This window comes from Salmo salar, chromosome ssa13 (assembly GCF_905237065.1).
Source record: "Salmo salar chromosome ssa13, Ssal_v3.1, whole genome shotgun sequence".
NCBI lineage: Eukaryota > Metazoa > Chordata > Actinopteri > Salmoniformes > Salmonidae > Salmo > Salmo salar.
This window is the reverse complement of record NC_059454.1, coordinates 10965171-11109082: the sequence shown is the minus strand read 5'-3', so window position 1 is coordinate 11109082 and position 143912 is coordinate 10965171. Positions and strand designations below refer to the sequence as shown.

The window sequence follows — 143912 nt, the reverse complement described above, 5'->3', positions numbered from 1 at the left end:
TGAGTCTGTACCTAGTCAGTGTTTTCCTCAGTTTTCTATCAGTCACAGTGGTCAGATAGTCTGCCACCATGTACTGTCTGTTTAGAGCCAAATAGCATTGAAGTTGACTTTGATTTTTTGTGGTGTCTTTCCAATAGGTTATATATTTTTATTTTTGTTTGGTGATGATTTGGTTGGGCCAGATTTTCTGAGTGCTGTCCTGAGGCTCTATGGGGTTGGTTTGGGTTGGTGAACTGAGCCTCAGAACCAGCTGGCTGAGGGGACTCTCCTATTGTTTCATCTTTTGACATTGTAGAGCTGTGTAATGGAATGTTTTGGGGTCCCTTGTTTTTAGATGGTTGTAAAATTTGATGGCTCTTTTTTTCTATTTGAATGAGGAAGGGGGTATTGGCCCAATTCTGCTCTACATGAGTTATTTGGAGTTTTTCTTTGCACTTGCAATACAGTCTTGCAAAACTCTGCATGCAATTTTTCGATTAGATGTTTGTCCCATTTGGTAAATTCATTATTAGAGATTGGACCCCATACTTCACTGCCATATAGAGCAATTGGTTCTATAACTGATTGGAACATTTTGAACCACATTCTAATTGGAATTTCGATTTTAATGTTCCTTTTAATGGCATAGAATGCTCTTCTTGCTTTGTCTCTCAGCTCATTCATAGCCATGTGAAAGCTACCTGTTTTAGTGATATTTAGTCCTAGATATGTGTAGTTTTTGGTGTGTTGTAATAGAACTGTGTCCAAATAGAATTTATATTTGTCATCCTTATTTCCGGACCTTTTTTGCAATATCATTATATTTGTTTTTTTCAGGTGAACGGTCAGAACCCAGGTCTGACAGAACCTGTGATTAACGGTCAGAGCCCAGGTCTGACAGAACCTGTGAAGACGATCTAGGTGCTGCTGTAACCCTCTTTAGTGGGAGACAGCAGCATCAGGTCATCTGTCTACAGCAGACCCTCTTTAGTGGGAGACAGCAGCACCAGGTCATCTGTCTACAGCAGACCCTCTTTAGTGGGAGACAGCAGCATCAGGTCATCTGTCTACAGCAGACCCTCTTTAGTGGGATACAGCAGCATCAGGTCATCTGTCTACAGCAGACCCTCTTTAGTGGGAGACAGCAGCACCAGGTCATCTGTCTACAGCAGACCCTCTTTAGTGGGAGACAGCAGCATCAGGTCATCTGTCTACAGCAGACCCTCTTTAGTGGGATACAGCAGCATCAGGTCATCTGTCTACAGCAGACCCTCTTTAGTGGGATACAGCAGCATCAGGTCATCTGTCTACAGCAGACCCTCTTTAGTGGGAGACAGCAGCATCAGGTCATCTGTCTACAGCAGACCCTCTTTAGTGGGAGACAGCAGCATCAGGTCATCTGTCTACAGCAGACCCTCTTTAGTGGGAGACAGCAGCATCAGGTCATCTGCGTACAGCAGACCCTCTTTAGTGGGAGACAGCAGCATCAGGTCATCTGCGTACAGCAGACACTTGATTTCAGTGTTGTGTAGGGTGATACCAGGTGCTGCCAATACTTCTATTGTTTTTGCCAGTTCATTAATGTAGATGTTAAATAGTGTTGGACTTATTGGGCAGCCCTGTTTCACTCCCCGTCCCTGAGAGAAGAAGTCTGTTTGCTTGTTGCCAATTTTAACCGCACATTTGTTTTTAGTGTACATTGATTTAATAACATCATATGTTTTCCCTCCAATACCACTTTCTATTAGTTTATAAAAAAGACCTTGCCAAATTGAATCAAATGCTTTCTTGAAATCTACAAAACACGAATAGATTTTGCCTTTGTTTTGGTTTACTTGTTTGTCAATTAGAGTGTGGAGGGTGTAAATGTGGTCTGTTGTATGATCATTTTGTCCAATCTGGCTTCTGCTCAGGACGTTGTGTTCATCAAGGAAAGGATGTCGTCTGCGATTTATAATACTGCTGAGAATTTTCCCCAAGTTGCTGTTAACGCAAAATCCTCTGTAATTATTTGGGTCAAATTTGTCTCCATTTTTATAGATTGGTGTGATCAATCCCTGGTTCCAAATATCGGGGAAAATACCTCCAGTGAGGATAATGTTGAAGTTTGAGTATAGCCAATTTGAATTTGTGGTCTGTATATTTGATAATTTCATTTAAAATACCATCAGCACCACAGGCCTTTTTGGGGTTGGAGAGTGCATAGTTTTTCCAATAATTCTTGTTCTGTAATTGGGGTATCCACAGCATTCTGATAGTCTTTGACTGCTGATTCAAGGATTTGGAATTTTTCTTGTATATATTTTTGTTATGGGCTCTTTGTTATATTGCTGTAGAGGTTTGCAAAGTGATTTCTCCACATATCCCCATTTTGGATAGCCAATTCCTCATGATGAGGTTTGTTTAATGTATTCCAATTCTCCCAGAAGTGGTTTGATTCTATGGATTCTATGGATTCCTCAATTCCTCCTCTCTCCCTCTCTCTCTCCCTCCCTCTCTCTCTCTCCCCCTCTCTCTCTCTCTCTCTCTCTCTCCCTCTCTCTCTCTCTCTCTCTCCCTCTCTCTCCCTCTCTCTCTCTCTCTCCCTCCCTCTCTCTCCCCCTCTCTCTCTCTCTCCCTCCCTATCTCTCTCTCTCTCTCTCTCTCTCCCTCTCTCTCTCCCCCTCTCTCTCTCTCTCCCTCCCTATCTCCCTCTCTCTCTCTCTCTCCCCTCTCTCTCTCTCTCTCTCTCTCTCTCCCCTCTCTCTCTCTCTCTCTCTCTCTCTCTCTCTCTCTCTCTCTCTCTCTCTCTCTCTCTCTCTCTCTCTCCCTCTCTCTCCCTCTCTCTCTCTCTCTCCCTCCCTCTCTCTCCCCTCTCTCTCTCTCTCCCTCCCTATCTCTCTCTCTCTCTCTCTCTCCCTCCCTCTCTCTCCCTCTCTCTCTCTCTCTCTCCCTCCCTCTCTCTCCCCCTCTCTCTCTCTCTCCCTCCCTATCTCTCTCTCTCTCTCTCTCTCTCCCTCTCTCTCTCCCCCTCTCTCCCTCTCTCTCTTTTTGACGTCCCAGGTTGTTTGACGTCCCAGGTTGTTTGACGTCCCAGGTTGTTTGACGTCCCAGGTTGTTTGACGTCCCAGGTTGTTTGACGTCCCAGGTTGTTTGACGTCTCAGGTTGTTTGACGTCCCAGGTTGTTTGAAGTCTCAGGTTGTTTGACGTCTCAGGTTGTTTGACGTCCCAGGTTGTTTGAAGTCTCAGGTTGTTTGACGTCTCAGGTTGTTTGACGTCTCAGGTTGTTTGACGTCCCAGGTTGTTTGACGTCTCAGGTTGTTTGACGTCTCAGGTTGTTTGAAGTCTCAGGTTGTTTGACGTCCCAGGTTGTTTGACGTCCCAGGTTGTTTGAAGTCTCAGGTTGTTTGAAGTCTCAGGTTGTTTGAAGTCTCAGGTTGTTTGACGTCTCAGGTTGTTTGACGTCCCAGGTTGTTTGACGTCCCAGGTTGTTTGACGTCTCAGGTTGTTTGACGTCCCAGGTTGTTTGACGTCTCAGGTTGTTTGACGTCTCAGGTTGTTTGACGTCCCAGGTTGTTTGACGTCTCAGGTTGTTTGACGTCCCAGGTTGTTTGACGTCTCAGGTTGTTTGACGTCCCAGGTTGTTTGACGTCTCAGGTTGTTTGACGTCTCAGGTTGTTTGACGTCCCAGGTTGTTTGACGTCTCAGGTTGTTTGACGTCTCAGGTTGTTTGACGTCCCAGGTTGTTTGACGTCCCAGGTTGTTTGACGTCCCAGGTTGTTTGACGTCCCAGGTTGTTTGACGTCTCAGGTTGTTTGACGTCCCAGGTTGTTTGACGTCCCAGGTTTATTCACTGTGCTGTGCGGCCTTGGATGGGACAGGGAGCTCAGCTCTGTCATGGTAGTCCAATAGGATTTCAATAGGAAACCATTAGTCCAATAGGATTCCAATAGGAAACCAGTAGTCCAATAGGATTCCAATAGGAAACCAGTAGTCCAATAGGATTCCAATGGGAAACCAGTAGTCCAATAGGATTCCAATAGGAAACCAGTAGTCCAATAGGGTTCCAATAGGAAACCATTAGTCCAATAGGGTTCCAATAGGAAACCAGTAGTCAAATAGGATTCCAATGGGAAACCAGTAGTCAAAAAGAATTCCAATGGGAAACCAGTAGTCCAATAGGATTCCAATAGGAAACCAGTAGTCCAATAGGGTTCCAATAGGAAACCAGTAGTCAAATAGGATTCCAATAGGATTCTGATAGAGGTGACACAAAATCCTATAGGACAGTGTTTCCCAACCCTGGTCCTCAGGTACCCACAGCATTACATATTTTTATTGTGACCCTGGACAAGCACACCTGATTCAACTCGTCAACTAATCATCAAGCCCTCAATGAGCTGAATGAGGTGTGTTTGTCCAGCTGCGGGCCACAGATGTTCACTTTATCCCATATAGTCTCATGGTTGCAGATGTGTTATTAGTGGTTGCGGTTGGGTGAACAAACAGCTGGTCACTACTACACATGGCCCAGCAGTATTTTAGTTATTAAACCTTCATTTAACTAGGCAAGTCAGTTAAGAACAAATTCTTATTTCCATTGACTGCCTACCCCGGCCAAACCAGGACGACGCTGGACCAATTGTGCGCCACCCTACGGGTCTCCCAATCACGGCCAGGTTGTGATACAGCCTGGAATCGACGCAGGGTCTGTAGTGACGCCTCTAGCACTAAGATGCAGTGGCTTAGACCTGCTGCGCCACTCGGGAGCCCAATAGGTTTCCTTGTTAATGAAAGTGTGTGTTAGTAAATGCATATAACAATAGTGAGTTCATGGGCTGTTGTTCGTGGCATTAGCCCCTTTCTTTGCAGATGTCATGTGGAAGGTTTGTAGTAATGAACGGCTAGCAGAGGTCTGGTTGAGTGTTAACTACCACCCCCTAGTGGTGGTTTGAAGGCGTTGCCAACATGTGAGAGAGAAGAGGTGAAAGGTAGAAGTACAGTAAACGGGCAGTGGTTTCAGGGGCTACTCTCTGCTGGTAAACATGGGTACGTACAGGTCCAGCCGACAGACAGACAGAGTACAGTATCAGAGCACCGCCTTCTGTCTCCTTTGTGTTTTACGGCGTCATGTCTGCGTCCACCCACCTTATCAGCAGACCAACACACTCAGAGGAGGTTTATGTATACATACCCTTTAGGAGGTGCTTTCATCCAAAGCGACTAACACCTACACGTCTTTACATTGCATGCATATATATTTACCACTTCCCAGACAAGGTCAGAAAACCCACTGGGTTACAGGGGACCTACAGTCTGGGGGAAACATGGTGTATGGTCTCCATACAGGTTCTGTCCAAATATCCCACCTCTTTTAACAATTTTGGCTGATCACATTAAACATTGTTCTAAATGGGACTGCAATCATCTTAGTGTGACTAACAGCCTCAGTGTATTAGAGTGACTAACAGCATCAGTGTATTAGAGTGACTAACAGCCTCAGTGTATTAGAGTGACTAACAGCCTCAGTGTATTAGAGTGACTAACAGCCTCAGTGTATTAGAGTGACTAACAGCATCAGTGTATTAGAGTGACTAACAGCCTCAGTGTATTAGAGTGACTAACAGCCTCAGTGTATTAGAGTGACTAACAGTGTCAGTGTATTAGAGTGACTAACAATGTCAGTGTATTAGAGTGACTAACAAACCCCGTCGTATTAGAGGGACTAACAGCCTCAGTGTATTAGAGGGACTAACAGCGTCAGTATATTAGAGGGACTAACAGCCTTGGTGTATTAGAGGGACTAACAGCCTCAGTGTATTAGAGTGACTAACAACCTCAGTGTATTAGAGTGACTAACAGTGTAAATGTATTAGAGTGACTAACAGCCTCAGTGTATTAGAGTGACTAACAACCTCAGTGTATTAGAGTGACTAACAGCCTCAGTGTATTAGAGTGACTAACAGTGTAAATGTATTAGAGTGACTAACAGCCTCAGTGTATTAGAGTGACTAACAGCCTCAGTGTATTAGATTGACTAACAGCCTCAGTGTATTAGAGTGACTAACCGTGTCAGTATATTAGAGTGACTAACAGCCTCAGTGTATTAGAGTGACTAACAGCCTCAGTATATTAGAGTGACTAACAGTGTAAATGTATTAGAGTGACTAACAGCCTCAGTGTATTAGAGTGACTAACAGTGTCAGTGTATTAGAGTGACTAACAGCCTCAGTGTATTAGAGTGACTAACAGTGTCAGTGTATTAGAGTGACTAACAGCCTCAGTGTATTAGAGTGACTAACAGTGTCAGGGTATTAGAGTGACTAACAGTGTCAGGGTATTAGAGTGACTAACAGCCTCAGTATATTAGAGTGACTAACAGTGTAAGTGTATTAGAGTGACTAACAGCCTCAGTGTATTAGAGTGACTAACAGTGTCAGGGTATTAGAGTGACTAACAGCCTCAGTGTATTAGAGTGACTAACAGTGTCAGGGTATTAGAGTGACTAACAGCCTCAGTGTATTAGAGTGACTAACAGCCTCAGGGTATTAGAGTGACTAACAGCCTCAGTGTATTAGAGTGACTAACAGCCTCAGTGTATTAGAGTGACTAACAATGTCAGGGTATTAGAGTGACTAACAGTGTCAGTATATTAGAGTGACTAGCAGCCTCAGTGTATTAGAGTGACTAACTGTGTCAGTGTATTAGAGTGACCAACAGTGTCAGTGTATTGGAGTGACTAACAGCCTCAGTGTATTAGTGTGACTAACAGCCTCAGTGTATTAGAGTGACTAACAGCCTCAGTATATTAGAGTGACTAACAGCGTCAGTGTATTAGAGTGACTAACAGCATCAGTGTATTAGAGTGACTAACAGTCTCAGTGTATTAGAGTGACTAACAGCCTCAGTGTATTAGAGTGACTAACAGCCTCAGTGTATTAGAGTGACTAACAGCCTCAGTGTATTAGAGTGACTAACAGCCTCAGTGTATTAGAGTGACTAACAGCCTCAGTGTATTAGAGTGACTAACAGCGTCAGTGTATTAGAGTGACTAACAGCGTCAGTGTATTAGAGTGACTAACAGCCTCAGTGTATTAGAGTGACTAACAGCGTCAGTGTATTAGAGTGACTAACAGCCTCAGTATATTAGAGTGACTAACAGCGTCAGTGTATTAGAGTGACTAACAGTGTCAGTATATTAGAGTGACTAACAGCGTCAGTGTATTAGAGTGACTAACAGCCTCAGTGTATTAGAGTGACTAACAGCCTCAGTGTATTAGAGTGACTAACAGCCTCAGTGTATTAGAGTGACTAACAGCCTCAGTGTATTAGAGTGACTAACAGCCTCAGTGTATTAGAGTGACTAACAGCGTCAGTGTATTAGAGTGACTAACAGCCTCAGTGTATTAGAGTGACTAACAGTGTCAGTGTAAGCCTCAGTGGAGATTTATGTTTAATATTTCCAAAGTGCAGCTGACAGTCCGGGCTAACCAGGACTGATTTTAACACGCCCATGAAAGTCCTTGTAGTGAAATAGAACTTGTTGATAGATTCATAGGTATCAATGAGCCTCCAGAGTGTCCAGTTCTGCACTGAGAGGCATGTTTTTCCACCCCCTTGTGCCTGACATAGATGATGTTGCGTAAACATTTCCTCAGCAGTATTTGAAAGGCCCTCTGTGGTTTCTTGTAAATCTGCCTTCTCCTCTGAACTCTTATCTATGCTCGGGAGACTCTGGATGGGGTGTGCGTGTGTGTGTGTGCGTGCGTGCGTGCGTGCGTGTGTGTGTGTGTTATATGTTTGTGCATGTCCACTGCTATAGCCATAGCTACAGTTCAGAGGTGGGGAGAGGAACGAGGAGTCCTGGAGTAGTATCCCTCCCACCAGTGATTTAAGCTGCAGAGGTGAGCTGTTCTCAGAGGGTGACTGTCTGACTTGGCACACTTAGCACTGTAATTTATTCCCTGGTCTGAGGACAACAAACCAGGCTTCACCAGCCAACCTGCAGATAGAAGACTGTTGGAAATGTGTCTGAATCACCAGCCAACCTGCAGATAAAAGACTGTTGGAAATGTGTCTGAATCACCAGCCAACCTGCAGATAGAAGACTGTTGGGAATGTGTCTGAATCACCAGCCAACCTGCAGATAGAAGACTGTTGGAAATGTGTCTGAATCACCAGCCAACCTGCAGATAGAAGACTGTTGGAAATGTGTCTGAATCACCAGCCAACCTGCAGATAGAAGACTGTTGGAAATGTGTCTGAATCACCAGCCAACCTGCAGATAAAAGACTGTTGGAAATGTGTCTGAATCACCAGCCAACCTGCAGATAGAAGACTGTTGGGAATGTGTCTGAATCACCAGCCAACCTGCAGATAGAAGACTGTTGGAAATGTGTCTGAATCACCAGCCAACCTGCAGATAAAAGACTGTTGGAAATGTGTCTGAATCACCAGCCAACCTGCAGATAGAAGACTGTTGGAAATGTGTCTGAATCACCAGCCAACCTGCAGATAGAAGACTGTTGGAAATGTGTCTGAATCACCAGCCAACCTGCAGATAGAAGACTGTTGGAAATGTGTCTGAATCACCAGCCAACCTGCAGATAGAAGACTGTTGGAAATGTGTCTGAATCACCAGCCAACCTGCAGATAGAAGACTGTTGGAAATGTGTCTGAATCACCAGCCAACCTGCAGATAGAAGACTGTTGGAAATGTGTTTCTATTCATGTCAGATTGTTGTTCGCTCTTCATCTCACAAAGGAGTTAGATAGGTGAAAATGACCATGTCCATAGCATTGATTAGAGTAACTCCTTCACATGGACTTTTAACCTGCTCTGTGTACTGTACGTCTAAACCGACTGATCTGAGATCTGGTCCTGGATGTAAAACAGTCAGTTTGTGTGATTTATGACCGTGTGAATGTTTTAATGACACATACGTAGGTCAAGGTAATGATCGTATATAACGTGTGAGAGGGAGAGGACATTCATTTTAGTTTAACATCACAAAAGATTTTGAGGACTGCGTGGGTTTTAAATTACTAGAGGTCACAAATGTAATTCTTCTCAAAATCCAGGAAAAAGTTTATTGTAGGAACTGATTCAGACAGACGGACAGAGGCAGACAGTCCACTACTTTGCAGGGTATGGTCTCTGCTCTCTGTTGTTTTAACATAGGAAACCCTTGAGACAGACTCACCCTGTAAAACACACTTATTCTGATATGATTGTGAAGTTGTACCTCTGTTTAGTCGTGTTACTCATATCCCTCATTGACTGCACGTCCCGTTTAACCATGAGTACAAAGGACAAGGGTTCTGTCAAGGTAAAGGTATCAGTGCAATAGCCAAGGCACTTGATTTGGTGAGTCACTTCACATTCTACCGTGTGTGTTATCACGGGGAAGAATGTTATCAGGCCCTCATACAGGGCTGTGAAAAGTATTTGCCCCCCTTTTTTGATTTTCTCTTTGATTGGGAGTCCTATATATAGGGATGTGTTTTGTTTGTTAATTGTGGGTAGTTGTTTTTGCATTGTGTTGGTATAGCCTGCAAAACTGTTTCCTGGTGGCGGTTTGTTGTTTTTTTGGTGTTCACGTTCAATAAATATAATGATGAGCACGCAACCCGCTGCGCCTTGGTCCTCTCTTCACGAAGACAGTCGTTACATTGCCCTTACACTTAATTACTGGTTGTGGAACCTTTAGCTGTATGACTGCAACCAAATACTTCCTGTAGTTGTTGATCAGTCTCACATGTCGCAGTGGAGGAATTTTGGCCCTCTCTTGCATGTTGAACTGCTTTAACTCAGCGATATTTGCGGGTTTTCAAGCATGAACTGCTCATTTCAAATCATGCCACAACATCATCAATTGGGATTAGGTCTGGAGTTTGACTAGGCCATTCCAAAACTTCAAATTTGTTGCTTTTCATTTTTTTACATTAAGTATCACAAAAACATGCAAAAGTTCAGAAAATGATAATCTTATTAAGTGTTTCCTAAAACTCTTAAAGAAACATCTCACAGCATGCTAGAGAGGGGGAGGGGAGAGAGAAAAGAGAGAGGAGAGAGAGAGAAAGAGAAAGAAAGAAAGAAAGAAAGAAAGAAAGAAAGAAAGAAAGAGAGAGAGAGAGAGAGAGAGAGAGAGAGAGAGAGAGAGAGAAAGAAAAAGAGAGAGAGAGAGAAAAAGAAGAGAGAGAGAGAGAGCGAGAGAGAAAAAGAAGAGAGAGAGAGAGAGAGAAAAAGAGAGAGAAAGAAAAGAGAGAGAGCCAGCAGTAGATTGCATGCTTGACCTACGACCTTTGGATCAGTCTACACAGGACAAGGGGTAACTGGGTCGTTATTCCAGGCCTGGTCAGAAAGAGTAGGCCCATTCAGCCCAAACACACACATCTTCCTCTCTTCTCTCTCTCTCTCTCTCTCTCTCTCTCTCTCTCTCTCTCTCTCTCTCTTTTTACCCTCTCTATCTCTCCTCCCCTCTCTCTCTCCCTCTCTTCTCTCTCCCCATCTGTATTTTACCCTCTCTATCTCTCCTCCCCTCTCTCTCTCCCTCTCTTCTCTCTCCCCATCTCTCTTTTACCCTCTCTATCTCTCCTCTCCTCTCTCTCTCTCCATCTCTTCTCTCTCCCCATCTCTCTTTTACCCTCTCTATCTCTCCTCCCCTCTCTCTCTCTCCTCTCTATCTCTCCCTCTCTTCTCTATCTCTCTCTCTCTCTCTCTCTCTCTCTCTCCTCTCTATCTCTCCTCCCCTCTCCCTCTCTCCCCCCCTCTCTCTCTCTCCCTCTCTTCTCTCTCCCCATCTCTCTTTTACCCTCTATATCTCTCCTCCCCTCTCTCTCTCTCCTCTCTTCTCTCTCCCTCTCTTCTCTATCTCTCTCTCTCTCCTCTCTATCTCTCCTCCCCTCTCTCTCTCCCCCTCTCTCTCTCTCCCTCTCTTCTCTATCTCTCTCTCTCTCTCTCTCTCTCTCTCTCTCTCTCTCTCTCTCTCTCTCTCTCTCTCTCTGTCTGTTATGTGTAAAGAGTTCAGACTTGGACCTCTAGTGGAGAGTTGAAGTGTTGAAGTGCCTCGCTCACTGGACTCTTGACATCTTTGTGTCCATTATCAGAGATGAGCTGATCTCTGATCAGGATCCTTTTCTTGATTATCAATAAGCAATTAACAGAGTAGTTATCGATAACACTGCACGTTCCAGTGGCTATGAGGACCTAGATACTCTCATGAATGTACACTGCTCAAAAAAATAAAGGGAACACTTAAACAACACACCCTAGATCTGAATGAAAGAAATAATCTTATTAAATACTTTTTTCCTTACATAGTTGAATGTGCTGACAACAAAATCACACAAAAATAATCAATGGAAATCCAATTTATCAACCCATGGAGGTCTGGATTTGGAGTCACACTCAAAATTAAAGTGGAAAACCACACTACAGGCTGATCCAACTTTGATGTAATGTCCTTAAAACAAGTCAAAATGAGGCTCAGTAGTGTGTGTGGCCTCCACGTGCCTGTATGACCTCCCTACAACGCCTGGGCATGCTCCTGATGAGGTGGCGGATGGTCTCCTGAGGGATCTCCTCCCAGACCTGGACTAAAGCATCCGCCAACTCCTGGACAGTCTGTGGTGCAACATGGCGTTGGTGGATGGAGCGAGACATGATGTCCCAGATGTGCTCAATTGGATTCAGGTATGGGGAACAGGCGGGCCAGTCCATAGCATCAATGCCTTCCTCTGGCAGGAACTGCTGACACACTCCAGCCACATGAGGTCTAGCATTGTCTTGCATTAGGAGGAACCCAGGGCCAACCGCACCAGCATATGGTCTCACAAGGGGTCTGAGGATCTCATCTCGGTACCTAATGGCAGTCAGGCTACCTCTGGCGAGCACATGGAGGGCTGTGCGGCCCCCCAAAGAAATGCAACCCCACACCATGACTGACCCACCGCCAAACCGGTCATGCTGGAGGATGTTGCAGGCAGCAGAACGTTCTCCACGGCGTCTCCAGACTCTGTCACGTCTGTCACATGTGCTCAGTGTGAACCTGCTTTCATCTGTGAAGAGCACAGGGCGCCAGTGGCGAATTTGCCAATCTTGGTGTTCTCTGGCAAATGCCAAACGTCCTGCACGGTGTTGGGCTGTAAGCACAACCCCCACCTGTGGACGTCGGGCCCTCATACCACCCTCATGGAGTCTGTTTCTGACCATTTGAGCAGACACATGCACATTTGTGGCCTGCTGGAGGTCATTTTGCAGGGCTCTGGCTGTGCTCCTCCTGCTCCTCCTTGCACAAAGGCGGAGGTAGCGGTCCTGCTGTTGGGTTGTTGCCCTCCTACGGCCTCCTCCACGTCTCCTGATGTACTGGCCTGTCTCTTGGTAGCGCCTCCATGCTCTGGACACTACGCTGACAGACACAGCAAACCTTCTTGCCACAGCTCGCATTGATGTGCCATCCTGGATGAGCTGCACTACCTGAGCCACTTGTGTGGGTTGTAGACTCCGTCTCATGCTACCACTAGAGTGAAAGCACCGCCAGCATTCAAAAGTGACCAAAACATCAGCCAGGAAGCATAGGAACTGAGAAGTGGTCTGTGGTCTCCACCTGCAGAACCACTCCTTTATTGGGGGTGTCTTGCTTATTGCCTATAATTTCCACCTGTTGTCTATTCCATTTGCACAACAGCATGTGAAATTTACTGTCAATCAGTGTTGCTTCCTAAGTGGACAGTTTGATTTCACAGAAGTGTGATTGACTTGGAGTTACATTGTGTTGTTTAAGTGTTCCCTTTATTTTTTTGAGCAGTATATTTGATGATTACCTGTAGTAGACGGCTCCAGTCGGAGACAACATTACATAGATAAAATATTATCAAGGATAAAAACACAAGGCTTATTTCCATTATGCCACTGTAAGTCACATGAGGTGTGTATTTGTCATATGTGATGGTCATAGATCTATCTTAGAGGGTTGGTCAATGTCAAACAGACACACAGTCTTCCCATCAGTTCAATATCTAGAAACGACATTAATTCAACCAGTTTGTGCCCGGTGGGTTTTGATCATTCCTATCACTCTCTTGTTGAGTTTCTGTGTCTGCAGTATCCATCAGGGTGGAGAACGACTGACAAAAGGGACGGAAAAGCAGACGGAAGTGTTAAGTTGTTCAACCCGTTCTGACCAGTGTTCAAGAAGTTCAGGAATCAGGAAACTCTCTGTTGTTTTGTGACCCAGCAACATTGTAGGGCTAAGAGACAGGGGTGTCATTGTGTTCCCTATCATATTCCCAGGTAATAAACGTACGTAGCTGCTGCTGTCCGGCAGTGCGCTCGACGTCCCAACCTCCTGTCACAACCCAACCCTCACACATCACTGTTTAAACCCCATGACCACAGCCACAGTCAAGTTAGTTGAGATGACATAAAGTTGTGAATTTCTCATAATATTGCGAGCAAAGTGTCATGTTTTTTCCAATCAGAAAATCTACAGTACCAGTCAAAAGTTTGGACATACCTACTCATTACAGGGTTTTTCTTTATTTTTACTATATATTTCTACATTGTAGAATCTATGAAATAACACATATGGAATCATGTAGTAACCAAAAAAGTATTAAACAAATCCAGATATATGTTATATTTGAGATTCTTCAAAACAGCCACCGTTTGCCTTGAAGACAGCTTTGCACACACTTGGCATTCTCTCAACCAGCTTCATGAGGAAGTCACCTGGAATGCATTTCAATTAACCATGTGTGTCTTGTTAAAAATTCATTTGTGGATTATCTTTCCTTCTTAATGTGTTTGAGCCAATCAGTTGTGTTGTGACAAGGTAGGGGTGGTATACAGAAGATAGCCCTATTTGGTAAAAGACCAAGTCCATATTATGGCAAAAACAGCTCGCATAAGCAAAGAGAAACAACAGTCCATCATTACTTTCAATCCTGAAAATGTCAAGAACTTTGAAAGTTTCTTCAATAAGAATAAGAGACTTGCTTGGGCCAAGAAACACGAGCAATGGACATTAGACCGGTGGAAATCTGTCCTTTGGTCTGATGAGTCCAAATTTTTGATTTTTGGTTCCAACCACCGTGTCTTTGTGAGACGCGGAGTAGGTGAACAGATGATCTTAGCATGTGTGGTTTCCACTTTGAAGCATGGAGGAGGAGGTGTGATGTGTGGGGTTGCTTTTCTGGTGACACTGTCAGTGATTTATTTAGAATTCAAGGCACACTTAGCCAGCATGGCTACCACAGCATTCTGCAGCGATACACCATCCCATTTGATTTGCACTTAGTGGGACTATCATTTGTTTTTCAACAGGACAATGACCCAACACACCTCCAGGCAGTGTAAGGGCTATTTGACCAAGGAAAGTGATGGAGTGCTGCATCAGATGACCTGGCCTCCACAATCACCCGACCTCAACCCAATTGAGATGGTTTGGGATGAGTTGGACTGCAGAGTGAAGGAAAAGCAGCCAACAAGCGCTCAGCATATGTGGGAACTCCTTCAAGACTGTTGGAAAAGCATTCCTCATGAAGCTGGTTGAGAGAATGCCAAGAGTGTGCAAAGTCATCAAGGCAAAGTGTGACTACTTTTGAAGAATCACAAATATAAAATATATTTTGATTTTGATTCCATATGTGTTATTTCATAGTTTTGATGCCTTCACTATTATTCACAATGTAGAAAATAGTAAAAATCAAGAAAAACCCTTGAATGAGTAGGTTTGTCCAAACTTTTGTCTGGTACTGTATGTCCTACAGCAATCACTGTAATTGTGACTGGCAATGTTTTATCACACGATTCTGATTCATAGTTCATCTCACGTAGAGCTAGGAGGGAAACTGGATAATTTTGTCCACACTCCACCCCATTTGTAAATAAAAGAGTAATACCCGGTATGATTCCAAAACATTTGGAGAAATGCCCAATCAGCATACTCGTCTTTAAAACCTGAAAATACCTTTTTCACCTTCTGAGCAAGAGATTACTTGATACGGGTATAAAAAGTAACACAAATCATTATTTATTTAGTGGTATTCTATAGTTTCTCAATCATAACTCAATGTTTATAGACCCTGATTCATGTCATTTTGTGTGTTTTAATATGATTTTTTTTTATCTCTGCCTCTTTTTACGTCTGAAACGTAAGAGTGAAAAGTTCATTGCATGGCATTGTTGTGTTTGACTTAACCTATCGCTTCTGTCTGCTCTCTAAAGGTTAATAAATCTGGTTGGTCCGGTTTTTGCTGGATTTCTGCAGAACTGGAATATCCAGGGAGAACTGGCCTGGGCATCCGTGTTTGTGTTCTCTAGAACCGCTCAGACCTGTTTCCCCTGGGGTGGAGATGGGGAGGGGGGCTTTCCCTTGCGTCTTTTTCCTCCCTCTCTCTCTCTCTCTCTCTCTCTCTCTCTCTTTCTCTCTCTGTTACTCTATCCATCTCTATCTCTGGCACTGACCAACCAGCTCTCCAGGGCTAAGGAGGAGAAGAGAGACTGCAAGTGATTGACAGACAGAAGGACAGACAGACAGAGTGACGGGTCTTCGGTGGGGACCTGGAAACGGTGAGTGTGCCTGTTGACAGTGTGTGGTGGGGAGCTGGGGCCTGTAAAGTTGGGACGGGTTGCTGGGTGGGCCGGTGCCAGGAGGCATGCTGGGCAGGAGAGTCTATTCATTAGCATACAGGAAAGAACTGTTTCCTTAAGCGTCCTTCTCATTGAATCCTCATTAGAACAGGGAATACATAGACAATGGTGGAAATGAAGATTCGTCTGTATAGTAAAGGACAGGATGATATTCCGTTGCATTATTTACAGTTGTATATATTTATGGTTAATGTTATCTTCTTCCTGACTGCGTCTTGTATGATCATTGATTGAACCACATTGCGTTTTTCTGAATAACAGAACAGTATAGTGAAGTGTGCATTTGTTCACATTGAATTTGTCAGATGATAGGATAATGGTTTGTGGATTAACGGTGAGCTATTAATCTGTGTGTTGATTTGGGGGCAGAGTAGGTGACAGAACAGGAAGGGAACAGTTATGTACTGTAGCCTGTGCATTTTCACAGAGCACAGATATTTAACATGTTGTGACAATAACCTACTGTTGGGTCCTATGTCTATTTCCCAACACCGTGTTGTACAGGATTGCAGGATTAAAGGGGCAATCTGGGATTGCTACATCCATTTGTACGTGGATAAAACTTGGTATAACTTTTCATGCTGATCTAACGGAGGGCAGTCCTTACATCGATAGCTCTGTCGATAAATATAGGAGTAGTTCAACTTCTCTTCCCCATCCCCCAACTGTTTACCAAAGAAATGGCGGGATGTCCAATCAGTTGTATTTCGATTCCTGGATTTCCCTTTTTTTAACGGCAGGAACCATATCACTGAATCTATATGTCTATTTCTAAAGAAAATGTAGCCTTGTCACTTGCTGTCATTGCATAGCATGACTATCTGTCTGTCATTGCATAGCATGACTATCTGTCTGTCATTGTCTCATTTCGGCAAATATGTTCCAAATCTGTGATGGATCAGGCTTCATTCACACAGTGTGCATAAGACTGTGGTTTTAATTGTGTGTCACAGATACCTCAGCCACCTCCCTGTACCCGTTCATACGACAGCCTTCCCCTTTCTCAGTGTGTTGAGCTCTGCATCTCCTATTTTCTTGTTCAAACATAGTTATGCAGTGCACAGCTACACAGATATACAGCTACACAGCTATACACCTACACAGCTACACAGCTATACAGCTATACACCTACACAGCTATACACCCACACAGCTATACAGCTACACACCTATACAGCTACACAGCTACACAGCTATACAGCTACACACCTATACAGCTACACAACTATACAGTTACACAGCTACAAAGATATACAGCTACACAATTACACAACTTCACAACTATACAGCTATACAGCTATACAGTTACACAGCTACAAAGATATACAGCTACACAGATATACAGCTACACAACTACACAACTACACAACTGTACAGCTATACAGTTACACAGCTACAAAGATATACAGCTACACAGATATACAGCTACACAACTACACAGCTACACAGTTACACAGATATACAGCTACACAGCTACACAGCTACACAGATATACAGCTACACAGCTACACAACTACACAACTTCACAACTATACAGCTATACAGCTATACAGTTACACAGCTACAAAGATATACAGCTACACAGCTATACAGCTACACAACTACACAACTACACAACTGTACAGCTATACAGTTACACAGCTACAAAGATATACAGCTACACAGATATACAGCTACACAACTACACAGCTACACAGTTACACAGATATACAGCTACACAGCTACACAGCTACACAGATATACAGCTACACAGCTACACAGATATACAGCTACACAGCTACACAGATATACAGCTACACAGCTACACAACTACACAACTACACAGATATACAGCTATACAGTTACACAGCTACAAAGATATACAGCTACACAGATATACAGCTACACAACTACACAGCTACACAGCTACACAGCTACAAAAATATACAGCTACACAGCTACACAGATATACAGCTACACAGATATACAGATACACAGCTACACAGCAACACAGCTACACAGCTACACAGCTATACAGCTACACAGATACACAGATATACAGCTACACAGATACACAGATATACAGCTATACAGCTACACAGCTACACAGATATACAGCTACACAGCTAGTACCCATTTCTGTTCTATAGGTGTACATACATGTAGACACTAGGACAGATACAGCACAGATACAATGATTTGGACATAAGTAATCCAGGTCTATTGATCTGTGAACTCTTAAAAAAAAGGGGGGTAAATTATTGATAACTGAAAATGGACCTTCACCTCGATCAATCTGTCAAAAGCCTAGTGTGTGTTATATCTCATATGTCTACAATGTAAATGTATGTAATACGTGTGTGTATGACACAGTTTGAACTGAGAGCCTGTTAAGCAACACTCTGTGAGCAGGGAAAGGCAGACCGTTGGAAAGACAGGTCTTCTCTTGCTTTGCTACAACATTTGGGACAGTTAAGACAACGTATCCCAACATGCTGCTTTTGAGAACAGCTCAGATCAAAGAATGCTTCACGGTGTTTAGAGTGTGTTGACACACCCTCTCACCCTCCCCTTCTTATTGGGATTCACACAAAGACAAATAAGAATAATGAAATAGAGAAGAAGGCTTAAGTCAAAACAAATATTTAATATTATATTAATGTCTGTGACTTCAGAGTTGTTCCCGTATTAATATCTCAATAACAGCTCACCAAGCCCTGTGAATGTCCGTGGAAAAGTCAACTGCATTGATCCTCACAGAACATACGGTACTGCTCCACTCCTCTGGACATGTTATAGTCTACTGTACTGCTCCAGTGGACATGTTATAGTCTACTGTACTGCTCCTCTAGACATGTTATAGTCTACTGTACTGCTCCACTCCTCTAGACATGTTATAGTCTACTGTACTGCTCCTCTAGACATGTTATAGTCTACTGTACTGCTCCACTCCTCTAGACATGTTATAGTCTACTGTACTGCTCCTCTAGACATGTTATAGTCTACTGTACTGCTCCTCTAGACATGTTATAGTCTACTGTACTGCTCCTCTCCTCTAGACATGTTATAGTCTACTGTACTGCTCCTCTAGACATGTTATAGTCTACTGTACTGCTCCTCTAGACATGTTATAGTCTACTGTACTGCTCCTCTAGACATGTTATAGTCTACTGTACTGCTCCTCTAGACATGTTATAGTCTACTGTACTGCTCCACTCCTTTGGACATGTTATAGTCTACTGTACTGCTCCTCTCCTCTAGACATGTTATAGTCTACTGTACTGTTCCTCTAGACATGTTATGGTCTACTGTACTGCTCCTCTCGTCTAGACATGTTATAGTCTACTGTACTGCTCCTCTAGACATGTTATGGTCTACTGTACTGCTCCTCTAGACATGTTATAGTCTACTGTACTGCTCCTCTGGACATGTTATAGTCTACTGTACTGCTCCTCTCCTCTAGACATGTTATAGTCTACTGTACTGCTCCTCTAGACATGTTATAGTCTACTGTACTGCTCCTCTAGACATGTTATAGTCTACTGTACTGCTCCTCTAGACATGTTATAGTCTACTGTACTGCTCCTCTAGACATGTTATAGTCTACTGTACTGCTCCTCTAGACATGTTATAGTCTACTGTACTGCTCCTGTAGACATGTTATAGTCTACTCTACTGCTCCACTCCTCTAGACATGTTATAGTCTACTGTACTGCTCCTCTCCACTAGACATGTTATAGTCTACTGTACTGCTCCTCTCCTCTAGACATGTTATAGTCTACTGTACTGCTCCTCTCCTCTAGACATGTTATAGTCTACTGTACTGTTCCTCTAGACATGTTATGGTCTACTGTACTGCTCCTCTCGTCTAGACATGTTATAGTCTACTGTACTGCTCCTCTAGACATGTTATGGTCTACTGTACTGCTCCTCTAGACATGTTATAGTCTACTGTACTGCTCCTCTGGACATGTTATAGTCTACTGTACTGCTCCTCTCGTCTAGACATGTTATAGTCTACTGTACTGCTCCTCTAGACATGTTATAGTCTACTGTACTGCTCCTCTCATCTAGACATGTTATAGTCTACTGTACTGCTCCTCTCCTCTAGACATGTTATAGTCTACTGTACTGCTCCTCTAGACATGTTATAGTCTACTGTACTGCTCCTCTAGACATGTTATAGTCTACTGTACTGCTCCTCTAGACATGTTATAGTCTACTGTACTGCTCCTCTAGACATGTTATAGTCTACTGTACTGCTCCTCTAGACATGTTATAGTCTACTGTACTGCTCCTGTAGACATGTTATAGTCTACTCTACTGCTCCACTCCTCTAGACATGTTATAGTCTACTGTACTGCTCCTCTCCACTAGACATGTTACAGTCTACTGTACTGCTCCTCTCCTCTAGACATGTTATAGTCTACTGTACTGCTCCTCTCCTCTAGACATGTTATAGTCTACTGTACTGTTCCTCTAGACATGTTATGGTCTACTGTACTGCTCCTCTCGTCTAGACATGTTATAGTCTACTGTACTGCTCCTCTAGACATGTTATGGTCTACTGTACTGCTCCTCTAGACATGTTATAGTCTACTGTACTGCTCCTCTGGACATGTTATAGTCTACTGTACTGCTCCTCTCGTCTAGACATGTTATAGTCTACTGTACTGCTCCTCTAGACATGTTATAGTCTACTGTACTGCTCCTCTAGACATGTTATAGTCTACTGTACTGCTCCTCTAGACATGTTATAGTCTACTGTACTGCTCCACTCCTTTGGACATGTTATAGTCTACTGTACTGCTCCTCTCCTCTAGACATGTTATAGTCTACTGTACTGTTCCTCTAGACATGTTATGGTCTACTGTACTGCTCCTCTCGTCTAGACATGTTATAGTCTACTGTACTGCTCCTCTAGACATGTTATGGTCTACTGTACTGCTCCTCTAGACATGTTATAGTCTACTGTACTGCTCCTCTGGACATGTTATAGTCCACTGTACTGCTCCTCTCCTCTAGACATGTTATAGTCTACTGTACTGCTCCTCTAGACATGTTATAGTCTACTGTACTGCTCCTCTAGACATGTTATAGTCTACTGTACTGCTCCTCTAGACATGTTATAGTCTACTGTACTGCTCCTCTAGACATGTTATAGTCTACTGTACTGCTCCTCTAGACATGTTATAGTCTACTGTACTGCTCCTGTAGACATGTTATAGTCTACTCTACTGCTCCACTCCTCTAGACATGTTATAGTCTACTGTACTGCTCCTCTCCACTAGACATGTTATAGTCTACTGTACTGCTCCTCTCCTCTAGACATGTTATAGTCTACTGTACTGCTCCTCTCCTCTAGACATGTTATGGTCTACTGTACTGCTCCTCTCGTCTAGACATGTTATAGTCTACTGTACTGCTCCTCTAGACATGTTATGGTCTACTGTACTGCTCCTCTAGACATGTTATAGTCTACTGTACTGCTCCTCTGGACATGTTATAGTCTACTGTACTGCTCCTCTCGTCTAGACATGTTATAGTCTACTGTACTGCTCCTCTAGACATGTTATAGTCTACTGTACTGCTCCTCTCATCTAGACATGTTATAGTCTACTGTACTGCTCCTCTCCTCTAGACATGTTATAGTCTACTGTACTGCTCCTCTAGACATGTTATAGTCTACTGTACTGCTCCTCCAGACATGTTATAGTCTACTGTACTGCTCCTCTAGACATGTTATAGTCTACTGTACTGTTCCTCTCCTCTAGACATGTTATAGTCTACTGTACTGCTCCTCTAGACATGTTATAGTCTACTGTACTGCTCCTCTCGTCTAGACATGTTATAGTCTACTGTACTGCTCCTCTCGTCTAGACATGTTATGGTCTACTGTACTGCTCCTCTCGTCTAGACATGTTATAGTCTACTGTACTGCTCCTCTAGACATGTTATAGTCTACTGTACTGCTCCTCTAGACATGTTATATTCTACTGTACTGCTCCTCTCCTCTAGACATGTTATAGTCTACTGTACTGCTCCTCTAGACATGTTATAGTCTACTGTAATGCTCCTCTAGACATGTTATAGTCTACTGTACTGCTCCTCTCATCTAGACATGTTATAGTCTACTGTACTGCTCCTCTAGACATGTTATAGTCTACTGTACTGTTCCTCTCCTCTAGACATGTTATAGTCTACTGTACTGCTCCTCTAGACATGTTATAGTCTACTGTACTGCTCCTATCGTCTAGACATGTTATAGTCTACTGTACTGCTCCTCTCGTCTAGACATGTTATAGTCTACTGTACTGCTCCTCTCGTCTAGACATGTTATAGTCTACTGTACTGCTCCTCTAGACATGTTATAGTCTACTGTACTGCTCCTCTAGACATGTTATATTCTACTGTACTGCTCCTCTCTAGACATGTTATAGTCTACTGTACTGCTCCTCTAGACATGTTATAGTCTACTGTACTGCTCCTCTAGACATGTTATAGTCTACTGTACTGCTCCTCTCATCTAGACATGTTATAGTCTACTGTACTGTTCCTCTCCTCTAGACATGTTATAGTCTACTGTACTGCTCCTCTCATCTAGACATGTTATAGTCTACTGTACTGCTCCTCTCATCTAGACATGTTATAATCTACTGTACTGCTCCTCTCCTCTAGACATGTTATAGTCTACTGTACTGCTCCTCTAGACATGTTATAGTCTACTGTACTGCTCCTCTCATCTAGACATGTTATAGTCTACTGTACTGCTCCTCTGGACATGTTATAGTCTACTGTACTGCTCCTCTCGTCTAGACATGTTATAGTCTACTGTACTGCTCCTCTCCTCTAGAAATGTTATAGTCTACTGTACTGCTCCTCTAGACATGTTATAGTCTACTGTACTGCTCCTCTCCACTAGACATGTTATAGTCTACTGTACTGCTCCTCTAGACATGTTATAGTCTACTGTACTGCTCCTCTCCTCTAGACATGTTATAGTCTACTGTACTGCTCCTCTCCTCTAGACATGTTATAGTCTACTGTACTGCTCCTCTAGACATGTTATAGTCTACTGTACTGCTCCTCTAGACATGTTATAGTCTACTGTACTGCTCCTCTCCTCTAGACATGTTATAGTCTACTGTACTGCTCCTCTCCTCTAGACTTGTTATGGTCTACTGTACTGCTCCTCTAGACATGTTATAGTCTACTGTACTGCTCCTCTCGTCTAGACATGTTATAGTCTACTGTACTGCTCCACTAGACATGTTATAGTCTACTGTACTGCTCCTCTAGACATGTTATAGTCTACTGTACTGCTCCTCTCCACTAGACATGTTATAGTCTACTGTACTGCTCCTCTAGACATGTTATAGTCTACTGTACTGCTCCTCTAGACATGTTATAGTCTACTGTACTGCTCCTCTAGACATGTTATAGTCTACTGTACTGCTCCTCTCCTCTAGACATGTTATAGTCTACTGTACTGCTCCTCTAGACATGTTATAGTCTACTGTACTGCTCCTCTAGACATGTTATAGTCTACTGTACTGCTCCTCTCCTCTAGACATGTTATAGTCTACTGTACTGCTCCTCTAGACATGTTATAGTCTACTGTACTGCTCCTCTCCTCTAGACATGTTATAGTCTACTGTACTGCTCCTCTCCTCTAGACATGTTATAGTCTACTGTACTGCTCCTCTCCTCTAGACATGTTATAGTCTACTGTACTGCTCCTCTAGACATGTTATAGTCTACTGTACTGCTCCTCTAGACATGTTATAGTCTACTGTACTGCTCCACTCCTCTGGACATGTTATAGTCTACTGTACTGCTCCTCTCCTCTAGACATTTTATAGTCTTTGGCGCAGACCTTAAAAAATGTATAGTTATCATTTTCCAAGTTGTTATAATTTCCAATATCTCTGAATAAGTTTGCCTCCTATTTGTGGAAGTTAAGGCCTTAAGGTCTGCTGCGCTCTGGCATGCTCTTGTGGAAACCTGAACCTACAGTAGTATGCTATGGTTGGTTTTCTTCCCCAGTTGAGGACATTTCTGTAGTGGATGACCGCTGAGACAGACGGGTCCTGTGTAAAGGTCAGCTGTGACAGCAGTGTTTCCATGGCTCTGGATGGTTTCAACATTCTCCTCCACAAACTGAGGGAGTCCCATGACCTAGAGGTCCAAAGTGAGTGATCAATCCTTCTGCCGTGTTGCTGATGATCTGAGATATGAGCGTGGTACCACACAAGACAATACTATAGAATTAATATTCTAACATGAACTAACTATCTATCAATCCATCTACAATCTCTCTCTCTCTCTCTCTCTCTCTCTCTCTCTCTCTATCTCTCTCGCTCTCCATCTCTCTCTCTCACTCTCTTTCTCTCTCTCTCTCTCTCTCTCTCACTCTCTTTCCCTCTCTCTCTCTCGCTCTCCATCTCTCTCTATCTCTCTCTCACTCTCCATCTCTCTCTCTCTCTCTCTCTCTCTCTCTTTCTCGCTCGCTCTCTCTCTCACTCTCTTTCTCTCTCTCTCTCTCCCTCTCTCGCTCTGTAGAATGGCAAGAGAAATTGCAGGAGCTAACCAATAAAAAGGGCTGGTGAGTAAATGTCCATTTCAAAGCACATTACTAAAGTGTGATATATTGATATGTGGAAGATGTAGTGATACCAGGTGGTGAAGGTAGGCAACAACACCCCTGTCACACTGATCCTCAACACGGGGGCCCCACAGGGGTGCGTGATCAGCACCCTCTTGTACTCCCTGTTCACCCATGGCTGCATGGCCACACACGTCTCTAACTCAATCATCAAGTTTGCTGATGACAAAACAGTGGTAGGCCTGATTACCAACAATGACAAGACAGACTACAGAGAGGAGGTGAGGGCCCTTGCAGAGTGGTGCCAGGAAAACAACCTCTCCCTCAATGTCAACAAAACAAAGGAGCTGATCTTGGACTACAGGAGACGGCAGAGAGAGCCACGCCCCCCCATCCACATCATCGCAGTGGAGAGGGTTAAAAACTTGAAGTTCCTCGGCGTGCACATCACTGAGGACCTAAAATGGTCCTTCCAAACCAACAGTGTGGTGAAGAAGGCGCAACATTGCCTCTTCAAGACCAGGAGACTGAAGAAATTTGGCTTGGCCCTAAGACCCTCACAAACTTCTACAGATACACCATCGAGAGCATTCTGTCGGGAGCCACCGCATGGCTCTCCAGAGGGCAGTCAGCCCAACGCATCACCAGGGGCACACTGCCTGCCCTCCAGAACATCTACAGGAAGGCCACATCACATCATTAAGGACCTCAGCCACCCGAGTCATGGCCTGTTCCCTTTGCTACCATCTAGAAGGCGGGTACAGGTGCATCAAAGCTGGGACCGAAAGCTAATAAATAGCTTCTATCTCCAGACCATCAGACTGTTAAATAGTCACCACTAGCCGGCCTCCTCCCAGTACCCAGCCCTGAACCTTAGTCACTGCTACTAGCCAGCCTCCTCCCAGTACTCTACTCTGCACTTTAGAGACTGCTGCACTATGTACACAGTCATGGAACACTGGTTACTTTAATAATGTTATAATAGCTCGTTCTGTTACTTCTTAATTCCTTTCTCTTTTTACTTTTTGGGGATTATGTGTATATTGTGGTGTATTGCTACGTATTACTGCACCGTTGAAGCTAGAAACGACAGTTACACCTGTGATAACATCTGCAAAATCTGTGTGTGCGACCAATAAACTTTAATTTGATTCATTAAAGGGTAATATGTTGATGTGTGGGAGACGTATTGATACAGCGCTTCTTGGTGTGATGGTCTAAGTAGTGATACAAAGAGAATGGAGGAGCTGTTCAACAGGAACCAACAGCTGAGAGAGCAGCAGAGGTTGCTCACAGACAACATCAAACAACTGGAAAACAGGTGCGTGTGTGTGTGTGTGTGTGTGTGTGTGTGTGTGTGTGTGTGTGTGTGTGTGTGTGTGTGTGTCTACTGTATGGGCATGTAGCAATGTGTCTGTCTGTGTTTGGGGTATTTTATGTAGCTCAGCATGGCATTTGTAATGGCAAAATAGTGGGTTGGATTCCCGGGACCACCCATATGTAAAATGTATGCACGAATGACTGATAAAAGCATCTGCTAAATGGCATGTATATTACAGTGTTCTATTATTTTTTGGTGCCACCAATGTGTGTGTATCTGTGTGTATGCTGTTTTAAAGTAACTGTCCAGTGAAAATATCACGTTTAAAAGTTTATATTCTGTTAACCCATACCCAAGTAATGTTCTTGAAAAAAATCTCAAACAGACCGTTTAAAAAATGCTTGCTATTTATTTATATTTTTAACTCTTCATTGTTGAGAAAGGGCTAGTAAGTATGGTATAGTAAGTATGGTGTGGTATTCGGTGCATGTGACAAATTCAATTTTATTTTATTTGATTGGATATATCCTCAAAGAGAGAATGATGTCATCCTGCCTCATTGGCTGAGCTGGCCAATCAGCGGTCTACTCGTATGAATATATTTAATGACCGGTAGGCTCCCACAACATTCTGTTATCGTGGGTATGGCCACACCATTTCTAACACAGAAAAGCTGCTTTTTAACATATTTAATTCATTTTTTTGTTTATAAGAAAAGTATTTCACTCAAGTATTTCACTGGACAGTTACTTTAACACCAGTCTGCCTCTAGCTCAATGTTTGTCAGTGTTTGACCCCCGCCGACCTCTGTGCTTTAGGTTGAGGGCGGGGCTGTGTGACAGGTGTACTGTGACTCAGGATGTGGCCAAGCGCCGGCAGCAGGAGTATGAGACCTCTCAGATCCAGAGCCTACAGCACATCTCCATCCTGGGTAGCTAACAGCTAACACATCACATCAACCACATTTAGAGTGCCAATTATACTGTGACATTCTGGGAATCTGTTATTTTTTGAAGGGACCTCCCATGTCACCCAAAATGTTTATGAAGCTTCTAATAGTAAAGGTGTCATTTAACGGCATATTTATTTATTTATTAATTTCTTATTTTATTTCTTATTTATTTATTAGTTTATTAATGAATGAATGAATGAATGAATTAATTATTTTATAGATTTTTTTATTTTTTTATTTTAATTTTTTTAATTGTATTTATAATTTTTTTATTTATTAGTTTATTTATTTATTTATTATTTATTTTTATTTTTTGTATTTTTTTATTTATTTTAATGACCTTTCAATTTGGCATGATCAAAACCAATCATGACGTCAACCAAATCACTTCAAAAAAGGAGACTACCTGCGTATGTTCATCCGATCCAAAATAATTCCAGTATCCAAACAAAGCACTGTGGACTAACACCAGTTGATGATTGGAAAGAGACAAATGTTACAAAATTCCCAAAAGTGTAATGACATTTGGCAATTGTCATTGGGTCTACATTCTTGTAGCCTGAATTAATTGATGTCTTTCTGAAAAAAAACACCTTTTTTTGTAGAAAGAAAAGTTGGTACATCTGAAAAGAGACTGTCCCGGGATGATAAGTGCAGCCATATGTGGAAAAACAATTGTTTAAACCATGACACAGAGGTGGGGATGTTCGTTTAATTCGGAAATAAGCATTCATATTCATCTTTACCACTGTACAAATTGCAAATTGCCTAGTGGTTAGGACGTTGGGCTGGTAGCTGATTCAAATACCTGAGCAGACAAGGTGAAAAGTCTGTCCTTGAGCAAGGCACTTAACCCTTGTTCTCTCCAACAATGCTGTACTACTATGGCTGACCCTGTAAAACTGCACCTATCTGGTGTTTGACAATCAAACAACTTTTTTTGTTGTTGCACAAATTAGAGAACCCCCCGTCCCCCATTGCATTTAGGAGGACTCATGTCACATTTTAGGGTGTCATGAGACCCCCCTGTGGCCCCTGTAATTGGCACTCTGAAGTCCCCTTCTCCACATGCCTCTCTAGCATTGTGTAAAGATCCAATTAGGCTCCCTGTTTTGTAGCTACAGTGCAGTGTTTTAACATTAGCCATGGTCTGGGGATTATTTTCAGTATTTTGTATTTTGTAGCTGGAGAGATGAACACGATGAAAAAGGAGAACCAGAGGCTGCGAGAGGAAGTCAGGCATCTGAGAGTGGCACTAGAGTAAGTTCTGTATGTTTTACAACATGTGAGTCTGTGTTCCTGTCTTGAGTGTTGCTTGAGTGTAACATGCTTGTCGTTTCAGAGGTCAGAATGGACATTCCTCCTCCCAGAATGCAACTCCAGAGGTCAGACAGTCGGCTGACCTTTCACCTTCTGCTATGCCACACATCCTCACAGCCATCAGGTCTATTAACCAGCCATCAGAGGGCGCCACTGCAGGGCTGTCCATAGTGAAGACTGAGACAGACCACAGCCTCTCTTTTAGAGTTGACGGTGAGAGTAAAGAAAACACTTTTCGTCATGAACCAAAAATGATTTACAGTCATTTAATGATGACTCATCATCATCACCAGTATAATCATCAGGATATATTCTCTTCTTGCCTTTACGACAAAACAGATACACTACCTGAACGCAGAGATGTGAGGGGATTGAACGGAAAACAATCCTATGTAAGCATATTTTGTTTGTCTATAACAAATCGTTAACTAAAAATATCTAGGAATATATCACAGGTCAAAATGTCCTTGTCCTCTCTCAGCCACCATCTCTCTTTTTATCTCACAAAGGAATCTCATAAGCCCCTATCCATGTCCACTCCCATCCCACAAGCATTGAGGCCAGAGCACAGTACAGCCAGAGGGAACACTGGGCAGAAGAGGTGAGCAAGTGAGGTAATAACAGCAAAGAAAGAAAAGGGAAACACATTCACATTCAAAATGTCCCCCTCTTTCTCCTCTTTCTCCTCTTCCCCCATCCCTCTCTTAGAGCCAATAGTGTGGAGATGGTTGGTCAGCAGTGCTCCCCTGTCGCTCCCACCATTCCACACCCCCTACTTGTCCAGAAAGACAGGCCTCTCTCCTCTTCATCCTCCTTCTCATCCTCCTTATCCACCTCTTCCTCTCTACCTGGAGATGAGAAGCACAGCCGTCACCTGGTCCATGCTCCGGTCCCTTACTGGCCGCGCCCCATCAAAAGTGCTCGTCTCTCCCTCCCCTGGCCCCTGCCGGAGCACTCCGACTGGGTCACCGTGGCCACCTCTGTGGACGACGGCTTGGTGTCCCAATCCAAACATAACCTCAACCTACCACGCTTCCCTAATCTACAGACCTACGTCCAGCAGAACAGCAGCCTTGGGAAGGCCTGGCTCAAGCCCAGCCACCCTCCCCAGGCCAGCCTGACCAGGAGTCTGTCCACTGAGCACGGGGAGAGACCAACAGCATGGGTACAGGACCGTGACAGGCGGGTGGCGCCACACTCGTGGAGCCAGGCAGTGGTGCAGGCAGAGATGGTGTTCGGGGAGAGTCTGAAAGAGGCTGACTCTCCTCTGGACCTGTCTGATCCTGGGAGGTCCAAAAGCATTAAGTCACCACAGGACAGCAAGGCCAGCCCCACGCTACAGGACGTGTACATAGAAGGGGAGACATCTAACAGGACCACCAGGACAGACTCCTCGCCACAGAGCCAGGCCTGTCCCCCCTCCACACCTGCTCTTCCTTCATCCTCCTCTTCTACACGTCCCACCAGCCAACAGAGTCAAAGCCCCAACAACCACAACCTTAAGGTGCTCTACTTGATCCTACATACACTACCGTTCAAAAGTTTTGGGTCTGGAAACGGCAGATTATTTATGGAATATCTACATAGGCGTACAGAGGCCCATTAACAGCAACCATCACTCCTGTGTTCCAATGGCACGTTGTGGGAGGCCAGTTTTATTGCTTCTTTAATCAGAACATCAGTTTTCAGCTATGCTAACAGAATTGCAAAAGGGTTTTCTAATGATCAACTAGCCTTTTAAAATGATAAACTTGGATTAGCTAACACAACGTGCCACTGGAACACAGGAGTGATGTTTGCTGTTAATGGGCCTCTGTACGCCTATGTAGATATTCCATAAATAATCTGCCTTTTCCAGCTACAATAGTCATTTACAACATTAGCAATGTTTACACTGTATTTCTGATCAATTTGATGTTAGTTTAATGGACAAAAACGTGCTTTTCTTTCAAAAACAAGGACATTTCTAAGTGACCACAAACTTTTGAACGGTAGTGTATATCAATTAGCATGTGAAATAGACATACCACACACACACACACACACACACACACACACACACACACACACACACACACACACACACACACACACACACACACACACACACACGTGATTTAGTCATGTGATATGTCTAACCCCATCCACAGGAGGAAGAGCAGCCAGAGAAGGAGGAAGCTGAGGGGAAAGTAGATCAAAAGACAGGAAAGGACTCTGAGGACAGGAAAGTCCCTGTTCTGACCATCTCATTGCGCCCAGGTACAGGACAGCGTGACAAGGCTACGTGTTCATGTACAAGGGCATGTACAGCTGTGTCCATACCTGTGTTAGTATGTTCATTGATGTTTCTCTGTAATTACAGTGGTGCTCCTTGAGGCTCTGAATTCTGGATTGCAGAAGCAACTTTTCTCCAACGGCAAGGCAAGCATCTACTCTTCCTATATGTTCACAGTGTATAAAATGTAACTGATCTGAGGTCATTTACAGTTAGTGTCATGTCATTGTTTGTTCTTCCCATATGTTCACAGTGTATAAAATGTAACTGATCTGAGGTCATTTTACAGTTAGTGTCATGTCATTGTTTGACATTTACAGTCAGGGAGCAGATCAGACCACCAGGAAGTGGAAGGCAGTCTGTCTGAGTCTGAGAGCAGCCAGAGATCCAAGAGGACTGGGCTGGACACAGACACAGACACAGACACAGAGGGTAAGGATGGATAGAGGGAGGGAGAGACAGGAGACATAGAAAGCGAGAGAGAGAGAGAGAGAGAGAGAGAGAGAGAGAGAGAGAGAGAGAGAGAGAGAGAGAGAGAGAGAGAGAGAGAGAAGCTGAGACAGGGAGAGAGAAAGAGAGAGAGAGAGAGAAGCTGAGACAGAGAGAGAGGAAGAGAGAGAGATTACTGTGAGACTTTAAAACTCAATAAACGTACACTCAGAACCAGAAAAGCACAGTACAACAGCAAGCAGCTGATACTAATTGAGGAGTCCAAAAACACAAACAACTTCTAGCAAAATTGGAAAAAAACGAAAAAAATCGAAACAAGAGGAATTAGCGATACAAAATGGTGACACATGGACAACCCATTTTAAAACACTCTACAACACTGTTCAAACTGACACAAACGCAGAACAACGCCAAATTCCTGAGAAGTTGAATGGATTAGAAAAAGCTATAAAGGACAATCAAAATCCATTGGACTCCCCAATTACTGACCAGGACCTCTATACGAAATTTCAGACTCTCAAATTTAAAAAAGCATGCGGACCTGATGGCATCCTAAATGAGATGCTCAAACTCACTAGTGCAAAATTTCAATTAGCTATATTAAAACTGTTTAATTTGATCCTGAGTGTAGGTTATTTCCCTGACATCTGGAATCAAGGACTCATAACCCCAATCCTTAAAAACGGAGACAAATTTGACCCTAACAATTACAGAGGCATTTGTGTGAACAGTAACCTGGGGAAGGTTTTCTGTAGCATTATCAATGTAAGAGTTCTAAACTTCCTTAATAAGCACAATGTCTTGAGTAAAAGCCAAATTGGATTTATACCAAAACATCGCACAACTGATCATATTTACACCTTACACACCCTGATAGATAAACATATCCACCAAAATAATACCAAAATATACGCTTGCTTTATCGACTTCCTGTCACGGCTGTTTAAAGGATCGGAACAAGACGCAGCGTGTTTGTAGTTCCACATATTTATTATTATCATGAAACGTTGCAATACACCAAATACTTGAAATAACAAAACAACAAAACCTTGACGCAGAGAGAATACACACTACTCACAAATTAACAAACACAAGTGGAAAAACCCCCTACATAAATATGATCTCCAATTAGAGACAAAGAGAACCAGCTGCCTCTAATTGGAGATCATCCCAACAACCCCAACATAGAAATAGAAACCCACATAGAAACAGATAACCAGAAAACCACCCAAAAACACCCCGTCACACCCTGACCTACTCTACTATAGAAAATGACATCTTACAAGGGTCAGGACGTGACACTTCCAAAAAGCATTTGATTCGATTTGGCATACAGGACTGTTCTACAAAGTTATTGAAAGTGGTGTAGAGGGTAAAACATATGACATAATTAAATCAATGTATACTGGCAATACGTGCAACATTAAAATTGGCAAGAAAATAACAGAATTCTTTAACCAGGGGCGGGGCCTTCGCCAGGGTTGCAATCTCAGCCCTGCACTCTTTAATATTTATATTAACGAATTAGCCACTATTCTAGAAAAATCCTCAGCCCCTGGTGTTAGTCTCCACAATTCAGAAGTTAAATGCCTGCTCTTCGCAGATGACCTATGCCTGCTGTTACCCACAGCACATGGCCTACAGCAGAGCCTGGACCTACTAGAGCAGTACACTGCCAGACCTGGGCCCTGGCAGTAAACCCCAAAAAGACTAAAAGAATGATTTTCCAGAGAAGATCCAGATCTCAGGGAATTAGACCAAAGTTCTCAATTGGTACAAAATATATAGAGTACTGTACAATTACTTAGGTTTAAAAATAAGCTCAACTGGACACCTTAATGAGGCAGTGAATGAACTGAGAGAGAAAGCACGCAGGGCATTCTACACCATTAAAAAGCAAATTCAAATTGAAATACCTATTAAAATTTGGCTAAAACTAATTGAATATGTCATTGAACCAATTGCACTTTATGGCAGCGAGGTGTGGGGTCCACTTGCAAAACAAGATTTCATCAAATGGGACAAACACCTCATTGAAACCCTGCATGCAGAGTTCTGTAAGATTCTCATACATGTCCAGAGGAAAACTACAAACAATGCATGCAGGGCAGAATTAGGCCAATATCCACTAATAATAAAAACTGAAAAAAGAGCAATTAAGTTTTGGAAACATCTAAAATACAGTGACCCCCTCTCATATCATTACCAAGCCCTGCAATGCCAAGAGCTGAACAAAGAAAAGAGTCCCCTCATCCAGCTGGTCTTGGGGCTGAATTCACAAACCTGTTCTACTAACACACTGAAGCCTCAGGACCAGAACATTCAATCAATCAGAATAAACCAAATTACAACACAGTCAAAACAAAACTACATTGCTTATCGGGAAACACAAGCACAAACACAAAGCAAAATGCAGTGCTATCTGGCCCTAAATCGACAGTACACTATGGCTAAATATTTGACCATGCTTACTGATCAAAACCTTAGAAAAACCTTGACAAAGTACAGTCTCAGTGAGCACAGCCTTGCCATTGAGAAGGGTAGACACAGGAAAACCTGGCTCCCTGTAGAGGAAAGGCTGTGCAACCACTGCACCACAGCAGAACCTGAGACGGAGCTGCATTTCCTGACAAAATGTCAAAAATATAAAACAATTAGAGAGTGTCATTTCCCCAAATTTGAAACCCTTATTCAAGGTTTCAAAGACCTCTCTGATGAGGATAGGCTATCCGTCCTGTTGGGGGAGGACGCAGAGAGCTGTGGGTTGGCAGCGCACTACATTGCTGCCTGCCATAAGATGAGGGACAGAGTCTGACAGACCAATCAACCTGCACATGTACTCTACTGTGTGCTTATTGTTATTGTTGAATGTATGGTTATTTTGACCCTTGGTTATTTTTGTTACTGTTGTTCCGTTGACAATTCTGATTCTCATTTTATTTATTTTTATATTGTAAATATCCAAAATAAGCTTCGGCAATATGTACATTGTTATGTCATGCAAATAAAGCGAATTGAGAGAGAGAGAGAGAGAGAGAGAGAGAGAGAGAGAGAGAGAGAGAGAGAGAGAGAGAGAGAGGCTGCATTTCCTGACAAAATGTAAAAAATATAAAGCAAATAGAGCAAGAGCAATTAGTTTCATTTTGACAAATTTAAAACCATAATTAAAGGTTTTCAAGACCTCTGAAGAGAAAAGGCTGTGAGTTGGCATAAGTGTCAATAGATTGTGTCACTTTCACAGGAAATGTCCCTCACTTCAGAAAAGAGAGAGAGAGCGAGAGAGAGGATGGGGTAGAAAAACAAGAAAACCCATTGACAGCTAAACCCCTTTTCTGTTGTTGTGCCTCTTCCCTCATCCATGTTAAGTTCGATGTAAGAAAGAGGAACAAGGCATCGTGGTCCCCAGGAGGACCTCTCTCAGCTGTGTTCCACCCTGACTGCAATAGAGATGACGCCCTCACGGGGACTGGAACAGAGGGGCAGCCAGTGCCAAAGACTTGGACAGAACGTCTTCCATCTGACTGTTGTCCTCATGGTTCTAGCTAGTGGGCTTTATTAATTTCAATGGAATAACCTTGATAGTGACTAACTAGATAACAGCATTGTGATAAATATTGAATCCTCCTCCAGCTGATAAAGAATGTTTTCCACACTGACTTCCCAGTATTGCTGTTGTCTCTGAAGGCCACGCAGGGGGAGTAATTCTGCTGCAATACCTACTTTATTTATCTCTTTCTTTCTCCATCTCTCTCCATATTTCTCTCCCTCTCTCTCTCTCCCTCTCTCTCTCTCCCTCTCTCTCCATATCTATCTCCCTCGCTCTCCCTCTTTCTCCATCTCTCTCTCTCTCTTCCTCACTCTCTCCCTCTCTCTCTCTCTCTCTCTCTCTCTCTCTCTCTCTCTCTTTCTCTCTCTCTCTCTCTCTCTCACTCTCTCTACCTCCCTCTCCCTCTCTCTCTCTCCCTCTTTCTCCATCTCTCTCCCTCTCTCTCCCTCTCTTTCTCTCTCTCTCACTCTCTCTCCCTCTCTCTCCATAGCTCTCTCCCTCTCTCTCCCTCTCTCTCCATATATCTCTCCCTCTCTCTCTCCCTCTCTCCCTCTCTCCCCCTATCGCTCTCCTTCTCTCTCTGTCTCCCTCTCTCTCTCCCTCCCTCTCTCTCTCTCTGTCTCTCTCCCTCTCTCTCTCTCTCTGTCTCTCTCTCCCTCTCTCTCTCTCAATTCAATTCAATTCAATTCAAGGGGCTTTATTGGCATGGGAAACATATGTTAACATTGCCAAAGCAAGTGAGGTAGATAATATAGAAACATTCTGTCTCTCTCTCTCTCTCTCTCTCTCTCTCTCTCTCTCTCTCTCTCTCTCTCAGTCTCTTTAACCCCCATGTATACTTCTCACTCACACTATTATTGTGCGCTCATCTAACATACTCATAAATGTCTCTTTCCTGGCAGAACTGTCTCTTCCGTCTGGCTATTTTTGTTACAACTTCTCACCCAAATGAGCCCGCCCCAAAATATATATATATAAAAAAAAGGTTCTTCTTCTTCTTTCTGGTTTTCAGAAAACATATGTTGCAAGTCTTAACTTTCCACTTGCAGCTGCTACACACTGTGTGTTAATGTGGTGGTGTAATGTAAGGGGTTAGAGGAGGGGGGAGGAGGGGGGGTACGAAACGGGAACAACACTGATAGCTTTGAAGCCATTATTAACTCTCTCATTGATCTCTGCTGTTTCACTAATGTTATCCAAGTCGATTATATTAATGGTCAGTGGACAACATGTGAAATTAGTGCAGCAGAGTGTTTCAGAGTGCTATTCTCTACCATGTTTCACTCTGTGTAAAAATCTGACTTTGAAATATTTTGTGCTTATGCGAAGGTGTGGTTAACTTTTCTTTTTGTAACGAAGGCTAAGAATCTTCAAGCGTTTAAACACTTGTGTGGCTATATGAAATAAATATTGAATGTGACGTAAAAAAAGACTATTAATGTTGCATTGACAGACTATTAAAGACTATTAATGTTGTTCTCCTGTAGTTTGAACTTACAGTATATGCTACCAATGGGATGATAAATAAGACATGATTATTTTAATGTTAAAAACTGCCTGGAAACTTTTCTTTGGTCTAGGATGTTATGCAAGGTGACCATGTTGTCATGTGACTACACCTCAGATTATGCTGTGATCACCCCAGCCCAGTCACAAGAAGTCAAAACCCCAGTGACCGCACAGATGGGACTCTGTGAGAATTATTACTATTCCATCATCTATCACTGAAGTTCTTTTGAAATCAATACACTGCCTTCGAAAAGTATTTAGACCCCTTGATTTTTTCCACATTTTATTACGTTGCAGCTTTATTCTAAAATTGATTAAATTGTTTTGTTCCCTGAATACACACAATACCCCATAATGACATCACAACACCCTATAATGACATCACAATACCCCACAATGACATCACAATACCCCATAATGACATCACAATACCCCGTAATGACATCACAATACCCCATAATGACATCACAATACCGTATAATGACATCACAATACCCCATAATGACATCACAATACCACATAATAACATCACAATACCCCATAATGACAAAGCAAAAACAGGTTATTAGAAATTTTTGCTCATTTATATTTGAAAAAAAAATAATAATATCACAATTACATAAGCATTCAGACCCTTTACTCAGTACTTTGTTGAAGCACCTTTGGCAGCGATTACAGCCTCACGTCTTCTTGGGTGTGACGCTACAAGCTTGGCACGCCTGTATTTGGGGAGTTTTTCCCATTCTTCTCTGCAGATCCTCTCAAGCTCTGTCAGGTTGGATGGGGAGCGTCGCTGCACAGCTATTTTCACGTCTCTCCAGAGATGTTCGATCGGGTTCAAGTCCAGACTCTGGCTGGAACACTCAAGGACATTCAGAGACTTGTCCCGAAGGCACTCCTGCATTGTCTTGGCTTGGGTGGTTGACAACAACCACCCGAGCCACTGCCTGTTCTGTGCAAAGCTGTCATCAAGGCAAAGGCTACTTTGAAGAATCCAAAATATAAAATATATTTTGATTTGTTTAACACTTTTTTGGTTACTACAGGATTCCATATGTGTTATTTCATTGTTTTGATGTCTTCACTATTATTCTACAATATAGAAAATAGTAAAAATAAAGAAAAACCTTTGAATGAGTAGGTGTGTCCAAACTTTTGACTGCTACTGTAGAATTATAGATATACAACCGAAGGGCTTTCAATATCCCATAAAGAAGGAGATCAGAGATCATAGGTGTCCAAGATTACCCCTGGTGTTTCTCAACCAGCCCACGTTCCGTCTTCTGTGATCCCAAAGTTGACAAGGGAAGAATCACCTTTGGCGTTACTTGATATATATACAGGCAGCCACACACATAATTGCATGAGTAATTAGGTATATCTGTATCACACAGGTGAAGTTCCTCGTTCTCCAGTCTGGTTTGCATATGGAGGGCCCACGCTGGCAAGCAGCTTCTGTATTGAAAGAAAAGACTCATTGTGTTACTGTCAAGTGGACAGTACTGAGCCGTTTTAATTTTCTCTGTTACCATCCTCATCCTAGCAGGAATGTCTGTAAGTAGATGTGTTATACTGAGACTATAAAGAGTCAAGAAGAAGGGGGAGGGAGATGAAGAAAATCAAGAAGAGAAAGCTACATGATAGAGAAAGAGAGTGTGTTTTTTCGCATTGTTTGTAACTTATTTTGTACATAATGTTGCTGCTACCGTCTCTTATGACCTAAATGAGCTTCTGGATATCAGAACAGCGATTGCTCACCTCGAACTGGACAAAGATTTTTTCTTTAAGGAGTCTGGCGCGAAGGATATACTGCTTCTCCGAGACCAGGCCCAAATCCCCATCATTCGCATGAAAAGACGGAAATACAGGGGGTGGAGATCTATCCGAGACTATCCTACCAACTGGAGATTAAGAACTATAATATTTGATGTTTCACCGAGTTGTGGCTGAACAAGATCAGAGACCTGACAGTGAGCAAGACAAAGGAGCTGATCGTGGACTACAGGAAAAGGAGGGACGAACACACCCACATTCACAGACAGGGCTGTAGTGGAAAGAGTCGAGAGTTTCAAGTTCCTTGGTGTCCACATCACCTACACACTATCATGGTCCAAACACACCATGACAGTGGTGAAGAGGGCTGTCTTGGCCCTAAAATTATTGGCATGGGTCCCCAGATCCTCAAAAAGTTCTGCAGCTGCACCATCGAGAGCATCCTGACCGGTTGCATCATCGCCTGGTATAGCAACTGCTTTGAATCCGACCGTAAGGCGCTACAGAGGGTAGTGCGAACGGCCCAGTACATCACTGGGGCCAAGCTTCCTGCCATCCAGGACCTATATACTAGGCGGTGTCAGAGGAAGGCCCAAATTGTCAAAGACTCCACTTACTTATAGACTGTTCTCTCTGCTACCGCACGGTAAGCGGTACCGGAGCGCCAAGTCTGGGTTCAAAGACTCCTTAACAGCTTCTACCCCCAAACCATAAGACTGCTGAACAATTAATCAAATGGCCACCCGAATAATTAATCTAATGCCCCACCCCCCGCCCTCCCCTCTTGTTTTTACACTGCTGCTACTGTTACGAACCGGCTCTGAGTTTGCAACAAAAGGGAGACAACGTGGAGACAAGGAGTATCAAAATACATATTTATTAAATAAAGTAATTAACAATGGTGTGTGTGATCAGTAATCAGTAGTGTAAGTGAGTGCTTGCATGCATAAATGTAATAATGCAGGGTGTCGAATGGTGCCAAAGCAAACAACCAAAAAGCCATAACTAGCACAACAGTATAAATAAAATGTGGAACAACACACATGGTGCACTTTGGTCCGCTCATTCCTACAACATCCGTGACAGCCTTGTTATTGTTATTTTGTGTTACTTTTTATTAGATTTTTTACCTTCGTTTATTTAGTAAATATTTTATTAATTCTATTTCTTGAACTGCATTGTTGTTTAAGGGCTTGTAAGTAAGAATTTCGCGGTAAGGTCTACACATGGTGTATTTGACGCTTGTGATAAATAACATTTGATTTGAGTGAAAGATAGATGAGATAAAAGTGAAGCCAGAACAGTTAGTAGTGTTGTGTAGGTCTTTATCAGGTTAGAAAGGGATTTCGTTTAAACATTGACAAGACTTACTCAAGCAGAAAAACCTGTCCAGGCTCCTAGCAATCCCAACATTTAGTTTAGTTAAGGTTAGTTGTATTTTATATACATGTCAGCTAAAAGATGTTTAATAAAGCTGTTTTATTGTATAAATAACAACAAATCAGTACATTGAAGGGAGTGGAAGGGATGGTGTGTGATCAGGGAGTTGAAGCAGATCTGAGCGCATTGAGACTGCAGGAAGTGTTGATGGAGATGATCAGATGAGTATGAGCATTCACTCATACATTTCTGACGCCAGAGCCTTGCACCATCTAAGACCCTCCTTTTCCCTCTCTTTTTCAAGCTGTTGCTCAGAGGACATTGGTCTTTAATCCTGACATTTGATTAAGGATTAGTTCAAGAGCCAGAGGATTTTTTTAATGTCCTGACCTAGCCCGATGCGCCTACACCACCCTGCTCCATCCATGCCCTCAATGACTGTGGGATGTTGTCTGTGAGACTCCATTTGAGCATGCTGCTAGGGCTAAAGGCTAATAAAACGCTGTCCACATGTCATTCGGGATCTCATTTCAGCATATATATCCCATTTTTTGGTTTACAAAGATTAAGGTTATTGAGAATTAATACAGCAGTTATGTGCGATTTCTTACAGCATATACCAAAACAAGCTGTCGAAATGTAGAGTCACTTTAACAATCAAGACAACTTTTCCAATTCAAAGCACAAAAATAGTTTCATAGACAGAGATAAGCTATAGGCTACAGTATATTTGAAATTTAATTTATTTGTGTGTATTTGTAACTGTCCATATTCAGACCATCTGTAGGCTTACTTACTCCGCTACTTTCCGGAAGAGTTAAAAAAAAGAAAAGAAAAACTGCCCTCAAAGATATCCGTGTCTTCATTGATGTGACAGTGCCAGTGACAGAGTCAGAGAGAAAGTTCCTCATCTACATTTAGATGCGAGCCGGCGCACTAACTTCCTCGTATACAACTAAAACGCACCCTTCAGGACTTTCTATCGGAATTGTTATCACGAGTCGGGATGGAGGAGCGGACATAAAATACAAATAAAATTAAAAAAAAGTGCTTTCTAAAGAATACAAACAACTCAGGGTTAGAAGACCATATAGCCATATAGCGGCCAAGGATTATACAGCTGGTTGGAACGAGGTAATTCCCTCTCATTTTTTTTCTTCTAGGCCACGAAGGTGGATATGTATTACCTATTCACTGACATTCAGAGACAATATGCATTTCTTAAAGAATAAAATGAGAGGACGAACAGATGGATGTTTTCTTAAACGGTTCCCATCTGGGTCATTCAGTGGTATTATGAAAATTGCGCATTAAAGGGATTTATGACCGTGTTATTATGTAGACTATATTACGGTGTTTGCTATTGGTATATGTATGTAATCCCTACACTGATGATAGTTGAGAAACTACAGAATTATAATGTTCACATGAATAGTGGTAAAGGTGAAATGTATTTTAACTGTTTCTTCATAAAAAAAAATATATATATATATATATATATATATATGTCTTTACTGTCTGTCCATTTTAGCTCAGAAATGTTGAGACGTAGCCTATTTCTTTTCCATTTTGCTGAGCCCTCTCGCTTCTTTTTTGCCTAGGCTAATGTAAAGAGGAACCAAAAGTTATTGCTTATCCAATTGATTCAACACCACATACAATATTCACATTGTGTATTCACAGGTGCAACACCTATTCATGGCTTGTAATCTATTTATTGAGGGAAAACACAATCTGAGAAAAAATGGGGTTTGAAAAGGGTTATTCGGCTGTGCCCTTTTTGGTTCCAGGTAGAAACATTTTTGGTTCCAGGTAGAACTATTTTGGTTTCCATGTAGAACCCTTTGTGTAAAAGGTTCTAAATGAAAATCAGAAAGGGTTCTACCTGGAAACAAAGCAGTTTTACTTGGAACCAAAAAGGGTTCCTCAAAGGGTTCTCCTATGGGGACAGCGGAAGAACCACTTTAGGATATTTTTTTCTAAGAGTGTATTAATGGTGCTTTTTTAAATTTTTTAAACCAAGTAAACACCATAATAATTGATTAACCTGCTATTTTTTATCAATGCTAATCTTGCATGGATATCTGATGAGTCAATCTACTCAATATTTAAGACCCAATTTGCTTCATAGCACATTATGATTGCATCAACTTGTGCTGGAAATCCTCACATTTCCTCACATTTACGCTGACGATAGTTCCTATAGTTCTATCAGTGTTTCATCAGGTCAAGTATTTCTCTAGTTTCTACTTCAGGAAACAGGAAGTCAATACTTAATGTTGGAGAAGCCTATCAGAGAACCTCATGCCATACCGCCACTCTCCTAATTGCAGAGACAAATCCTCCCAATGCAAAGCGTCCTGTGTGTAGGGTGCTTGGGGACATGGCATTGCAGTGTGTGTGCGTGCGAGGTGAGCAGGGGAGGTGGAGCAGTGCAGTTTTTCCTTTTCACATGGTGTCCAGTCCCAGTTTCTGCCGCCCGCCACCTGCCCTGCATCAGATGCCATGATAGCAGTTAGGGCCAGAGGCACACATGACGCAGGGCTTCCACAGCTCACTAGATTTACATCTGTGGGTAATATGTTGTGTTGGACAGACATGCAGACAGACAGACAGACACTCCCAGAGACCTGAGGAGGATGGTTGAAGGTGGTATTAGGGGCTGATTTGTTCAAGAGACTGCAGGAGAGATGGATGGAGAGGACAAGGATAAGCGTGTATGGTCTGGGCTTCACCTCCAGTTAACTTCCTCTGTACAGGAAGTGCATGCCATGTGTGTCATGGCTTGATTAGATTAATGGAGGATGAAGTGGTCGATATGAGTCTGAGACTAAATGTCTTCTCCTGAGATTCAGGGCTGTGGCTTCCTATAGGCTACCTGTAATTTGGGAAAAGTGGCATGGAGAAGCATAATGATAAACGGAACCTTTTCCATTCACAATAACCATACACATTCTTGTGTTTTATTATTTAATTTTTTTGTGGTGGGGGTGGTGTTTGAGTGTACTATGTAAGTGAAACATTTTTGAGTATAGGAAATCAGTTTTCATTTTGCCTCCAGCATCTTCACTAATCAGTTTTTGGGGTGTGCGTTATCTGCCTATGAACTAATGGAAATGAAAACTGTGTAAGCATAAACAGGTTTACTGGAAGTTAAACTTGAACTGATCCTCCTGTAAAAGCTAACAGATCAAGCGAAGAGGAACACCGTTTAAATGGAAATGGGAAGTGAATATTTACACCATTATTTTTGATCAACTGGTCGTATGCAGATAGATACAGCCATTTTTATTTTACCAGTTAAGTTCACTAAAGAACACGTGCTCATTTACAGCCAACTCCCTGAGAAATAGCTACCAAGGGAAAGGAGAGGCGGATGAAATAGCCAATTGGTAGCTTTGCGTAACTGTTTAAAGTGAAACATTCTCCATGACTATGTCATGAGATATATGGCTGTAATCCAGCAGCACTCCTCCACATGCTAAAAGACTGAGTGCAGTAAAATGTGTTCAGGGCCCATATTCACAAAGTGTCTCAGAGCACTGATCTAGGGTCAGTTTTCTCTTTTAGATCATACTGAATATGATTATATGGACACGGGGAGACATGATCCTAGATCAGCTCTCTACGAGAACCTAACCTCTATGATGACTTCAGTCACATTTTCTTCTGTTAGGTTACAGTAATAGCTCTCAGATGCTTTCTCTCTCTCTCCTCGCTCTCTCTCTCTCTGTCTCTGATAAATATCACTTCTTTCTCTCATCAGTTTTAAAAGAAGAATTTTGAGTTAGTCACAGTGCAGTAATTCATGCCAGATTTTTCCTATAAGGTGTCAACGACATACACCCACTCATCCATGCTAATATAACAGCGTTGCTTCCATCCCTCTCCTTGCCCCAACCTGGGATCGAACCAGCAACCCTCTGAACACATCAATAACTGCCTCCCACTTAGCATCGTTACCTATTGTTCCATGAAAGCCTCAAGCTACTTCAAGGTCCTAGAGCGATTGAGGTCAACTGATTGAAACGCTACTAGCGCCCACCACTAACTACAGCAGCTAGTCTTTCAACACCGGTTACACTCACTTTGTGGTGAAGGTCTGTTCCCACTGTAACTTAAAGGTCTCTCTATCTCTCAATCTCTCTGCCTCTCTCTCCTACTCTCACTTTGAATACTCCAGTTCCTCTGTTTCTGTTAACACAGATGAACCAGAAAATGACAGTCCTGTCTCTCTCACACAGACAAATCTCTGTTCAATCAGAAGAATTCCCCCTCTCTCTAATGGCCCTTTTTGAAATATTTTACACAGACCATATTGACTCCACCCACAGATCATATGACTCCACCTACAACGCTACTAAGTTATTGTTTAATTTGAAAAACAAACAGTTCTTCCTGCCACCTCTGCTGTCCCAAAGGCGTGGCTGGGTGTCGCTAGTTTGGTGTCGCTCTGGTGATTAGGGAGACTTCTAGAATTGTTTTGCTTCCATAAAGCTGTGTAACATGTAGACCTGTGTGGGAAACCATTGCTCTTAAGATGTAATGAAATTAAACCCAAACAGTAGCTTACAGTAAATTACATTGTATTCTGACTGATATTTTTTGAAATAACAAATTGTTAGGTTCTTCCACCATGGGCTGCGTGGGGTCCAAGGAGCAGCAGGATCCCAGCAGCAAAGGAGTGAATGATGACGCTCTGAGCCGGACTCAGCCAGGCCACTATGTCAAAGACCCCACCACTGGAACCAAGGCTGTGAGTGAAAACCTGGGCGTGATGATGATGGTTATGATGATGATGATAATGGTGGTGATGATGATGATAATGGTGGTGATGATGATGATAATGGTGGTGATGATGATGATAATGGTGGTGATGATGATGATGGTTATGATGATGATGATGATGGTTATGATGATGATGACGATGATTCTGGTGATGATGATGATGGTGGTGATGATGATGATGATGATAATGGTGGTGATGGTGATAATGGTGGTGATGATGATATTGGTGGTGATGGTGGTGATGATGATGAGGGTGATGATGATGATAATGGTGGTGATGGTGGTGATGATGATGATCATGATGATGGTGGTGATGGTGGTGATGATGATGATGGTGATGATGATGATAATGGTGGTGATGGTGGTGATGGTGGTGATGATGATGATAATGGTGATGATGGTGGTGATGATAATGATGTTGATGGTAATGATGGTGATGATGGTGGTGATGATGGTGGGGATGGTGATGATGGTGATGAGAAATCGAAAAAAGATCAGTAGGGGACATGGTCATTGAAAGGGAAATTCTAATGAGTTATATTTGTCATTGTCACTGAGACAACATAGTGAAAAGTAACGTGTTAGCCTCCCTAAAATATGACTATGCACAGAGTATTGATATGTGAGGTGCATTACCAAAATAAGTCATGTTCTAACTAGTTGTTGCTTTGCATAACTGCTAGACTCTCCTCTGCTGCCAAATGCACAGTAAGCGACTGATCTGTAAGTCGGTTTCCTTGAGTGTCTGGGGTGGTCAATACTTCCTGTGTGTTTACAGTAAAGCGACTCTAAGCGCTGAATGAGGAAGGGGAAGTAACATCCAATGAATGCAGAAATTCATTTTGTGATCATTGTTTGAACAGACATTGAATTTGCATGTACATTTCAGTCATTTGCAGTCCCTCTCATCCAGAGTGACTTGCAGTTAATGCGTCCATAGCTAGGTGAGGACAACCACATATCACAGTCATAGTAAGGAAATGTTTTCCTCAATAAAGCAGCTCTCAGAGAAGTCAGTGCTAGTGAGAAAAGACAAGTGTGAGCGTTAGTGCAACAAAGGCAAGGATGTTGTTTTAAAAAAATTATTAGAATATTTTCGGGGAAGGTGTCTCTCTTTCTGTTTTTACATTCCTATTTTCTATCCGTCCATCTCACTTTTACTTCATCTGTCATTTGACCAGTCATTTTCTTCTCTGTTTTGTTCACTTCCTCCCAGCTTCTATACTACATTTCCTATGGTTCTCCTCGACTTCAATCTCTTTCTGTCTTTCACAGAATAGAACCATATCCACTGGCCCTTCAGTCCCCTCTGATGGTGAGTATGACACAGAAAAGTTACAGTTGCTCACTTGAATTTGTGATGTAGGAACTATCAGTGCTCAGCTTATCACACTGTATTTCTAGCAGCACACTACATACTGTCAACGTAAACTGACAAACTGTTTGCTGTCATGTAGTTATCGACTATGGCTGAGGCCACATATGAAAGTGAAAAAGGGGAGAGCGTGTAGGTTGAGATAGCCCCCACTCAGTGTTTCACCACACGAGACAGCAGATGATGTCTCCACTGCTATACCAGAAAAGCAGCCAGACAGGAAGTGACCTAGGCAAAGCCCTATTGTTGATTTTAAACATGTACAAATTGCACTTGATGGCACCCACAAACACAAAGCCTCTCTTTGTCATATGTGTGCACGCATTTAATTTATTTTAATTTTTATATACACACACACACATACACACGCTAACATTATCTGCCCCTCCCCCTCCAGGTCCTGAGAGCATTGCTATTGCACTGTATGACTATGAGGGTATAAATGAAGGAGACCTGGGCTTCAAGAAGGGAGACAAGCTTAAAATCTTACAGGAGTGAGTGTCTCTGACAATTATACATAAACATGATGCATTCATACCCCATACAGAGCACTGTACACAATACCTATAATACCTATTCCCCCACCTCTCACAATCTGTCTGTCTGTCTGTCTGTCTGTCTGTCTGTCTGTCTGTCTGTCTGTCTGTCTGTCTGTCTGTCTGTCTGTCTGTCTGTCTGTCTGTCTGTCTGTCTGTCTGTCTGTCTGTCTGTCTGTCTGTCTGTCTGTCTGTCTGTCCATCTGTCCGTCTCTCTCTCTCTTTCTGTAGGTCTGGAGAATGGTGGAGAGCCCAGTCAATCAGCACAGGCCAGGAAGGCTTCATCCCCAGTAACTATGTAGCCATAGACAGCCTTGAAACCGAAGAGTAAGTATGTTCAAATCAAGCAAATTAAATCAAACTTTATTAGTCACAATGCTCTGAATACAGCAGGTGTAGACCTTACAGTGAAATGCTTACTTACGAGCCCCTTAACCAACTATTCAGTTGAAAAAAAAATACGGTTAAGAATAAGCAATAAAAGTAATTAAAGAGCAGCAGTAAAATAACAATAGCGAGACTATATACAGAGTCAATGTGTGGTGGCACCGGTTAGTTGAGGTAATATGTACATGTAGGTAGAGTTATTAAAGTGACTATGCAGATGATAACAACAGAGAGTAGTAGCGGTGTAAAAGAGGGGGGGTAACGCAAATAGTCTGGGTAGCCATTTGACAAGGTGTTCAGGAGTCTTATGGCTTGGTGGTAAAAGCTGTTTAGAAGCCTCTTGGCCCTAGACTTGGCGCTCCGGTACTGCTTGCCGTGCGGTAGCAGAGAGAACAGTCTATGACTAGGGTGGCTGGAGTCTTTGACAATTTTTATGGCCTTCCTCTGACACCGCCTGGTATAGAGGTCCTGGAAGGCAGGAAGCTTGGCCCCAGTGATGTACTGGGCCATTCGCACTACCCTCTGTAGTGCCTTGCAGTCAGAGGCCAAGCAGTTGCCATACCAGGCAGTGATGCAACCAGTCAGGATGCTCTCGATGGTGCAGCTGTAGAACCGTTTGAGGATCTGAGGACCCATGCCAAAACTTTTCAGTCTCCTGAGGGGTAATAGGTTTTGTCGTGCCCTCTTCACAACTGTCTTGGTGTGCTTGGACCATGTTAGTTTGTTGGTGAATTGGACACCAAGGAACTTGAAGCTCTCAACCTGCTCCACTGCAGCCCCATCGATGAGAATGGGGGCCTGTTCGGTCCTCTTTTTCCTGTAATCCACACTCATCTCCTTTGTCTTGATCACACTGAGAGAGAGGTTGTTGTCCTGGCACCACACTGCCAGGTCTCTGACCTCCGGCCTATAGGCTGTCTCGTCGTTGTCGATGATCAGGCCTACCACTGTTGTGTCAACGGCAAACTTGATGATGGTGTTGGAGTTGTGCCTGGCCGTGCAGTCATGAGTGAACAGGAAGTACAAGAGGGTACTGAGCACGCACACCTGAGGGGCCCCTGTGTTGAGGATCAGTGTGGCGGATGTGTTGTTACCTACCCTTACCAACTGGGGGTGGCACGTCAGGAAGTCCAGGATCCAGTTGCACAGGGAGGTGTTTAGTCCCAGGGTCCTAAGCTTATTGATGAGCTTTGAGGGCAATATTGTGTTGAACTCTGAGCTGTAGTCAATTAATAACATTTTCACATAGGTGTTCCTTTTATCCAGGTGGGAAAGGGCGTGCAATAGAGATTGCATCATCTGTGGATCTGTTGGGGCGGTTTCTGGGATAAAGGTGTTGATGTGAGCCATGACCAGTCTTTCGAAGCACTTCATGGCTACAGACGTGAGTGCTACGGGTCGGTAGTCATTTAGGCATATTACCTTAGTGTTCATGGGCACAGGCACTATGGTGGTCTGCTTAAAACATTTTGGTATTACAGACTCGGACAGGGAGAGGTTGAAAATGTCAGTGAAGACACTTGCTAGTTGGTCAGCGCATGCTCGCAGTACACGTCCTGGTTATCCGTCTGTCCCTGCGGCCTTGTGAATGTTGACCTGTTTAAAGGTCTTACTCACATCGGCTGCGGAGAGCGTGATCACTCAGTCTTCCAGAACAGCTGGTGCTCTCATGCATGTTTCAGTGTTATTTGCCTCGAAGCGAGCATAGAAGTAGTTTAGCTCGTCTGGTAGGCTTGTGTCACTGGGCAGCTCTCGGCTGTGCTTCCCTTTGTAGTCTGTAATGATTTGCAAGCCCTGCCACATCTGACGAGCGTCAGAGCGGTGTAGTACGATTTGATCTTAGTCCTGTATTGACGCTTTGCCTGTTTGATGGTTCGTCAGAGGGCATAGCGGGATTTCTTATAAGCTTCCGGGTTAGTGTCCCGCTCCTTTAGTGCGGATGTTTCCTGTTATCCATGGCTTCTGGTTGGGGTATGTACGTACGGTCACTGTGGATACGACGTCATCTATGCACTTATTGATGAAGCCAATGACTGATGTGGTGTACTCCTCAATGCCATCAGAGGAATCCCGGAACATATTCCTGTGCTAGCAAAACAGACCTGTAGCTTAGCATCTGACCACTTTTTTATTGATCTAGTCACTGGTGCTTCCTGCTTTAATTTTTGCTTGTAAGCAGGAATCGGGAGGATAGAATTATGGTCAGATTTGCCAAATGGAGGGCGAGGGAGAGCTTTGTATGCATCTCTGTGCGTGGAGTAAAGGTGGTCTAGAGTTTTTTTCCTCTGGTTACACATTTACATGCTGATAGAAATTAGGTAAAACAGATTTAAGTTTCCCTGCATTAAAGTCCCAGGCTACTAGGAGCGCCGCCTCTGGGTGAGCGTTTTCTTGTTTGCTTTTGGTGGAATATAGCTCATTCAATGCTGTCTTAGTGCCAGCCTCTGACTGTCGGTGGTATGTAAAGAGTTACGAAAAATACAGATGAAAACTCTCTAGGTAGGTAGTATGGAGTATCATGAGATACTCTACCTCAGGCGAGCAATAGCTCAAGATTTCCTTAGATATCATGCACCAGCTGTTATTTACAAAAAGACAGAGTCCGCTGCCCCTTGTCTTACCAGACCCCACTGTTCTATCCTGCCAGTGCAGCGTATAACCAGCCAGCTGTATGTTGTTAGTGTCGTCGTTCAGCCATGTCTCAGTGAAGCATAAGATATTACAGTTTTGAATGTCCCGTTGGTAGTTTAATCTTCCGTGTAGGTCATCTATTTTATTGTCCAAAGATTGCACATTTGCTAGCAGATTGGAAGGAAGTGGGGGTTTATTCAGTCGCCTACCAATTCTCAGAAGGCAGCCCGCCCTCTGGACCCTTTTTCTCCACCTCCTCTTCACACAAATCACGGGGATCTGGGCCTGTTCCTGAGAAAGCAGTATATCGTTCGCGTCGGCCTCGTCAGACTCGTTAAAGGAAAAAAAGGATTCTGTTAGTCCGTGGAGAGTAATCGCAGTACTGATGTCCAGAAGTTATTTTCGGTCATAAGAGACGGTAGCGGCAAAATTATGTACAAAATAAGTTAAAAAAACAACGCAAATAAACGAACAAAAAAACACAATCGGTTGGGGGCACATAAAATGTTCTCCAGTGTACTGTGTGAGTAGTTTGTGAGTAGAGCTGCTCAAAGGAATCAGTCTGATTTAACTTTCCCCTCCTTCAGGTGGTTCTTTAAAGGAGTGAGCAGGAAAGATGCAGAGAGGCAGCTGCTGGCATCAGGAAACAAAATGGGATCGTTTATGATCCGCGACAGTGAGACCACCAAGGGTGAGCAAGTTCAAAAGCTCGTATACATACACATTATACAAGCGCAATTTTAGACTTTAGCAAGCCGTGTCTCCTTCCTGCTATAGGCAGTTACTCCCTATCCGTGAGGGACAGTGATTCCCAATCAGGAGACACAGTCAAGCATTACAAGATCCGTACGCTGGACAACGGTGGCTTCTACATCTCCCCACGCATCACCTTCACCACTCTGCAGGAACTGGTCAGCCACTATAAGAGTGAGTGCCAACAGCACGGCCTTCCACAACACACTAGAGAAGGGCTATTTCAATCTTATTAACCTAAGACAGTGTTTCCAAATCCTGGTCCTGGGGACCCCAAGGTGTGCACATTTTCGTTTTTGCCCTAGCACTACACAGCTGATTCAAATAATCAACAAATCATCAAGCTTTGATTATTTGAATCAGGTGTGTAATGCTAGGGAAAACCTCCAAAAGGTTCACCCCTTGAGGTCCCCAGGACCAGGATGAATAAACACTGCCCTACGAGGTCCGGAGTACTGCTGGTCTTCTGTTCTACATGATAATTACTTGCACCCACCTGGTGTCCCAGGTCTAAATCAGTCTCCGATTAGAGGCAGAAGAGTGAAACTGGCTCTGAGGTCCAGACTTGAATATGAAGGCACTAGTGTTAACTGCTACTATAGTTGATAGTGAATATTGGAAATAACAGCCCCCTCTGCTGGCTGCCGGTTCTGAATATGGACACATTGTGTATTTGACCTCCAGCAGTACTGACTTCCAATGGGTTTATTCATGTGTGTTATGTAAAGTTCAATGATACATTCAGCTAATGGTATTTCATGTCCTGTATGATTCAGAACTTTGTGTGTGAATGTCTTACTGGATGTGTATGTTTTTACTACAGAGTTGGGAGACGGTCTGTGCCAGGCCTTGACCAGCCCCTGCCTCAGTCCCAAGCCCCAGAAGCCCTGGGAGAAGGATGCCTGGGAGATTCCTCGGGAGTCCCTCAAACTGGACAGGAGGCTCGGGGCTGGCCAGTTCGGAGAAGTCTGGATGGGTGAGCTTCATGTCATTTAAAGCTTCTATTCTGTAATTCTGAGAAATTTATGTTTGGACCAGTAGTGGGAGATCAGTATGAGTTTTTATGTTGTTTTTTTAACCTTTATTTAACTAGGCAAGTCAGTTAAGAACAAATTCTTATTTACAATGACGGCCTACCCGGGACAACGCTGGGCCAATTGTGTACCGCCCTATGGGACTCCCAATCACAGCCGGATGTGATGCAGCCTGGATACAAACCAGGGACTGTAGTGACACCTCTTACACGGAGATGCAGTGCCTTAGACCACTGCCACTCGGGAGTTGTATATGTATTCTGAAAACATTCTTGCTTTGTGGAGCATTGAACTGAGGTAACATAGGTAATGTGGTTTTGTCTTTGTGTCTTTTGCTGTAGCTACATACAACAAGCACACCAAGGTGGCAGTGAAGACCATGAAGCCTGGTACAATGTCGGTGGAGGCTTTCCTGGATGAGGCCAACCTGATGAAGGCCCTGCAGCACGACAAGCTAGTCCGTCTGAACGCTGTGGTTACCAAAGAAGAACCGATCTACATCATCACAGAGTTCATGGAAAAGGGTTTGTGTACACCACAGTTTGACATTTGGCTCACATTTACATAACCACACGTCAGTGTATTTCTGTCACTGACTGTTTTTTGTGTGTGCATTTCTGTGTTTGTGCTTGTGTTTGTGCTTGTGTGTGTGCATTTCTGTGTTTGTGCGTGTTTGTGCTTGCGCTTGTGTGTGTGTGTGCGCGTGTGTGTGCACGTGTGTGTGTGTGTTCAGGCAGTTTGCTGGACTTCTTGAAGAGTGATGAAGGGAACCGCGTCCAGCTACCCAAACTCATCGATTTCTCAGCGCAGGTGAGATTCAGTTATGTCAAAGTTAAACTGTCAGTCTGGATTTTTTTTCTCGAATTGTATGGTTTTCTATTCTTCCAGTCTTCTACTGTGGTAGAAGGGAAACGAGAACCAAAGAAAAGGGAGGGAGCTTTGGTCTTGTTATACACAGTTACTGACAATATCAAGCCACTCATTTGAATACTCTTCTGTTTCATGCCTTTGTTCTAGAGTACATGTTTTTCCTATTGTGGGCAGCATTTCAATATTCAAATCCTGTCTTTAGCTTGGCAGAAGAAGGTGTGTGGCAGAATGTGTTTGTAAACCAAATTCTTCATGCCAATGTTTGCTGTTCTACAATGTTGTGATGTGAAATAATTTTGACAGTATTAGACACAACACTAGCCAACATTTCAATTTGAAACCTGACCATACATTATTTCTATTTGTACACCTGTTGCTACAGATATCGAGAAGCAATGAGGAACTTATGAACAGAAAAGCAGAACTTATGAACGCATGTGCATGTTTATGCCATCTGTTGTATGTAGATGAAGTGAAGTGAGGTGTGAGACTAAAACAAAATTGAAAGATATTGAAATGGAATATGAGGAGTTGAATTCCAAAGAGAGAGAGAGGATCATTGAAAGAGAAGGGAACAGGAAGACAGATTGGTCCGTTCAGATTTACATCTACTATGATAGATTTAGTTATGTTCATTTATTCCACTGAGATTGGTACACAGATAAGGCTTATCTAGTTGCGATAGAAATGTAAAGGTCATTTGAGATTGAGCTGACATATATCCAGTGTTTACCGTGAATGCAGTCTCCGTGAATGCCGGAACATTGCCTTTAAATTTCAATAGCTTTATAGCGTTGAACTTTAGCGATTTGGATTGAATATGTCAGTCAGTTTGTGTCTATATACATGTGTGAGAGAGAGGAAGAAATAAAGAACAATCGAAGGAGTGAGTGAGAGAGTGAGAGAGAGAGTGAGAGTGAGAGTGAGAGTGAGAGTGAGAGTGAGAGAGAGAGTGAGAGAGTGAGAGAGAGAGAGAGAGAGAGTGAGAGAGTGAGAGAGAGAGAGAGAGAGAGAGAGAGAGAGAGAGAGAGAGAGAGAGAGAGAGAGAGAGAGAGAGAGAGAGAGAGAGAGAGAGAGAGAGAGAGAGAGAGAGAGAGAGAGAGAGAGAGAGAGAGAGAGAGAGAGAGAGAGAGAGAGAGAGAGAGAGAGAGAGAGAGAGAGAGAGAGAGAGAGAGAGAGAGAGAGAGAGAGGTTGTAAGTTTAAAATGGGCCCAGATGGTCCCAGTATGGAAGGGAAATATTGTCCCAGTTGAGTTGGTATCAGAGTAATCAGTGGTCGTAAATGACACAATTGACAAATTGAAAGTACTTTATCGTTATTACTATAGCTATCATTATTTTAAGTTTTAATGACTGATTATTTTATTATCCCGTAACAGAACCTAAAGGGAGGCTTTAGAAACTATACTTGAAAACAATAGATATATTGCACAATAACAACACTTGGGACATGAATTAATAGAAGCACCCATGCTCCTGCTTCTGGTGTGCTGCCTTTCCTATTGTCTGCGGACATCCAACCATGTCTTTGTCCATAGATTGCAGAAGGTATGGCCTACATTGAGCAGAGGAACTATATCCACCGGGACCTGCGAGCCGCCAACATACTGGTGTCAAAGGCTCTGGTGTGCAAGATCGCTGACTTTGGCCTCGCCCGAATCATTGAGGACAATGAGTACACAGCCAGGGAGGGTAAGATCAGCATCTAGCAGTATCCCCTTGGGGGATATGTATCTGTGTCACATAAGGGGATTCAACTGACTGTGACATGACAGCTGAGTTAACCAATAATAGTACGGTAGAGTACAGTGGTTTGGAATTAGAATTAGAGAACGAGGGAAGTCAGAGTTGGAACAAGGAACTGTGAGATACTGTATCAGAGGGAGAGATATCATTGTGTCAGAGGGAAGTGTGAATGAGTGACATGGTTTGAATAGAAAACACTATGTTGAGACAAGCTGCTGTAATATCTTTTCAGTGACAGCAGGGTGCAGCAGACGTACAGTAAGAAAGCACTACTGTTGTTCCCTAACAGGAGCAAAGTTCCCCATCAAGTGGACGGCCCCAGAGGCAATCAACTACGGCTCCTTCACCATCAAATCAGACGTCTGGTCCTTTGGCATCCTACTGACTGAGATCATCAGCTATGGACGCACACCATATCCAGGTCTGAGGACCTGCATGAGAACATGCCCTCTGCTGTACTGTGCTGTACTGTATGTTTATTGAATGATGAATGAAATGAATAAAGTGTAAAGTTCACCCTCTTGCCCTATAATGATGTGCTTCTGTGCTGGCTCTGTCATCTAGGGATGACGAACCCAGAAGTGATCCGCTCCCTGGAGAGAGGCTACCGAATGCAGCGCACCGACAGCTGTCCCCAGGAGCTCTATGACGTCATGTTGGAGTGCTGGAAGAACAAGCCTGAGGACCGTCCAACCTTTGAGTATCTTCAGAGTGTCCTGGAGGATTTCTACACCGCAACAGAGAGCCAGTACCAGCAACAGCCTTGAGCCAGACAGAAAGATCCAGGCAGATACATAGCATCCTCTCATACTTCTAGTAGCCTACAGACAAACCTACAGATAAAAACATGTTTTTAGATGGTTCCTTATGAAATATGGCATTTGCTGTAGCTTTATGAATGATGACCTAACAAATTAATTACAGTGATTCATGACATGGCTGACCATGATGGGTTTCAGAATTATACTTTATTTAAATATATGAGTGGCCAGAAATAAAAACAACTAGCAAAATTGTAGCCTTTTTTATTGTGAATTTCCTACGTATATGCCCAGTTCATATATTGGAAAAGGCCATTTATATTCTGCCATATACCATTGAAACTATAATTCACTGAATAAGCACTGGAGTGCAACAGTATAATCTAGAATAATTCACTTATGAAAAATATTTTTGCCTATGTGGTAAGGGTCTTAATTTATTTTATCGGAGAGTAGCCTACTTGTTTGTCAATCCTCTATACTATATCTATATGTAGGCAACACAAGGGAATAATGTGATGTGACATTTTTACACAAGTAAAATTAGCTGTTGTTGCTTGCATGTTTTTTTCTATGTAGGCCATTGTCATCATTTGTCTAACATGGCTGAATAATTTGTGCATTGAGGTAACAATTGACTGCACAGACATTGAATGTTGAATACAGGATATATGTTTTCATATGAATAATGCATTTCTTAACCAAATGCTTTTTGATATTTTCTTATAGATGCTTGTAAGTGCAATGACTTAAAGGTTGTGTTTAATAAAATGAATGAATAAAATCATATTGTGGTTATCATATTGTCATTCTAGCCTACATCAAATTTAACATGATGATCTGCAATTTTTTGTAAGAGTAAAGACAAAATCTGTCAGATTTTTCACTGTATGAATGACAATATGAAAGAGATTTTATCTGTTTTTCAACAACCTGCTTGAAGTCAAACAAGCATGACTTTTACAAAACAATCTACATACAAACACATTTTGAACAGATGTACACTGAACAAAAATATAAACACAACATGTAAAGTGTTGGTCCCATGTAAAGTGTTGGTCCCGTGAGCTGAAATAAATGATCCCAGAAATTTCATATGGACAAAAAGCTTATTTCTCTCAATTTAAAAAATGTGTTTACATCCCTGAGCATTTCTCCTTTGCCAATATAATGGTATGGGCAGGCATAAACTACAGAAAACGAACACAATTACATTTTAACAATGGCAATTTGAATGCACAGAGATACTGTGACGAGATCCTGAGGCCCATTGTAGCCTAGTGGTTAGAGGTGACAAGTAGCCTAATGGTTAGATAATTTGGCCAGTAACCGAAAGGTTGCTAGATTGAATCCCTGAGCTGACAAGGTAAAAATCTGTCGTTCTGCCCCTGAACAAGGCAGTTAACCCACTGTTCCTAGGCCGTCATTGTAATTAAAAATTTGTTCTTAACTGACTTGCCTAGTTAAATAAATAAAATTGTCATGCCATTCATCCGCCACCATAACCACATGTTCCACCATGATAATGCAAGGATCTGTACACATTTCCTGAAAGCTAAAAATGTCCCAGTTCTTCCATGGCCTGCATACTCACCAGACATGTCACCCATTGAGCATGTTTGGGATGCTCTGGATCAACATGTACGACAGCGTGTTCCACTTCCAGCCAATATCCAGGAACTTTGGGACAACATTCCACAGGCCACAGCCTGATCTACTCTATGCGAAGGAGATGTGTCGTGCTGCATGAGGCAGATGGTGGTCTCACCAGATACTTACTGGATTTCTGATCAACTCCTCTACTTTTTTTAAATAAAGGTGTCTGTGACCAACAGATGCATATCTGTATTCCCAGTCATGTGAAACACATAGATTAGGGCCTAATGCATGTATTTCAATTGACTTATTTCCTTATATGAACTGTAACTCAGTAAAATCTTTGAAATTGTTGTATACTGCGTTAATATTTTGTTCAGTATAAATTGCTGTCGCTAGATGACACTAGCACTAACAACACATTGTGTTGCTGATGGGGTACAGGTTTTGTTCACGTGACGTAACGAATGACACGTGTATTCAAGATGGCGGCCGCGGCGGTGGTAAGTGGACAGGAAAAAAATATATATTATATTCTTCCAACATCTGTCCGCTATCTACCTTCAAATAGAAGCATGTGGTTGTGTTAATATACCACGTGAAATTTAGAGTCATGATTTAACGACATTTATATGAGCTGTCTATCGACATTGGTTTGTCAATGGTGCAGCGAGCAGGGGATGTTGACCGCGCTAGCCAGCCAAAACAACTTGTCAGCTACTGCTAGCTAGTTAGATGTCAGCTTAGCCAAAAAATGTAATGTGCCTAACTAGCTAGTTACCTAGTTCGTACTCTGTATATGGGTCAAACATGACATGTATTTCAATTGCAGTTAGACAGTTAGCTTCATTAATTATCTAATTGTGACAGCGTAGTAGCCCTTTGGTGTAGCTAGGCTAACGTTAGCTGGCTTTGCCAACAACACAACTATCGTTCTCTAACTTGCCTAGCTACGTATACGCTTGCTAAAAGTTGTACTGGAAATGCGAAGCATAGGTAACTTGTTAGTTTTTATGTGGCAGCTAGCTAGTTCGAGGACCAGAGCCCAGACAAAAGGGGGCAGTTGTCTAGGTAACGTTAGCTAGATGGTTAATGTTAGCTAACTAGTATGTGGCTGGCAACTAGCTAGCTATGCATTTCCGGGTTGATTTATGTATTCTATAAGCTTAACCAAAGAGTATATCCTTTCTTAAAGTAACTATCTAGCTGCTGTTGCTTAGTCGACATGTCTCAACCATATATTTTATATAACTGCTGTTATCCGTGTGGCGATGTTTTCATGCACTCATTCGTATACAGAGGTAGATAACTCATTATTCATTTGAGACGAGACTGATATGATGCATTGGGTTTTTAAAGTTTTTCTTATTGTTTTCATCATCAACTCGGGGTCCCGAGTGGCGCAGCGGTCTAAGGCACTGCATAATAATAATTTGTTCTTAACTGACTTGTCTAGTTAAATAAAAGTTGCATTAAAAAAACCTCTACATTTACCTTTTCACTGTGTTAATGTTTCACTGTCTATCACATAATGCTCATTCTCACCCCTCCCAGACCAGTGCAATATGTATGGTTTTGGTCATACATTCATGGCTAGTGGTTGTGTAAACACGTACTCCACACAGGAAAGGAAAATCAGGCTTGACTGGTCTGACATTAGTTTAGTGGAAGGGCCTGCTAAATGTTGTAGTCTCTGTAAGTGAAAGGGTGATGTCCAGCTCTCACTCTGTACTAATATTTGGCATGCAGTTTTGTTAATGTAACACCCTTAAGCATACAGTAAGTATTCCAGAAGATCCTGTTCATAATGAGGGGTGTTCCTATACAGTCATTGGGATGTGTAAACATAGTCTTTCATTTGTGACTGGTTAGATGTAGTCCTGGTTAGATGTAGTCCTATGTAAATTATAGTCTCAACGTTTTGTCTAAGTCATCAAGCCATCTTGGATTGTACTGTGTGTGCCCAGAAGGCTAGTAAATTTGGATTTTATTAAGATCATGGCCTTGCTCTCTCTCTCAGGTTGAAACATTAGTCCCACCTTTACATATCCCTCTCTCAGGTTGAAACATTAGTCCCACCTTTACATATCCCTCTCTCAGGTTGAAACGTTAGTCCCACCTTTACATATCCCTCTCTCAGGTTGAAACGTTAGTCCCACCTTTACATATCCCTCTCTCAGGTTGAAACGTTAGTCCCACCTTTACATATCCCTCTCTCAGGTTGAAACGTTAGTCCCACCTTTACATATCCCTCTCTCAGGTTGAAACGTTAGTCCCACCTTTACATATTACATTTACATTTACATTTAAGTCATTTAGCAGACGCTCTTATCCAGAGCGACTTACAAAATGGTGCATTCACCTTATGATATCCAGTGGAACAACCACTTTACAATAGTGCATCTAAATCTTTTAAGGGGGGGTTAGAAGGATTACTTTATCCTATCCTAGGTATTCCTTAAAGAGGTGGGGTTTCAGGTGTCTCCGGAAGGTGGTGATTGACTCCGCTGTCCTGGTGTCGTGAGGGAGCTTGTTCCACCATTGGGGTGCCAGAGCAGCGAACAGTTTTGACTGGGCTGAGCGGGAACTGTGCTTCCTCAGAGGTAGGGGGGCCAGCAGGCCAGTGGTGGATGAACGCAGTGCCCTTGTTTGGGTGTAGGGCCTGATCAGAGCCTGAAGGTATGGAGGTGCCGTTCCCTTCACAGCTCCGTAGGCAATCACCATGGTCTTGTAGCGGATGCGAGCTTCAACTGGAAGCCAGTGGAGAGAGCGGAGGAGCGGGGTGACGTGAGAGAACTTGGGAAGGTTGAACACCAGACGGGCTGCGGCGTTCTGGATGAGTTGTAGGGGTTTAATGGCACAGGCAGGGAGCCCAGCCAACAGCGAGTTGCAGTAATCCAGACGGGAGATGACAAGTGCCTGGATTAGGACCTGCGCCGCTTCCTGTGTGAGGCAGGGTCGTACTCTGCGAATGTTGTAGAGCATGAACCTACAGGATCGGGTCACCGCCTTGATGTTAGTGGAGAACGACAGGGTGTTGTCCAGGATCACGCCAAGGTTCTTAGCACTCTGGGAGGAGGACACAAGGGAGTTGTCAACCGTGATGGCGAGATCATGGAACGGGCAGTCCTTCCCCGGGAGGAAGAGCAGCTCCGTCTTGCCGAGGTTCAGCTTGAGCTGGTGATCCGTCATCCACACTGATATCTCTGACAGACATGCAGAGATGCGATTCGCCGCCTGGTTATCAGAAGGGGGAAAGGAGAAGATTAATTGTGTGTCGTCTGCATAGCAATGATAGGAGAGACCATGTGAGGATATGACAGAGCCAAGTGACTTGGTGTATAGCGAGAATAGGAGAGGGCCTAGAACAGAGCCCTGGGGGACACCAGTGGTGAGAGCGCATGGTGCGGAGACAGATTCTCGCCACGCCACCTGGTAGGAGCGACCTGTCAGGTAGGACGCAATCCAAGCGTGGGCCGCGCCGGAGATGCCCAACTCGGAGAGGGTGGAAAGGATATCCCTCTCTCAGGTTGAAACGTTAGTCCCACCTTTACATATCCCAAAGGCATCTCCTTACCATTGATTTTCTTAATGTCTAAAGCAACTATGTGGCAACAGGGTCATTCAATATCAATTCAAATGAGTCAACTCTATCTACTGAGTGTTTTGGTATTCAGGTCCAAAAAGTCACCTCCTGACCTCCTTCTGCCAAGGGGCAAACATTTTAGTTCTAATCAAAGGGTCTTCTGTATAGCTTGGCCAACTAGTCCATTGACTGTTTGTTGTGTTGAAGGAGACGTGGTTGGCCCTGCTGCTGTTGTCCATGTTGCCTGGAGGGGTCCAGCCCTTTTACGTGCCTGGAGTTGCTCCAATGAACTTCCACCAGAACAGTGTTGTAGAGATTAAGGTAAGTTAAACAACCACACCTTTTTTAGCCTAGTTCTAGCCCTCTTATGTATGCTTCATCGGGTATATAGTACTCTATTCTGCCTTGGCTTGTTGTGGATTCACTAAGTTAGCATAGTTTTTTTCTGGGTATGATGAACTGTGTTATTGTCTAAGCTTGATAGATGGACTAAAGCTTGTTAGCTCCAAGGCTTTCCAAGGCAGGCTGAGGTGGATACTAGTATTGGTTGTGTAGCCTATTGGCATGTGTTTGGCAGGTCAGGCAGTCAGTCACTCAATTAAATGGGCACATTGACCTTTCCCCCCCAGGCCGTGAAGCTGACCAGCTCCCGGACTCAGCTTCCCTATGAATACTACTCCCTGCCCTTCTGTCAGCCTGATAAAGTGGTCTACAAAGCAGAGAACCTGGGTAAGAAAGCAGCTCTCTGTTCTTCTCACATGTAGAAGTGTTGATCTGTGTCTTGTCGTTGTTTGGAAGGTTTGTGTATCCTTGTGTACAGTATTCTAAAGCATTGATTTGTGTTGTCTTTGTATGGGATTGATAATGATCTGTTACGCATAAAGACCCACACCATGAACTCCTACTAACTGTGTGCGTGCGCAGGGGAGGTGTTACGCGGGGATCGTATTGTGAACACCCCCTACTCGGTACTCATGACCCAGGACAGGAAGTGTAATGTGGTTTGTGCCAAGCTGAAACTCAACGTGCAGCAGAGCAAACTGGTGGCTGAGCGCATCCAGGAAGAGTACTATGTTCACCTGTGAGTACCCTTCCTTCCTCATTACTCGGTCCAGTAATCAGGTGACTGTGTACAATGCTGTTGTAGGCTCCATGTTAATCCTGTCTATAAACTCCCACAGCATTGCAGACAACCTCCCAGTGGCCACGCGACTGGAGTTCTACCCCAACAAAGAGGCAGAGGAGGAGAAGGATTTGGTGAAGGATGTCCAGTTTGAACACGGCTACAGACTGGGCTTCACTGAGAACAGCAAGGTACAGAACCTCCTTGCCAGGGCCTCGTTAAAGCATGGAGAGAGAGTATGGACACATCCGTATGAGATTAGGGGAGTGGGAACTCTGAATTTTGCTCGTCTATTATAGAACAGCTCGTGTTGTCCGGTAGAGTTATCTTTAGTGTATGAACCTTTGCATTCTGTAGTCTCTCTACTATAGTTCTACCTACATACAGTTGAAGTCGGAAGTTTACATACACTTAGGTTGGAGTCATTAACTTGTTTTTCAACCACTCCACAAATTTCTTGTTAACAAACTGTAGTTTTGGCAAGTCGGTTAGGACATCTACTTTGTGCATGACGCAAGTCATTTTCCCAACAAATGTTTACAGACAGATTATTTCACTTATAATTCACTATCACAATTCCAGTGGGTCAGAAGTTTACATACACTAAGTTGACTGTGCCTTCAAACAGCTTGGAAAATTCCAGAAAATGATGTCATGGCTTTAGAAGCTTCTGATAGGCTAATTGACATCATTTGAGTCAATTGGAGGTGTACCTGTGGATGTATTTCAAGGCCTACCTTCAAACTCAGTGCCTCTTTGCTTGACATCATGGGAAAATCAAAAGAAATCAGCCAAGACCTCAGAAAAACAATTGTAGACCACAAGTCTGGTTCATCCTTGGGAGCAATTTCCAAATGCCTGAAGGTACCACATTCATCTGTACAAGCAATAGTACGCAAGTATAAACACCATGGGACCACGCAGCCGTCATACCGCTCAGGAAGGAGACGCGTTCTGTCTCCTAGAGATGAACGTACTGTGGTGCGAAAAGTCCAAATCAATCCAAGAACAACAGCAAAGGACCTTGTGAAGATGCTGGAGGAAACGGGTACAAAAGTTTCTATATCCACAGTAAACGAGTCCTATATCGACATAACCTGAAAGGCCGCTCAGCAAGGAAGAAGCCACTGCTCCAAAACCGCCATTAAAAAAAGCCAGACTACGGTTTGCAACTGCACATGGGTACAAAGATTGTACTTTTTGGAGAAATGTCCTCTGGTCTGATGAAACAAAAATGGAATTGTTTGACCATAATGACCATTATGTTTGGAGGAAAAAGGGGGAGGCTTGCAAGCCGAAGAACACCATCCCAACCGTGAAGCACGGGGGTGGCAGCATCATGTTTTGGGGGTGCTTTGCTGCAGGAGGGACTGGTGCAATTCACAAAATAGATTGCATATTGAAGCAACATCTAAAGACGACATCAGTCAGGAAGTTAAAGCTTGGTCGCAAATGGGTCTTCCAAATGGACAATGACCCCAAGCATACTTCCAAAGTTGTGGCAAAATGGCTTAAGGACAACAAAGTCAAGGTATTGGAGTGGCCATCACAAAGCCCTGACCTCAATCCCATAGAAAATATGTTGGCAGAACTGAAAAAGCATGTGCAAGCAAGTAGGCCTACAAGCCTGACTCAGTTACACCAGCTCTTGTCAGGAGGAATGGGCCAAGATTCACCTGACTTATTGTGGGAAGCTTGTGGAAGGCTACAAGAAATGTTTGACTGAAGTTAAACAATTTAAAGGCAATGTTACTCAATTAGTATTCGGTATGTAAACTTCTGACCCACTGGGAATAAAAACTGAAAAATCATTTTCTCTATTCTGACATTTTACATTATTAAAATAAAGTGGTGATCCTAACTGACCTAAGACAGGGAATTTTTACTAGGATTAAATGTCAGGTATTGTGAAACTGAGTTTAAATGTATTTGGCTAAGGTGTATGTAAACTTCCGACTTCAACTGTAACTACCTGTCCTTCATTCTGTTGTCTATAGTTCTACCTACATAACCACCTGGATTTCATTCGGTTGTCTCTACTATAGTTCTACCTACACAACCACCTGTCCTTCATCATCTACTACCACAAGGAGAAGGTGGAGGAGGAGGAAGAGCACAACTACAGAGTTGTACGTTTTGAGGTGGTTCCCCAGAGTGTCAAGGTGGAGGGTAAGTTGAGCTGGTTTTCCACAGTGTCAAGGTGAAGTTACACAGCGTCCTGTCTGAGGTACGAACGGTTTATTCCAGCCAAATAAACACAGAGACAAGCGTTAGATAATACAGCCTTTGTTTCAATCCTTCCCCTCCTATTTGTTAATTGTCTCTGTCTGGATCCTTCTGCAGACCTGAAGGCTGACGATAAGGGGCTGTGTACCCTGCCCGAGGCCACTAGCTCAGCTCCTCAGGAGATTGACCCGTCCAAGGAGAATGACGTTCTCTTCACCTATTCCGTCCGCTGGGAGGTAAGTGGCACGGCCCTTCTCTTTACGTTCAATCTTTAGGTCCCAGAGTCTGAGCGACAGTGAAGATTCAGTGAAGATTTAGTATTGTTATCTGTAAAGTGTTGAGACGTTGGATACACTTGAGGGGTCCTCTTCACTGAGGAATGTGCTTATTTATGAAGGTTCTTTGGTATATTTTTCTTTGTGTTTGTTCGGATTTTTCGTTATTTAGCCCTCCGAAAAGGCTCACCAGGAAGCACACAATGTCATGACTCGTGTTTTGTCCTTAATTTTATTTTAAATCAAATGACCACAGGTCATAAACCTGAAATACAACAAACAAATAATGACAATATATTTTTTAAGATATAATATATATTATTCAAGTAATATAATGGAAATCAAATAAGCCTGCAACACCATCAAAGGTGTGGCAAATCTGGCTTAAAACAGCACCGACTACATCACCCAGAATGCCCAGCGCCAGAGGAGCATGCGCACAGTGACTCTGCTGTCACAGGTTGTTATGGACGCTGTCACAGGACACAGAACCCATGCCACCACATGCCTCGTCCAAAGGATTTACACACGCACAAACGCAACATAATGCGGCACTCCACCATGGATCACCGAACCAAACCACCGCTATCACCACCAGAAACCAGCAGAGTGCTCCGAACAATCAGCACAATGCAAATGGCTGATAATAATAGCTTAATGCTATATAGCATCTGGGTCGCTGAGCTACCGCACCCAGCGAGCTACAAGTTACTCCCGGCTAACTAACACCGACACCGTGAGGTAAACGTTCAGTGCACAAACATATAAGTGACTTAAACATTAATGCTAGACTGAGTAGTTCGCAGTTACATACCAACGGGCTGTGTGCTCCTGATGATTGTCTGCGGTCAAGTGATTACCAGGTGCTGTAATTTAAGTCTCTAGTGAAGCTGCGCATGCGCACATAACGTAACATTTCTGAGCATCTAAGAAATTTAAAGAAATCACTCGTTCCCCATTTAATTGAACACATCAGACCCATTTGCTTCTCTTTTATATATATATATATATTATTTTTTTTTTTTTCCTGAGTGAGCTAGAAGTCTCAACAGTGTTTTCTAGACTCCTGCCTTGATTTATGTAATTGCTTGTCTTCTAATGGAAGGTTCTCTAGACAAAGATACCTTGGTCTCATTGGGACTCTGCCTAAAGAAATGTCAATGGCCTGACTTGGCCCCCTGTTTGTTTCTCCCTCCCTGTAGGAGAGCCAGGTGAAATGGGCATCTCGCTGGGACACCTACCTGACCATGAGTGACGTGCAGATCCACTGGTTCTCCATCGTCAACTCCGTGGTGGTGGTCTTCTTCCTCTCTGGGATCCTCAGTATGATCATCATCAGGACCCTGAGGAAGGACATCGCCAACTACAACAGGGAGGATGACATCGTAAGAGACCCCACTTACTCTGCTAAATATGACATGGCTTTGGCATTTGACAGGACTTTGTGTGGCTGCAGCTGCAGGGAGAGTCTCGGTTAAATAATTGTGAGACTGAAGAGATTAGGATTTAAAATGTGCCATATGTCCACCCTCTGAAGACGAGTGTTTTACTTCCTGTTGTGTGAATTCATGTGGGTAGTGTGTCACTAAAATATCTTGACCAATGCCTATCTTCGCTAGGAGGACACCATGGAGGAGTCAGGCTGGAAGAACGTCCATGGTGACGTGTTCAGACCTCCACAGTATCCCATGATCCTCAGCTCTCTGCTGGGCTCAGGCATACAGCTCTTCTGCATGATCCTCATCGTCATCTGTGAGTGTGCTGTAAACAGACTTCTAGAACCTCGTTTCAAAAGCACTCTTATCTACCAACTGCCATTTTCATCGAGGAATTGTAATCGCTGGATATGGTCCATCCACCACAACTGGAGATGAAAGTGTGGTAGCCTGTGTGTCTCTGTGACGTGGGGCTGAAGCTGTTGTGTTTTCTGTCCTGTAGTCGTGGCCATGTTGGGGATGCTCTCTCCTTCCAGTAGAGGGGCCTTGATGACCACTTCCTGCTTCCTGTTCATGTTCATGGGGTAAGACAAGAGAGAGTCACCCTCCTTATGTCTCAGGCCGAATCCCAAATGGACCCCTATGCACTTGTGGAGATTTGATTGGTATAAGCGATATGGTGAAACTTCCACCTAGCCTATCAGAGATGCGGCATGGTTGAGCGATTTACCATATTGCTTACACCGAACACATCCTCTCAGATCTCCACAAGGTAACAGGGCCTAGGTGTCTGTTTGTGATTGGGCCTCTGGCTGTGCTCTGTGTGCTGTCTATACACTGGGAGAGGCATCAATAGGACTGTTTTCGCTTCCAGTGTGTTCGGTGGATACTTTGCTGGCAGACTCTACCGCACGCTGAAAGGTCATCGGTGGAAGAAGGGTGCTTTCTGTGTGAGTATTTCAAATGAACACTATCAATGACTAATGGCATATTATTTCTAATCAAACTTAGTGTCCGGTTGCCCTACTATTCATGTGTTTCTGCTCTGCCTGCAGACGGCCACTCTGTACCCGGCTGTGGTCTTCTGCATCTGCTTCGTCCTCAACTGTTTCATCTGGGGAGAGCACTCGTCTGGAGCTGTGAGCTAGCTAGTCTCCTACATATAGGCCCACTGTATAGCAACACATTCACTGTCTATAGAACCACTGTATAGGACCACTGTATAGCAACACATTCACTGTCTATAGGACCACTGTATAGCAACACATTCACTGTCTATAGGACCACTGTATTTGACCCAGAGAGGGCCATTGGTTTTTCACACGAGACATAGAAAATATGTAAAATCCACATGCTTTACAATTATACACAATGATCCGGAATACACATGTTCACTGAAATAGCATCAACACATTGTCTATCACCCTCAGAACAAGGACAGATGTTGGTGTGGACTATATCAACCTGTGACGTCTTCTTCCCTCCTCAGGTCCCCTTCACCACCATGCTGGCTCTACTCTGCATGTGGTTCGGTATCTCCATGCCGCTGGTCTACTTGGGCTACTACTTTGGCTTCCGCAAGCAGCCTTACGATAACCCCGTCCGCACCAATCAGATTCCTCGCCAGGTGCCTGAGCAGCGCTGGTACATGAACAAGTTTGTGGGGTGAGTTTCCTGTCAAGCCTACCTACTGATCTGCAGCAATCCATGTATACTCGTATTTTCGTGTAGACCGTCTTCTCATATTCGGTCGTAGAAGTTCATTAAACAGTAGTTTGGATTAAGTGGTTTTTTTTTGTTTTTTTTTAACACTTTCTCTTTCCCTTCTCAAAGAATTCTGATGGCTGGGATTCTACCGTTTGGTGCCATGTTCATTGAACTCTTCTTCATTTTCAGTGTGAGTAGAAGTCCTCTCCTATTAGCCTGTTGGAATATGAATTTCTGCCGTTTAACTGTAGCAGATACATTTTGTTTCTATCATTTCTTATGACTGACAAGAACTTTTGAACATCACGTCAGCAGTTACTAACCTCAATTCGGACTTTGACTCATCTGCCCTGGGTTCTTTGTGTACCGCTGGCCCAGTCTTTGGGCCACCCAAGAGGAGAAACGGGCGGGACAAAAGGCAGGAGAGCGGTATCCTGTTGAGACTAAGACAAAGTAAAACGGGCCACCGCTGTATTCAGTCACTTGATAATAAAATGGATGACCTCCGATCATGGATCTGCTAACAACAGGACTCTCATAACAGCAATATGTTTTTCTGAAGATAGCCAGGGGGTATCCAAGTCGATGGATTCTCCATTCACCGAGCAGACAGGAGATTGGATTCCGGGGAGTCCAGAGGGGAAGTCTCTTCAACAACAAATGGTGTGTTCTAGAGCTGCACCATTGAGAGCATGTTGACTGGCTGCATCACCGCTTGGTATGGCAACTGCTTGGCGTCTGTCTGCAAGGCGCCACAGAGGGTAGTGCGTGCAGCGCAGTACATCACTGGGGCTGAGTTCCCTGCCATCCAGGACCTCTGTACCAGGTGGTGTAAAAGGAAGGCCCTAAAAATTGTCAAAGACTCCAGCCAACCAAGTTCCAATGGCACGTTGTTAGCTAGTCCAAGTTTATCATTTTAAAAGGCTAATTGATCATTAGAAAACCCTTTTGCAATTATGTTAGCATAGCTGAAAATTGTTGTTCTGATTGAAGAAGCAATAAAACTGGCCTTTAGACTAGTTGAGTATCTGGAGCATCAGCATGGCCATAAACAAAGAACTTTCTTCTGAAACTCAGCAGTCTATTCTTGTTCTGAGAAATGAAGGCTATTCCATGCGAGAAATTGCCAAGAAACTGAAGATCTCGTACTACGCTGTGTACTACTCCATTCACAGAACAGCGCAAACTGGCCCTAACCAGAATAGAAAGAGTGGGAGGCCCCGATGCACAACTGAGCAAGATGACAAGTACATTAGTTTAGTTTGAGAAACATACGCCCTCAACTGGCAGCTTCATTAACTAGTACCTGCAAAACACCAGTCTCAACGTCAACAGTGAAGAGGTACTCCGGGATGCTGGCCTTCTAGGCAGAGTTGCAAAGAAAATGCCATATCTCAGACTGGCCAATAAAAATAAAATATTAAGATGGGCAAAAGAACACAGACACTGGACAGAGGAACTCTGCCTAGAAGGCCAGCATCCCGGAGTCACCTCTTCACTGTTGACGTTGAGACTGGTGTTTTGCGGGTACTATTTAATGAAGCTGCCAGTTGAGGACTTGTGAGGCGTCTGTTTCTCAAACTAAACACTCTAATGTACTTGTCCTCTTGCTCAGTTGTGCATCGGGGCCTCCCACTCTTTCCATTCTGGTTAGGGCCACTTTGCGCTGTTCTGTGAAGGGAGTAGTACACAGCGTAGTATGAGATCTTGAGTTTCTTGGCAATTTCTCGCCTTCATTTCTCAGAACAAGAATAGACTGAGTTTCAAAAGAAAGATTTGTTCCTGGCCATTTTGAGCCTGTAATCGAACCCACAAATGCTGATTCTCCAGATACTCAGCTAGCCTAAATAAGGCCAGTTTTATTGCTTCTTTAATCAGAACATCAGTTTTCAGCTGTGCTAACATAATTGCAGAAGGGTTTTCTAATGATCAATTAGCCTTTTTAAAATGATAAACTTGGATTAGCTATCACAACGTGTCATTGGAACACAGGAGTGATGGTTGCTGTTAATGGGCCTCTCTACGCCTATGTAGATATTCCATAAAAAAATCAGCCGTTTCCAGCTACAATTGTTAATGTTGTAAATGACTATGTCTACACTGTATTTCTGATCAATTTGATGTTATTTTAATGGACAAAAACGTGCTTTTCTTTTAAAAACAAGGACATTTCTAAGTGACCCCAAACTTTTGATTTGACTCAATGACCTCGTACCCCTGCACATGGACTCAACTGGTACCCCGTGTATATAGCCAAGTTATCGTTAATCATTGTGTATTCATTATTGCTTTTACTATTATTTCTCTTCGTTATTTTCTTTCTCTCTGCATTGTTGGGAAGGTCCTGTAAGTAAGCATTTCACTGTTAGTCTACACCTGTTTGTGAAGCATGTGATGTTTAAGATTTGTTTGGTGTGTGTGTGTGTGGACTTGTGCAGTGGAAGTCTCAACCTATTGTTCACTCCTCTTGGAATACCTGATGGTCAAATGCCCACCCTCCTGAGTTTAAAAAAAAAAAATCTGTTTTCGTAACTGCTGTATATATTACACCTCAGGACAACAACAAGCTGGCACATAAACTGTACAATACTATAAACAAGCAGAAAAGCATGCACCCGGAGGCTGCTTTTTTATCTTGTTGCCTGTGATTAAAAAAAATGTTTTATTCCACCTCACTAAAACACTTTATGCCCAACTTCTACAGTGCATTCGGATAGAGTTCAGACCCCTTGACTTTTTCCATATTTTGTTACATTAAAGCCTATTGATTAAATCGTTTTTTTTCCTCAATCTACACACACTACCCCATAATGACAAAGCAAAAACTGAAATCACATTTACATAAGTATTCAGACCCTTTACTCAGTACTTTGTTGAAGCACCTTTTGGCAGTGATTCCAGCCTTGAGTCTTCTTGGGTGTGACGCTACAAGCTTGGCAGACCTGTATTTGGGGAGTTTCTCCCATTCTTCTCTGCAGATCCTCTCAAGCTCAGTCAGGTTGGATGGGGAGTGTCACTGCACAGCTATTTTCAGGTCTGTCCAGAGATGTTCGTTCGGGTTTAACCTTCGCCCCCCAGTATGAGGTCTTGAGCGCACTGGAGCAGGTTTTCATCAAGGATCTCTCTGTACTTCGCTCCGTTCATCTTTCCCTCGATCCTGACTAGTCTCCCAGTCCCTGCTGTTTAAAAACATCCCCACAGCATGATGCTGCTACCACCATGCTTCACCTTAGGGATAGTGCCAGGTTTCCTCCAGACGTGATGCTTGGCATTCAGGCCAAAGATTGCTCAGGTTGGCTAAGCGTCCAGCTCCAGGAAGAGTCTTGGTGCTTCCAAACGTATTCCTTTAAAAATGATGGAGACCACTGGAACCTTAAATGCTGCAGAAATGTTTTGGTACCCTCCCCAGATCTGTGCCTCGACACAATCCTGTCTCGGAGCTCTACGGACAATTCCTTCGACCTCATTGCTTGGTTATTGCTCTGACATACACTGTCAACTGTGGGACCTTTTATATAGACAGGTGTGTGCCTTTCCAAATCATGTCCAATCAATTGAATTTACCACAGGTGGACTCTAATGAAGTTGTAGAAACATCTCAAGGATGATTAATGGAAACAGGATGCACCTGAGCTCAATTTCGAGTCGCATAGCAAAGGGTTTGAATAGTTATGTAAATAAGGTATTTCTGTTTAAAAACAAACAAACATTTTCTCTGTCATTATGGGGTATTTTGTGTGTGTGTGTGTAGATACTTTTATTTTAGAATAAGGCTGTAACAAAAGGGTTGTGGGAAAAGTCAAGGGGTCTGAATACTTGCCGAATTAACTGTATCAACACGTCTCTTTCGCCAGTAAGGGCTATAAAGTCCTAGACCACTGTTACTCAACCCACAAACAAGCATACAAGGCCCTCCCCGTTCCCCTTTCTGCAAATCAGATCATGACTCGGCAGGTAGTCTAGCAAAGGGTTTGGGCCAGTAACCAAAAGGTTGCCGGTTCGAATCTCTGAGCCAACTAGGTGAAAAATATGTCTGTGTCCTTGAGCAAGGCACTTAACCCTAACTGCTCCTGTAAATCCCTCTGGATGACATTGTCTGTTAAATTATTATTTAAAAAATGTATCTGGTCAACACTCTCAACACCATGGGACTGGATGGTATTCCAGGGTGCGTTCTCAGAGCATGCTCAGACCAGCTGGCAGGCATCTTCAGTCATTTTCAACCTCTTCTTGTTCCAGTCTGTGATTTCCCCACAAGTTCACCACCATCATTCCTGTCCCCAAGAACTCTAAGGCTACCTGCAACAATGACTACCACCCTGTAGCACTCACTTCTGTAATCATGAAGTGCTTTGAGAGGCTGGTTATGGCACCCTAGACCCAACAGAGGATGCATCTCAATTGCCCTCCACTGCGCTCTACTACCTGGACAAAAGGAACACCTATGTGAGAATGCTGTTCATCGACTACAGCTCAGCATTCAACACCATAGTGCCTTCCCAAGTTCATCACTAAGCTCAGAACCCTGGGACTGAACACCTCCCTCTGCAATTGGATCCTGGACTTCGTCATGGGCTGACCCCAGGTTGTGAAAGTAGGCAACAACACTTCCGCCACGCTGACCCTCAACACGGGGGCCCTTCAGCGGTTTATGCTTAGCCCCCTCCCTGTGTGGCCAAGCACCACTCCAACTCCCAAGTTTGCTGACGACACTGCAGTGGTAGGCCTGGTCACCAACGGCGATGAGACAGCCTACAGGGAGGAGGCTGGAGACTTGGCAGTGTAGTGCCACGACAATAACCTCTCCCTTTAGCAAGAAAGACCAAGGAGTTGATCGTGGACCACAGGAAACACCTCCATCCACATTGATGGGCCGCAGCAGAAGAATAACCAATCAGATCTATACATGATATTTCTATGTTTGCATACTGTACGTGGGTTTAAGTCTAACCCATGTCTAACCCATGTTGTCTCTGCTGTACGTGGCCCTGGTCTAACCCATGTTGTCTCTGCTGTACGTGGCCCTGGTCTAACCCATGTTGTCTCTGCTGTACGTGGCCCTGGTCTAACCCATGTTGTCTCTGCTGTACGTGGCCCTGGTCTAACCCATGTTGTCTCTGCTGTACGTGGCCCTGGTCTAACCCATGTTGTCTCTGCTGTACGTGGCCCTGGTCTAACCCATGTTGTCTCTGCTGTACGTGGCCCTGGTCTAACCCATGTTGTCTCTGCTGTACGTGGCCCTGGTCTAACCCATGTTGTCTCTGCTGTACGTGGCCCTGGTCTAACCCATGTTGTCTCTGCTGTACGTGGCCCTGGTCTAACCCATGTTGTCTCTGCTGTATGTGGCCCTGGTCTAACCCATGTTGTCTCTGCTGTACGTGGCCCTGGTCTAACCCATGTTGTCTCTGCTGTACGTGGCCCTGGTCTAACCCATGTTGTCTCTGCTGTACGTGGCCCTGGTCTAACCCATGTTGTCTCTGCTGTACGTGGCCCTGGTCTAACCCATGTTGTCTCTGCTGTACGTGGCCCTGGTCTAACCCATGTTGTCTCTGCTGTACGTGGCCCTGGTCTAACCCATGTTGTCTCTGCTGTACGTGGCCCTGGTCTAACCCATGTTGTCTCTGCTGTACGTGGCCCTGGTCTAACCCATGTTGTCTCTGCTGTACGTGGCCCTGGTCTAACCCATGTTGTCTCTGCTGTACGTGGCCCTGGTCTAACCCATGTTGTCTCTGCTGTACGTGGCCCTGGTCTAACCCATGTTGTCTCTGCTGTACGTGGCCCTGGTCTAACCCATGTTGTCTCTGCTGTACGTGGCCCTGGTCTAACCCATGTTGTCTCTGCTGTACGTGGCCCTGGTCTAACCCATGTTGTCTCTGCTGTACGTGGCCCTGGTCTAACCCATGTTGTCTCTGCTGTACGTGGCCCTGGTCTAACCCATGTTGTCTCTGCTGTACGTGGCCCTGGTCTAACCCATGTTGTCTCTGCTGTACGTGGCCCTGGTCTAACCCATGTTGTCTCTGCTGTACGTGGCCCTGGTCTAACCCATGTTGTCTCTGCTGTATGTGGCCCTGGTCTACGAGGTGTTTGTCTGACTGTAAGCTGTTCTCCCTCTGCAGGCCATCTGGGAGAACCAGTTCTACTACCTGTTTGGTTTCCTCTTCCTGGTGTTCATCATCCTGGTGGTGTCCTGCTCCCAGATTAGTATCGTCATGGTCTACTTCCAGCTCTGTGCGGAGGTGAGACGGGACCCTGCTGTGTGGGTGTATAGATGGGGCTTTTGCATAGTAAAAGCATGGAGTGTGTGAAGAGAAGTTCAGAGACATTAAGTTCTCAACCGCAGTGGAACTGGATAGAGAAGACAGGTGGTATAGTAGTATGATGAGTGGGTCGCTCCACTAGTTGTGACGTCACAGAGTTACCAACTGTCTTGTCTGTCTCCTGCAGGACTACCGGTGGTGGTGGAGGACCTTCCTGGTATCAGGGGGCTCAGCCTTCTACGTTCTTGTTTATGCCATTTTCTACTTTGTCAACAAGGTAAACGACATATTGAGATGACGTTTTGAAAGTTATTCTATATTTTTTTTTTTGCATGCTTAGATTGGGTGGTAGCTGTCTAACAAGTTGACATTGTGTGTTTCTCTCTTCCAGCTGGACATTGTGGAGTTTATCCCTTCCCTGTTATACTTTGGTTACACAGCTCTCATGGTCCTGTCCTTCTGGCTACTTACAGGGACAATCGGCTTTTACGCAGCATACATGTTCATACGGAAGATCTACGCTGCCGTCAAAATCGACTGAGTTTGGTTTTGCTGCTGGTTTTTTGCCACATTTTCTTGTTCCGTTTTAATTTTTGTATTCTTCATGTCCAGCAAACACTGACTTCTGTGGAAGGAAGGAAGGAAGGAAGGAAGGAAGGAAGGAAGGAAGGAAGGAAGGAAGGAAGGAAGGAAGGAAGGAAGGAAGGAAGGAAGGAAGGAAGCATGAGGTGGGTATTGTGGAACAGTGCCACCCACAGGCATAGGGAGAGAACAGCAAGATGACGCTGCCTGCTAGCTCAACGCTCCCCCTCCCTCCGTTATTGGTGTCCACAGAGACAAAGTTCCTCTGGGACAGTCCATGTTTTTCTGTGTTTCACCTTGGACACAACATGGGCCAAAGCATGTCAATTGAAAGTCTGTATGTTTTAGTGTCTGCTTTGGGAGTTGGACAATCAATGACGTGCATTGGTTCAGAACTTCACTTTGTTTTTAAAATCACTTCTCTGTAAGATGTTTTAGTCTGACCTTTTGTCTCTGTTTCTCTTTCTCGCTCTCTGTCTTTCGGTCTCTCTTCTGTCTGTCGATCTCTGTCTCAGTGTGTTAGTTTATTTGAGGTTCTAATCTTTATTCCAGATGATCAGGATGGTTGGGAGGTCACACGGTGGTAATGGCACTAAGAATGATTTGGTTTAGCTGGGAAATGGAAATCTAACATTGGAACAAGGATATTACAATGTTCTGTTTTTTTATTTTTTTATTGTGGTTTCCATGTCCTGGTGTGACCATTTCAACCACAACCAAAATCAGAATCTAAATGTTTTTCCTGGAGAGAGAATCTCTCACATTGAGGTAACCGATTGTGTAAAATGAAATTCTCCTCTGCAAATACTACTTCCATGAGTAATTAATCTGATGTGCTAGGGAAGTCAAGTTGGCTTAAGGCGGTTGAAATATTAAATGATATGGAACAAAAAAGTAAATTGTTGATGGGAAAAGTAGTATTTTTCATCTTCAAATCACCGTTCTAGTATGAGCTTTAGCCTAGGGGGGAAAAACGACTTGTTTTTAAATGGTTGACTCGTAATGTAATGGTGTCCAATGTAAATGGCTCCATGGTCTCACTGAACTATGCATTTTTTTTTGGGGGGGGGTTGATCTTTTGTTTTGATTTTTAACACCTCGTTCAGTGAGACCTGCTATTCTAACAGAGGTTATCTATCGGTGTTGACTATCCCTGAGCATCAATGTTTCTACTAGGATCGCCTTAGCAACACAGGGTTCTGTCAATGAGCCTCTGAATGGAGTACAGTTGATTCGTATAAACAACCTCTAAAATGGAGTACAGTTGTTTCCCATAAACAACCTGTAAATTAAGGACTGTTGTGTTTCCCATAAACAACAGGCCCAATCAGTGCTGTACAAGGTTGACAATGTGTTTTAGATTCAGTGGATAGGAATGAACTGGTTCTTCACTGGGTTTACTCTATCTGGCTGTCTTTACACAAGTAGCCCACTTCTGATATTATTGGCAAAAGAGCTGATCTTATTGGTCAATATACCAATTATTGGCAAAAGAGCTGAACTGGACTGCTGGGGGAACACTGGCTCTGTTACCCAGAGTTATAATTTCCCGCTGGGGGTTCACACCGTCTTGTAGCTGGAGTTCCTATGAAGGCTGAGACTGAAATGCTGAAGATCCTGCATGTTGAAACACTGGCCCTACACAACGGATAGAATGTTCCATTGGGGTGTTGGGGACTAAAAACATTAAAGACCTTTCTATCTTGGACACATTTTACTTTATGGCTCTGATTACACTGGCAGCCCAATTTTTTTTAAATCTAAGATGATCTGATTGGTCAAAAGAGAAAGTAGTGAGAGAAAAAAATATCAGAATTGAGCTGCCTGTGTAAACGAAGGCTATAAAACGTTATTCTAAGTGCCAGTTTCCCAGGCCCAGATTAAGCCTAGTCCTGCAACAAAAATGATGACCCATGGACCCTTTAAGTCCAGGAAATGTTTAAATACATTTGAGAGCTGAGCTTTCAGAAACATAACCTTCAGGTCAACATTACTACCCCACTAGATCCTTCACCTGTTTTTTGTTGTTGTTGATTTAAAGAGCATAGAAACAGACTGTCTGGTAGAGGTGGGATCTCGCACAGCAGATGGTATTGGGATTGAATTGCACTGGAAGAGAGGAGGGAACCGACGCTGAGAGGGAATTACTCCATTCTGGGTGAATGATAATACAGTGAACCACTGAATGAATCATACCTCTCTCTGCCCCCTGTCTCCACTCTCCCTTAACAGTTTCTCTCTGCGTCTCTCTCACCTCCACATTATCCCATCAGCCTTTTCCTCCCCTCTGCTAGTGTCTGAAAGTGTTCCTGATCCACAGACAGACTTCCTCACCTGGGCCCTCTCAAACAAAATTCCAGGAGACATTTTCTACAGATGTGCTTTTGATTGGCATGAGCTGTGTATGTGTGTGAATGACTGTCAACTATGTATGTAAATGCAACGCGTTGTATTGTTTTTCCTGTTGTGGGGTTGTGACTGTATGTATAAAGATCATGTCATTGTTTTAGCCAAAAGCATGGTTTTTAAGAACCCCCCCCCCATTTCTTTACAGAATGTCCAGTTATATAATGTATGAAACAATTAAAGTGCTGATTCGTGAGAATTTGAATAAGTCTCCTTTTATGTATTCATTTATGCCATAAATGGTTGTCTGCTGGGATTTTGTGTGTGTTCATTTTACATTCACTAGATAAAGCCAGAGTAATGCTGAAGTGCCGTTGTCGTGTTGTCTCTATGCTGTGTGTCTTGAGGGTTGGTATCAGATTACACATTGTGTATCAAAACCATTTTGAGTTAGATTTTTTTTTAAATCTATAGCACAGTCTGTATCCTGTAAAGGTAATAGTGTTCCTATTAGTGTAGGTATACATAAACTCAGCAAAACAAAAAAGAAATGTCGTCTCACTGTCAACTGCGTTTTATTTTCAGCAAACTTAACATGTGTAAATATTTGTATGAACATAAGATTCAACAACTGAGACATAAACTGAACAAGTTCCACAGACACGTGACTAACAGAAATGGAATAATGTGTCCCTGAACAAAGGGGGGGTCAAAATCAAAAGTAACAGTCAGTATCTGATGTGGCCACCAGCTGCGTTAAGTACTGCAGTGCATCTCCTCCTCATGGACTGCACCAGATTAGTCAGTTCTTGCTGTGAGATGTTACCCCACTCTTCCACCAAGGCACCTGCAAGTTCCCGGACATTAATGGGTGGGGGAATAGCCCTAGCCCACACCCTCTGATCCAACAGGTCCCAGACGTGCTCAATGGGATTCAGGTCTTCGCTGGCCATGGCAGAACACTGACATTCCTGTCTAGCAGGAAATCACACACAGAGCGAGAAGTATGGCTGGTGGCATTGTCATGCTGGAGCGTCATGTCAGGATGAGCCTGCAGGAAGGGTACCACATGAGGGAGGAGGATGTCTTCCCTGTGACGCACAGCGTTGAGATTGCCTGCAATGACAACAAGCTCAGTCCAATGATGCTGTGACACACTGCCCCAGACCATGACGGACCCTCCACCTCCAATTCGATCCCGCTCCAGAGTACAGGCCTCGGTGTAACGCTCATTCCTTGGACGATAAATGCGAATCCGACCATCAGCCCCTGGTGAGACAAAACCACGACTCGTCAGTGAAGAGCACTTTTTGCCAGTCCTGTCTGGTCCAGCGACGGTGGGTTTGTGCCCATAGGTGACGTTGTTGCCGGTGATGTTTGGTGAGGACCTGCCTTACAACAGGCCTACAAGCCCTCAGTCCAGCCTCTCAGCCTATTGCAGAAAGTGTGAGCCCTAATGGAGGGATTGTGCTTCCTGGTGTAACTCGGGCAGTTGTTGTTGCCATCCTGTACCTGTCCCGCAGGTGTGATGTTCGGATGTACCGATCCTGTGCAGATGTTATTACACGTGGTCTGCCACTGCGAGGCCGATCAGCTGTCCGTCCTATCTCCCTGTAGCGCTGTCCTAGGCGTCTCACAGTACGGACATTACAATTTATTGCCCTGGCCTTATCTGCAGTCCTCATGCCTCCTTGCAGCATGCCTAAGGCACATTCACGCAGATGAGCAGTGAACCTGGGCATCTTTATTTTGGTGTTTTTCAGAGTCAGTAGAAAGGCCTCTTTAGTGTCCTAAGTTTTCATAACTGTTACCTTAATTGCCTACCGTCTGTAAGCTGTTAGTGTCTTAACGACCGTTCCACAGGTGCATGTTCATTAATTGTTTATGGTTTATTGAACAAGCATGGGAAACAGTGTTTAAGCCCTTTACAATGAAGATCTGTGAAGTTATTTGGATTTTTACGAATGATCTTTGAAAGACAGGGTCCTGAAAAAGGGACGTTTCTTTTTTTTGCTGAGTTTATATGTAGGTTAGCTAAATAATGTGGTGACTAAACTGCTTGGAGTAACCCTGTATTGTAAACTGTCATGGTCAAAACCTATTGATACACCAGTAGCTAAGATGGGGAGAAGTATGTCCATAATAAAGCGCTGCTCTACCTTCTAAACAACACTATCAACAAGGCAGGTCCTACAGGCCCTAGTTTTGTCGCACCTGGACGACTGTTGAGTCATGTGGTCTGGTGCCACAAAGAGGGACCTCAGAAAATTACAATTGGCTCAGAACAGGGCAGCACGTCTGTCCCTTAAAAGTACACAGAGAGCTAAATTAATGATATGCATGTCAATCTCTCATGGCTCAAAGTGGAGGAGAGATTGACTTCATCACTACTTGTATTTATGAGAGGTATTGACATGTTGAAAGCACCGAGCTGTCTGTCTAAATGACTAGCACACAGCTCAGACACCCATGCATACCCCACAAGATATGTCACCAGAGGTCTCTGCACAGTCCCCAAACCCTGAATAGACTATGGGAGGCACACAGTGCTACATAGAGCCATGACTACATGGAACTCTATTCCACATCAGGTAACTGATGCAAGCAGTAGAATCAGATTTACAAAGCAGGTAAAAATACACCTTATAGACACGCACGCACGCACACACACACACACGTACACATGGATTTTGTGTTCTAGGTATGTGGTAGTTGAGTAGGGGCCTGAGGGCACACACTTAGTGTGTTGTGAAATCTGTTATGAATGTATTGTAATGTTTTTAAAATGGTATAACTGCCTTAATTGTGCTGGACCCCAGGAAGAGTAGCTGCTGTCTTGGCAGCAGCTAATGGCGAACCATTATAAATACAAATTCAAAAATCATCATCACCCTATTATTGCACACATGGATTTTTACAAATGAATTCAAAAATGAAAATCTGAAATGTCTTGATTGAATAAGTATTCAACCCCTGTGTTATGGCCTAAATTCGTTCAGGAATAAAAATGTGCTTAACAAGTCACATTATGATTTTCATTTTGAATTCATGTGTAAAAAACATTCTAAAAATATAATTCCACTTTGACATTATTGGTATTATGTGTAGGCCAGTGACACATAATCCATTTTAAATTCAGGCTGTAACACAACAAAATGTGGAAAAAGTCAAGGGCTCTGAATACTTTCTGAAGGCACTGTGTACACTGCCTTTTTCAGCATGAGTCTGTTTAGTCCATTTCTGACTTTTCTGTGTTCTAACCATGCTCCTTTCAAAAGACAAAGGAGTAAAAAACGCAGCCAAAGTATGAAACCGTGAATTTGTCTTTTAATAATTTCAACATAACACATGACAAGTCAAAGATACAATGTACTGTACAATAAGTAAAGAGGTTTGCTGTTATGTCATCTCTTTGGATCAACCAATGTACAAATCTGTCACTTTACATTGCAGCAACTGATTGCATGTGAGATATGTAACAAAAAAAAGCTACGTTTTTCTCTGAAGAATATTTTTATACAATTCTCCCTGTAGTTGATAAACTCCATGCTATAGAAAATAGTGTAAGGATGAATGCAAATATTCCATTTTTGTTTTGTTCACCTTTTTTCCAGAGTTGGCTGTAATAAGCAAGTACTAAAAATAAATGTCTATGTCACTAAACAAGATACACAAAAAGCTTAGAATGCAAGACTTACATTAAGCTAAAAATATATAAAACTACATGTGGATTTTGTCTTCACCAGACAGTACCCAGTTTCTCACTAAGAAAAAAAAAAAAAAGCATTCATGAAATCCAATTGGTTTTCTGACTTAAAATGTATCAAATAATTCCCTTAAATTCTGTGTTGTTCACCTACTAACAGAGGAACGGTGAGGACAAGTGCATCTCTAGTAGGTGCAGGTGAGGTAATGAACCAACAAGGTATTGTAGCGGAAACATCCGCTCCGCACTCAGTCAAAACTGAAGGCGAGATATTACTTCCACAACCTTTCATTAACGATGCCAATGACCTATCTGATGCTTTAAATCATAACACCACTGTCAGAGGTAGGCCTTCTCAGGGGTAGAGCAGAGGCATCTCTCCAAAAACGAGTGGGATGGACTCATGATTAGGTCATCCTGATGATACTGAAGTACTGCTAAAATACTCCTGAAAAGGCCACTTCCCAAGGTTAGCTCTGCAAAACGTAGCATTTACAGCGCCTCCCAACAAGTACTTTAGTTTTAGTTCTCTTCCGCCAATGAATTATTAGCATTTCTATCATCTCTACTGTAAACTGTTATGTGTGGGGTGAGGTCTACTGTAAACTGTTATGTGTGAGGTGAAGTCTACTGTAAACTTATGTGTGAGGTGAGAACTACTGTAAACTGTTATGTGTGGGGTGAAGTCTACTGTAAACTGTTATGTGTGAGGTGAGGTCTACTGTAAACTTATGTGTGAGGTGAAGTCTACTGTAAACTGTTATGTGTGGGGTGAGGTCTACTGTAAACTGTTATGTGTGAGGTGAAGTCTACTGTAAACTGTTATGTGTGAGGTGAAGTCTACTGTAAACTGTTATGTGTGGGATGAGGTCTACTGTAAACTTATGTGTGAGGTGAAGTCTACTGTAAACTGTTATGTGTGAGGTGAAGTCTACTGTAAACTGGGGCAGATGGAGACTTACTTGCCTTCTCTATAGCAAGCCCTGTCTTGGCACAGCATGGTCAATACAGAGTGTTGTACAATATTCATTTCAAGACTGCCTGAATCTGTCTAGAAGCAACATGTGTTATCTAGCTACTAGGCAGTAGTACAACCCTTTTCAGTCATGCATCAGTCAGTTGTTATGAACATGGGTGCTAAATAAAAGTGCTTTAAAACTGGGTTCCCCAGATAATGTGCTGTTAAATGGAACTATGTCACATCTGTCGGAGAACAGGACCTGCTCTTTTTCATCTTGAAGAAGAGGTCGATCTGGTTGTCCTTCTATTCCAGATTGTCAATGTGATGTCCTAGGGACGATGATGTGTAATGTTCACCATGCTCTCTGTTACAGATACTTGGTTGTAGAATATATTTGTTGTTGGTTAGATACCATTTCAATAGAGAAGGCAACGCTGGTTACCCAACGGGCTGAGAGGGGAGTGGGGGGCACATGATAGAAGGTATTAGTGAAAAGTCTTATCAAAAATACTGTTATTCTTTTGGAGAAAAATACACAAAAGTTGATAAAAATCTACACATCAAACTAATGGCACATACATATACAGGATCAAATACAAATGAAAAAAACATATCAACATATAAGATGAAATGTTAAAAGAAAAAAATAAACATTTTTTTTTTTTTAAAGGTTGAAAGTGCTAGAATTCAGATCAGCTGACAGAAACCCAGAGAGGACAAACTCAATGCTAATTACTTTTACTTTTTTTTATCAATAAATGAATAAAAAGATAAATGCTACATTTGAATCCTACAATTTTGTCTGGAATTGAACATAGCCATGGTCTTTTAAAATGTATACTTGATATAAAAAGGCTATGATTTAGACATAACCTTTTTTTCCCCATTTATATCAATATTTATATCCAATCTCCTCTGAGAGAAACAGTCAAACTCTTTCAAATGTAAGAATCGCATGTATCATGATCAATCATTAAATGTTCATAGTTTAGACAATGTATCAGCCTAGCGGACAGTTTTCCAGGGATAGACTGGTAAGTGTCAACTTGAACATACCTGCACTTATTACCTCACAAGCATTGGTTGGCAGTGACACTATTTGTAACAACCAAACAAACATGAACTTAAATCCAAAATAATACAACATGGATTTTAATGAGCAATTGTGCAAGATTTAGTTTCCTCTCTCCGGGTTTTGGTAAGAAAAATAAAATAAAATGAGGTGATGTGTTGTGTTGTTTCGAGGTCCTGTTTTAACAAACAGAAAGTAATATAGCATATGACAACAACAACAACAAAAAAACGACTAAGAAATATCCCAGTCAGGCGTCCCATGCTTTGAATGTCAAAGAGCAGGCTGGTGACTTGTCTGTTCTGGATATTGTCCTTTTTACATAGACCCTTTTCTCTTGAATCTAGGAAGCAGCTGAGTGAGGAGGAGTACAGGAGAGGAAGGGAAACACTTCAAATCGGTACTACTGAAATGTTCTAGTGCTCTACAGTCGCTGGGCAACCATAGCTAAAAGCAGCCGTATGTTTTATTTTCCTTATGTTTGTATTTCTTTTTCTTATATTTCTACTTGACTTATACTTGAAACTACATATTCACTAATAGATGCCTGTGGACTGGGCTCAGTACTCAAACAAAGTCAAGGGGTTTGAGAGAAGTTGAAAACAAAGAGAATGATATTCATACCGTAAAGTTTAGTCCTTGTACTCTCCAGGCAGAATTGATCTTTTAACGTTGTCCATCCTACAAACATAACTCACGGGACACAAATAAGAGCACCTGTTATAGTTTTATAACTTTGGGCTTAAGTTTTCAAAAGGCTAGTGAATATGAAAAAAAAAAGGCATCTAAAATCAGATCGCTTTGTTTACTTAGGGTCAGGTTGGGTTTCATACTGAGAAAGTAGAGAATGAATTGAAACTGGAGAGTCTATCAATGTTATTTTTGTCGACTGCTAATTCATTATTATTCCACTAACAGCCTACTAAAACATTTGTCAAAATCCACAATCCAAGTTTCTGCTACTAACTCAAGTAGATAAAGGTAAAGGTAAAGATAAAGGTAAAGATCAAGGTAAAGATAAAGGTAAAGGTAAAGCTAAAGCTAAAGATAAAGGTAAAGGTAACGATAAAGGTAAAGGTAAGGATAAAGATCAAGGTAAAGATAAAGGTAAAGGTAAGGATAAAGATCAAGGTAAAGATAACGATAAAGGTAAGGATAAAGATCAAGGTAAAGAAAGATAAAGGTAAAGGTAAAGATAAAGGTAAGGATAAAGATAACGATAAAGGTAAATATAAAGGTAAAGATAAAGATCAAGGTAAAGATAAAGGTAAAGATAAAGGTAAAGGTAAAGATAAAGGTAAAGATCAAGGTAAAGATAAAGGTAAAGGTAAAGATAAAGGTAAAGCTAAAGATAAAGGTAAAGGTAACGATAAAGGTAAAGGTAACGATAAAGGTAAAGGTAAGGATAAAGATCAAGGTAAAGATAAAGGTAAAGGTAAGGATAAAGATCAAGGTAAAGATAAAGGTAAAGGTAAGGATAAAGATCAAGGTAAAGATAACGATAAAGGTAAGGATAAAGATCAAGGTAAAGATAAAGGTAAAGGTAAGGATAAAGATCAAGGTAAAGATAACGATAAAGGTAAGGATAAAGATCAAGGTAAAGAAAGATAAAGGTAAAGGTAAAGATAAAGGTAAGGATAAAGATAACGATAAAGGTAAATATAAAGGTAAAGATAAAGATCAAGGTAAAGATAAAGGTAAAGGTAAGGATAAAGATCAAGGTTAAGGTAAAGGTAAAGATAAAGGTAAGGATAAAGATAACGATCAAGGTAAAGGTAAAGATAAAGGTAAAGATAAAGGTAAAGGTAAGGATAAAGGTAAAGATCAAAGGTAAAGATAAAGAATGAATACAGTGGAGAAAAGCTAAAGGGCAAAGCTAATACTTCATCCTTTTTTGAGCAATAAAATGGTAGATACACACAAATGTAAACCTGCCAGACATTAAAAAAACATCATCACTTTGTTTTAACATGTCTTCCTAAATACACCTTACTGAGATAAAAGCAATTATAATATACATTTTTGATGAGATATTTTGTACACTGCAATAACATTCTCTTACACGTTTTCCTCAATGTCGTCGTTGTAATTTTTGTTTGCTATTCACATATGTCAGGGTGGTTTTTACCATGCATCTCTAACAGAGAGAAAATATATGTTTTCTTCAAAAAAACAATACATACCAGTAATGTGTGGCATATTGTTACCATGGAGACTTCTTAAAACAAATACTGGAAGGAAGACAGTTGAAGGAAGGAAAATCATCACGAGTCAAATACTGGTAATGACCTGTTTTCAAGAGCAGCTTTTATAGTTGTGTTTTTTCCCAAATAGGGTCATCGTCACTGAGGGTTAGCCAAAGAGATTCTTAAAGGTGAAGAGCCTTCTGCAAAGAAAAATGCTTCTCTAGAAAAACAACATAAAACCAGCATGACTTGGCATGTTTTCTACCGACTCAGATGTTTTCACATATCTTTGCCATTAAATATGTGGGCGCCACTGGTCGCTGTGTTTGGCAGCGTTGGTTATCTATGTTAATCAACTCTATGTTTTATACTTTCTGGACAACTGATCTGCCTCTATGAGTCATAACAGGAATCAGTTGTTCGAGTCTTTCTCTGAGATATTTTTAGTGTGGTTGTAGCCTATTGGAGGAGGGCAATGTTGGCGGGGCATTATCACTTCATTCCTTCATTAATCTTTCCCCTGACGGTGATGATGACAGACAGGTTGTGTTTTCCCCCTGACGGTGATGATGACAGACAGGTTGTGTTTTCCCCCTGACGGTGATGATGACAGACAGGTTGTGTTTTCCCCCTGACTGTGATGATGACAGACAGGGTGTATTTTTCCCTGACGGTGATGATGACAGACAGGGTGTATTTTCCCCCTGACGGTGATGATGACAGACAGGGTGTATTTTTCCCTGACGGTGATGATGACAGACAGGGTGTATTTTCCCTCTGACGGTGATGATGACAGACAGGGTGTGTTTTCCCCCTGACGGTGATGATGACAGACAGGGTGTGTTTTCCCCATGACAGTGATGATGACAGACAGGGTATATTTTCCCTCTGATGGTGATGATGACAGACAGGGTGTGTTTTCCCCTGACGGTGATGATGACAGACAGGGTGTGTTTTCCCCCTGATGGTGATGATGACAGACATGGTGTGTTTTCCCCTGACGATGATGATGACAGACAGGGTGTGTTTTCCCCCTGATGGTGATGATGACAGAGAGGGTGTGTTTTCCCTCTGATGGTGATGATGACAGAGAGGGTGTGTTTTCCCTCTGATGGTGATGATGACAGAGAGGGTGTGTTTTCCCTCTGATGGTGATGATGACAGACAGGGTGTGTTTTCCCTCTGATGGTGATGATGACAGACAGGGTGTGTTTTCCCCCTGATGGTGATGATGACAGACAGGGTATATTTTCCCCCTGATGGTGATGATGACAGACAGGGTGTGTTTTCCCTCTGATGGTGATGATGACAGACAGGGTGTGTTTTCCCCCTGATGGTGATGATGACAGACAGGGTGTGTTTTCCCTCTGATGGTGATGATGACAGACAGGGTGTGTTTTCCCTCTGATGGTGATGATGACAGACAGGGTGTGTTTCTGGGCAGGTGGTTCAGACCTTTACACTCATAGGAGAGATAATCTAGCATGTTCAGTCACATTTGGAAAAGCAAGAAAATTATATTTCATCCACTTCAAAACATCTTCTCTAAAATTAATCTTTGATTTTTTTTCCTAATATTATTACTTTATAAAGTAGCAGTACCATGCCTTCAGGCCTACTGATGCTGCCTACTACCTACATAATAAAGGGAGAGGGGATCATGGATGAGGGAGATAGGTTGGTGGGAGAGGGGATCATAGATCAGGGAGATAGGTTGGTGGGAGAGGTTATAACTAAAGGATAGAAAGAAAGTTTTGTTTTAAAATGTCTCATCTTATCCCTTTTGTTTCAATAAAGGGTTCAGTTTTCTCTAGGGCTCAATCAAAAGCTTTTCTGTGATTCTATTAAGGCATCTAAGTGTTCATGTGTTTTTATCACCGTCCTTGCGGCCAGCAGGAGGCCCCTTGGACCTTGGGCGCCCAGGCAGTGAGCTGAGGATGAAGGCGTAGGGACCGGGCCGGGCCTGGTGGCCCCTCATTGGAAGGCCTGGTGAAAGCGAGGCAGGGTGGTCGTGCTGAGGCTGGAGCTAAACACTGGCGGGAGAGGGTGCAGGGGCCCTAGACCCAGGCCCCCGCTGGAGCCATGCTGCTCTTGAGGTTGAGGTTGCAAAGAGGTAAGAGGTGCGGCTGCAGCTGTGGCAGCGGCGTGGGGCTCGGCAGCATGCAAGGATGAGGATGACGAAGAGGAGGAAGAGGAGGAGGCAGGGGTAGACGAGGTGTAGCTCATGACTAGCCCTGCTGTGCTCATGGGGGCGTTGTAAGGGGGCAGGTTAGGGGGCAGGTTGAGGGGCAGGAAGCCCAGCAGGTGAGAGAAGTCCATGTTAGCAGCGCACAGAGCCTCAGCGATGACCGCAGGGCTCTTGGACAGGAGGGGGTCACCACACAGCTCGTCTGTCAGGCCTGAGGGGTGCTCTAGTCCCTCCTTGGGGGGCGAGGAAGCAGCATGATGATGATCGCCTGAGTGGTGGCCCGGCAGCCCACTCTGCAGATCCATGAGAAAGCTCTCCATCTCCACTTTGAGGGGCTTGTCCAGCAGGTATGAGGTAGATCCCAGCTGGTACTTGGGCGGCGGCTGGGCTTGCTGTTGCTGCTGGTGCTGTTGGGGCTGCTGCAGGTGGGGCAGCGGGGGGGAGTGTTGGATGTGGTGGTGATGGTAGTGGTGGTGGTGGTGGTGGTGCGGGTGATGGGGGTGGTGGATCGGGGGCTCCATGTGACAGCCCATCCCCATGGCAGTGGACAGGGAGCCGGACATCAGAGAGTGGTGGTGGCCCACCCCAGGGTTGGACATGGCCTGGAGGTGGTGGGGGTTGTACATGCCCATGGGGAAGGAGGTGCCGCTGGGGAACGGCTTGGCCAGCATGGGGTCTTTGTTGGAACCCATGCTGCACATCATGGGGTTGAGCTCCTCTTTGACAGTGCAGGGGGAGGAGCCAGAGCCCAGCAGGCCTAGCATGTCGGGAGGCTCCGTCTTTATCTTCAGCAGCTCCTGAGAGTGGCTCTTCTTCACATGCCGCGTCAGGTGGTCCTTCCTGCCGAAGCGCTGGGCGCAGTACTGACACAGGAAGTCCTTTCTGCCGGTGTGGACCACCATGTGGCGACGCACGTCCTTCCGTGTGTAGAAGCGGCGGTCACAGTGGTCACACGGGTGCTTCTTCTCCTTGGCACCTCCGGAGGACTTGCCCGAGTGGCTCTTGAGATGCTCCAGCAGGGCAGGGGTAGTCTCGTAGCTCTGCAGGCACACCTTACAGGTGAGGTCTCCAGCCGTGGCTGAATGCATGGCCACATGACGCTTGTAGCCCAGCTTGGTGTTGTAGTGCTTGCCACATTCCTCACACTTGAAGGCCTCTTTGTTGGGGTCATGGGTCTGCAGGTGGTTCTTCAGGTGATCTTTGCGGTGAAACATTTTCTCGCAGAACGAGCACTGATGAGTTTTCTGTGGAGAGTGTGTGGCCATATGCCTGGATAATGAGGAGAAAGGGAGAGAGGGAGAGTGAGAGAGAGTGTGAGAGAGAGAGAGAGAGAGAGAGAGAGAGAGAGAGAGAGAGAGAAAGAGAGAGTACATTATGATACAAGTTAGTCTGTGAAAATGTTTTAGAGGAAATGTTAAGAGTTTAAAAACTCTTGGTGGAGTGATGTTTTACCTGAACAGTTTATATTTGGAGCTGAAGGCCTTAGGGCAGTGTGGCTGAGAGCAGTGGAAGGGTTTCTCTCCCGTGTGACAGAAAGCGTGAAGCCGAAGTTTATCCTGGGAACCAAACAAAGTCCCACACACCAAACACTCGTTCCCGCTGGCTCGCTCTCCCCTCTCTCGTTCCCTCTCTCTCTCTGTTCGTGGCAGGGTAGTGCCTCCGTACAGCTTGGCAGCGGCTCTTCCTTCCTCGTCCTCCTGCGTCAGTGCGGTAATATGGCGTGGGGCATCGGCGGCAGCAGCTGCCATGGCAGCCCTAGGGTGCTGTTGCCATGAAATCCCGGCCGTGGCTCCCCTGCCTTCCAGGCGCTACGTGGGCAGTGGTGGGGTGCAGTGAAGGGCGTGGCTCCAGGCGGGGCCGGGTAGGCCGTAGGGGGGGGGGACGACTACGGTCTAGATAGTGCTGTTGTTGTCAATGTCTGCTGAAAAACACAAGTATTTGTGTACTTGTTTACTATGTGAGAACTGGTCCTTCTGTCTGTGGAGCTCCTTTTTTTCACTCTCTCCCTCTCCCTCTCTCTATCTCTCTCCCTCTCCCTCTCTCTCCCTCTCTCCCTCTCTCTCGCTCTCTCTCTCTCCTTCTCTTTCTCTCTCTTTCTCTCACCCAGTCCCAACAGCTATGGTTGGAGGTGAGTAGGAAATGCTGCTCTGCATCTTTATTCCCCTGTAAAGGAAAGAAAAGCGAGACATTAGTAAATCCTGTTTTTCTTATTGAAGTTTACTCATGGATTTTGCCACAAATACATTTTAGCCAATGAGCCAATAAAGAATATTCCTGACCAGAGACTGGAATCAATCCGTATCGCAGAATTATCGTGGAAGTATCGCAGAAGATTAGAGTAAACAAATAAATGTCCAATTGAGCCGACATATTCAACCTTTACCCTGAATACAGTCTCCGTGAACACGGGAAGATTTCATTTTAATTTCATTCTAGCTATAACACAGATTTTCCGTGATACTTTTGTTATATGGATTGAATCCAGGCTCAGATCTGAGCCTATGGACTGATGTCGTTTTTCTGCTATGAAATCTTGACTTGGGAATTTCTGATGGTTACAAGACTTCCAGTCCAAACACCAGTTGGGCAGTAGGGGGCACTAAAGGACAATGTGACATAGAGGTACACAACTGCAAAGTGACTAATAGGAATGTCTGTTAAAAGACTGTTCATTTCCAGTTGAGTCATTCAGTCATCCCACTCATCACAGTATTCATCTATGTATGTCTTATCCACTGAGCATTTGCCACATCATCATCTATATAATATATTTTACATGTCCTTATCATGTTGTGTGGCTTAAACAAGAAAATTAATGTAGGGTGCACAAAGCAGGCATTGTGTGTGTGTGTGTGTGTGTGTGTGTGTGTGTGTGTGTGTGTGTGTGTGTGTGTGTGTGTGTGTACATGCATGTACATGTTATGAAACAGGATAAAAGGCTCACATAATCCTACAGAAAACAGTGAACCACACCAAGCCCCTAAGGTGTTTACGCCATAAACGAGCGCTTCCTAAAACCTGCTGCTTCGGTACCTGTCAGCTGCCTAATTCAACAGAGTCCTCAAACTACTGTAAAAGTCCTGGCAAAGCAAACTTTACACGACAACAACACTGGTCTAATTTGGTTAGTTTAAAATGGAAATCTGTTTGTGAGGGATATTAGACTTCTGTAGTTATATTTCTGGATAAAGTTTAATTTCTGAGTGCTATATAATAATAATGATGATAATAATAATAATAATAATCAAATTTTATTTGCCACATGCGCCGAATAAAACAAGTGTAGACTTTACCATGAAATGCTTACTTACAAGCCCTTAACCAACAGTGCAGTTCAAGAAGAAGAAAATATTTACCAAGTAGGCTAAAATAAAAAGTCATAATAAAAAGTAACACAATAAGAATAAGAATAACGAGGCTATGTACAGGGGGCACCGTTACTGAGTCAGTGTGCAGGGGTACAGGCTAGTTGAGGTAGTCTGTACATGTAGGTGGGGGCGAAGTGACTATGCATTATAATTAATAATAATAATAACAACAATAATTACAATAATAACAATAATAATAACAAACAGAATAATAATAATAATAATAACAATAATGATAATAATAATAATAACAATAATTACAATAATAACAATAATAATAATAACATTAATTACAATAATAACAATAATAACAATAACAATAACAATAATAATAAAAACAATAATAACAATAATAATAACAAACAGAATAATAAAATAATAATAATAATAATAAATGCCATTAAGCAGAAGATTTTATCCAAAGCAACTTACAGTCAAGTCAAGCAGGCATACATTTCTCACACCACAGAAGTAACACTGTTGCACCATGTCTTTCAGTCACCTCGTTGGCCTTTATGACCCCTCTCCTCCCACACAGCTAAGTCACATGGTCAAGTCCAAGGTCACCCTGGATCCTACTAACCACACTATCACCTGGCTGTGCTTTAGTCACATGACCTAAGAATGTACACACACTCACACAGACATGTGCCCAACAACAAACATGCATACACAAGTGTGTGTGCATACTCTCACAAATGACATACACACACACTAACACAGTTCGCACTGCTTCCTCTCTGTTGATAGGTGCACTGTGTGTTTCTGTGACAGACTGAGAGGGTACATTAGTTATTAGGAGAATACAGGTCTGAATGGTGTGTGGAAGTGTGTGAGAGAGAGGAGAGAGACAGAGAGAGAGAGACAGAGAGAGAGAGACAGAGAGACACAGAGAGAGAGACAGCGAGAGAGAGACAGCGAGAGAGTGTGTGTGTGTGTGTGAGCCATTGTGTGTGTGAGCCATTGTGTGTGTGTGTGTGTGTGTGTGTGTGTGTGTGTGTGTGTGTGTGTGTGTGTGTGTGTGTGTGTGTGTGTGTGTGTGTATAGATGTGGTTAAGAGGAGCTGACAGCTCATCACACAGCAGGATCGGTGCAGGGGGGTGACTCCTCCCACTGACCAGCCCCAGGGAGTCCTGGTCTATTGTGTAGCTGCACCACAAGGCACATTCCTGGCCGGCATCACACGCCGTACACTACACTCACACCATGACCCCCGCCCCGCTGGTCTTAGGCATTACATGCCTAGCATCCAATAACTAACGCCTCCTACATCACACACCTACACCAGGACCAGCCCCCCGTCAAAACTCAACAACAAAGACTAGTTTCTGCTGTGCCGTTACATTTGAATCATTTCAGAACTAATAACGCACCACCGTCAACACACAACTGAGCTTCACGAGACCTCTTCATCGGCCCACAAATGTATAGCAGTAACCAACACTTCCATCAATCCCTACTTAGAACCACCCCACCATCTAACATGATAACCTCCTGAAACTAACCACCATCTAACATGATAACCTCCTGAAACTAACCACCCCACCATCTAACATGATAACCTCCTGAAACTAACCACCATCTAACATGATAACCTCCTGAACCTAAACACCATCTAACATGATAACCTCCTGAAACTAACCACCATCTAACATGATAACCTCCTGAAACTAACCACCATCTAACATGATAACCTCCTGAAACTAACCACCCCACCATCTAACATGATAACCTCCTGAAACTAACCACCATCTAACATGATAACCTCCTGAACCTAAACACCATCTAACATGATAACCTCCTGAAACTAACCACCATCTAACATGATAACCTCCTGAAACTAACCACCATCTAACATGATAACCTCCTGAAACCAACCACCATCTAATATGATAACCTCCTGAAATTAACTACCATCTAACATGATAACCTCCTGAAACTAACCACTCCACCATCTAACATGATAACCTCCTGAACCTAACTACCATCTAACATGATAACCTCCTGAAACTAACCACCATCTAACATGATAACCTCCTGAAACTAACCACCCCACCATCTAACATGATAACCTCCTGAAACTAACCACCCCACCATCTAACATGATAACCTCCTGAAACTAACCACCCCACCATCTAACATGATAACCTCCTGAAACTAACCACCCCACCATCTAACATGATAACCTCCTGAAACTAACCACCATCTAACATGATAACCTCCTGAAACTAACCACCCCACCATCTAACATGATAACCTCCTGAAACTAACCACCATCTAACATGATAACCTCCTGAAACTAACCACCCCACCATCTAACATGATAACCTCCTGAAACTAACCACCCCACCATCTAACATGATAACCTCCTGAAACTAACCACCCCACCATCTAACATGATAACCTCCTGAACCTAACCATCATCTAACATGATAACCTTCTGAAACTAACCACCCCACCATCTAACATGATAACCTCCTGAAACTAACCACCATCTAACATGATAACCTCCTGAAACTAACCACCCCACCATCTAACATGATAACCTCCTGAAACTAACCACCCCACCATCTAACATGATAACCTCCTGAAACTAACCACCCCACCATCTAACATGATAACCTCCTGAACCTAACCACCATCTAACATGATAACCTCCTGAAACTAACCACCCCACCATCTAACATGATAACCTCCTGAAACTAACCAATTGGTACACTCTGATTTACCACCCCAAGATATCCCTGCACAGCGTGTATTTGCGCCCATACTGGATGGAAATTACAAGTGTAATGGTTGTTCTCAATGCAATGGCACTTATAAATGTAGATCCTTCAAACACCCACAAACAGGGAAACAGATCCCAATTAAAGGTGTTATTACGTGTTCCACTAAGGCAGTTATTTATCTTATAACTTGTCCCTGTGGTAAAAATTATGTGGGTAAAACAAAGCGTGAATTAAAAGTACGTATCTCAGAGCATCGTAGTTCCATTAGGTGCAAAAACTTGACTTACTCAGTTGCGGCCCACTTTTTGGAAGCAAACCATTCGATTTCGTCTCTGCGTTATATTGGCATCGAACATGTCACCCTCCCGAGGAGAGGGGGTGACCATGATAATTTATTGTTAAAACGAGAGGCTGCCTGGATCTTTAATTTAAAGACCCTTGCTCCCTTCGGTCTCAACATAGACTTTGATCTGAAGCCATTCTTGTGATTATTGTGATTTTGCCATTGTAATTGTTTGTTAGATACATTTTAGACTACAAATGCTATGATCGTATGCTATCCATTTGTTTGTCTTTTTGTATGTTCTTTGTATGCCATTTTTTTTTTAAATATTTGAGTTAACCAATGATATTAGGCCATACTTGGCCATGATTACAAACACCTGTGTGTCTCTTGACACTATATCAATGACTCATCTCACAGTGTTTGTGATGATACCCTGATGAAGACAGCTTCGCTGTCGAAACGTTGGTTATTACATTTTTGCATCTGAGCTCTTAGAGTGTGCGGCTTTCCTTTGTTTTCTAGTGTTCTGCTCCGCTGGCCAGCACCTCGCCTTTATAGGTGTGCGTTTCTTTTTTCTAGAAACCTCCTGAAACTAACCACCCCACCATCTAACATGATAACCTCCTGAAACTAACTACCATCTAACATGATAACCTCCTGAAACTAAACTCCATCTAACATGATAACCTCCTGAAACTAAACACCATCTAACATGATAACCTCCTGAAACTAACCACCCCACCATCTAACATGATAACCTCCTGAAACTAACCACCATCTAACATGATAACCTCCTGAAACTAACCACCCCACCATCTAACATGATAACCTCCTGAAACTAACCACCCCACCATCTAACATGATAACCTCCTGAAACGAACCACCATCTAACATAACCTCCTGAAACGAACCACCATCTAACATGATAACCTCCTGAAACTAACCACCCCACCATCTAACATGATAACCTCCTGAAACTAACCACCCCACCATCTAATATGATAACCTCCTGAAACTAACCACCACACCATCTAATATGATAACCTCCTGAAACTAACCACCCCACCATCTAACATGATAACCTCCTGAAACTAACCACCATCTAACATGATAACCTCCTGAAACTAATGACCCCACCATCTAACATGATAACCTCCTGAAACTAACGACCCCACCATCTAACATGACAACCTCCTGAAACTAACCACCCCACCATCTAACATGATAACCTCCTGAACCACCCCACCATCTAATATGATAACCTCCTGAAACTAACCACCCCACCATCTAACATGATATCCTCCTGAACCACCCCACCATCTAATATGATAACCTCCTGAAACTAACCACCTCACCATCTAATATGTTAACCTCCTGAAACTAACTACCATCTAACATGATAACCTCCTGAAACTAACCACCATCTAACATGATAACCTCCTGAAACCAACCACCCCACCATCTAATATGATAACCTCCTGAAACTAACCACCATCTAACATGATAACCTCCTGAAACTAACCACCCCACCATCTAACATGATAACCTCCTGAAACTAACCACAATCTAACATGATAACCTCCTGAAACTAACCACCCCACCATCTAATATGATAACCTCCTGAAACTAACCACCCCACCATCTAATATCGTCGATGTAACAGTATAACAGTAACAGTATAGTATAGCAGTATAGCTTCCGTCCCTCTCCTCGCGCCAACCTGGGCTTGAACCAGGACCCTCTGCACACATCAACAACTGACACCCACAAAGCATCGTTACCCATCGCGCCACAAAATCCGCGGCACCATGTAATAATATCTAAATATCGTTGTCATTCCAAGATGGCATAGCAGTCAGACGTCCTTTGTCCTCCTCTTGTCGTGTCCCGTGTATATATACAGTGGGGGGGAAAAGTATTTGATCCCCTGCTGATTTTGTATGTTTGCCCACTGACAAAGAAATTATCATTGTATAATTTTAATGTTAGGTTTATTTGAACAGTGAGAGACAGAATAACAACAAAAATATAGAGAAAAATGCATGTAAAAAATGTTATAAATTGATTTGCATTTTAATGAGGGAAATAAGTATTTGACCCCCTCTTAATCAGAAAGATTTCTGGCTCCCAGGTGTCTTTTATACAGGTAACGAGCTGAGATTAGGAGCACACTCTTAAAGGGAGTGCTCCTAACCGCAGCTTGTTACCTGTATAAAAGACACCTGTCCACAGAAGCAATCAATCAGATTCCAAACTCTCCACCATGGCCAAGACCAAAGAGCTCTCCAAGGATGTCAGGGACAATTTTGTAGACCTACACAAGGCTGGAATGGGTTACAAGACCATCGCCAAGCAGCTTGGTGAGAAGGTGACAACATTTGGTGCGATTATTCGCAAATGGAAGAAACAAAAGAACTGTCAATATCCCTCGGCCTGGGGCTCCATGCAAGATCTCACCTCGTGGAGTTGCAATGATCATGAGAACGGTGAGGAATCAGCCCAGAACTACACGGGAGGATCTTGTCAATGATTTCAAGGCAGCTGGGACCATAGTCACCAAGAAAACAATTGGTAACACACTATGCCGTGAAGGACTGAAATCCTGCAGTGCCCGCAAGGTCCCCCTGCTCAAGAATACATATACATTCCCGTCTGAAGACAAAATCCCTCCTGAGATGTGTGCAAACCTGGTGGCCAACTACAAGAAATGTCTGAACTCTGTGATTGCCAACAAGGGTTTTGCCACCAAGTACTAAGTCATGTTTTGCAGAGGGGTTAAATATTTATTTCCTTCATTAAAATGCAAATCATTTTATAACATTTTTGACATGCGTTTTTCTTGATTTTTTTGTTGTTATTCTGTCTCTCACTGTTCATATAAACCTACCATTAAAATTATAGACTGATCATTTCTTTGTAAGTGGGCAAACGTACAAAATCAGCAGGAGATCAAATACTTTTTTCCCCCACTGTATATTTACATCTTTTCTTCGCATATCTTTTTATATATTTTTTTCTAAAAACTCAACCTCAAAACACTCTCCTGCAACCCGTCTCACCAATTAAAAAAAAAACTATTATTTACCTCAAATCTGAAATCCACAACAGAAGCTAGCCAGAGGTTAGCCAGAGGTTGGCCAGTTCACTGGCTACGTTGGAGTTCAGCTAGCCACAGTTGGCGGTCATCAGCTATCCCTTAGCTCGAAAAGCTATCGGCAGTTTTGTACAGCGCGACTCAGACCAGAGCATACCGGACCTATTTTCTCTCCATATCCCCGGATTTCTACCGCAAGCTCTGGACATTTACACCTGGATCTTGCAGCGAGCTAGCTGCTACCCGAGTGACTATTGGCTAACGTCGGTCCCGGAGCTAACATAAATTATTCCGGAGCTAGCCAGCTGAAGAGTTCCATCAGCCACTCCTGGGCTACAATCACCTATCCGGACCCGTTTTACTGCCGATGCGGAGACCCATCGGGCCTTCACGACTGGACTACCGACGTTATCTGCCCGAGGGAGCTATCCAACTGGCCCCTCCGTCGCGACGTAACCTGAACGCCCATCTGCGGCCCGCTAATCGTTAGCTGTCTTATCGGCTGCTATCTGAATAGGTCTATCGGACAATTTTCTTGGGCCACTATAACTATAACTATTTTGCCAATTGGACTGGTCCCTCCTACCACACGGAACCCCACTAATCTACAGACGGAAACGCACGAGGTGGCTAAAAACAGACCTCCCTCCATCTTCTGCCAGCTTGCTACCTATGGCCTGGCTAGCTGCCTGAATCTCACTGGACCCTTATGATCACTCGGCTAAGCATGCCTCTCTTTAATGTGAATATGCCTTGTCCATTGCTGTTCTGGTTTGTGTTTATTGGCTTATTTCACTGTAGAGCCTCTAGCCCTGCTCATTATACATTATCCAACCTTTCAGTTCCACCACCCACACATGCTACGACATCTTCTGGTTTCAATGATGTTTCTAGAGACAATATCTCTCTCATCATCACTCAATGCCTAGGTTTACCTCCACTGTATTCACATCCTGCCATACCTTTGTCTGTACATTATACCTTGAAGCTATTTTATCGCTCCCAGAAACCTGCTCCTTTTACTCTCTATTCTGGACGTCATAAACGACCAATTCTCATAGCTTTTAGCCATACCCTTATCCAACTCCTCCTCTGTTCCTCTGTGATGTAGAGGTGAATCCAGGCCCCGCAGTGCCTAGCTCCACTCCTATTCCCAAGGCACTCTCTTTTGATGACTTCTGTAAACGTAATAGCCTTGTTTTCATGCATGTTAACATTAGAAGCCTCCTCCCTAAGTTTGTTTTATTCACTGCTTTAGCACACTCTGCCAACCCGGATGTCCTAGCCGTGTCTGAATCCTGGATTAGGAAGTCCACCAAAAACTCTGAAATCTTCATCCCTAACTACAACATTTTCAGACAAGATAGAATGGCCAAAGGGGGCGGTGTTGTAATCTACTGCAGAGATAGCCTGCAGAGATCTGTCCTAATATCCAGGTCTGTACCCAAACAATTTGAACTTCTACTTTTAAAAATCCATCTCTCTAAAAACAAGTCTCTCACCGTTGCCGCCTGCTATAGACCACCCTCTGCCCCCAGCTGTGCTCTGGACACCATATGTGAACTGATTGCCCCCCATCTATCTTCAGAGCTCGTGCTGCTAGGTGACCTAAACTGGGACATGCTTAACACCCCAGCCATCCTACAATCTAAGCTTGATGCCCTCAATCTCACACAAATTATCAATGAACCTACCAGGTACCACCCCAAAGCCATAAACACGGGCACCCTCATAGATATCATCCTAACTAACTTGCCCTCTAAATACACCTCTGCTGTTTTCAACCAAGATCTCAGCGATCACTGCCTCATTGCCTGCATCCGTAATGGGTCAGCGGTCCAACGACCTCCACTCATCACTGTCAAACGCTCCCTGAAACATTTCAGTGAGCAAGCCTTTCTAATCGACCTTGCCCGGGTATCCTGGAAGGATATTGACCTCATCCCGTCAGTAGAGGATGCCTGGTTATTTTTTTTAAATGCCTTCATCACCATCTTAAATAAGCATGCCCCATTCAAGAAACTTAGAACCAGGACCTGACTGCCCTTAACCAACACAAAAACATCCTGTGGCATTCTGCATTAGCATCGAACAGCCCCCGTGATATGCAACTTTTCAGGGAAGTTAGAAACCAATATACACAGGCAGTTAGAAAAGCCAAGGCTAGCTTTTTCAAGCAGAAATTTGCTTCCTGCAACACAAACTCAAAAAAGTTCTGGGACACTGTAAAGTCCATGGAGAATAAGAACACCTCCTCCCAGCTGCCCACTACACTGAGGATAGGAAACTCTGTCACCTCCGATAAATCCACTATAATTGAGAATTTCAATAAGCATTTTTCTATGGCTGGCCATGCTTTCCACCTGGCTACCCCTACCACGGTCAACAGCACTGCACCCCCCACAGCTACTCGCCCAAGCCTTTCCCATTTCACTCTCTCCCAAATCCAGTAAGCTGATGTTCTGAAAGAGCTGCAAAATCTGGACCCCTACAAATCAGCCGGGCTAGACAATCTGGACCCTTTCTTTCTAAAATGATCTGCCGAAATTGTTGCAACCCCTATTGCTAGCCTGTTCAACCTCTCTTTCGTGTCGTCTGAGATTCCAAAAGATTGGAAAGCAGCTGCTGTCATCCCCCTCTTCAAATGAGGGGACACTCTTGACCCAAACTGCTACAGACCTATATCTATCCTACCCTGCCTTTCTAAGGTCTTCGAAAGCCAAGTCAACAAACAGATTACCGACCATTTCAAATCCCACCGCACCTTCTCCGCTATGCAATCTGGTTTCCGAGCTGGTCATGGGTGCACCTCAGCCACGCTCAAGGTCCTAAATGATATCGTAACCGCCATCGATAAGAAACAATACTGTGCTGCCGTATTCATTGACCTGGCCAAGGCTTTCAACTCTGTCAATCACCACATCCTCATCGGCAGACTCAATAGCCTTGGTTTCTCAAATTATTCCCTCGCCTGGTTCACCAACTACTTCTCTGATAGAGTTCAATGTGTCAAATTGGATGGCCTGTTGTCCGGGCCTCTAGTAGTCTCTATGGGGGTGCCACAGGGTTCAATTCTTGGGCCAACTCTTTTCTCTGTATACATCAATGATGTCGCTCTTGCTGCTGGTGAGTCTCTGATCCACCTCTACGCAGACGACACCAATCTGTATACTTCTGGCCCTTCTTTGGACACTGTGTTAACAACCCTCCAGACGAGCTTCATTGCCATACAACTCTCCTTCCGTGGCCTCCAACTGCTCTTAAATACAAGTAAAACGTCAACCGATCGCTGCCTGCACCTGCCCGCCCGTCCAGCATCACTACTCTGGACGGTTCTGACTTAGAATGTGGACAACTACAAATACCTAGGTGTCTGGTTAGACTGTAAGCGCTCCTTCCAGACTCACATCAAACATCTCCAATCCAAAGTTAAATCTAGAATTGGCTTCCTATTTCGCAACAAAGCATCCTTCACTCATGCTGCCAAACATACCCTCGTAAAACTGACCATACTACCGATCCTCGACTTCGGCGATGTCATTTACAAAATAGCCTCCAATACCCTACTCAATAAACTGGATGCAGTCTATCACAGTGCCATCCGTTTTGTCACCAAAGCCCCATATACTACCCACCACTGCGACCTGTACGCTTTCGTTGGCTGGCCCTCGCTTCATACTCGGCGCCAAACCCACTGGCTCCAGGTCATCTACAAGACCCTGCTAGGTAAAGTCCCCCCTTATCTCCGCTCACTGGTCACCATAGCAGCACCCACCTGTAGCACGCGCTCCAGCAGGTATATCTCTCTGGTCACCCCCAAAGCCAATTCCTCCTTTGGCCGTCTCTCCTTCCAGTTCTCTGCTGCCAATGACTGGAACGAACTACAAAAATCTCTGAAACTGGAAACACTTATCTCCCTCACTAGCTTTAAGCACCAGCTGTCAGAGCAGCTCACAGATCACTGCACCTGTACATAGCCCATCTATAATTTAGCCCAAACAACTACCTCTTCCCCTATTGTATTTATTTATTTTGCTCTTTTGCACCCCATTATTTCTACTTTGCACTTTCTACCACTACAAATCTACCATTCCAGTGTTTTACTTTCTATATTGTATTTACTTTGCCACCATGGCTTTTTTTTGCCTTTACCTCCCTTATCTCACCTCATTTGCTCACATTGCATATAGACTTATTTTTCTAATGTATTATTGACTGTATGTTTGTTTTACTCCATGTGTAACTCTGTGTTGTTGTATGTGTCGAACTGCTTTGCTTTATCTTGGCCAGGTCGCAGTTGTAAATGAGAACTTGTTCTCAACTTGCCTGCCTGGTTAAATAAAGGTTAAATAAATAAAATAACATGACAACCTGCTGAAACTAACCACCATCTAACATGATAACCTCCTGAAATGAACCACCATCTAACATGATACCCACCTGAACCACCCCACCATCTAACATGATAACCTCCTGAAACTAACCACCATCTAACATGATAACCTCCTGAAACTAACCACCCCACCATCTAACATGATAACCTCCTGAAACTAACCACCATCTAACATGATAACCTCCTGAAACTAACCACCCCACCATCTAACATGATAACCTCCTGAAACTAACCACCCCACCATCTAACATGATAACCTCCTGAACCACCCCACCATCTAACATGATAACCTTCTGAACCACCCCACCATCTAACATGATAACCTCCTGAAACTAAACACCATCTAACATGATAACCTCCTGAAACTAACCACCATCTAACATGATAACCTCCTGAAACTAACCACCCCACCATCTAGCATGATAACCTCCTGAAACTAACAATGATAACCTCCTGAAACTAACCTCCATCTAACATGATAACCTCCTGAACCACCCCACCATCTAACATGATAACCTCCTGAAACGAACCACCATCTAACATGATAACCTCCTGAACCACCCCACCATCTAACATGATAACCTCCTGAAACGAACCACCATCTAACATGATAACCTCCTGAAACTAAACACCATCTAACATGATAACCTCCTGAAACTAACCACCATCTAGACTTATTTTTCTAATGTATTATTGACTGTATGTTTGTTTTACTCCATGTGTAACTCTGTGTTGTTGTATGTGTCGAACTGCTTTGCTTTATCTTGGCCAGGTCGCAGTTGTAAATGAGAACTTGTTCTCAACTTGCCTACCTGGTTAAATAAAGGTTAAATAAATAAAATAACATGACAACCTGCTGAAACTAACCACCATCTAACATGATAACCTCCTGAAATGAACCACCATCTAACATGATAACCACCTGAACCACCCCACCATCTAACATGATAACCTCCTGAAACTAACCACCATCTAACATGATAACCTCCTGAAACTAACCACCCCACCATCTAACATGATAACCTCCTGAAACTAACCACCATCTAACATGATAACCTCCTGAAACTAACCACCCCACCATCTAACATGATAACCTCCTGAAACGAACCACCATCTAACATGATAACCTCCTGAAACTAACCACCCCACCATCTAACATGATAACCTCCTGAACCACCCCACCATCTAACATGATAACCTTCTGAACCACCCCACCATCTAACATGATAACCTCCTGAAACTAAACACCATCTAACATGATAACCTCCTGAAACTAACCACCATCTAACATGATAACCTCCTGAAACTAACCACCCCACCATCTAGCATGATAACCTCCTGAAACTAACAATGATAACCTCCTGAAACTAACCACCCCACCATCTAACATGATAACCTCCTGAACCACCCCACCATCTAACATGATAACCTTCTGAACCACCCCACCATCTAACATGATAACCTCCTGAAACTAAACACCATCTAACATGATAACCTCCTGAAACTAACCACCATCTAACATGATAACCTCCTGAAACTAACCACCCCACCATCTAGCATGATAACCTCCTGAAACTAACAATGATAACCTCCTGAAACTAACCACCCCACCATCTAACATGATATCTCCTGAAACGAACCACCATCTAACATGATAACCTCCTGAACCACCCCACCATCTAACATGATAACCTCCTGAAACGAACCACCATCTAACATGATAACCTCCTGAAACTAAACACCATCTAACATGATAACCTCCTGAAACTAACCACCATCTAGACTTATTTTTCTAATGTATTATTGACTGTATGTTTGTTTTACTCCATGTGTAACTCTGTGTTGTTGTATGTGTCGAACTGCTTTGCTTTATCTTGGCCAGGTCGCAGTTGTAAATGAGAACTTGTTCTCAACTTGCCTACCTGGTTAAATAAAGGTTAAATAAATAAAATAACATGACAACCTGCTGAAACTAACCACCATCTAACATGATAACCTCCTGAAATGAACCACCATCTAACATGATAACCACCTGAACCACCCCACCATCTAACATGATAACCTCCTGAAACTAACCACCATCTAACATGATAACCTCCTGAAACTAACCACCCCACCATCTAACATGATAACCTCCTGAAACTAACCACCATCTAACATGATAACCTCCTGAAACTAACCACCCCACCATCTAACATGATAACCTCCTGAAACGAACCACCATCTAACATGATAACCTCCTGAAACTAACCACCCCACCATCTAACATGATAACCTCCTGAACCACCCCACCATCTAACATGATAACCTTCTGAACCACCCCACCATCTAACATGATAACCTCCTGAAACTAAACACCATCTAACATGATAACCTCCTGAAACTAACCACCATCTAACATGATAACCTCCTGAAACTAACCACCCCACCATCTAGCATGATAACCTCCTGAAACTAACCACCCCACCATCTAACATGATATCTCCTGAAACGAACCACCATCTAACATGATAACCTCCTGAACCACCCCACCATCTAACATGATAACCTCCTGAAACGAACCACCATCTAACATGATAACCTCCTGAAACTAAACACCATCTAACATGATAACCTCCTGAAACTAACCACCATCTAACATGATAACCTCCTGAAACTAACCACCCCACCATCTAACATGATAACCTCCTGAAACTAACCACCATCTAACATGATAACCTCCTGAAACTAAACACCATCTAACATGATAACCTCCTGAAACTAACCACCATCTAACATGATAACCTCCTGAACCTAAACACCATCTAACATGATAACCTCCTGAACCCCAGCAGATCATCTTTCTTTTCAGCATCCGCATACTCTCTCCATCTCTGCCATAACTAGCTCCCCCCCTTCATTCCATTTCCTTACAATGATATACAATTTCCCATTCTAATAACCTGCCCACACAGTAGCAGAGTATTTGCAGTAAAACCATACAGATTGTTTTCCGTCATTTATCAACTAATAGCTTCATACTGTGTGGCCTACTGGCCTTTGAGACGTGTATTGTGTATGGGCTACACAGGCTATATTCCTCTGATGCCTTTATGATGCTTCTTCTTTGTTATTATAATGTTCCAAATGGACGTGGCAGTTTCACCAACTACAGAGTCCAGCTTTAATGTCCTTTCTTGGTCTTTGTTCTTTGTCTTTGTTTGTCCCCCCATTCCCCTGATCCATCACGCTCAGTGCCTCGCACGCCTCGGCAGGGACCAGGGTATGGACACCAGATGCCCCCTGGACGGAACATTCATGTTCAAGCACGACAAGCACCAAAATGGCTCCGGTCTCTCAACCACTTAACCTTCCAAGTACAAGTAGTCAGCTTAGTAGTCAGCATAGTAGTCAACATAGTAGTCAACATAGTAGTCAGCATAGTAGTCAACATAGTAGTCAGTATAGCAGTCAGCATAGTAGTCAGCATAGTAGTCAACTTAGTAGTCAGCATAGTAGTCAACCAAGTAGTCAACATAGTAGGCAGTATAGTAGTCAACTTAGTAGTCAGTATAGTAGTCAACATAGTAGTCAACTTAGTAGTCAACATAGTAGTCAACATAGTAGTCAGTATGGTAGTCAACATAGTAGTCAGTATAGTAGTCAGTATAGTAGTCAACTTAGTAGTCAACTTAGTAGTCAGCATAGTAGTCAACATAGTAGTCAGTATAGTAGTCAACATAGTAGTCAACATAATATTCAGTATAGTAGTCAACATAGTAGTCAACTTAGTAGTCGGTATAGTAGTCAACATAGTAGTCAGCATAGTAGTCAACATAGAAGTCAGTATAGTAGTCAACATAGTAGTCAGCATAGCAGTCAACATAGTAGTCAACATAATATTCAGTATAGTAGTCAGCATAGTAGTCAACATAATATTCAGTATAGTAGTCAACATAGTAGTCAGTATAGTAGTCAACATAGTAGTCAACATAGTAGTCAGTATAGCGGTCAACATAGTAGTCAACTTAGTAGTCAACATAGTAGTCAGCATAGTAGTCAGCATAGTAGTCAACATAGTAGTCAGCATAGTAGTCAAGATAGTAGTCAACTTAGAAGTCAGCATAGTAGTCAGCATAGTAGTCAGTATAGCGAACAACATAGTAGTCAACATAATATTCAGTATAGTAGTCAGCATAGTAGTCAACATAGTAGTCAGCATAGTAGTCAAGATAGTAGTCAACTTAGTAGTCAGCATAGTAGTCAACATAGTAGTCAGCATAGTAGTCAACATAGTAGTCAGTATAGTAGTCAACATAGTAGTCAGCATAGTAGTCAGCATAGTAGTCAAGATAGTAGTCAAGATAGTAGTCAACTTAGTAGTCAGCATAGTAGTCAGTATAGTAGTCAACATAGTAGTCAACATAGTAGTCAGTAAAGTAGTCAACATAGTAGTCAACATATTAGTCAGTATAGTAGTCAACATAGCAGTCAACATAGTAGTCAGCATAGTAGTCAACATAGTAGTCAGTATAGTAGTCAGCATAGTAGTCAACATAGTAGTCAGCATAGTAGTCAAGATAGTAGTCAACTTAGTAGTCAGCATAGTAGTCAACATAGTAGTCAGTATAGTAGTCAGTATAGTAGTCAGTATAGGAGTCAGCATAGTAGTCAGCATAGTAGTCAACATAATATTCAGTATAGTAGTCAACATAATATTCAGTATAGTAGTCAACATAGTAGTCAGTATAGTAGTCAGTATGGTAGTCAGTATAGTAGTCAACATAGTAGTCAGTATAGCGGTCAACATAGTAGTCAACTTAGTAGTCAGTATTTTAGTCCACATAGTAGTCAGTATAGTAGTCAACATAGCAGTCAACATAGTAGTCAACATAGTAGTCAACTTAGTAGTCAGCATAGTAGTCAGCATAGTAGTCAGCATAGTAGTCAACTTAGTAGTCAGCATAGTAGTCAACATAGTAGTCAGTATAGTAGTCAGTATAGTAGTCAGCATAGTAGTCAAGATAGTAGTCAACTTAGTAGTCAGCATAGTAGTCAGTATAGTAGTCAGCATAGTAGTCAACTTAGTAGTCAGCATAGTAGTCAACATAGTAGTCAGTATAGTAGTCAGTATAGTAGTCAGTATAGTAGTCAGTATAGTAGTCATCATAGTAGTCAAGATAGTAGTCAGCATAGTAGTCAGCATAGTAGTCAGTATAGCGGTCAACGTAATAGTCAACATAGTAGTCAGCATAGTAGTCAACATAATATTCAGTATAGTAGTCAACATAGTAGTCAGTATTGCGGTCAACTTAGTAGTCAACTTAGTAGTCAGTATTTTAGTCAACATAGTAGTCAGTAAGTAGTCAACATAGCAGTCAACATAGTAGTCAGCATAGTAGTCAACATAGTAGTCAGCATAGTAGTCAGCATAGTAGTCAACATAGTAGTCAGTATAGCGGTCAACATAGTAGTCAACTTAGTAGTCAGTATTTTAGTCAACATAGTAGTCAGTATAGTAGTCAACATAGCAGTCAACATAGCAGTCAACATAGTAGTCAACATAGTAGTCAACTTAGTAGTCAGCATAGTAGTCAGCATAGTAGTCAGCATAGTAGTCAACTTAGTAGTCAGCATAGTAGTCAACATAGTAGTCAGTATAGTAGTCAGTATAGTAGTCAGTATAGTACTCAGCATAGTAGTCAGCATAGTAGTCAACATAGTAGTCAACATAATAGTCAACAAAGTAGTCAACGTAGTAGTCAGTATTTTAGTCAACATAGTAGTCAGCATAGTAGTCAACATAGTAGTCAGTATAGCGGTCAACATAGTAGTCAACATAGTAGTCAGCATAGTATTCAACATAGTAGTCAACATAGTAGTCAACGTAGTAGTCAGTATTTTAGTCAACATAGTAGTCAGTATAGTAGTCAGCATAGTAGTCAGCATAGTAGTCAACGTAGCAGTCAACATAGTAGTCAGCATAGTAGTCAGTATTTTAGTCAACATAGTAGTCAGTATAGTAGTCAGCATAGTAGTCAGCATAGTAGTCAACATAGCAGTCAACATAGTAGTCAGCATAGTAGACAGTATAGTAGTCAGCATAGTAGACAGTATAGTAGTCAGTATTTTAGTCAACATAGTAGACAGTATAGTAGTCAACATAGCAGTCAACATAGTAGTCATTATAGTAGACAGTATAGTAGTCAGCATAGTAGACAGTATAGTAGTCAGCATAGTAGACAGTATAGTAGTCAACATAGCAGTCAACATAGTAGACAGTATAGTAGTCAGCATAGTAGACAGTATAGTAGTCAGCATAGTAGACAGTATAGTAGTCAACATAGCCATAGCAAAGCAGAGTGAGACACCGCACTCAATGCTTTACGTCCCAGAGAATGGACATGGTAACCATTTCCGAAATGGTACTGTGTAATCACTGGGAACGTCTAGAAATAATAAGCCCATGGATAATGATTTCATCATGTGGTATCATAGCCTACCCAGGGGCACAGTAAACTACAGTCCATGCTGACAAGAGTCAGTGCTGAGTGTTTGCAGTGCAGACAAAAAAATCGAATCTACTGAGATTGCAAAAGTGCATGGTGAGTCTAGTACATAACAGGTCATCATAGATGTGCCCAAAAACCCCTGACAGAGAACTACATGGATGGCAGCATGTCATTTAACAAGACTCTGAGTAAACACTTTCACATTGCAACTCTCTAATCTAAACCTAGAACAGAAATTATCTTCCACTTTCCAACTGTCCACCTGAGATGAAAGAGCTTCCACATTCCCTTCCTGCGGGGTCAGGGGTCATCTTGTACACTGCTTGTGTCTCCTGTGTGTGGAGTGATTTTAACCCTCTCACTCCCCCACCTCCACCCCAGAGTACAGTCACGAGAGTTGTTACCGCTGGTGAAATGTGGGGTGCTAGGCAACACTAGGCCTGAGAGCAGAGAGGGCAGAGGGCCTGAGGCTATAGAACCTGTTCAACTAAAACACTGAGATAAATATAGAATATAGAAACTGAGTTCAGCGTCCTGAGCCTCGCTCGCCAAGGGAGAGGAGGAGGGGTTGGCAAAACACTGACTACACAAATATTGTGACAGATACATAAATACACAAACAAATCCTCATATTTCTTGCTAGTTATATCAGTGTCACTTTGTGTGAATATTTAGTTGTTAGTATTTATTCACCTTTTCAAATTGTAACTTCCTTTTGGATGATCAGAGAATATTATGAAAGTTCACGCCAGTATGGCATGTCTGACTAGATGGAAAGTACAAGAGGGAGTGTCACAGTGGGAGTTTTCAGAGGAAATTAGACAGATAGATAGCGTAAGAGTGAGTGAGTGAAAGATAGACAGACAGACAGAGACTCAGAGAGGAGGCAAAAGTAGAAACACATAGGTGGGGCAGGTGGGGTATTTTTTTAAATGTAACCTTTATTTAAGTACAAATTATTATTTACAATGACGGCTTACCCCGGCCAAACCTGGACGATGCTGGGCCAATTGTGTGCCACCCTATGGGACTCCCAATCACGGCCAGATGTGATACAGCCTGGAATCGAACCAGGAACTGTAGTGACGCCTCTTGCGGGGGGGAGAGAGGCAGGGAGGGAGGCAGGCTGGGGGGGGGGTTAGGGAGGGAGGGAGTCACATGCATTAGTGGAACTCGTCCTTAGCGATAGTCAAGTGACTCCAAAGTGGAGATTGGCAAGTCATGCTTTACTAACCACATTGACCACATTGACCAGGAGTGACAGGGGAGGAAGGGGAGACAATCTAACAGGCAGGACCAAATAGGAGAGTAGAAAGGGGAGGTGTTCCATGGAATAGCAGAGCTCCTCACATAGCCAACTGTAAAGAGAAAGTATGGTGACCAACAACAATGACCCATGCAGTGACCAACAACAATGACCAACAGCAGTGACTAACAGCAGTGACCAGCAACAATGACCCATGCAGTGACCAACAACAATGACCAACAGCAGTGACCAACAACAATGACCCATGCAGTGACGAACAAGTTCTGAAAGTGTCTCTCTCTCTCACACACACACACACACACACACACACACACACACACACACACACACACACACACACACACACACACACACACACACACACACACACACACACACACACACACACACACACACACAGCCTGAAGACGACTCTGTGCCAAACCCTCACCTTCCCGGCAGTTAAAGTCAGTGGGCCTGGCCAGGCAGCGGGGTCGGGATGTGGCCAAACAACACTGTGCTCTGCCTGGGCTAAAGATAGCCCCTGTGGTTGTGGGGGCTCATCTGACAGTTACAGAGGAACACCTCCATGAGGGCTCTCTCTCTCACAGTTCACTTTTCACTGCTCAATGGTGATCTCCCAAGTGATCTTTGTCCATTTTTGTCTAGACTCTTGTTAATCCAGCATAGACATGTTTATTTTCACACTAAACAGTAATGAACCTTTTCAATAACAATAACTCTCATTGACAAATATGTGGTAACCAAAGAGATTTGCAATGGGTATACTCTCTGCCTCTGACTACTCTCTGTGTTGTATTTACTACTGTGTGTGTCTATGTGTACATCCTGCAACAGTGATGATAGAGGGAGGTCACCTGGGCTGTTGGGCTTAGTCTGAGTCCATGCTGCTTCCTTCACTCGGAGAACGTGTCTTAGACCACAGAGACTCGCTGAGGTGGTCGTGCTTTTCTCTAACACACACATGTACAGAGAACATACACCAACTCTATTTTATCACGGAAGGCTTGAGAATGGCGCAAGTCAAAGAGGTGCCATACTGTAAGTTTACAGTGTATGAATAGTAGTTTGGTCTTGAGACAGCTTTTCTGGCTTTTAGATGTTTTTTTCATTTGGAGCTGCATTTTATTCCCACCCAGCCAGCCAGACAACCAGCCAGCCAGCCAACCAGATACTCAGCCAGACAGACACCCAGCCGCCCAGCCACTCAGCTTCCCAGCCACTCAGCCAGCTACCCAGTCACTCAGCCAGCCAGACACCTAGCCACTCAGCCAGCCAGCCAGTCAGTCAGCCACCCAGCCATCCAGGCAGACACTCAGCCAGACAGCCATCCAGCCACTCAGTCAGCCACTCAGCCAGCGACCCAGCCAGCTACCTAGACACCCAGCCAGCTACCCAGCTACCCAGCCAGCCAGCCAGCCACCCAGCTACCCAGCCACTCAGCCAGCTACCCAGATACCTAGCCACCCAGCCATCTACCCATCCCACCACCCAGCTACCCAGCCAGCCAGCCAGCCTCTCATTAAAGGCGAGGAATAGAGACCCCACCCTGCCCCTCTTCTCCTCCTACTATCACCATGACAACCCAAAAAGCCACAAATCAGTGTGGGCTCGTTAAGAACTCCCTGTTTATTCTCTGTCCCGTCATCTGTTGTGATTGGGCCGGATGCGTTTTAGGGGCACTGTTGTGGTCACCCTCCTCTTTGTTCACGCTCTGATTAGCATTGCTTTATCATAGGCCTATCCATCAGAGATACAGTTGAAGTCGGAAGTTTACATACACTTAGGTTGGAGTCATTAAAACTCATTTTTCAACCACTCCACAAATGTCTTGTTAGCAAACTATAGTTTTGGCAAGTCGGTTAGGACATCTACTTCGTGCATGACACAGGTAATTTTTCCAACAATTGTTTACAGACAGATTATTTCACTTATCATTCACTGTATCACAATTCCAGTGGGTCAGAAGTTTACATACACTAAGTTGACTGTGCCTTTAAACAGCTTGGAAAATTCCAGAAAATTATGTCATGGCTTTAGAAGCTTCTGATAGGCTAATTGACATCATTTGAGTCAATTGGAGGTGTACCTGTGGGTGTATTTCAAGGCCAACCTTCAAACTCAGTGCCTCTTTGCTTGACATCATTGGAAAATCAAAAGAAATCAGCCAAGACCTCAGAAAAGAATTTGTAGACCTCCACAAGTCTGGTTCATCCTTGGGAGCAATTTCCAAATGCCTGAAGGTACCACGTTCATCTGTACAAACATTAGTACGCAAGTATAAACACCATGGGACCACGCAGCCGTCATACCGCTCATGAAGGAGACACGTTCTGTCTCCTAGAGATGACTGTACTTTGGTGCGAAAAGTCCAAATCAATCCCAGAACAACAGCAACGGACCTTGTGAAGATGCTGGAGGAAACAGGTACAAAAGTATCTATATCCACAGTAAAACAAGTCCTATATCGACATAACCTGAAAGGCCGCTCAGCAAGGAAGAAGCCACTGCTCCAAAACTGCCATAAAAAGCCAGACTACGGTTTGCAACTGCACATGGGTACAAAGATTGTACTTTTTGGAGAAATGTCCTCTGGTCTGATGAAACAAAAATGGAACTGTTTGGCCATAATGACCATCGTTATGTTTGGAGGAAAAAGGGGGAGGCTTGCAAGCCGAAGAACACCATCCCAATCGTGAAGCACAGGGGTGGCAGCATCATGTTTTGGGGGTGCTTTGCTGCAGGAGGGACTGGTGCACTTCACAAAATAGATGGCATCATGAGTCAGTAAAATGATATGGATATATTGAAGCAACATCTCAAGACATCAGTCAGGAAGTTAAAGCTTTGTTGCAAATGGGTCTTCCAAATGGACAATGACCCCAAGCATAATTCCAAAGTTGTGGCAAAATGGCTTAAGGACAACAAAGTCAAGGTATTGGAGTGGCCATCACAAAGCCCTGACCTCAATCCCATAGAAAATGTGTGGGCAAAATTGAAAAAGTGTGTGCGAGCAAGGAGGCCTACAAACCTCCTGACCCACTGGGAATGGGATGAAAGAAATAAAAGCTGAAATAAATCATTCTCTCTACTTTTATTCTGACATTTCACATTCTTAAAATAAAGTGGTGATCCTAACTGACCTAAGACAGGACATTTTTACTAGGATTAAATGTCAGAAATTGTGAAAAACTGAGTTTAAATGTATTTGGCTAAGGTGTATGTACATTTCCGACTTCAACTGTATACACTAAAGACATCTATTCAGTCTTTTATTAAACCATACTGTCAATGTACAGTATAGTCAACTGAGAACTCTCAATGTACAGTATAGTCTACTGAGAACTCTCAATGTACTGTATAGTCTACTGAGAACTCTCAATGTACAGTATAGTCTACTGAGAACTCTCAATGTACTGTATAGTCTACTGAGAACTCTCAATGTACTGTATAGTCTACTGAGAACTCTCAATGTACTGTATAGTCTACTGAGAACTCTCAATGTACAGTATAGTCTATTGAGAACTCTCAATTTACTGTATAGTCCACTGAGAACTCTCAATGTGCTGTATAGTCTACTGAGAACTCTCAATATACTGTATAGTCTACTCAGAACTCTCAATGTACTATAGTCTACTCAGAACTCTCAATGTACTGTATAGTCTACTGAGAACTCTCAATGTACTGTATAGTCTACTGAGAACTCTCAATGTACTGTAGTATACTGTCGTGACTTGACTTTAACATAATCTGAAGACAGTTATTTATATAATTAACTAACTATGTTTAATTGTTTCCCGATTAAATTAATCATGAAACAATTAACTCATTAGGATCTGGGACACCATGAGAGCGATTCTTTAAAGAGTTACCATCTCCTGAATTAAACTCTAAAAGGTCTTTACTTATCACATCTATAAACAGTCAACTTATTAATCATAACCTCGTATCATATCATCATTCTGAACAGTCGTAACCTCCTTGCATCTGCAAAAAACCCAGCCTTACTTATGATTCAGTACAACACAAATTGGTTAAATTATTTATTTACTAGGTAATTAAATGGGAACACAGGATAAACATAGACACTCTGCACTGGTTATTGACTGGAGATGTAATACGCTGAAAACAGGTCCCTAGTGGAATGACAACAACATGGATGCTTGTTAAAGAAGAGATGGAGAGGGAGAGAGAGAGAGACAGAAACACTTAACATTGCCACATTCAGAAACGATTCTCACCTACAATAACCATATACTTGGCACACAAACAGCCGCCCGCTTTAAGCAAGGAATCATGAATGTATTTATGGGAAATGCCTGGGTTTGCCGGGGATCTCTTGGTGAACGGGGCAGCCTTGGAAAGGGTGTTGGGCCTTTTCGTGGCACGCTTGTAAGGTTCTGATTGTCCAAAATGATTCCAACAACTCTTCTACTGGTGTCCTTCTTCGTAGTTGTCCGTTTTCCGGTAACTTGTCGTTTTGTCCTGAACGGAACTACAGAGTTGATTTTCCTTCCATTCGCTCTTGAAGATACTTCTTTGAATATAGGCTAGCCAGCTGTATCAATGGTTCCCCAGTGGGGTGATGAGAGTAGCGTAATACAATGGTTTCAGCAGAGTAACAGGATGGTCCTACTTAAATTCGCTTTGGAAGATACTTTACTTAGCACAGCAAATCATCCATACCAGTGATTGTCTGGGAGGTGAGTTTATCATCTCCACCTCGTGTTGAGATTCAAAGTTCAAACCATTTTAAACATGTAGCTGCCGTTTCATGCTTTTTCTGGTTCAATGTGTTTTTTTCTTAACCCATCATTTATATCGAAAGGGGCGGTTCCAGCAGGCTGGCACGCTCCCTGACCTCACTCCAGGACAGTGATTACTCACTGTGCAAAGTTATGGAAAACAATTATCTCTCAAAATCACATCCCCCTCTTAACAAAAACACTTTCATCATTTTCCATATTACATGCATTACCCATAGTATGGAAACTTCATCCATAGTGTGGGTATACTTTCCAAGTTACAGTATTTCCTTTATAACATTTTAATGACATCACAAAATAACAAACAAAATTATCGCCTCTGACCATTCCCCACATTCTACATTAGAAATAGTGTTCCAGTATTCGGCTTTTGAACGTGTTAAGAGTTTCAGAGGGAAAAGGTCTGTTGAGACAAAGCACATTCCTTTGATAAATTTGGTGAGCGCAAGCCTGGATCTTCTCCGTTGATTTACAACAGGATGTGAGTTGTTAATCCCCACTAGATCTTTCCTTCCCCCTCTACGGGTGAGAGAGGGTCTGATTGAAGTTTTTCATTGCAAACCTGATCTGACCTATTTGGATTCTCATGGAGAGTCATGACACTACTCAGAACTCTCAATGTACTGTAGTCTACTGATAACTCTCAATGCACAGTATAGTCTACTCAGAACTCTCAATATACAGTATAGTCTACTGAGAACGCTCAATGTACTGTATAGTCTACTGAGAACTCTCAATGTGCTGTATAGTCTACTGAGAACTCTCAATGTGCTGTAGTCTACTGAGAACTCTCAATGTACTGATAGTCTACTGAGAACTCTCAATGTACTGTATAGTCTACTGAGAACTCTCAATGTGCTGTAGTCTACTGAGAACTCTCAATGTGCTGTAGTCTACTGAGAACTCTCAATGTACTGTAGTCTACTGAGAACTCTCAATGTGCTGTATAGTCTACTGAGAACTCTCAATGTACTGTATAGTCTACTGAGAACTCTCAATGTACTGTATAGTCTACTGAGAACTCTCAATGTGCTGTATAGTCTACTGAGAACTCTCAATGTGCTGATAGTCTACTGAGAACTCTCAATGTGCTGTATAGTCTACTGAGAACTCTCAATGTGCTGTATAGTCTACTGAGAACTCTCAATGTACTGTATAGTCTACTGAGAACTCTCAATGTGCTGTATAGTCTACTGAGAACTCTCAATGTGCTGTAGTCTACTGAGAACTCTCAATGTGCTGTAGTCTACTGAGAACTCTCAATGTACTGTAGTCTACTGAGAACTCTCAATGTACTGTATAGTCTACTGAGAACTCTCAATGTGCTGTATAGTCTACTGAGAACTCTCAATGTGCTGTAGTCTACTGAGAACTCTCAATGTGCTGTATAGTCTACTGAGAACTTTCAATGTGCTGTATAGTCTACTGAGAACTCTCAATGTGCTGTAGTCTACTGAGAACTCTCAATGTGCTGTAGTCTACTGAGAACTCACTGGGCAGAGACATCTGGACGACACAAGGCGTCCTTTTTACGATGGCACGGGATGAAACAGGACTAATTAGAAAATTAACAGGCTCCACAAACAAAGACGAATTAAACAGGGCTCCCCTCCCTCCCTCTCTCCACCTCTCTCCCTCCCTCCCTCCCTCCCTCCCTGCCCCCTTCTTCCTGCACTAACACTCATCTGTGGGGAACAATAGTGAAGGATGAGGGAGGGAGGGGGGTGTCTTCCTCTGCTCAGTATCTATCTACTAACCTCCAGCGCTTTCAGTCACACCAACAGGAAAGAGTTTGATAGGAGTAGAGTGTTGTTTGGGGGGTGTATACCTGCTTGTATCTCAATCTTACTCTTTCATGAAGATATACAAATTTTTTGTTATTATTGAATATTCATTGCTTGACCCAAATGATGTGTCAGTAAGCGACACTTCATCAAATTGTGTTTATTGGCATGCAATAAGAATCACCTATTTGCAAGAAGTTGACTATAAGTTTTGAGGAACTATCGAAATGTTGAGATGGGAACAGTGTTTTCGTATGTGTGCGTGTGTGTTCTTTCGTGCATGTGTGTTTGGGTGTGTGTGCATGCGCAAGTGTATGTGTGGACGTGAGTCTGGGGAAACCCCTTTTGGCAGGGAGGCCTGGCTGTGACATAGTGCTCCAGCCGAAGCAGTGGGCATACTGCCAGCGGGCGCCGCACCAGCGGCCCCCCGCCCTCTCTCTCTCTCTCACTCCCCTGTTCTCCCTCCTTTCCTCCACACTGGTGTGTTCCCTTAACACATGGAGTATGCTGAAATATTATTTACAAACACAAATCCCCTCACAAATTCACAGAGATTCATCTCAGGTAGACCTACTGATTACTGTTGTTCTAACTGACAGGCATCTCAGAACGGTAGACCTACTGATCACTGTGGTTCTAACTGACAGGCATCTCAGAACGGTAGACCTACTGATCACTGTGGTTCTAACTGACAGGCATCTCAGAACAGTAGAGCTACTGATCGCTGTGGTTCTAACTGACAGGCATCTCAGAACGGTAGACCTACTGATCACTGTGGTTCTAACTGACAGGCATCTCAGAACGGTAGACCTACTGATCGCTGTGGTTCTAACTGACAGGCATCTCAGAACGGTAGACCTACTGATCGCTGTGGTTCTAACTGACAGGCATCTCAGAACGGTAGACCTACTGATCGCTGTGTTTCTAACTGACAGGCATCTCAGAACGGTAGACCTAATGATCACTGTGGTTCTAACTGACAGGCATCTCAGAACGGTAGACCTACTGATCACTTTTGTTCTAACTGACAGGCATCTCAGAACGGTAGACCTACACACTACTGTAGCTCAAGAACAGATTATCTCTACATTTTTCAGGTTTAGAAATTGACAATTTGAATCAGTTTATAAAAATGAGTGGTCAGCAACGATTAATAATCTGTCCATATTTTGTTCATGAATAGTCATACATTATATATAAACTGCAAACTGTTGAAGTTATTTTTTATAATTGACATTGTTTTATTGCTTGTCCAGGTACTAGATTACCATTTGCATTTCTCATTTTAAAGGATTCAAAGGATGAAAGGTACAAATCAAATGGTTTAGTCGACATATACGATAGACTCTTTTTTAAGATGATAGGATGTACTTGGACAGGGGCATAAAGCCTCTGATCACAGACAATAATAAAGGCAGTGTTTATTCAGCCGCTTTCCTAAGACAATAGCAGTCTATCCTTTTCTGGCGGGTGTGCTGATTGGTCAATCCAAGCAACCCGATGATGTTGTGATTTCTAATGATCATCTCCATTGTTCTGGGGCAGTGGAGGCTACTGAGGGGGAGGACAGCTCATTATAATGGCTGGAATGGAGCAAATGGAATGGCATCAAACACATGGAAACCATGGAAACTATGTGTTTGATGTTTGTGATATCATTCCGCTTATTCCGCTCCAGCCATTACCACAAGCCTGTCCTCCACAATTAAGGTGCCACCAACCTGTTCTGGGGAAATGCAACTCTCTGAAGAAGAAAAATGGTTGGTGACACTGGTAGTCCAAAGCTAATTCATTAGGTTACTTACAAACTCTACATAAACTCTACACAAACACACACATTTCTTCATTTGAAACAATGAATTGTGAATGTGTGCAGTGAATGATGAGGAAACTATCCCACAGAAAACAGGATAGTGTTTTTTGTCTGAGAGCTAATATATCCACAACCACGGTAGCAGGCCGCCAGGCGCAGGGACTTTCACACTTTTGTTTCCCCGCCACTCGCGCTCTCTTTTTCATACGGGGTCAGCAACAAACAATCTCTAAGTTTGGCAACGTCAGCTGTGCTTAAAAACAACAGGCATTGTTCACCAGGTTTTGTTTACCGAAATCTACAGGTTTCAATGGAGAGCTTTTTCCTTGCTCCTGTCAATCAAATTCTAATTTCCCTCATTTTCGTTCGAAAATACACTCTCATGTTTGTTTCCTTCTGCTTTTTAAGGATGTCCCCCCTGCACATCCTTAAAAAGCAGAAGGAAACCAACATGAGAGTGTATTTTCAAACAAAAATGAGGATTCTTGTATAAACAGGACCTTGAAAATGGGCACAGGGCAGCTTGCATTCTTAGAATTTTTTTAACCAGAGGCTGCAGGCTCGGCCAGAGATAAGACAGAGAGTAGGTCCAGGGGGAGCAGGTAGCTGCCTAGTGCTGTCTATACAACACCAAGTGTCGCAGAAAGGCCAAGAAGATCATCAACGACCTCAAACACCCGAGCCACGGCCTCTTCTCCCCTCTTCCATCACTCAGACGCGGGCAGTACAGGAGCATCATAGCAAAAACTGTAAGACTGGCCAATAGCTTCTACCCAGACTATAGGTAGAACAGGCCATGGCTCGGGTGGCTGAGATCCATGATGATTTTCTTGGCCTTCCTGCGACACCTGGTGTTGTTGGTGTCCTGGAGCGTACCACCCTCTGTTTAGCCTTGCGGTTAGTGGCGGTGGAGTTGCCATACCAGGCTGTGATGCAACCCGACAGTATGCCCTCGATGGCAGTCCTATGAACACTTTGAGTTGCCATACCAGGCTGTGATGCAACCCGACAGTATGCCCTCGATGGTGCAGCCCAACAGTATGCCCTCGATGGTAGTCCTATAGAACACTTTGAGTTGCTGTACCAGGCTGTGATGCAGCCCGACAGTATGCCCTTGATGGTGCAGCCCAACAGTATGCCCTCGATGGTGCAGCCCGACATTATGCCCTCGATGGTGCAGCCTAACAGTATGCCCTCGATGGTAGTCCTATAGAACACTTTGAGGGCCCTCGGGGACAGATCACATTTTTGTCAGCTTCCTGAACTAGAAGAGCCACTGTCGTGCCTACTTCCACAACATCTACGGTGTCCATATGGTTTGACCATTTCAGCTCCTGTGAAGTTTTTGACTGTCCTCACGGCAGCCCCGTTGATGAGGATGGGGGCATGCCCAGCCTGGTTCCTCCTGAAGTCCACAACCAGCTCCTTTGTTTTGCTGACGTTGAAGGAGAGGTTCTTTACCTGTCACCACAACATCAGAGTGCCTACATCTCTGTAAGCTGTCTCGTCGTTGTTGGTTATCAGGCCTACTACTGTCGTGTCGTTAGTGGACACGGAGTCGTGGGTATACAGGGAGTACAGGAGGGGACTGAAGACGCACCCTTGTGGGACCCCCATGTTGAGGATTAGTGTGGACGAGGTAACTTTGCCTACCTTCACCACCTGGGGACCGCCCGTCAGGAAGTCTAGGATCCAGTTGCAGAGGGAGGAGTTGAGTCCCAGGGCCGTGGGTTTTACGGCGAGCTTAGAGGGCACTAGAGTATTGAAAACCGAGCTGTAGTTGATGAACGGTATCCTCACATTCCTTTAGTCTAGCTGGGTGAAAGCAGTGTGCAGTGCCATGGCGACTGCATCGTCCGTGGATCTGTCAGGACGGGAAGCAAATGGGAGATGGTGAAGTGTATGGTCTTTGAGTAGCCTTTCGAAGCACTTCATGATGACGGAAGTGACTTCTACGGGTCAGTAGTCATTCAGTTCAGTTACATTCCCTTTCTTGGGCATGGTGATCAATCAATAAATCAAATGTATTTATAAAGTCCTTCTTACATCAGCCGATGTCACAAAGTGCTGTACAGAAACCCAGCCTAAAACCCCAAACAGCAAGCAAAGCAGGTGTAGAAGCACGGTGGCTAGGGAAAAACTCCCTAGAAAGGCCGGAACCTAGGAAGAAACCTAGAGAGGAACCAGGCTATGAGGGGTGGCCAGTCCTCTTCTGGCTGTGCAGGGTGGAGATTATAACGGAACATGTTATTGCAAGGCTGCCGGCTGATAGTGATAGTGGACATCTTGAAACAGGTGGGGATAACGGCCTGAGCTAGAGAGAGATTGAAAATGTCCGAAAAACACAACAGTTAGCTGGTCTGCACATGCTCTGAGGGCGTGGCTTGGGATGCCATCTGAGCCGGCAGCCTTGCAAGGGTTAACACGCTTGAATGACTTACATAGTCCTCCGTGGAGCCCATAAGCATGTAACCCTCATTGTCCTCAGGGGCTCTCCTTGACAGCACAAAGTCGTTATGCTCAAAGCGTGAGAAAAAGGTGTCCACGACATGACTGCTTTCTTTTTGTAATCCCTGATCATTAGAAGTCCCTGCCACATACGCCTCATGTCCGTCCCCAGGATATGTTCCTCCACTTCGTCCCTATACTTGTGTCTCGCCATCTTGATCGATCTGCGTAGATCGTATTTGTACTGTTTAATCATACAATTGTCCCCGGTCACCTTGCCGTGTTTATAAGCAGCATATCTCTCCTTCAGTTTCCCGACCAGGTGCCATCAATCCACGATTTTTGATTTGGGTAAGAGAGAGAGAGAGTACCACCAGAGAAAGGGAGTTCCTATTAAAGATCCTATTAAATTACTAGAGGGGGGCTATGTCATAAACCCTCAAAGTTCCAGAATGGGATGAAAATGGCAGACATATTGGTCAGGGAGAAATCCAAACTAGTGTCATTGGAATTAATGGCAGTAGAGGCACAACATAAGGCATGTGATATATCAGAAATTATGTAATAAAAATAGCATACAAGGAGTTGTACCATGACTTTGGCAGTGCATGGCCCAACAAATCAACTCTCAGGCCCTGGGAAGGAACATTTTAAAGGTCTATCTCTTGGCATCGGAGAAAAAACCTTGCTGTTTCCAAGTAAATTTCTTACAATTCTATACATTCTGTGATGGGGCAGAGAGATTTTGTGTTGTTGCAGCTTTAAAGCTAATATCCTGCAATTCTACACATTTTGCCATGAGGCTGAGAGAGAACTTTGCAGTTTCATAGCTTAAATTACAGTGCATTCATGTTTTTTTAATCCTTTTTGGGGAATACAATAAGTATTGAGTTGAAGATTGTACAATTGGTGGAGTACTGTGGATATCAATAACACTATGAGTGTCACACCCTGATCTGTTTCCCCTGTCCTTGTGATTGTCTCCACCCCCTCCAGGTGTCGCTTGTTTTCCCCAGTGTATTTATCCCTGTGTTTCCTGTCTCTCTGTGCTAGTTCGTCTTGCATGTCCAAGTCAACCAGTGTGTTTTTCCTGTGCGCCTGCCTTTTCAATTCTCTTTTTATAGTCCTCCCAATTTTGACCCTTGCCTGTTTCTGGACTCTGTACCCACCTGCCTGTCCATTCTGCCTGCCTTGACCTCGAGCCTGTCTGCCACTCTGTACCTCCTGGACTCTGATCTGGTTTTGACCTTTTGACTGTCCACGACCATTCTCTTGCCGACCCCTTTATGGATCAATAAACATCTAACAGTCCAACCGTCTGCCTCCTGGGTCTGCATCTGGGTCTCGCCTTGTGCCCAGGTTGCCCAGGGTTAAGAACATAAATTATAGATTAATAATATTATACTGAACAAAAATATAAACACAATGTGTAAAGTGCTCTCCCATGAGCTGAAATAAAAGATCCCAGAAATGTTCCAAATGCACAAAAAGCTTATTTCTCTCCATATTCTGTGCACAAATTTGTTTAGATTTCTCTTTTGCCAAAGTAATCCATCCACCTGACAGGTGTGGCATATCAAGAAGCTGATCATTTCACAGGTGCACCTTGTGCTGGGGACAATAAAGGTCCACTCTAAAAGGTACTTTTTTGTCACACAACACAATGCCACAGATGTCTCAAGTTTTGATGGTGCATGCAATTGGCATTCTAACTGCAGGAATGTCCACCAGAGTTGTTGCCAGAGAATTAAATGTACATTTCTCTACCATAAGCTGACTCCAACGTCATTTTACAGAATTTTGCAGTACGTCCAACAGGTCTTACAACCGTAGACCACGTGTAACCACGCCAGCCCAGGACCTCCACATCTGGCTTCTTCATCAGCGGTATCGTCTGGGACCAGCCACCCGGACAGCTGTTGAAACTGCGGGTTTGTACAACCAAAGAATATTTGCACAAACTGTCTGAAACCGTCTCAGGGAAGCTCATCTGCATGCTCGTCATCCTCACCAGGGTCTTGACCTGACTGCAGTTTGGCGTCGTAACCGACTTCAGTGGGCAAATTCTCACCTTCGATCCCCACTGGCACGCTGGAGAAGTGTGCTCTTCACGGATGAATCCCGGGTTTCAACTGTACCAGGCAGATGGCAGACAGTGTGTATGGCGTCCAGTGGGCGAGCGGCTTACTGAGTGACCCACGGTGGTGTTGGGGTTATGGTATGCGCAGGCATAAGGTAAGGACAACAAATACAGTTGCATTTTATCGATGGCAATTTGAATGCACAGAGATACCGTGACATGATCCTGAGGCCCATTGTTGTGCCATTCATCTGCCTCCATCACCTCATATCTCTGCATGATAATGCACAGCCCCATGTCGCAAGGATCTGTACACAATTCCTGGAAACTGAAAATGTCCCAGTTCTTCCATAGCCTGCATACTTACCAGACATATCACCCATTAAGCATGTTTAGGATGCTCTGGATCGACGTGTACAATAGCATCATCCAGTTCCCACCAATATCCAGAAATTTCGCACAGCCATTGAAGAGGAGCGTGAGAACATTCCACAGGCCACAATCAACAGCCTGATCAACTCTATGCGGAAGAGATGTGCTGCGCTGCGTGAGGCAAATGGTGGTCACACCAGATACTGACTGGTTTTCTGATCCACGCACCTGCTTTTTTTAAGGTATCTGTGACCAACAGGTGCATATCTGTATTCCCAGTCATGTGAAATCCATAGACTAGGACCTAATGAATTTATTTCAATTGACTGATTTCCTTAAATGAACACAAACTCAGTAAAATATTGTAAAATGTTGCATTTATATTTTTATTAATTGTATTGCATTACACCCTCTAAAATTATTCCTTGGATACCTTGGCCAAAATTAGTTTAATCTGTTGTTTTTAGTAATATTAATAACATAAAAAGTAACAAAATTCAAAATAATATATAGCCAGATTTTGTATATATAATATATATACACACACAAAATCTGGCTATATATTATTATTATTTATATATTATTATTTTATATATAGCTCACTGGTCAGTCACAGGACACAGAGCTACAGTCATTGGATAACAGATCAGAGGTTGTAAACATGGGGAGATCAGAAGTGAGCCGCTCAGGATTGTAGACATATGGGAGAAGGAAGGGTGATAACTCAACTCTAAAGAGCAGTAGCCATTCTTCCATAAGGAATACCAGAGGTAGGCTATCCCCCTGCATGATCAAGTGATGGCAAAGGGACTAACTCTAAAGGTGAATTTCTCTTCAGTATCATGAGAGGATCGATGAGAGAGTTGGCAAGAGTTGGCAAGAGAGTTGGCAAGAGGGGGAAATGTAACATGTGTAGGAAAGAAAAAGAGAAAGAGTGAGAGAATTAGGGCCTGAGGGACTCCCAGATCAGGAGATTTTCATTAACACATTTTAACACTTAGCTCCTCCTTTCTTCTCAGAGATAAACACACACTCTCATTACAATAACTGGTCTTCCACCTCACTACCACGAACACACTGCAAGTACAACTGCTGTTGTGTGTGTGTGTGTGTGTGTGTGTGTGTGTGTGTGTGTGTGTGTGTGTGTGTGTGTGTGTGTGTGTGTGTGTGTGTGTGTGTGTGTGTGTGTGTGTGCGTGCGCGTGTGTGAGTGTGTGTGTGCGTGTGTGCGTGAAAGGAGGGAATGCTTGGAGCCCTGCACTGCTCAGGCAAAGGGAGGTTTAGGTTTCAGATGAGGGGTAAAACAGTTAACCAGAGGTCCTGCTCAATGCCAAATGAGCTTCTGTCTACAGTACATCTCTTTGTCACTGACCCCTAAACATAGATATATGGTTTTCAGTAATTACCATAAAATGTCACATACTAAATGCCAGGATAATATCATCATATACACACAGTGTTTCTCCTATATGTATTTAGCAGTGGCGCACCACCGCTGCTAAATTGTGGCCGCCACTGCAATTATAATTTCTTACAATCGGCAAAATAAAAACTAGACAGCCAGGGAGAATAGAAAATTCCCCAAATCAATTGACTTTGTTATAATGTTCGAGTCACTCAAATAGCATAAGAACAAGGCATAAGCCATGGAAACGTGTATAATTAAAAGAAATTTGCTTTAAAACTGCAGATTTTCTATCAGCCCAATGGCAAAATGTGTATAATTGCAGGAAATGTGCTTTGAAACTGTAAAACGTTCTGTCTGCCCCATGGCAAAATGTGTAGAATTGTAGGAAATTAGCTTTAAAACAACATTTTGTAACTTTTCCACCGCTGCTGAAAAAGATCCTAGGAGAAACACAGGACACATACAAATCATTGAGGAATTCAATTTAACCTTGCGCAATACCCTAGATGCAGTTGTACCCCTAAAAACTAAAAACATTTGTCATAAGAAACTAGCTCCCTGGTATACAGAAAATACACGAGCTCTGAAGCAAGCTTCTAGAAAATTGGAACGGAAATGGCGCCACACCAAACTGGAAGTCTGCCGACTACCTTGGAAAGACAGTACCATGCAGTATCGAAGAGCCCTCACTGCTGCTCGATCATCCTATTTTTCCAACTTAATTGAGGAAAATATGAACAATCCAAACTTTCTTTTTGATACTGTCGCAAAGTTAACTAAAAAGCAGCATTCCCAAAGAGAGGATGGCTTTCACTTCAGCAGTGATGAATTCATGAACTTCTTTGAGGAAAAGATCATGATCATTAGAAAGCAAATTACAGACTCCTCTTTAAATCTGCGTATTCCTCCAAAGCTCCGTTGTCCTGAGTCTGCACAACCCTGCCAGGACCTAGGATCAAGGGAGACACTAAAGTGCTTTAGTACTATATCTCTTGACACAATGATGAAAATAATCATGGCCTCTAAACCTTCAAGCTGCATACTGGACCCTATTCCAACTAAACTACTGAAAGAGCTGCTTTCTGTGCTTGGCCGTCCTATGTTGAACATAATAAACGGCTCTCTATCCACCGGATGTGTACCAAACTCACTAAAAGTGGCAGTAATAAAGCCTCTCTTGAAAAAGCCAAATCTTGACCCAGAAATTATAAAAAACTATCGGCCTATATCGAATCTTCCATTCCTCTCAAAAAATTTTGAAAAAGCTGTTGCGCAGCAACTCACTGCCTTCCTGAAGACAAACAATGTACACAAAACGCTTCAGTCTGGTTTTAGACCCCATCATAGCACTGAGACTGCACTTGTGAAGGTGGTAAATGACCTTTTAATGACGTCAGACCGAGGTTCTGCGTCTGTCCTCGTGCTCCTAGATCTTAGTGCTGCTTTTGATACCATCAATCACCACATTCTTTTGGAGAGATTGGAAACCCAAATTGGTCTACATGGACAAGTTCTGGCCTGGTTTAGGTCTTATCTGTCGGAAAGATATCAGTTTGTCTCTGTGAATGGTTTGTCCTCTGACAAATCAACTGTAAATTTCGGTGTTCCTCAAGGTTCCGTTTTAGGACCACTATTGTTTTCACTATATATTTTACCTCTTGGGGATGTCATTCGAAAACATAATGTTAAATTTCACTGCTATGCGGATGACACACAGGTGTACATTTCAATGAAACATGGTGAAGCCCCAAAATTGCCCTCGCTAGAAGCCTGTGTCTCAGACATAAGGAAGTGGATGGCTGCAAACTTTCTACTCTTAAACTCGGACAAAACAGAGATGCTTGTTCTAGGTCCCAAGAAACAAAGAGATCTTCTGTTGAATCTGACAATTAATCTGGATGGTTGTACAGTCGTCTCAAATAAAACTGTGAAGGACCTCGGCGTTACTCTGGACCCTGATCTCTCTTTTGAAGAACATATCAAGACTGTTTCAAGGACAGCTTTTTTCCCATCTACGTAACATTGCAAAAATCAGAAACTTTCTGTCCCAAAATGACGCAGAAAAATTAAACCATGCGTTTGTGAACTACTGCAATGCTCTACTTTCCGGCTACCCGGATAAAGCACTAAATAAACTTCAGTTAGTGCTAAATACGGCTGCTAGAATCCTGACTCGAACCAAAAAATTTGATCATATTACTCCAGTGCTAGCCTCCCTACACTGGCTTCCTGTTAAGGCAAGGGCTGATTTCAAGGTTTTACTGCTAACCTACAAAGCATTACATGGGCTTGCTCCTACCTATCTTTCCGATTTGGTCCTGCCGTACATACCTACACGTACGCTACGGTCACAAGACGCGGGCCTCCTAATTGTTCCTAGAATTTCTAAGCAAACAGCTGGAGGCAGGGCTTTCTCCTATAGAGCTCCATTTTTATGTAATAGTCTGCCTACCCATGTGAGAGACGCAGACTCAGTCTCAACCTTTAAGTCTTTACTGAAGACACATCTCTTCAGTAGGTCCTATGATTAAGTGTAGTCTGGCCCAGGGGTGTGAAGGTGAACGGAAAGGCTGGAGCAACGAACCGCCCTTGCTGTCTCTGCCTGGCCGGTTTCCCCTCTTTCCACTGGGATTCTCTGCCTCTACCCCTATTACGGGGGCTGAGTCACTGGCTTACTGGTGTTCTTCCATGCTGTCCCTGGGAGGGGTGTGTCACTTGAGTGGGTTGAGTCACTGACGTGGTCTTCCTGTCTGGGTTGGTGCCCCCCCTTAGGCTGTGCCGTGGCGGAGATCTTTGTGGGCTATACTCGGCCTTGTCCCGGGATGGTATGTTGGTGTTTGGAGATATCCCTCCAGTGGTGTGGAGGCTGTGCTTTGGCAAAGTGGGTGGGGTTATATCCCACCTGTTTGGCCCTGTCCGGGGGTTTCATCGGATGGGGCCACAGTGTCTCCTGACCCCTCCTGTCTCAGCCTCCAGTATTTATGCTGCAGTAGTTTATGTGTCGGGAGGCTAGGGTCAGTCTGTCACATCTGGAGTATTTCTCGTCTTTTCCGGTGTCCTGTATGAATTTAAATATGCTCTCTCTAATTCTCTCTTTCTTTCTCTCTCTCGGAGGACCTGAGCCCTAGGACCATGCCTCAGGACTACCTGGCTTGATGACTCCTTGCTGTCCCCAGTTCACCTGGCCGTGCTGCTGCTCCAGTTCCAACTGTTCTGCCTGCAGCTATGGAACCCTGACCTGTTCACCGGACGTGCTACCTGTCCCAGACCTGCTGTTTTCAACTCTCTAGAGACAGCAGGAGCGGTAGAGATACTCTCAAAGATCGGCTATGAAAAAGCCAACTGACACTTACTCTTGTGTTACTGACTTGTTGCACCCTCGAACAACTACTATGATTATTATTATTTGACAATGCTGGTCATTTATGAACATTTGAACATCTAGGCCATGTGCTGTTATAATCTCTACCTGGCACAGCCAGAAGAGGACTGGCCACCCCTCATAGCCTGGTTCCTCTCTAGGTTTCTTCCTAGGTTTTGGCCTTTCTAGGGAGTTTTTCCTAGCCACCGTGCTTCTACACCTGCATTGCTTGCTGTTTGGGGTTTTAGGCTGGGTTTCTGTACAGCACTTTGAGATATCAGCTGATGTAAGAAGGGCTATATAAATAAATTTCATTTGATTTGATTATCCCCATTCCATACTATTCATTACATTTAATAAAGGGTATTAGAGATAACTTCACTTTCCAAATAACATGTCAAATACAAATGAAGCATTGATATATTTTAAATCTTCATCCACCACAGTGGTGAGCGTGCTAACATTTAGCTGAGGCTTATGGGAGATCAACTGGTCACCTATCTCCTCAGCACAAAAACTCACAACAAACTGGCAAGTACTGTACTTCAATATTTGGACAGAGGTGCTAAATAGAAGCCCACTAAATAAACATCTCGCTCTGGTCTCAGTATGGTGTTAAGACAAGATCAAAGTCTGTTTAATCTATTTATCTTCAAGTATCTCCTGTATTTGTGAATATGTCAAAAAATAAATAAATAAACAGCTACAACAAATCTAATTCCATTGGTACGTAAACAGCTTACAGACCAAAACAGAATGGACAGAACCAGCCGTAGCTAAGGGGATGCAGCCAGAAAACACAACTAAAATAAAGCATAGACGTATGAACGATAGATAGACACAACATTTCAACGGTCTCCCTCCCTCCCCCTTTTACATTGTAGGACATTCTACTGTACACTCAGGAAAAAGGGTTCCAAAAGGAGTATTCAGCTGTCCCCATAGGAGAACCCTATTTGTTTCCAGGTAGAACCCTCTTTTGGGTTCCATGTAGAACCCTCTGGGGAAAGGGTTCTACATGGAACCCAATGAGGTTCTACCTGAAACCAAAAATGTTTCCTCAAAGGGTTCTCCTACAGGGACAGCCGAAGAACCGTTTTAGGTTCTAGATAGCACTTTTATTTTGTTGCTAAAAGTGTAGATAAAGACAAAAGTGTATAATATGAATTTAGGGTATTTGTAGCTGGTGAGTTTTGCAGAACCTCTCTGGTGGTTGTATCTCTATGAGCTGAACATGTCTGAATACGGATCTCTTTCCCCCCTGTCACTGTGGTGTCCAGCAGGCAGCTGAGGTAGAGAGAACAGAGATATGTGCAGAAAGTCACTTGCTGGCAAAATGAGGCCATTCAACCAACATGGCCAGTGTGAAGAGGACACACTGGCCCGTGATTGGTCAGCTCACACTGGGGAAGGGAGGGCACAGTATGGAGGGGGGAGGGGAGAGAGAGGCAGTCACGTGACCTAGTCCAGCAGAGAGCTGTATAATAGGCCCTCTCTCGGAGTAGAGAGGCAAAGGCTGGATGTGAACCAAAATCCCTCTACCACACACAGGCTGGCCATTGTTGTCTATTCACCGGACTCCATCTCAGGGCACTTTATCATTCAATTAGGACAGCTTTCACACCAGACACCAGAGAAAAGGGACCTTCAATCAAACTGAAAACTTCACACTGACCCTGGAGGGGACACAGAAAAGGACTCACAGTTGTCACTCCACTTACATTTTTTTATGTTGTTGTTGTCCAAGACTTTGAGGAGAGGGAGAGAGAGCGAGAGCGAGAAAGAAATGTGAGAGGGAGAGAGCGAGAGATAAAGAAATATGAGAGGGAGAAAAAGAGAGGGGAGGTATGTGCATCTGGGCGGTACAACATGCAGTCAACCACGTGTGTGTTCATGATGTGTACGGTACGTATGTCAATGGGGTAGTATTGCAGTATTAAGATAAGAGAGAGGGAGGGAATCCGAAATTGAGGAGAGAGGGGGAAGAGAAGCACTTGAAGAGGGAGGAGAAGAGAAGGAAAGAAGAAATGAGGAGAGAGGGGGAAGAGAAGGAAAGAAGAATTGAGGAGAGAGGGGGAAGAGAAGGAAAGAAGAATTGAGGAGAGAGGGGGAATAGAAGGAAAGAAGAATTGAGGAGAGAGGGGGAAGAGAAGGAATGAAGAATTGAGGAGAGAGGGGGAAGAGTAGGAAAGAAGAAAATGGTAAGGAGAAGGAGGAGCAACACTGGTAGGAGAGAGAGGACAGGAAGAGAGAGAGGACAGGTGGAGAGGAGAGGAGGAGAGAGGACAGGAAGAGAGAGAGGACAGGTGGAGAGGAGAGGAGGAGAGAGAGGACAGGAAGAGAGAGAGGACAGGTGGAGAGGAGAGGAGGAGAGAGAGGAAAGGAAGAGAGGAGAGGAGGAGCAACACTACCAGTAGGAGATAGAGGACAGGTGGAGAGAAGGAGCAACACTGGTAGGAGAGAGAGGATAGATGAGGAGGAGGAGCAACACTGGTAGGAGAGAGAGGACAGGTGGAGAGAAGGAGCAACACTGGTAGGAGAGAGAGGATAGATGATGAGGAGGAGCAACACTGGTAGGAGAGAGAGGACAGATGAGGAGGAGGAGCAACACTGGTAGGAGAGAGAGGATAGATGATGAGGAGGAGCAACACTGGTAGGAGAGAGAGGACAGATGAGGAGGAGGAGCAACACTGGTAGGAGAGAGAAGATAGATGATGAGGAGGAGCAACACTGGTAGGAGAGAGAAGATAGATGATGAGGAGGAGCAACACTGGTAGGAGAGAGAGGATAGGTGGAGAGGAGGGGCAACACTGGTAGGAGAGAGAGGATAGATGAGGAGGAGGAGGAGCAACACTGGTAGGAGAGAGAGGATAGGTGGGGAGGAGGGGCAACACTGGTAGGAGAGAGAGGATAGATGAGGAGGAGGAGGAGCAACACTGGTAGGAGAGAGAGGATAGATGAGGAGGAGGAGCAACACTGGTAGGAGAGAGAGGATAGATGAGGAGGAGGAGCAACACTGGTAGGAGAGAGAGGATAGATGAGGAGGAGGAGCAACACTGGTAGGAGAGAGAAGATACATGAGGATGGGAAGCAACACTGGTAGTAGTGAGAGAGGATAGATGAGGAGGAGGAGCAACACTGGTAGGAGAGAGAGGATAGATGAGGAGGAGGAGCAGCACTGGTAGGAGAGAGAGAGGATCGATGAGGAGGAGGAGCAACACTACTGGTAGGAGAGAGAGGACAGATGAGGAGGAGGAGCAACACTGGTAGGAGAGAGAGGATAGATCAGGAGGAGGAGCAGCACTGGTAGGAGAGAGAGGATAGATGAGGAGGAGGAGCAACACTGGTAGGAGAGAGAGGATAGATGAGGAGGAGGAGCAGCACTGGTAGGAGAGAGAGGATAGATGAGGAGGAGGAGCAACACTACTGGTAGGAGAGAGAGGACAGATGAGGAGGAGGAGCAACACTGGTAGGAGAGAGAGGATAGATGAGGAGGAGGAGCAACACTGGTAGGAGAGAGAGGATAGGTGAGGGGGAGGAGCAACACTGGTAGGAGAGAGAGGATAGATGAGGAGGAGGAGCAACACTACTGGTAGGAGAGAGAGGATAGATGAGGAGGAGGAGCAACACTGGTAGGAGAGAGAGGATAGATGAGGAGGAGGAGCAACACTGGTAGGAGAGAGGATAGATGAGGAGGAAGAGCAACACTGGTAGGAGGGAGAGGATAGATGAGGAGGAGGAGCAACACTGGTAGGAGAGAGGATAGATGAGGAGGAGGAGCAACACTGGTAGGAGAGAGAGGATAGATGAGGAGGAGCAACACTGGTAGGAGAGAGAGGATAGATGGAGAGGAGGAGCAACACTGGTAGGAGAGAGAGGATAGATGGAGAGGAGGAGCAACACTGGTAGGAGAGAGAGGATAGATGAGGAGGAGGAGCCACACTGGTAGGAGAGAGAGGATAGATGGAGAGGAGGAGCAACACTGGTAGGAGAGAAAGGATAGATGAGGAGGAGGAGCCACACTGGTAGGAGAGAGAGGATAGATGAGGAGGAGGAGCAACACTGGTAGGAGAGAGAAGATAGATGAGGAGGAGGAGCAACACTACTGGTAGGAGAGAGAGGACAGATGAGGAGGAGGAGCAACACTGGTAGGAGAGAGAGGATAGATCAGGAGGAGGAGCAGCACTGGTAGGAGAGAGAGGATAGATGAGGAGGAGGAGCAACACTGGTAGGAGAGAGAGGATAGATGAGGAGGAGGAGCAGCACTGGTAGGAGAGAGAGGATAGATGAGGAGGAGGAGCAACACTACTGGTAGGAGAGAGAGGACAGATGAGGAGGAGGAGCAACACTGGTAGGAGAGAGAGGATAGATGAGGAGGAGGAGCAACACTGGTAGGAGAGAGAGGATAGGTGAGGGGGAGGAGCAACACTGGTAGGAGAGAGAGGATAGATGAGGAGGAGGAGCAACACTACTGGTAGGAGAGAGAGGATAGATGAGGAGGAGGAGCAACACTGGTAGGAGAGAGAGGATAGATGAGGAGGAGGAGCAACACTGGTAGGAGGGAAAGGATAGATGAGGAGGAGGAGCAACACTGGTAGGAGAGAGGATAGATGAGGAGGAGGAGCAACACTGGTAGGAGAGAGAGGATAGATGAGGAGGAGCAACACTGGTAGGAGAGAGAGGATAGATGGAGAGGAGGAGCAACACTGGTAGGAGAGAGAGGATAGATGGAGAGGAGGAGCAACACTGGTAGGAGAGAGAGGATAGATGAGGAGGAGGAGCCACACTGGTAGGAGAGAGAGGATAGATGGAGAGGAGGAGCAACACTGGTAGGAGAGAAAGGATAGATGAGGAGGAGGAGCCACACTGGTAGGAGAGAGAGGATAGATGAGGAGGAGGAGCAACACTGGTAGGAGAGAGAAGATAGATGAGGAGGAGGAGCAACACTGGTAGGAGAGAGAGGATAGATGAGGAGGAGGAGCCACACTGGTAGGAGAGAGAGGATAGATGAGGAGGAGGAGCAGCACTGGTAGGAGAGAGAAGATAGATGAGGAGGAGGAGCAACACTGGTAGGAGAGAGAAGATAGATGAGGAGGAGGAGCCACACTGGTAGGAGAGAGAAGATAGATGAGGAGGAGGAGGAGCAACACTGGTAGGAGAGAGAAGATAGATGACGAGGAGGAGCAACACTACTGGTAGGAGAGAGAGGACAGATGAGGAGGAGGAGCAACACTGGTAGGAGAGAGAGGATAGATGAGGAGGAGGAGCAACACTGGTAGGAGAGAGAGGATAGGTGAGGGAGAGGAGCAACACTGGTAGGAGAGAGAGGATAGATGAGGAGGAGGAGCAACACTACTGGTAGGAGAGAGAGGATAGATGAGGAGGAGGAGCAACACTGGTAGGAGAGAGAGGATAGATGAGGAGGAGGAGCAACACTGGTAGGAGAGAGGATAGATGAGGAGGAAGAGCAACACTGGTAGGAGGGAGAGGATAGATGAGGAGGAGGAGCAACACTGGTAGGAGAGAGGATAGATGAGGAGGAGGAGCAACACTGGTAGGAGAGAGAGGATAGATGAGGAGGAGCAACACTGGTAGGAGAGAGAGGATAGATGGAGAGGAGGAGCAACACTGGTAGGAGAGAGAGGATAGATGGAGAGGAGGAGCAACACTGGTAGGAGAGAGAGGATAGATGAGGAGGAGGAGCCACACTGGTAGGAGAGAGAGGATAGATGGAGAGGAGGAGCAACACTGGTAGGAGAGAAAGGATAGATGAGGAGGAGGAGCCACACTGGTAGGAGAGAGAGGATAGATGAGGAGGAGGAGCAACACTGGTAGGAGAGAGAAGATAGATGAGGAGGAGGAGCAACACTGGTAGGAGAGAGAGGATAGATGAGGAGGAGGAGCCACACTGGTAGGAGAGAGAGGATAGATGAGGAGGAGGAGCAGCACTGGTAGGAGAGAGAAGATAGATGAGGAGGAGGAGCAACACTGGTAGGAGAGAGAAGATAGATGAGGAGGAGGAGCCACACTGGTAGGAGAGAGAAGATAGATGAGGAGGAGGAGGAGCAACACTGGTAGGAGAGAGAAGATAGATGACGAGGACGAGGAGCACACTGGTAGGAGAGAGAAGATAGATGAGGAGGAGGAGCAACACTGGTAGGAGAGAGAAGATAGATGAGGAGGAGGAGGAGCAACACTGGTAGGAGAGAGAAGATAGATGAGGAGGAGGAGGAGCAACACTGGTAGGAGAGAGAAGATAGATGAGGAGGAGGAGCAACACTGGTAGGAGAGAGAAGATAGATGAGGAGGAGGAGCCACACTGGTAGGAGAGAGAAGATAGATGAGGAGGAGGAGCAACACTGGTAGGAGAGAGAAGACAGATGAGGAGGAGGAGCAACACTGGTAGGAGAGAGAAGATAGATGAGGAGGAGGAGCAACACTGGTAGGAGAGAGAAGATAGATGAGGAGGAGGAGCAACACTGGTAGGAGAGAGAGGATAGATGAGGAGGAGGAGCAACACTGGTAGGAGAGAGAGGATAGATGGAGAGGAGGAGCAACACTGGTAGGAGAGAGAGGATAGATGAGGAGGAGGAGCCACACTGGTAGGAGAGAGAGGATAGATGAGGAGGAGGAGCAACACTGGTAGGAGAGAGAGGATAGATGAGGAGGAGGAGCAACACTGGTAGGAGAGAGAGGATAGATGATGAGGAGGAGCAACACTGGTAGGAGAGAGAGGATAGATGAGGAGGAGGAGCAACACTGGTAGGAGAGAGAGGATAGATGAGGAGGAGGAGCCACACTGGTAGGAGAGAGAGGATAGATGAGGAGGAGGAGCAACACTGGTAGGAGAGAGAGGATAGATGAGGAGGAGGAGCAACTATTTCTTTGTTACTTTTACCCTTTTTTCTCCCCAATTTCGTGGTATCCAATTGGTAGTTACAGTCTTGTCTCATCGCTGCAACTCCAGTACAGACTCGGGAGAGGCGAAGGTCGAGAGCCATGCGTCCTCTGAAACACAACCCAACCAAGCCACACTGCTTCTTGAAACAATGCCCACTTAACCCGGAAGCCAGCCGCACCAATATTGGTGACCGTGTCAGCGTGCACTGTGCCCGGCCCACCACAGGAGTCGCTAGTGCGCGATGGGACAAGGACATCCCTGCCGGCCAAACCCTCCCCTAACCCGAACGACGCTGGGCCAATTATGTGCCCCCCCATGGGTCTCCAGGTCGCGGCCGGCTGCGACAGAGCCTGGACTTGAACCCAGAATCTCTAGTGGCACAGCTAGCACTGCGATAGGAGGAGCAACACTATTGGTAGGAGAGAGAGGATGAGAATGGTGGGATGAGATCAGAGGAAGTTGACAAAGGAGAGATGAATAGAGAAGAGAAAGAGAAAAAAATAAAAGGATGAGAGCAGCCAATTAGGAAGCCTAGTCCAAAAGAGAGGTAGGCTGTTAGTGGCTTCACTGCACGCGGCACTTACTTCCTTTCTCTCTCAGGTATAGAACAACTGTTGTAACTATGAACCACTCATTAATGTAGGCTCATTCAGTAAGTGAATTTATAGCAGTTCAGAATTAAGACATGTTCAGACAGACTTAGATCAGAAACTGAATGTACTGAAACGTGGGCTTGAATGAACAGAGCAAAGCGGCAATACCTGATGGACCTTCCCCTCCCATACACTCTGATGTCTCAATAAAGTTCTCTCCATTTTTATCAATCAAACGTTCAGACAATGTTCATAATCCCTCATCTTAATGTATGCATCCTTTCCTTCGCTATTCCTCTTCCTCAAACTTTATGGCCAAATTTTGTGAGTTTTGAAAGTTACCAAATAATAAGGTATATTTTCACACGGTCTAAACTTCATCTCCAAAACTCTATGTTTTTCTATACCTTTCTAATTAGGGAGAGACGTTTTCTGGTCTTTTGTCTGAGAAGGGAGTTGAACGTATTCATTGGCATAATAATTATTTTTTGCATTTGGGATTGTTGAGCAGGGCGGGGTTGTAGAGGGGTTATTAAAAATCACTTGAGAGGAAGGGAAGGGGGGTGAATGTGTCAACAGACCCGATGTCTGACAGTACTCTGCTCTGAGTGTGACTCAGGACTTACTCTCACTACTGCCGCTCCACTCGTTGGCTCCTCCCTTCAGGTTTCCTCTGATTCACTGACTCATAAAACAGCGTAACTGAACTGCAGCATATTTAACGTATTACAAGGGTAAGACAAATAACTCCCTCCTTAGTCAGGCAGTTGACTAACGTTTTATTATTTCAAAACCCCTTTAATGCAAACCTACATGTTCTCCTGCTACTTAGCTAAACGTAGCATCTTTGGAAAGGATCATAGAGAATAATAGGTTTTGCATAGTAAAGCTCAGGATCGAGTCTACCCTCCAGAGTGAGGGTCCTGGTTAGGGCTCAATACAATTGAACCTGCTTTGTAGTTCTTACACACTAAATCTATTCCCCGCGGTCATATTAAATCACCGAATCCCTTTGTGTGCTGTAAAACATTATACAACGGCCAGGTAGGTTCACCTCACAGGTATCCGTTTTCAGAGTGTGAGCGTGTCCGCAGGCAGTAGTTCGTAAACAAAGATATTGCATAACCATTGGCGTGTGCAATTCAACCTGGCTCTTAGACTCTTACCTCTGACTTGGTTATTGTCTGAGTGGTTGCCATGGAAATCACAGCAGTACTAAACAACAGAATCAATACATTTGACTTCAGGGCAAAAACATTTCTGATAGATACTCTGACATGTGTCTATTAGGGCTGTCCCCGACTAAAAAAAAATGTTGGTCGACCAAGAGTCTGTTCTTTCGACCAATTGACTGGTCGACATTTTTAAACGTGTATTTTTCCACATATGGACACACCCTATGTGTTTTAATCAAATCAACAATATGTACAGAGCTTATCTTATACTTTAAATACACTGTGATGAAATAATTATGACACACAAATGACTAAAGCGGGAGCCAGAGATCAAGATATCCTAATCAGAAGAAATAAGCCTGTTTCCGAACTCCTGCTGGCTTTCGCAGATTCTGCCGTTACGCTCCTGAAGTTTCCTGTGATAGGCTACACCAGGGGTCGGCAACCTTTTCCATTCGGAGTGCCAATGTATCTTACCATTTCTACCGAACTGCGTGCCGGTTATGATTTTCATATGCACCTTTTCGTGGAACAGATTTATAATAAATTCTTCCTATCTCAAAATCATTGTCATGTGATTCAAAATTCTATCTAAATGAAAATTATACCAATCTAAAAGTAACTTCTATTGCCATTGTAAGAATAGCCTACATAAAGCCAACCATTTAAAAAAATGTGCAGCCTACAGTTAGAAAATATCCTGATAAAAATAAAGAACTTTGGCTATGCATGGCCTGTCTGCAAGGAACTTGAAACATTGTATATAATACCAATTATATAGCAGTAAAAGGCACTGCATCTCAGCATTAGAGGCGTCACTACAGACACTCTGGTTTGAATCCAGGCTGTATCACAACCAGCCGTGATTGGGAGTCCCATAGGGCGGCGTACAATTGGCCCAGCGTCGTCCGGGTTAGGCCGCTGTAGGCCGTCATTGTAAATAAGAATTTGTTCTTAATAACTGACTTGCCTAGTTAAATAAAGGTTACCCTTGCAACATTGTATAAAACATTTTGGACCCTCAGTTTCCTGCCCCAGTGAGCTTCAGACAGACACAGCTATAGTCCATTTGTGCAAGGGATAAGAAGTATTCAGGTAGGCCTATTTTATGACTTTTCCACCGGAAAATACTATCAGGTCCCCACATGGGCACATTTATAAAATACTATCAGGTGCCCACATGGGCACATTTATAAAAATACTATCAGGTCCCCACATGGGCACATTTATAAAATACTATCAGGTCCCCACATGGGCACATTTATAAAATACTATCAGGTCCCCACATGGGCACATTTATAAAATACTATCAGGTCCCCACATGGGCACATTTATAAAATACTATCAGGTCCCCACATGGGCACATTTATAAAATACTATCAGGTCCCACATGGGCACAAAAAAACTACAGGTCCCCACATGGGCACATTTATAAAATACTATCAGTCCCCACATGGGCACATTTATAAAATACTATCAGGTCCCCACATGGGCACATTTATAAAATACTATCAGGTCCCCACATGGGCACATTTATAAAATACTATCAGGTCCCCACATGGGCACATTTATAAAACACTATCAGGTCCCCCACATGGGCACATTTATAAAATACTATCAGGTCCCCACATGGGCACATTTATAAGCCTACATTTGTGTGCAGGCCAGGTAGCGTTTGGAGCCCTCCAAAACAAAGCACAATGAATAAATTGACAACTCGTAAATGGAATGAAATAAACCAAAACTTGTTTCTCACAAGTGTAGCCTAGGTTGTACACTCTTCAAACAACGTGTCCAGTCCTACGATGTGAAGCGTAAAAGACTAGAATAATAACATATTGAATGCATTAACAGTATTTACAGTAACCAAACAAACATTGTAGATAAGGAATTATGGGAATTAACGATAAATGTACAACTAGTGATACTGGTGTGCCATCCCCGCGACCTCCGAAATGGATTAGTCCACTGAGACAGGCCTCCGCAATGGATTAGTCCACAGAGACAGGCCTCCACAATGGATTAGTCCACAGAGACAGGCCTCCACAATGGATTAGTCCACTGAGACAGTCCTCCACAATGGATTAGTCCACTGAGACAGGCCTCCACAATGGATTAGTCCACTGAGACAGGCCTCCACAATGGATTAGTCCACAGAGACAGGCCTCCACAATGGATTAGTCCACTGAGACAGGCCTCCGCAATGGATTAGTCCACAGAGACAGGCCTCCACAATGGATTAGTCCACTGAGACGGTCCTCCACAATGGATTAGTCCACTGAGACAGGCCTCCACAATGGATTAGTCCACTGAGACAGGCCTCCACAATGGATTAGTCCACTGAGACAGGCCTCCACAATGGATTAGTCCACAGTGACAGGCCTCCACAATGGATTAGTCCACAGAGACAGGCCTCCACAATGGATTAGTCCACTGAGACAGGCCTCCACAATGGATTAGTCCACTGAGACAGTCCTCCACAATGGATTAGTCCACTGAGACAGGCCTCCACAATGGATTAGTCCACTGAGACAGTCATCAAGCCTATCGACCAAACAATGGACCAGTCGACTAAATGGGCTCAGTCCTAATGTCTATCTACTTATATATACAGTACAAGTCAAAAGTTTGGACACACCTACTCATTCAAAAAAAAATATATATATATTTTATACATTGTAGAACAATAGTGAAGACATCAAAACTATGAAATAACACAAATGGAATCAGGTAGTAATCAAAAAAGTGTTAAACATATCTAAATATATTTTATATTTGAGATTCTTCAAAGTAGCCACCCTTTGCCTTGATGACAGCTTTGCACACTATTGGCATTCTCTCAACCAGCTTGAATGCTGAAATGCATTTCAATTAACAGGTGTGCCTTGTTAAAAGTTAATTTGTGGAACTTCTTTCCAACTTAATGCGTTTGAGCCATTCAGTTGTGTTGTGAAAAGGTAGGGGTGGTATACAGAAGATAGTCCTATTTGGTAAAAGACCAAGTACATATTATGGCAAGAACAGCTCAAATAAGCAAAGAGAAACGACAGTCCATCATTACTTTAAGACATGAAGGTCAGTCAATGCGGAAAATGTCAAGAACTTTTAACGTTACTTCAAGCACAGTCACAAAAACCATCAAGCACTATGATGAAACTGGCTCTCATGAGGACCGCCACAGGAAAGGAAGACCCAGAGTTACCTCTGCTGCAGAGGATGAGTTAATTTGAGTTAACTGCACCTCAGATTGCAGCCCAAATAAATGCTTCACAGAGTTCAAGTAAAAGACACATCTCAACATCAACTGTTCAGAGGAGACTGTGTGAATCAGGCCTTCATGGTCGAATTGCTGCAAAGAAATTACTACTAAAGGACACTAATAATAAGAAGAGACTTGCTTGGGCCAAGAAACATGAGCAATGGACATTAGACGGGTGGAAATCGATTTTTGGTTCCAACTGCCATGTCCTTGTGAGATGCAGAGTAGTTGAACGGATGGTTCACACCATGAAGCATGGAGGTGTGATGGTGCTTTGCTGGTGACACTGTCAAGGCACACTTAACCACAAGTGCTCAGCATATGTGGGAACTCCTTCAAGACTGTTGGAAAAGCATTCCAGGTGAAGCTGGTTGAGAGAATGTCAAGAGTCTGCAAAGTTGTCATCAAGGCAAAGGGTGGCTACTTTGAAGAATATAAAATATGTTTTGAGTTGTTTAACACTTTTTTGGTTACTACATGATTCCATATGTGTTATTTCATAGTTTTGGTGTCTTCGCTATTATTCTACAATGTAGAAAATAGTCAAAATAAAGAAAAACCCTTGAATGAGCAGGTGTGTCCAAACTTTTGACTGGAACTGTAATATATATATATATATATATATATTCATCCAGTCTTTTTTTCTCCTGTACATCAGCTTAATCAATTACCAACTTGGAACCTCAGATACAAGTTGTAAATGAACTGATCTCATCATCATTATGTTTGGAAAGAACCTTGAGACGTTCCAGTGTGTTTTGAGGTTTAAACTCTTATTCAAACAATGGACTTACAGCGAAGCCTCTAAAACCAACAATGTGTTTACTGCAGAGAGAAAAGCCAGGCAATAAATCTAGAGTAGACACCATGGAGGATGTGGCCCTGAGGGGTGTAAGCCCCAGTCTTTGGATGAGATGGATGGAGGAGGACGGAGAGAGGGAGAGAGACAGAGGGAAAGGAGGGGTGTAAGCCCCAGTCTTTGGATGAGATGGATGGAGGAGGACGGAGAGAGGGAGAGAGACAGAGGGAAAGGAGGGGTGTAAGCCCCAGTCTTTGGATGAGATGGATGGAGGAGGACGGAGAGAGGGAGAGAGACAGAGGGAAAGGAGGGGTGTAAGCCCCAGTCTTTGGATGAGATGGATGGAGGAGGACGGAGAGAGGGAGAGAGACAGAGGGAAATGAGGGGTGTAAGCCCCAGTATTTGGATGAGATGGATGGAGGAGGACAGAGAGAGGGAGAGAGACAGAGGGAAAGGAGGGGTGTAAGCCCCAGTCTTTGGATGAGATGGATGGAGGAGGACGGAGAGAGGGAGAGAGACAGAGGGAAATGAGGGGTGTAAGCCCCAGTATTTGGATGAGATGGATGGAGGAGGACAGAGAGAGGGAGAGAGACAGAGGGAAAGGAGGGGTGTAAGCCCCAGTCTTTGGATGAGATGGATGGAGGAGGACAGAGAGAGGGAGAGAGACAGAGGGAAATGAGGGGTGTAAGCCCCAGTCTTTGGATGAGATGGATGGAGGAGGACAGAGAGAGGGAGAGAGACAGAGGGAAAGGAGGGGTGTAAGCCCCAGTCTTTGGATGAGATGGATGGAGGAGGACAGAGAGAGGGAGAGAGACAGAGGGAAAGGAGGGGTGTAAGCCCCAGTCTTTGGTTGAGATGGATGGAGGAGGACGGAGAGAGGGAGAGAGACAGAGGAAAAGGAGGGGTGTAAGGGTGTGTAAACCATGGGTGCTTTATGATGGATGGAACTAGGTCCTGAAAAGCCACAGCTGCCCCGCTCTTCCCAGAAAAAGTTCCACAAGGAAAAGTGGCAGTATGTGGTTCAAGCATGTAGCGTCCTCTTACTATTTCAGACATGCACACTGCAAGGGCCATCAGAATGTGCAACGGCCCAAAGAAACGTCTACCACTCTGCATGTACTGTATGTGAGTAAATGTGTGTGGCCGAGTGTGTCATATGTTTATGAGTGTACAGATGTAGGATCTTAATTTGATCACTCTTTTGTTGCTGAGAATTTTACTGCACAGCAGGCAATACAAACTTGTAGTGTATTCCAGGTTAAAAAAAATACTTCTAAAGTTTGTCATTTCCACTTTATAATGTTAGTCTTGATTTGCCCTGACGAAAAATGTATCAACCCCTACAAGAATGTCCATTAATTATAATTCACATAATAATTCTTATATCCTGTTGCTGCAGGATTATTTTCCTGCTGTAGCAAATTGGCTCAAATTAAGATCCGACATTTGTATGTAAGAACACATGCTTACATATGAGTGTGTGTGTGTCCGCGCATATGAGTTTGCGTGTGCTTGCATGTGAGCATCGTGCCTGTATACACGTGTGTTCTCATATGCATACAGGAGTTCTGCTTCCTGTCAGTCTTTAATCCAGACAGACAGCATCACTCTTCTCTCTGCCATAGCAATGCCATGAAAGAATGTTCTAAAACCTCTTTGAGAATTGAAGGAAAACTGGCTGGATCATGTCCTGAGGGCAGCAACAGCATTCATTCTGAGAACGTTCTCATGTTTCACCAACTCTTGTCTTCACGAAAATGAAATAACAGGCAATAGCTTAGCCATAACTAAAAGGATACAATAACAGGTATTGGAACAGCTTGGAATCAGAAACAAAGCTGACAGAAAAATCAGGGGAGTGACAAACGCTTTAGGAAAATAAAACTGTGATATCCAAAGATTAAAAACATGTCACATCTTAACTAAATCTTAGAAATAGATGAAATTCCATAACTACGTTGATGAAATAAACACAACAGAATTGTTTGTATGATGAATCACGTTGCCCATCGCTATCTGTTTTGATCCAGACAGATGGGTATCTATCTCTATGGTGGTTGGACTGTTCAGCAGCTCTCACCGGGTATCTGTTGGGGAGTGATATTAGCCCTGTGAACATGGCTCTGATGTTATCTCCCTCACCTTCCTCATCCTTTTCCACTTTTATGGGCTGAGTTGGAGTGACCAAAACAACCACAGGGTTCAAAAGTCAGCCCGGCTACTGGGGGTGAAACATTGCCTAACACAAATAAATAATCTTTCCCTTCTTGGTTGACACGCACATGCACACACACTTTGAGAGACAGACTGCCACTGATGCCCATGATCCGCAGCAGTTCTCAGGCTCACAATCTGACTGTTTTTCTCATGCTGAGAAAATAACAGATAGAACAATCTTGTTGCCGCCCTGATGCTAACATCCATTCTCACATGAACCCACACTCCCCAGCGCCCTCGCCACTTCTCCTCCGTGCTCCCCAGAAGGTGATGAAATACGAAGAACAGTATCAGAGCTGTTCCTGTTCTTCTCTGGTTATTAACTACCGTGTGTCCTCTCCGAGGGCTGTCCTTCCCATTAACCCAAATGATGCTCTTTTCTCATGGAAATCAGCCTCATACCCACAGAGGTGAAGGGGATTGTGGGACATTTCCAGAGGAAGAGAGGAGACCTCCCTCCCTCCCTCCCTCCACCACACACATACACACAAACACATTTCTCGATCACCAAGGCAAACATGTAGATTGTTGCCTTCCAACCACATAAATTCATGTGTAAGGTAATCAGAAGAAGATGTTTGACTATAGTGTTTCAAAAATGTTTATCCGTGAAAATGTCCCTACTGCTAAAGAAAACGTAGTTATCTTTATCTACATAAACAAGGGTGAGGAAAAACCAATATATTAAGTCAAGTGTAATATGATATTACCAACTTATTTGTAAGTCATAAACGGTATTTTCCACAAAGAACATATGCTTCTAAAAGCTGTTAACTTTGAAATGTTTACATAAACATTTCTGTTCAAATTGTCCTAGTCACAATGGTTTGTTTTGAGCAGTTCTACTGACTATTGAGGAGAGGGGAAAAAACGTAGTTAATCTGTTGTGGAGTTACAAATATACTTTTGCAGAAGTAGACTATAGCCACAATATGTCTTTATTCCATATGACCTTGTAGCCTACACGTGTATCATGTTAACGCGTTGTTATTTCACTTTAGTATGATCTAAATCTTGCTGTCAAGAATGCGGTCTTTTTTTTTAGGGTATACTCACACAGAAATAATGTGAAAAACAACAAACTACATACACGTCTCAACTTGCACTTGTACTGTTATTGTCAATAACAAAAGCATTGTCTCGTGACGTTCTCACTTCCATTTCCTTATTATGTGTCTCGAGGCAGTGGAAGTGAGGCCTTGATGGAGGGAGGGAGCATGCTCGTGTCAGCCCTGCCATGACGGCGAGGAGGCGGCTTGTTGCCTCCAAGTCTTGGTGGTGATTATTAGGAAGCCTGGGCTAGACATTGGGCTAACTAACCATAAATGTAGCCTACAGTAGGCTGTTTCATTTGTCAGGGACGCATGTTGTTTATTTAGCATACAATGTTGCCAAATGAAGCAACACTGTATCTAAAGGCTTACTTTAAAGCAAGTAAGTTAGTCTTACTTTCACACGGAACGCATAGCCTGTATAGGTCGTCGAACATTCAATAAGCAGTTAGCAGCCTAATAATAAAGTCGACTAGTTTAGTTACGTCAAATGACTGGAACTACTAAAAGTAAACTGGAGCCTCCAACAGGCACTCAGTCACAGGAGTTTTGACATGTTGCTCAATGTTTGCAACGTGGGTTGGTCTAATTGATGACAATTATTCATACAGCAGATCTATCAGCACACAACGTTCTCTGCTGTTACAGTGTAATGCACGTAATATTAGACGAATATGTTGATCATTGACATAATAATTACAGGAAGTCTTATGTTTGCGTGTATAATGTAGGCTACATCAAAACATGAAAGTAATCTAAAACACTTCCAAACACAAAAATTAGGCCTAATGTCTAAAATATTCAAACTAATCAATTAAATCATCCTCTGCCGACAACATAACCTCATGTTGCTTCTCATAATGTTTTTTCTTAGAGCCTAATGTTGTTTGACAAAACAGTTTGAAACGAAATAGCAAAGTTCAACAACAGAACAACAACAAAACAATCACAAGTGTATTAGTGTGCGTATGAAATTAAATGAGCTGAGCCCCCGCGTCTATAACATGACCCTGCCCCCCTCCAAAGGACTAGTATTTAGCTCTTACAAGGAACATACAAGGCAAGAGACACAAAAGTCACATAGCCCCTCAATCCGCCAGAAACATCCGATCAGCGACAAAACAAATGACACAAGCCATTACAGCATGGACGAACAGTCGAAGGAAAACACTCAAATAGTTCTTCACTTCTATAATGTGACGCCTTTGAGCGCCTAGAAATCAAGCAACACCTTCTATGAATAAGGATACATCGAACGTGACATGTGTAGGGACTTTTTTTTCTGAGTTGTTTACTCTTTCAAATACAACAGGGACGTCCCCTCTTCTATCTCACTCGCTCTTCTGCAGTAGCATGCTCACCATCATAAATATTCGGAAATTGTTTAAAATTCTGCAATTCGCAGAAAACTTGCACCGAACATCAATCATCATTGCCAAAGCCATCATTGACACAATGCATAATGTTTACAACTTCAATGATTTACATTTGTAACACATTTATCGACACAGCTTCGAGCGGAGAGACGATCGGGTAATTAAAAATTAAATACCCCGACGCTTACATACTTCCACAAAATAAGCTAAATTAAAACATGTCCGATTGCAGAACAACTACAACAGATCGGTGTTAATTCAAATGTCGTGAACATCAATCTATCGATTATCATTGAAGAAAGTTGCTGTAATAATCTTAAATCTTATTAAACAAAACATGCACACATCAGAACGTGCAGCCACATTATGAGATCTTACAAAAAAACGAGCAGTTACCCACCAAAAAGTTTCCAGCGCCGCATTAGTCAATTTCTCATGGAACCCCGGTAACATTCCATCACCGACTATTCGCAAACCTACCGTGGGAGACCCCACGCCACCTTTCACGGTCTTTCTCCCCTCGATCTGTTGTTTTATTATTTTTTCAAATTTTTTCACTAATTTTTCTATATTCTGGGCCTGAGTATGTCTGTCTCGCTCTGAGGCTGCAGCAGAGTTAAGGGGCGCGAGCATTGTGGGAGTGTGACGTCAGGCCACTTTTCGCAAACTTTATTACTAGGGACATGCAGATTACTCTTTTTGTCGCTAAATTGACTGTTTCCCCCCCCAATAACTGTTATGGCAAAATATAATTGATTCAACTGCAGTCTACCCTATCAGCGTACATAACAAACAGAGATATTTAAACTTTAGACAGACTTAATATGATAATAAGTAAATGGGTAAACAAAGCAAGATAAATAAGCATTTATATTACAATTTCACATTTATCATAATTATAGTCTATATATTATTCTGATCACCAGTCCTATATATTTGAAGAATATTAATGTTATTTTCGATATAAGTGTTATTATAGCCTATTGATTTGGCATTGTTTGTGGTGAATATGATAACTGAGGCATATGTATTGAATAAAGACATGTTTTATGTCAAAACACCAGTCTGAAATATTTGGACAATATTGCTTAATCAACCAATACACATTGATTATATTGAGAGGAAAGTTTATAGGCCTATAGATAGCCTGTGTTTGACTAACTAATAGTCTACCTCTGTGCTTTGCAAGTAATCTCACTCATTGCTTTATTCATATTGGTCTGTTTATTCGTTTATGTTTAAGTTTTATAATACTGAACGAATCATTTCGAAATATATATAGAGTTTAAAGTTTGTGGAATTATTCATAATTCATGTAATTTCATAAGTAACTCTTCGAAATATAATTTAAAGTGGCCTATAGATGTTTTAAAATGGTCAAATAAGCTTCTTAAAATGTATAAAATGGTATGAAATCTCGTCTCATGTAATTTCATAAGTAACTCAGTAATTAACTGTGCATGCACACCATCAAACATTATACTAAATTGAGTAGCTAAATTATGATGTATATATATATTTTTTAACATATGAACACATCAAAACATCTATTATTCTCCAGCAACTTTTCATATTTTAGGGGATTTAAATTCACTGCTACAAAAATAACAGCACACACAGAGGTCACACACACAGAAGTGCGAGAAGTTCAGCTCTTCACTCAAAAGCCATCAGCTCTGGAATGTGTAGTGCGGGTCCCACGTGCGATGCTCTGGTGGTCTCATTTCACCTTGTGTTTTGGGGCGAAAGAATTACTTCCAGGGCATATCAACCCGTTTCCTCATCACCCCAACCCCCTCCCCATACGCTTCCAAACCGCGGATGGATGTGTTTGTGTATAAGAGAGAGTAGGGGGTGGGGGAGCAAGTCTTCAATAAGCCTTTGGTTCAATGGAGTGGGGGAAAACACATTTTTGTTGGTAGCCAAGGAAATACCTCCTAACCATATTAGCCTACCTGTTACAACAGTGTTCACTAATATGGATAATAAGATAATAAATTGCTATGTTTTGTCCAAAGGCAAATTAAAA

At 43.4% G+C, this 143912-nt stretch overlaps 4 protein-coding genes and 1 long non-coding RNA gene across 10 annotated transcripts; 3 read left to right on the top strand and 2 right to left on the bottom strand.

Moving 5' to 3' along the window:
- The first annotated feature begins 15300 nt into the window (after positions 1–15300).
- rbbp8l (retinoblastoma binding protein 8-like) lies at positions 15301–34383 on the top strand. 4 transcript variants are annotated; one of them, XM_014134435.2, is made up of 14 exons: positions 15304–15533; positions 23639–23783; positions 24155–24197; positions 25420–25518; positions 26337–26449; positions 27655–27730; positions 27813–28003; positions 28130–28182; positions 28300–28391; positions 28499–29294; positions 29941–30049; positions 30153–30211; positions 30386–30497; positions 33882–34383. In XM_014134435.2, exons 2-14 carry the CDS (start codon positions 23660–23662, stop codon positions 33950–33952), a joined length of 1938 nt encoding a protein of 645 aa, XP_013989910.1. In that variant the 5' UTR covers positions 15304–15533; positions 23639–23659; the 3' UTR covers positions 33953–34383. The 4 variants fall into 4 exon arrangements, with proteins under 4 accessions (XP_013989912.1, XP_013989910.1, XP_013989911.1 ...); XM_014134436.2 differs by having other exon boundaries at positions 15305–15533; positions 25423–25518; XM_014134438.2 differs by having other exon boundaries at positions 15306–15533; positions 25359–25518.
- Positions 34384–39568: 5185 nt separating this feature from the next.
- Positions 39569–54392, top strand: hck (hemopoietic cell kinase). Of its 2 annotated transcripts, XM_014134422.2 has the most exons (13): positions 39569–39858; positions 43350–43480; positions 44788–44827; positions 45285–45381; positions 45655–45750; positions 49029–49132; positions 49219–49368; positions 50018–50170; positions 50570–50752; positions 50962–51038; positions 52637–52790; positions 53134–53265; positions 53409–54392. In XM_014134422.2, the coding sequence occupies exons 2-13, from the start codon at positions 43361–43363 to the stop codon at positions 53609–53611; spliced, it is 1509 nt and encodes a 502-aa protein (XP_013989897.1). In that variant the 5' UTR covers positions 39569–39858; positions 43350–43360; the 3' UTR covers positions 53612–54392.
- A 1230-nt stretch (positions 54393–55622) lies between these two features.
- Positions 55623–75004, top strand: LOC106566422 (transmembrane 9 superfamily member 4). Of its 2 annotated transcripts, XM_014134439.2 has the most exons (17): positions 55623–55704; positions 58995–59108; positions 59417–59516; positions 59712–59868; positions 59969–60101; positions 61956–62079; positions 62254–62372; positions 63614–63796; positions 64031–64163; positions 64350–64431; positions 64722–64797; positions 64903–64986; positions 65337–65512; positions 65681–65744; positions 71671–71790; positions 71999–72088; positions 72203–75004. In XM_014134439.2, exons 1-17 carry the CDS (start codon positions 55669–55671, stop codon positions 72350–72352), a joined length of 1941 nt encoding a protein of 646 aa, XP_013989914.1. In that variant the 5' UTR covers positions 55623–55668; the 3' UTR covers positions 72353–75004. The 2 variants fall into 2 exon arrangements, with proteins under 2 accessions (XP_013989914.1, XP_013989915.1); XM_014134440.2 differs by lacking the exons at positions 71671–71790; positions 71999–72088; positions 72203–75004 and adding an exon at positions 65870–66313.
- Positions 75005–78049: 3045 nt separating this feature from the next.
- LOC106566424 (uncharacterized) lies at positions 78050–81712 on the bottom strand. Its single transcript, XR_001319876.2, has 2 exons — positions 81103–81712; positions 78050–80832 (listed from the first exon to the last, which is right to left on the bottom strand). It is a non-coding gene; the product is annotated as an uncharacterized lncRNA (long non-coding RNA).
- A 1581-nt stretch (positions 81713–83293) lies between these two features.
- On the bottom strand, positions 83294–142509 carry LOC106566425 (zinc finger protein PLAGL2). The gene is made up of 3 exons (XM_014134442.2): positions 142284–142509; positions 86305–87015; positions 83294–86121 (listed from the first exon to the last, which is right to left on the bottom strand). The coding sequence occupies exons 2-3, from the start codon at positions 86598–86600 to the stop codon at positions 84639–84641; spliced, it is 1779 nt and encodes a 592-aa protein (XP_013989917.1). The 5' UTR covers positions 86601–87015; positions 142284–142509; the 3' UTR covers positions 83294–84638.
- Positions 142510–143912: the final 1403 nt, after the last annotated feature.

What these genes read in the sequence shown, in the direction of transcription:
- rbbp8l (XM_014134435.2), top strand. Translation starts at nt 23,660, where the DNA reads ATGACCGCTGAGACAGACGGGTCCTGTGTAAAGGTCAGCTGTGACAGC. An exon ending in GGGAACACTGGGCAGAAGAG is followed by an intron (nt 28,392 to 28,498) that starts GTGAGCAAGTGA and finishes TCCCTCTCTTAG; the next exon opens with AGCCAATAGTGTGGAGATGG. An exon ending in AACTTTTCTCCAACGGCAAG is followed by an intron (nt 30,212 to 30,385) that starts GCAAGCATCTAC and finishes TGACATTTACAG; the next exon opens with TCAGGGAGCAGATCAGACCA.
- hck (XM_014134422.2), top strand. Translation starts at nt 43,361, where the DNA reads ATGGGCTGCGTGGGGTCCAAGGAGCAGCAGGATCCCAGCAGCAAAGGA. An exon ending in GACAGCCTTGAAACCGAAGA is followed by an intron (nt 45,751 to 49,028) that starts GTAAGTATGTTC and finishes CCCCTCCTTCAG; the next exon opens with GTGGTTCTTTAAAGGAGTGA. An exon ending in ACTGGTCAGCCACTATAAGA is followed by an intron (nt 49,369 to 50,017) that starts GTGAGTGCCAAC and finishes TTTTTACTACAG; the next exon opens with AGTTGGGAGACGGTCTGTGC.
- LOC106566422 (XM_014134439.2), top strand. Translation starts at nt 55,669, where the DNA reads ATGACACGTGTATTCAAGATGGCGGCCGCGGCGGTG. An exon ending in AGATGGCGGCCGCGGCGGTG is followed by an intron (nt 55,705 to 58,994) that starts GTAAGTGGACAG and finishes GTTGTGTTGAAG; the next exon opens with GAGACGTGGTTGGCCCTGCT. An exon ending in TTTTCTACTTTGTCAACAAG is followed by an intron (nt 72,089 to 72,202) that starts GTAAACGACATA and finishes TCTCTCTTCCAG; the next exon opens with CTGGACATTGTGGAGTTTAT.
- LOC106566425 (XM_014134442.2), bottom strand. Translation starts at nt 86,600, where the DNA reads ATGGCAGCTGCTGCCGCCGATGCCCCACGCCATATTACCGCACTGACG. An exon ending in TCCAAATATAAACTGTTCAG is followed by an intron (nt 86,122 to 86,304) that starts GTAAAACATCAC and finishes CTCATTATCCAG; the next exon opens with GCATATGGCCACACACTCTC.